This window comes from Lycorma delicatula, chromosome 5, assembly GCF_047948215.1.
Source record: "Lycorma delicatula isolate Av1 chromosome 5, ASM4794821v1, whole genome shotgun sequence".
NCBI classification, from domain to species: Eukaryota; Metazoa; Arthropoda; class Insecta; order Hemiptera; family Fulgoridae; genus Lycorma; species Lycorma delicatula.
Window position 1 is genome coordinate 90,624,676 of NC_134459.1, and position 134,256 is coordinate 90,758,931.

General features: G+C 30.0%; 3 protein-coding genes across 4 annotated transcripts; 2 read left to right on the plus strand and 1 right to left on the minus strand.

The window, feature by feature from the left end:
* Positions 1 to 15,523: 15,523 nt before the first annotated feature.
* Positions 15,524 to 39,870, plus strand: LOC142325194 (uncharacterized). Of its 2 annotated transcripts, none has more exons than XM_075366631.1 (4): positions 15,524 to 16,448; positions 17,672 to 17,764; positions 21,186 to 21,234; positions 39,098 to 39,870. In XM_075366631.1, the coding sequence occupies exons 1-4, from the start codon at positions 16,185 to 16,187 to the stop codon at positions 39,304 to 39,306; spliced, it is 615 nt and encodes a 204-aa protein (XP_075222746.1). In that variant the 5' UTR covers positions 15,524 to 16,184; the 3' UTR covers positions 39,307 to 39,870. The 2 variants fall into 2 exon arrangements, with proteins under 2 accessions (XP_075222746.1, XP_075222747.1); XM_075366632.1 differs by lacking the exon at positions 15,524 to 16,448 and adding an exon at positions 16,471 to 16,914.
* Positions 39,871 to 53,769: 13,899 nt separating this feature from the next.
* Positions 53,770 to 102,931, minus strand: sip3 (septin interacting protein 3). The gene is made up of 12 exons (XM_075366633.1): positions 102,709 to 102,931; positions 100,230 to 100,322; positions 95,400 to 95,552; positions 87,001 to 87,049; positions 83,111 to 83,341; positions 78,770 to 78,869; positions 73,744 to 73,886; positions 72,262 to 72,498; positions 67,675 to 67,848; positions 61,803 to 61,998; positions 60,750 to 60,869; positions 53,770 to 54,849 (listed from the first exon to the last, which is right to left on the minus strand). Exons 1-12 carry the CDS (start codon positions 102,835 to 102,837, stop codon positions 54,687 to 54,689), a joined length of 1,788 nt encoding a protein of 595 aa, XP_075222748.1. The 5' UTR covers positions 102,838 to 102,931; the 3' UTR covers positions 53,770 to 54,686.
* A 551-nt stretch (positions 102,932 to 103,482) lies between these two features.
* LOC142325703 (speedy protein A-like) lies at positions 103,483 to 121,565 on the plus strand. Its single transcript, XM_075367733.1, has 5 exons — positions 103,483 to 103,618; positions 104,471 to 104,615; positions 104,960 to 105,131; positions 120,322 to 120,469; positions 121,411 to 121,565. Exons 1-5 carry the CDS (start codon positions 103,483 to 103,485, stop codon positions 121,563 to 121,565), a joined length of 756 nt encoding a protein of 251 aa, XP_075223848.1.
* The last annotated feature ends 12,691 nt before the right edge of the window (positions 121,566 to 134,256 follow it).

Here is a 134,256-nt window from a genome sequence, read left to right on the forward strand (position 1 = left end):
ATATTATTTATATTATTATTTAATATTGTATTTGTATTGTTATAATATAATTTTCTTTTATATAAATTATGTTTTGTTTTTATGTGATACATGTATTTCTATTTATGTAAACACTGAGACATGTTAGAATATTATAAATTTAAAATTATCTTTTAATTATTGTAATTATTATTATAAAAGACTGTTGTTACGTTAGAAGAAAAAAATGTGAAAAATGTAGTTTACTCATTTTATCATTAATGTTATGATTTTTTTAATTTAAATTAAATTGCTTAATTTGTTTGTTATTTAATTATTTTATTTGATTTATTTTATTTTATTCATTTTATTGCATTTTAATATCATTATGTAAATAAAATTTAAAAATTAAACAAAGAACTTTCAGATAATGCCATGATGTTAATTATATTATTACTATTACATAATTTTTGTAAAAATTATATTGGAAGATATTAATTGATATTATTTATCTAATATGTTGATAATAGTATTAATAACAATACATAACCATCATCATTAATATTATTATATATTTCAGATTCAGTTATTAAATTTTATTAAATTCATTTATATATATAAATTGTACAATATTATCATTATTATTTTGTTAAATATTTAATTAATCAAAAAAAGATTATTTTAATAACATTCCCAAATTAAACATTTTGTTTGCATTGTTGTGTAATTAATTTAAATATTGTAATTTTTTTTTGCTGCATTAAAACAAAAAATTATAAATCTAGCGTGTACATTTCATTTAATTTTGTGTTATTTATTGTAATAAGATTGTCTTTCTAAAGTTAATCTTTTTTTATTTAAATAATTATAATTATTTTTATTGTATGCTGCTGTATAAAATTGAATTATTTACTGTTCATTACTAAATATTGCTTTTCCAGCCATTTGTAAAAATTATTTTGTTTTATACATATTGTTAAATAAATTAAAAATTTTAGAAGTATATTGTCATCTCCCCCCTCCCCCCATTCATTAAGGAGGATTAATCAATAACACGGAAATTTAAGACAGAAAATGAAGATAAGAAGTTAATTATAAAAATAAATATATATTTAATAAACTAAATAATAGACTTTATTAATTAGTAATGAAATCTGAACAAATCCAAACTAAACTTTATGGACAAATATTCACAAACTTACAATAAATAAATAATAAATTTATTATTATTATTATTTTAGACATACAATAAATAATAGATTTACTAAAACAGTGCAGACACATACTGTGTACTAAAAAAAAAATTAATACAGAATGAAAACATTTTCAGATATCAGTATATTAAAAAGAATAAAGTAATTTTTAAATATCCATTAATATCTGAGCATTCAGTGTAGATTTTTTTATAATCATTAGAAAGAATATCCATACAATAATTTATTTCCAAAGCAGCATAACTATTATTAGTATTTAACCAAAAGCCTTTGATACCTGTATATATGTGGTGAGTGTGTATGCATAAACATTTCCCTTGCATTTTTCAATCTGTCGTTTAATATTACCAACTGGATCCTAAAGATCAAAGGAATTCTCTCCAGTTTAGATTTCAGTTAAATAATAAATTAACTTTATTAGTAAAAAAAATTATTAATGTTTTAAAATAATGCATTTTTATGAATTATACAATTCAGAGCAAATCCTCACAATTATCATTAACAAAATAATTAAAATTAAAAGTCAGGTTTCAATAAAAAATTACCTCTAGATTTGTAATACGGCTTTATTGATTCTGTATTTACACCCATTTTACAATTGTAAATTACGTTTCTTTTTCTCCAAAAATGTTCGATAAATAAAAAATTAATGTTTATATCTTTATTTGAATTAATATCTTTTTATTTATAGTTGCATCAACAATTAAAGTCATTAGTGACTGGAATGTAGCTGTTGTATATGTATCTAGTATTTGAATATAATAATTAAATATTTGATTAAAAATTTTATTTGAATTTATAATAGAACTATCACAATGGCATTGAAAATGATCGTATTAAAAAAACTGTAAAATAATGGTACTTGAAAATTGAAAAAACTAACAGATCCAGTAAAATATGAAGTTTATGTTAAAAAGAATTTGAATACTTGTGTTACCTGAGTACTTGAGTGATTAGGGATTCAGTTAATGGTATTGTTTCACATCATTTCAGGTCAGTTGATATAAGATTAATTATGATATTGGCTGGCTTGCAGCCTGCTCTATTTTATATATTTTTAAGATTTTGATTTGTGTATTATCACTGTAAACATATTTGCAAAAATATTTAATTCATTTGTAAGAAAAATTCCTTCAAGACATTTTATAAGTCGTCAGTTTTCATTTATTAAATATTAATTTTTAATATATTGTCTTTGATAATCACGTTTTCTTAATTCTTTGAAAAACATCTTCACTATTAGGAATTATAATTTTGTGGTGTAATATATCCGTGAATTATTAACTTGAAGTTGTACTGTGACATTGTATATCTTATGAATTATTTGTTGCAATGTCTTAATTTTTTCCAGCAACAGGTAAGAGTATCAGTCACTATTGACTTAAGGTGGGCCCGCTGTGAAGATGTTACGTGGTTTATGTTTCATTACACATGATTTTGTTAAATGTTTTTGCCTACTGCACTGAAATAAAATTCATGAATTTAGTGTACTAACGACAACAAAAACTTTTTCAATGAAAAACTTTAAAATCCTGAACACTTTTACCTGTTTCTTGAGTTTGGATTTTTTAACACAGCTCTAACCCAAATGTTTTCCTTTTTTATCCCCAAATGCAAATATAATAGTATAAAGAAGTATAAATCGTTTGAACGATTTTATTTTAGCTGCGCCAGTTAAAAATATAAAATAGATCTGTGTAATTAATATTAAAATGAAAATAAAAATTGATACTTGTGCTTTTAGATCCAAATATATAAAAATATATTCAGTTAACCACCAACAATGTAGGTTTTCCAATATTTTAATATTGTATAACTTGTGTCTATAGTTACATTTTCCTTTCTGACATTACAAAAATTCTAAGATACTGTGATCATAGTAAGTCAAAGTTGGCAGATTGCTACAAACTTGAATATTTGACAGAATTTTTTAATAGTTACAACTTACATTAACTATGAACATCAGAAGCATTGTTCAGTTTGAAGGTAACAAAATTTTGGTTTTTTAATTTAATTTTGGTGTTAATATACCAAAATACCATTATCATAGTGATTAATCTTCAATTATATACCATAATCATTCTTGGTATAAACACTACTTCTAAGTCTCTGCTATTAACTGAAACCTAGTAAACAATGTACTATGGTAACGAGGCTGTTAAATATCAAATGAAAATAACTAATTTTTGGGATTTGAGTCTGGGTCCTGAAATATCACAAAGTAGATATAATAATTGATTGCTTATAATACTAATCGTACTTTCATGAGTTGCATTCGGTTCAAAGTAAAAATATTAAATAATATATGAACATTTTGCATTGTTTCATGGTAGGAAGGTGTACATTATTTGATTGTTTAACCTGATTTGCCGTAGTCAGTCTCACTTTATGAATCTTATTAAATACATTCATTTAAAATGTTTTACTAACTCATCGATTTTAAAGTAATTTTAAAACATGTCTGTCCTACTGCAGATTAAATAAGCTGTGAATAATATTCAATATTGTTCAGTGTTAAAATAATACCAGACATGTTTTAATGTTATTTTAATTTTGCTATCTCTGATTGTGAAGAATACTATTTAAAAACAACAAGACAACAAAGATAATAGCTCAATTAAAGAGACTTATCTTTAAATATTTAAATTGAAGTAAATCTGCTGGGTGCAATTCTGCAAGTAATCTAATTCAAATTGATTTATAAATTTCTCACTGTTCATATTTAGTTAGTTTAATTTTCAGAAAGTCAAATTTCCTTTTTTATTTTTATGAGAATAAGTTTTTGATATTTTCATGGGCATCTTAACAGGAACCCTCTTGTAACTGACAGCCAGTAGTCTTATAAAAACATATGATTTGGAACAGAAATTTTTTTACAGCAGTATTATTTAATGTATTCAAATGAATTTCATTTTAATATTGAGAATCCTCTTGGATTTTTATACTTATATGATGGGAATATCTATTAGGAGCATTTTAATGTGTATTGATACTTATTATACTGCAGGCAGTTTTTCCTTAAGCAATCCAAATTCAGTAAAAAAAAAATATATTTTATTGTAATTCATTATTTGTTGTCATGGATAAAACCAAGGTGTCCTGTTTAATTTTGGGAATCTAACTGTGCCTTCTTATTTTTCATTTATTTTATTTACTTATGTTAATATGGTGGTGGTTGCTAAGATATAATATAAAATGTATCCTGGCTCATATCTTAGGAAGACTTCTTAATAGAGAAAAATAAATAGTATTAATATGTAAAGTAACATTTTATTAACTTTTTTCCATAGTGGATAGAGTTGTAATATTAGCTTCTGTGTAAGTGGCAAATTGCCACTTAAAACAAATCAGTTGCATTTACGGTGCTACGCATAACAAGAGCAGATATTTTTTGATGATTTTAGTAGCAGTTATAATTTAAATTGTTAGAAATGCAGGTATTGAGACACTTTTATCCTCTTAATTAATCTAATTAAGATTCATTTATTTTTACTTTTACCATTAGTTAAGTTTTTTCATGATCAATTAGTTTTTATCACATAAAATTTTGAACTCGCCTCAGCTTTTATAGTTTTACTTTATAAATTTGCTTATTATCATAAAAGAGACATACATTTTTAATAAACTCAGATAAGGTACTTCTTTCCATACTATTGACAATCTTTTTATTCTCAGTTAAACAGACCTTTGTTTAGACGGCCAAAATTAACTGTGTTGTTTTCATTTCTGCTCCTACAGATATTCTTGCCTGTTAAATGTTAAGAGCAGATCACAACTTTCACTATGTATTAACCCATATAGTTAACAAAAAATTATTATTTAGATGAGGCAGCAATCATGCCAGATTTTTATCACAAAGATTTTTTAAATATTCCAATAAATAAATTGTTATTTATTTATTAGAGAGATATTTCCAAGAGGATTTCTTTATTTATTAATATTAATTTATATCACAATTAACATAATAATTATTTTTACTATTATAATTTTTTAGCATCAAACAGTTTTTTAAATTATGAAAAAATTGTAGGTTTCTAGTTATCAGATTAAGTAAATAATAATTAAAAATAAGAGAGCAAGTAAGAATTGTTATCAGTAATGCACCATGTATGATATATATATAATAATAAATATAAGTAACATAAAGAAAGAGTATAAGTAATTTAATTATGAACTGTATAATTATTCAAAAAAAAAAACATAATTAAATCAGTGTTAAAACTATAAATATGTATTATTAATGTGGTTTGTGACACAATGTGTTTGTTATTTTATACGTATTTGTATATACATTATATTATTAATTATTATGTATTTGATTATTAGCATTAGATACTTGTGTATTTATTATTATTATTATTTGTATTTATATAAGCATATAATTTAGCTTGCCGAGTACTCCTTTATACAAATATACAAAGTACACATACATACAAAACACGTATTACTCGTGTATCTTTCCAATTTTTATTTTATTTTGCTACGTAATAAGGACTACTAAATAAATACCAAAAAAAGTCTTTTATAATATATATATTTATTTATTTTTAAATAAAAAATATATATATAATAATCACTAACATTAGATTTAGCTTACATATCATAATTAATCACTCACGGAGTAAATGGCTTATGTTATTATTATAATTATAGACCATATTGTATTCTATTTAGAGTAGAAAGGGGATATTTTTTAAAGTACTGAATAAAAATGTTTAAAAAAATATGCTTTTTGAGTTTTATTTGAAATACTTCCTTCTACTTATGTAGCATCAGTCAGGTTTTTAATGAAAACTTTGGGTAATTTCTGAAATTTGATAAGTTAACAAAATTGTTATTTTATCCTTGGTTGATGGCACATATGATAAATTAATGAATATGTTCTAGTTGTTTAAAGCTATTAGTTCCATATTTGGGGGCTGTATAAAAACTAAATAAATCTTTTTACCAGAAACTGAACATTATTTATGATTAAAAATAAAACTAGTTTTCAATTGATTTAAAAATTTAAAGATTTGATTCTGAGTTTCTAAAAATTCAAAAGTGTTATTGGTACATCACTGGATACATTTTTAATTGGTTTCCATTAACTAAATATTTTCTACTGTATGTGCAAATAGACTTTTCTCATGGAAAAATCTGTTTCCTACCGAAACATTACATGCCTCCAATTATAATTACAGCATCTAATGCATATGTACCAAATCTTTTGCTGCAAGCTGTTCTTGTAGTAATTTTGTTCTTTTAAAGACAGCAGCTGTACTCTAATATGTTGATACCATGACATTTGGGTATCAATGGTAATGATAACATAAAGAAAGTAGTTATGATGCAAAAGTTTGACTTGTCAGTGTTCTTCAAAAGGGTTTGGAAGGTAAAAGCCCCTTTTCTTTATATGTCAGACATGGTGTTTTGAAATCCTGTGTTTTATGAAATGAGTTATGGCACAGAACAAAAAAATGTAAGCAATTTAACTAATTTCTATTAAGGGAGACCTTTTAATTGGGGAGTTGTTTCATATTGAAAAGGAGGTAGGTTGTGGTTATGAGAGTAAATATTAAACATAATAGTGTTTGTAATGTTGAGTTATAGGTTGTCTAGTGTAGATGAACTAGTGTCAACTGATTAAGCAAGATTTAAGGTTAAGGATATTCTAGTAATCAATTTTGCTTAATGCATGCAACTTACAATGACAATAGCCTTAGCAGTTGATAAATTAATTTAAAAAAATTACCATTTTAGTTTATGAATAAAATTATAAATGTGTATTTCTTATTAATATTTTATTTACACTGTATTAATATTCACATTGTATTTGTTAATACAACCAACAATAATGTAAATTATCAATTTAAATTTTATATCTTTTGCCTGCCCAAAAATACTGCAGAATGTTAATCACATAAATGTCACTGGAGAGATTTAGAAACACTGCTTTGTCATTTAATACATCTATTGATAAAATAAACTGCAGTTAATTTGATGGAAGTATTGCCTTACAAAGACTAGGTAATTTGCAAATTTAATTAATAATGATAAGCTTGTAATAGACATGAAAAAAAATTTACACAAGAATAGCTTTAAATTTCATCACTTTCTTTTGCTTGCATTTTTCAGTGATTGTTACAGGTCAGATAAAGTATAAAACTGCTAAATTTGAAAAGTATTTATCATAAAATAGTTTTTGTTCGAAGTAACATAGTTTATTTAGGCATCATATACCTAATATGATGATAGCATTATAGTGATTAGACCATTTATGAAGTAAACAACTCCTACTAGGATCTAGTCATAATTTTTTTGATAATGGTTGTGGGGCACTCCAGAGGGAGGTGGACATATACGTCCCAATGGTACTGAACTGGAAAAAATGTTTTAGTAATATTGCAACACCGTGCTTTTTACCCAATTATTTTATTGCAGAATGTAACTTACACTTTGTAAAAAACTAACTTACATGAAAGATTACAAAATAAAGAACATTTATATAGAAATTACTCTAATCTAATACAGCAAAAAACCTTTAATAGAACTAACCTACTACAACAATAAAAACTGCTAATACAAGAAAATATTACTGCTATATTTTTTATTACAACAAAAAACGTTATTTTTCAGGTAATATAATTTAAATTTAAACCCATATGGGTTTCACCTTAAATTTTTAGAACACAAAAATTAAAAAATAAACAAGAAAATTAAATTTTTTACTGTTATCAAAGTAATTCAAAGCAGTCTTTACAATAAAATTGTAATTCCTAAAAAGAATTTAATAAAATGAACTAATCTAATGTGAAATCATAGTACTATTATTAACAAATTACATATTTACTAAATAATTACATTGAATGTATAAAAACAAAATTTAGGTATAGTAAGGCGTTTAACAATTCTTGAATAATGGAATATGGTATGCAACACATACTTTTTGTGTGAGTTTCAATAATCTTTCTTATCGAGCACCTAGCACATCTTTGTCTTGTATCTCCCTCGTGTGGTGGGTGATCACCCACATTAGCTAGTAACTTAGCTACTTTTGAGGGATGACCAGTTCCAAGCTTACGCTTTACTTTAGAATGTAGTTTTCCTTCCGACATTAGTTGCTCAGCTAAAGGAACCAGAAACTTCAATAATGGTATCTTCTTATGTTTCAGTTCATTGTATAAAATCCAAGAATTTGACACTTAGCATTAATAATTTGTAAAAAACTTTCTTCCAACATTTTCTTGATTTTCTATTGAAATCATAGAATGAATGAAATGTTCTGGTCGGATAAATCTATTCCTCCAATTTTTTTAATTGCCTTCTGGATAGTCAACATCAATCATTGAACATCCTTTTGTTTTCGGCTTACACTTTACTAATTTCTGGTTCATGACAATTACTAAGGACAACAAATTCTTTACTGTCCTGCCATCTATCAGATAATAGACCAGAAACCATTGTTCGAAATTTGTAGTCACCTTTCTTCAATTTTCTTGAAAATTTGAGCATGTTTTTTCTGTTTGAAATGCAAGTACTGACAGCTGGAGAATTGCAAGTAGCCATTATATTTATAGATGTGAAAAACCTGTCAAATACAAGGGTAACATCCTTATCAGGAATGCTATCTGAAATTTTTATAATTACTCTTGCCCCAAGCACACCTGCATCAGGATCTTTTCCAGAGTATACATTTAGATCATAGGTATACCTGGTATCAGAATCACACAGTTCCCAAATTTTTATTCCTCATTATTGGCTTGTAGGGTATGTAAATATAGTAGGTGAATACGGGCTGGGCATAGGAATGAAAGAGGGGACAGACTTATACAGTTTTGCACAAAGTATAATTTAGTAATTGCCAATGCCCAATTTAAAAATCATAATAGAAGAATATACACTTGGAAAAAGCCAGGCGATACTGCAAGGTTTCAGATAGATTATATCATGGTTAAGCAAAGATTTCGGAATCAACTCGTTGACTGCAAAACTTACCCTGGAGCAGACATTGATAGCGACCATAATTTGGTGAAAATTAAATGTAGATTGGGGTTTAAAAACCTGAAGAAAAGGTGTCAGATGAATCGGTGGAATTTAGAGAAGCTTGAGGAAGAGGAGGTAAAGAAGATTTTTGAGGAGGACATCGCAAGAGGTCTGAGTAAAAAAGATAAGGTAGAAAATGTAGAAGAAGAATGGGAGAATGTTAAAAAGGAAATTCTTAAATCAGCAGAAGCAAACTTAGGCGAAATAAAGAGAACTGGTAGAAAACCTTGGGTTTCAGACGATATATTGCAGCTGATGGATGAACGTAGAAAATATAAGAATGCTAGTAATGAAGAAAGTAAAAGGAACTATCGGCAATTAAGAAATGCTATAAACAGGAAGTGCAAACTGGCGAAAGAAGAGTGGATTAAAGAAAAGTGTTCAGAAGTGGAAAGAGAAATGAACATTGGTAAAATAGACTGAGCATACAGGAAAGTTAAGGAAAATTTTGGGGTACATAAATTAAAATCTAATAATGTGTTAAACAAAGATGGTACACCAATATATAATACGAAAGGTAAAGTCGATAGATGCGTGGAATATATTGAAGAGTTATACGGAGGAAATGAATTAGAAAATGGTGTTATAGAGGAAGTTGAGGAGGATGAAATGGGAGAAACAATACTGAGATCTGAATTTAAGAGAAGATTAAAAGATTTAAATTGCAGAAAGGTTCCTGGAATAGACGGAATACCTCTAGAATTGCTGCGCAGTGCCGGTGAGGAAGCAATTGATAGATTATACAAACTGGTGTGTAATATTTATGAAAAAGGGGAAGTTCCGTCAGACTTCAAAAAAAGTGTTATAGTCACTATACCAAAGAAAGCAGGGGCAGATAAATGTGAAGAATACAGAAAAATTAGTTTAACTAGTCGTGCATCAAAAATCTTAACTAGAATTCTGTACAGAAGAAGTGTTAGGAGAAGACCAATTTGGTTTCAGGAAAGTATAGGGACAAGGGAAGCAATTTTAGCCCTCAGATTAATAGTAGATGGAAGATAAAAAGAAAAACAAACCAACATACTTGGCGTTTATAGACCTAGAAAAGGCATTCGATAATGTAGACTGGAATAAAATGTTCAGCATTTTAAAAAAATTAGGGTTCAAATACAGAGATAGAAGAACAATTGCTAACATGTACAGGAACCAAACAGCAACAGTAACAATTGAAGAACATAAGAAAGAAGCCGTAATAAGAAAGGGAGTCCCACAAGGATGTTCCCTATCCCTGTTACTTTTTAATCTTTACATGGAACTAGCAGTTAATGATGTTAAACAATTTAGATTCGGAGTGACAGTACAAGGTGAAAAGATAAAGATGTTACGATTTGCTGATGATATAGTAATTCTAGCCGACAGTAAAAAGGATTTAGAAGAAACAATGAATGGCATAGATGAAGTCCTACGCAAGAACTAACGTATGAAAATAAACAAGTACAAAACAAAAGTAATGAAATGTATTAGAAATAACAAAGATGGACCAATGAATGCGAAAATAGGAGGAGAAAAGCATATGGAGGTACAAGAATTTTGTTATTTGGGAAGTAGAATTACTAAAGATGGACGAAGCAGGAGCGATATAAAATGCCGAATAGCACAAGCTAAACGAGCCTTCAGTAAGAAATATAATTTGTTTACATCAAAAATTAATTTAAATGTCAGGAAAAGATTTTTGAAAGTGTATGTTTGGAGTGTCGCTTTATATGGAAGTGAAACTTGGACAATCGGAGTATCTGAGAAGAAAAGATTAGAAGCTTTTGAAATGTGGTGCTATAGGAGAATGTTAAAAATCAGATGGTTGGATAAAGTGACAAATGAAGAGGTATTGCGGCAAATAGATGAAGAAAGAAGCATTTGGAAAAATATAGTTAAAAGAAGAGACAGACTTATAGGCCACATACTAAGGCATCCTGGAATAGTCGCTTTAATATTGGAAGGACAGGTAGAAGGAAAAAATTGTGTAGGCAGGCCACATTTGGAATATGTAAAACAAATTGTTAGGGATGTAGGATGTAGGAGGTATACTGAAATGAAACGACTAGCACTAGATAGGGAATCTTGGAGTGCTGCATCAAACCAGTCAAATGACTGAAGACAAAAAAAAAGGGTATGTAATGTTTCAGGACTGATCTACCCTTGAATTTGGCCATAGATTCGTCAATACTTTGAAAGGGATTATCACCCCTAGCCTTTTGAAAGATGTTTCAAGCATGACACAACTTCATCAATATAATATATTTTTGAGCTATTAGCAAGTTTATTAGGTTCATTGAAATATAATTTGGATATCAATATCTGGCATCTATTTCTGATTGTATCCAGCTTTATAGCTTCATTCACTAATGATTTATTGGATGATCGATAATCTGAAAAATTTGGCACATTAGTAGTATTCACCAGTTACTACCATAATTACATAAGGATCTGTATCAGCGATGTTATTTTCTTTTTCATGTCTTAGTACTGCTAATCATTTATTTGTGCAGTCAAAAATAAACATAAAGAGACTGTGGAAACATTTGTAAAAAACGCTGAAATTCATGTATTGATTTTATTTGTCAGAATAGGTGTTATTCTTTATACTGTTAATGCAAATCATGGTGTGATACTATTCCATAAGACAGGCTCATTGTTATGGTTTTCATTTCGAACATGATCATCATTATCATCGACATCATCATTATTATTACTAGTATCTACATTTCTATTACCTTCAACCGGAATACCCAAAAAATTCTCATCATCATAACCTGAAGATTGTGGTTCATTAACTTGTTCTGATTCTGTTTTGGATTGTAATCCATCTATATCAGAGTCATCTTCACTTTCTAATTGTTTAAATTTGTTCAATTGTAATTATCTTTCTATTTATATTTTACCTGCAACAACATATAAATTTATTGGTAAAAAATAATACAACAGGTTTACCTATGCTAAATAAGGATATAGATATAAAATGAATCTGTTACACATTTATTATTGTGTATTTGGGCTGTTTGTATACATTTCACTTTTGAAAACAAAATATGAATTTATATAAATTTGACACAAAAAATATAAATTTAGTAAAAAATATTTCATTAATGATTTGAATTACTATTATCATGTTATATACAAATTGCAACTGCATTTTGCAGAAAAAATTATGAAATTTGTTACAATATGTACTAGTGATTTTGTTTCAGTACCACTTGGACATATAAACTATAATAAAAAACAAATGAAGAGAATAAATTGCAGTTACCAAATTATGTAGTTTGCTAGTGAAAATGCTTCTTAAGACTTTTTTTAACCTCTGAACACCATGTATCTACCATACACTACTGAATTGGAGGGAAATATTGGGATATATAGTTCGCTGCTATAAGTTATCAGCTGGTGCTGCAACCTGGTACTCAACTAAATTAAAACTAACTACACAGGTGTAAAAAGTACCAATGGGACATGTTTAGATATGATTAATGTAATGTTTTATCCCAGTAGTACAGTATTAAATATCTCTGGGACATATACGTATGTCCTATCAGTAGTGAAAGGGTTCAGAGCCAATGAATCTTCTGTGGAATACAAGTATCATAGCCTTTAACCCACCAGGCTGGCCTAGTGGTGAACGCCTCTTCCGAAATCAGCTGATATGATAGTCGAGAGTTCCAGCTTTCAAGTCCTAGTAAAGTATTTTTACATGGATTTGAATACTAGATCTTACATACCGGTGTTCTTTGGTGGTTGGGTTTCAAATTAACCACACATCTCAGTAATGGTCAAACTGAAACTGTACAAGAATACACTTCATTTACACTCTACATATCCTCTGAAGTATTATCTGAGCGGTAATTACCGGAGGCTAAACAGGAAAACAAAGAAGTATCGTAGCCTGAATATACATATTAGCGATGCCATAATCGGACACTTTATTGTGTCTTTAATATATCCTAGGGACTGTAAATATATAACATAGATATGTACTATCTTATCAGGAGTTTCATACCTTATCTCATAATATCATGAGACAGGTTAGGGAACATTACAGAGTGAACAATTAAGACATATACCAGCTATACTGGTATATATTCTTGTGCTGCATATATTATTTTAAAGATATAAGATGTAAATCAGTTGTATGAACACCGGTTTGATCCTAATAAATACTTGCAGCAACTACTGTACTGCTCGTGAGGGATACATATCTAACGTAACCGTATATTGACTGATGGGCCGCAGGAATTACGGAAAGGAACGCAAGTGTATCGATGGGATGCATTGTATTCGTACGTATAGCAGAATCTGGACATTTATTCCTCGTTGTTGGCTTTCTAATTAAATGGCGGGTATGTAATTTTAATTACGGGTATAGATTTGGTTACGTTGAATTTATTTTTATTTCATTTGGATGGAGTTTGCGATTTCGTTCCGATCCGTTTCTGGATAGTGAATCGTTGAAATTACTAAAATTTGTTTCTCGAAGGCGTAAAACAAAACAAAACATAACAGTATGATTCTAATCTAATTTAGCGCAATCTATCCGATAATAACGCTTCTCTTTAATTTTAACATAAAAATGAAGTAAAAGTAACTTGAAACACAAAAGTTAGGTAAAATTGATAAAATTATATATTTTCCTTAAAAGTAAATATTTTAAGTAAGTACATTACCGCTATATTAAAATTTCATGAAGTAAAACAAAAAAAAAATATTTGTTACCTCAATGTATTTCTTCAATACCCGATGAGCTGCTGAGTGTTGAACTATTGTCATCGTTTTTCAAATTTATCACATCTTCAAAAATATTTTCAAACAAACTGTCTGATTCCCATGTTTTTTCGTCTTTAATTATATATTGAATGCAATTTTTCCAAGTATTTGTATCTACCCTATTAACACCTATCAATAGATTTTTTACATCACTTAACTTAAATGTGTTATTACTCCCAATGTAGCCTTTGACTTGTGCCTATATCAATTCTATCAGGTTAAAATTGCAATGGTATGGAGGAAGACGGAACACGACACATTTTTTTAAAATGTTGCTATTTCATCTACTTTATAATGAATATATTTTTGCTTAACTGATTTTCCTAATCTTATAAGTTCTACTTTTAACATGCCTTCGGTGTACGTGATTCAGCAACAATTTCGGCAGTTTTTTAAACTACTGCCTAAAATATACCTTCATTTCATCGTAATACTCTTAAGAAAATCTGGATTGAAATACCCATTAACCACCGTTAAAAATCCCCATTTTTACTTCCTACGTGTGTTACTATTAATCGTTTACCTTTTCCAGTCGGAGTTTTCACCCAAGTTGATAAACTTTTCATAAAAGCGTCTTTTGCGCCTTATTTCTTTATCCACCCATACCTTCTACCGTACCCTTATTAATCCAGGTTTCATCTAAATAATAAATCGTTTTACCCTCTTTACAAAATCGTTTAATTTCTTTTAAATCATCCCCACGCCATGAAGTATACCTTCGTGTTTAATCAATAAAGAATTATTCTTTCTGAACATGAAACGAAACTGCATTGATTTTAAAACACGAATCGGTATTCACGGCATTTAATATTTTGTTCAAGTTAGGAAGCTCGTTACTAACACAAAACGAATAAACTTTTTTCTGATAGCGATTTTAGTAAAATCGTCCAACTTTTCAATCGTTTTCACATGCTTTTGAGTCTTTTTACGGCTAATACGTTTGTCATAAATTTTGGGTTTCTTTATTACATTAAAGATTGTTCTTTTGCAAATGCCTGTTGCACTGATTGGTTTCCGAGCAATGTTCCGACTGCATTTTCAGGGGTACTTTGGTTATATATACATTGGTGATTACTTTTTTCAAAGCTACTTAGCTACTTTACTGGCTTCCTGATCTGAAAAGGTTGGTTTTCTCGGTTTATGTTTCACGATACTCATTGTTAAAATCCGACTGATACAAAAACACAGGGTAAATTATTGAAAGTAATATTGAATGAAACTGATAAAAGTAAACTATAAAACTATATCGTACCGTAAGGAGTAATATGATAACACAGACCGAAATACTTTCTTTCACTGAACTGAATAATGATGTGAAGCATTACAAGTGATGTATCGTAATTAACATCAATAACAAAAAGTCAATATAACTTTTAATTGCTTATCAGCATGTCACGGCGCTAGACAAGTGATAGTTTACAGTACATTATTATACGCATAAAATAATATAATTGCACTTGCACGTGGAAGTAACAGAATGATTCAGCGTAAACTACTGATATAACTCATGCTGAATTCAGATTTATATCACTCCACCGTTTCATGACGCGGCGTATAGAGTTATTGCTAGAGAAAGTTGCAATTTATAGAACTTCCGGCGCGATTCCCCCTTTGAAGGCATTTCGGTCTTTACAGGAATGAGTTTGGGGAGGTCCTTTTTTGAAGAAGTGCAGGAAAGGAGCCTTTTAAGCAAAATTAATTAACTTTCATCACAGACCGTAAAAGAGAGATTAGTGAAACAAGACATATACCAACGTTATTCTCGCTATCGTAATTTTTTTCCTCATCTTACCATTATGATATCGCGCTCATTTCAGACGTGTGTTTCGTTAAGGAAAGACTTCAATTGTAAACCGTGAAACGTAAAAAAAATGTGTACTTACATACATACTTCAAATATCTTTCTTATTCCACTGTTAACTTTTTGAAATACTCTATAATAACAATCAGACTATGGATTCGAGTCTTGGCATGGTTTTTATTTATTTATATACACTTATATATATACACGCTTTTTTGAATAATAACCAAATCGGGTGTTTTGGCTGAACGCGATTACATATTGGTGAACAAAGCGATCGCACGGTCGAGTTGTCAGCGAGTGCGATAAGTACGATAATAAAGGTTGTGTAAGCGGTATTTGTATATTTTGAAGAATTATTATTTACTAAGATAAGGCAAGTGCGGTCTTATAGCTATAGGCAGTGCAGTCTGGTTTTGTGTAGAGAATAATTCATGAAGTCTACATTTACACAAGTTATATTTATATCTCTAAGTATTCTAAGAATTAAATCTTATATAAAAAGTGGATTTCAACAACCATGCGATATAAATATACTAGATGATGTGTGCATTTTGAGTTTATCTGGTTTCGAAGTATCCTACTATCCTGTGGATTCATTAAAAATGTTCTATTTGAACTATCATAATTGCAACAGTTATATCAATAAAACTATTTTCAGAGAAAAACCATATTTTAAACTAAAGTTTTTATTTCCAGTAAGTTGAAAAATACGAAATTATTAATGTTAAGTAGTATTAAATGATGCATAATGGGAGTAGAGACAAACAGGAAGAGAGCCTACATCAATAAAATAAACAATTTAATATTTCAAACCACATTTTATATTTATACTTCTATAAAGTAAGTCTCTTTATAAAATATCAAGAACTATATATCCAGAAGCTCTTTTCAAGATTTTTCACACTTGCGTATTGGTTTGGCAGGTGATGTAACTCAACTTCATTTTGTAGGAATTCTTTTAGTATGAGGGCAGATAGCATATTTGATTTGTGTTGTGTTTGCTTATTTAGATTGTTTTTGTTACATTTGTAAATGTTTGTAAATTTTATAGTTTTTGAGTGGTTAATAAATATATTGAAATATTTGTCTTCTCTCAATGATGTACTTTGCAAAAGTTGATTCTGATGTTAGTAGTCACTTTAGTATACAATATATTTTCACGTGAGTTTTAATTTTTTATTGCAGAATTACAGTATTTATTTGTTGTATGATGTTTGTAGTTTTGAAAGAAGTACAACAGACTTTTCTGAAAATATTGGCAATCTTGTATGAATGTCTGTTGATGTGTAATATGATATGTAATTTTTAATAATTAGTTTGTTTAAGATTTTTATTTTATGTTTTATGTTATTTCTGATAGGACTGATATCACTGTCACCCAGGTAAAATTTTGTACAATTTCCTATAATATAAAAAAGTGTTTCCTGGAATTCTCATTGTTATGCTTCATCATTAGTGGTTAGCCTATATTGTTTAGTTAATTTTTTGTTTTATTTATAATTTGCCGAGTTAAAGTTTAAACATTTTATAATTTTCAAATGTTTACTGGTTGTATGTTCCCTTAAAATCTGTGAATTTTTGCCACTGTTATTATTATTACACTATTATTTTGGTTTTCTTGTAAAATAATAAATTAAAATTTTTGTTAATTTTCTTGAAATTAAGAAAAATTTTATAATTTTTCTTAATAATTTTCATATATTTATACTTTCTAATAAATTTATAAGTAACAATTTTTTATTCATTTTTATAAATCAACATCTTGTTATTCCGTGTGTATTCATGGGATATCAGCTTAAATAAGTAAAAATTTAAGTCTGCATAATTTAAAGTTGTGTAACAAATGTGATAATCTTTTTAACTTAAACAGTATCATTTTTACCCATAAACATTTTTTACATTTACAAAACATTTGCAGGATGATTTTTTTACAATAATGATGTTGGATGGAACAAAAGGTTATTCATCAGAAGGAAGATACTACTTACATTATGCGGCATCTAATATAATTGTAAGTAAACAAAACTCATTATTTTAACATGAATAAAATTTAGAATTTCTATGCACTTTTTGTAATGTTATCAAATGATCTTTTAAAGGATACTATTCAAAAAAATTCTGACTTCATTCATTTTTATGCAGAAGTAGCTGAAATGCTTAAACATTGCTCTATTTATCTGCTACTAGGAGGAGATTAATATTATATGAATCCTCATAAATAATTCAAGTTTTGTTGTGGCTAAGATTTGAATTATATAGTTTATGAATAAATTCAATCCAGAAGTTTTATTTATTTTATTTGTAATGTGAGATGTACAAATACAGTCTGATAATCTGCTAATTTCCCTCAGTTGCATTTAAAATGCAGATGTATAATTAAAAAAGTAATTATATATCTCATGCACTAGTACAATCCATAATATCGACATTAGTTGATGGAGTTGATCCCCATGAACATCCAGACATATGTGCATGCATTTCTTCTTGTTCTCAAAGACTCTCATAAGAGTTGTTCACGTGCAATATTCTCGGTGAAATCATAAGAGCACTTTGAAGGCTGTGGGGATTTCCTCAATAATTATTATTTTTTGCATAACTCCAGATAAAGAAATCAGGTGGGCTTAGGTTCAGAAAATGAGGTGGCAACAAGCCCTTAGAAATGATTAAATCTCCAAAACCTTTTGCAGTAACTTCATGGACTACCTGCCTAAATTCATGGTCGCGTTGTTGAATAAAAGCATTATTAAATTTGTCCTCTGTTAGCTCTCCCATGATTGATGTATGATTTCATATTAACTATCTGAATTTATTGTTTCTGTGAAGAATATTCAGCCAATTATTCTCTCCTTCTTTCTTTTTTCCTGTTTAGCTTCCAGTAATTACCTTTCAGATAATACTTTAGAGGATGAATGAGGATGATATGTATGAGTGTAAATGAAGTAGTCTTGTACAGTCTCAGTTCGATCATTCCTGAGATGTGTGGTTAAACTATTCTCTCCTGGATATTGCAATCCACACCCCAATCTTCTGGTCATGTAGATGAATTTTATGTATGGCATGAGGGTTATTATTGGCAGACCATAAACTGGCACACCTTCTATGTGTGCACATACTTTGATAAATGAAATCATGCTGATCTATATAGAAAATATAGTTCAAAATATCAGCAGAATTGTCTTCTAGAAAGTATTGAAACCATTCACAGTGTTAAATTTACTTTCCAGATATTTGCCATTCTAAAGTTAACACCATACTGAGTGCACATACAGTTCTGACTGGAAAGATACAGGCTCAGTTCAAAGGTGAACTCATAATGAACAACAAAGAATCAGACACACCTTCTTTTCTCTGGAACACCAACCTAACTGGCTTATGGCACATGAAATATATATATTACCTCAAGATTTAATCATGTTTATATAGGTGTACATTTACTTTTCGAATGCACTCTACAACAATATTTTAAAGAACTAAGTTGACTTCAATATTAAGTGGACTTCAATATTGCAGATTTAAATGAGACTGCTGTAACCCCTGATTGGTTTATATTAAATATGCGTACATTTACATCAATTATTACACTTCAGAAAATAAATTCCTGGGCATGATTTAGTACTTAATGCTTTATAGATAACTGTCTCATGTAAACCAAATGTGTTTGTATGTTTATTCTTGTCATAAACTCTGTTTTGTTCCTAGAGGTTTCTTTAATAATCTGAAAAGAGTAGTTTTCCATTGGCAGGTAGCAGATAAAGAAGCTGCTGCAATAAATCCCCAAAGTTTGAACTCTGTGAATTGTATGTCAGTTATTTCCTCTTTAATTATCTATCAAATCTTCTATTTGATAATTTAAATGAGAGCAGCTTTCAAATAGGTAGCTTCTGTACTAAATATAAATTTAGCTAGTTTTACAAATAAAACAATGCAAATAACAAAAATTGGCCTGTTTTCCATATTAACAGAAAATGTTAAAAATAATTAAATTGAAATAAGAATTAGAATAGGAAGTGTTTAATTGAAAGGAACATATAGTAAGATAGAGATAGTCTTGAGATATCTTGTAAAGTGTTAGATTTGCAATGTACTTATATGTGAATGTGAAACATTGCCTATGAAAAAGAGAAAAAAGAAGGCTTGTAGCTTTGAAATGCAGACATAGAAGAGGTTGTTAACTTAAGTGGACAGAATGAAAAATGGTATTCATTGACAATGAAATAAAATGGAAAGCAATTACTTAATTAGAACAATTCAGAATTAGAAAGGTAATTGGTTGGGGTATGTCATGAGAGTAGAAGGATTGATTATAACAGTGAAAAGTTAATTAAGGGTAAAAAGATAGTAGGTCTGCAAAAAAGAGAGACCAGAAAAGATTAAAAAAAAAGTAATGTAAAAGAGTGCCAGAGAAAACAGATAATCATGTTATGATGATGATAATATGGTTTTAAGTGTAATTTTTGTTAATCCTTTCTCTTAGTTACAGTATTTTAAAACGAATCATTTTATTTTTAATAATTCTTTTCTGTCTATTCTCTACTATGAGCAAGTGTACAGAATGATTTTTCCATAACAATATAAATCAAGCTTTAATTATAACAATCTTGGAGGAAATAACAAAAAAGATGCTGTTACAATCTTTTAAACATTTTATTACTTATCTCACCATTTCTGACATTTCACAGCCCAAATATGACAACATTTACATTTCAGCCTCAAATTCTCTAAACTATAATTGAAAAATTATATCAGGATAATAATATTTAGTAACCTTCTCAAGCTGAGTAAAGTTGTTACGTAAAGAATATATATCGAAATGTAAAATCATAAAATTGCCAAAAATAATAATACTAATACAGAGAAACCATTGTGTTTTGCAGATAAACTACTTTATACTCTAAATAATTTGTATCCTAAAGAATTTTTATGTTATTAACTCTTTAGTTGCATAAATAAATAAATTAATTAACTGTCAAAAATCAAATCCTGAACTGTTTACTATTCATCTATCTTGACTCACCCTTTTCTTGGCGTCTGAAGAAATTGTTTTTTTAGGACTTAGATAAATTGTCACTAAGTGTGGGATTAAGTTATTATTATTATTATTATTATTATTATTATTATTATTATTATTATTATTATTATTATTATTATTATTATTATTATTATTATTACAACAGTCTTCCTGTCTTTATTTTTAAATTTCAGTATTATAAATCTCTTTCCTTACTCAAGTAAATTTTTTATTTATTTTCATGATGGCTGAAAGACCCTTTCCAGCCCCATTTCCTTACCATACCCCAGTAACTTTCCAAATTTAAGTGCAGTTACATTTAGATACATTATTTTCTTCATTGAAACTTATTTATTAATTTTTAATAACATTTACATAAGTTTTATTCTAACAGTAAGGTTAAAACAAGATAAATTATTTTCAGGGAGAAGATCTTGGTTATGCTGAAACTGGTGATTCATTAGAATTAGCAAGTAAATACAACTATTGATATTATATAAATATGAATTTTTGTTTATTTATCCTAATTATTGGATTGCTTTAGTTTTGTTACTTTTGAATAAGAAAACTTACCAAAAGCTTGGGCAGAGGTAATCTTCATGGCCTCAAGACACATCTCATTCCCTGCTGTCAAGATGCCACTGATGCAAATGCCAGAAACAACATTCACATCGGTGTACTGTGCCTAGCTCAGAACCTACAATCATAAATAATTTTATCAGGTCCTAAACAGAGGACCACTGAGCTGATGCACCACTATCCTACCCAGCGTTAGGGATGAGTTTAGCACACAACTTAGGCATCCAACTTTCCCATAAAGTAATAAACAGCAAACTAAATACATAAAACACAAAGCATAAATCAACAAAACGAAACGAATACCAAAGAAAACATTATAGCCAAGAAAACATTTAACCGTACTAAGCGCCTATATATCTATTCTGCTGCTCAATGTTCCCATTTGTATGTGGGACATTCCTCGGAACGACAGTCGTGATTCACCGGCTTCCGGGTTTGAGAGCAGTTTATGGAGGTAGGAGGTCCACCGTCCTTCCTAACTTGATAATCCTTCAGCAAATGCCTGTCGTTGCCGCAGAAGGAACAAAGTTTCTTCTCCTTGTAAACCCTGGCTACGTGGCCAAGGCCCTGACATCGAAAACATCGTCTGACATTTAAATAATCTTTAATTTTACATGACTGATAGTCTTTAAACAATTTACTGACAGCCTGGAATACCATCTTAAAAAGACTCGCAAGTTTTTCCACAGACTTATCTGGGGACTTGTGTAGGAGGGGTTTGTTGACTGTGTAAACAAATCCCTCCTCACCGATATCTCGTAGCACGTCGTATACAATCATCTGTGCCCTTAAGACTTTGTGGTGACAGTCATGATGGGATATTTATTTATTGCTTCATTATTTCTGATTCCTTTCTCAGTTTCATTATCATTAGCCTGATTCATACACCTTTTGGGTTATCCCAAACACTTAACTATCCTCAGTCCTTTTTCCTGGTTTCCAGGCTCTTCATCACTTCACACTTAAAGGATGAGGAGGTGACAACTGGCTTGTCAGTCAATATCACCTTGGGTCTTTGAGCCTTCACAACTTCTGCTGCCGTCTTCTTTGTCAGCATCGCTTCAGTTATCTGTCGCTGTCCCATACCAGCCCTGAAACCTTCAATGTATCCCTGTAGTCTATCTACATGCTTGGCTGTTAAGAGATGTAAAAATTGTAGCTTCTTCATTCGTGTCATTAAATATGTCGCACTCCTCTCCCTCACGTTCTTTGAGACACCGATGAACTCTTCAACTTTATTACAGAGAGTGTTGAACATCCCAATCACCTGTGTCACCACATCTCCCAAGGTTACATCGGATGATGACAATCGCGCTTCCAGATCTTTTAAGGCCGCTTCAACCTTTCTGGCTTTCATCAGTGGTAAGACCTGTTTAGACTGGCTTGTTGTAGGACCGAATAGTTTCTCCATCAATTATAGGTTTGAATCTACATCAGGATCCTGTGCACATTTCACCTCCTTTTCTCTTGCTTCTCTTTTTGCCTCATTTCCCCTCTACATTTGCCTATATTGCGTATTATGTTCCGCTTGTATTTTCGGATCCTTTGCCTTTTCCATTTTTCCCGCCTGGGTGGCCTTTTGTGACAAATAGCCAGGTGAACACGGTCTCTTGTCCGATTCTACTTCACTACTCATATTAAATAAATATAAACAACTAAATAAAGATCTACCTATGAAAAGAAATGAAAACAAACCTAACAGCCAATCCTAAAAATAAACAAAATAATCAGCCAGTCAAAATGCCAATACAGCTACCGCGATGTCAGGCGGTGCTTCACTATAATAAAATATATATTTATAAAACTGAAAAACAAAAAATATAACAAAACTAACAACAAAAGAAATTGATAAACCACTACAAAACTATAAAAGCAATCCTAAAAATGTAACTAACGAAACCCAAAATAACAAAGACACCCTTTTTTTTTCTTTTTTTTTATGAGGTGGAGGAACCCCATTTACGAGCGCCTAGGCACTATCGGACTCGCTAACAGGTTCCACAAGATGTTAGTAAGTGCATATGTATTCCTGTGCAATACCCACTAAACCTCCACCCCTGGCTATCCACCCTCCCTGGCACAGTTTAAAGAAGCATTACTTCAGGAAGGAGGAGCTCACCTATACACACAGTAATATTCCAAATTGCTATGATGCAATAAAATACAATACATTATAATATACACCTTAATTCACACAGCTAGACATATACTTACAACAAGAAGCAGCATTGACCTACAGCATCAATCCACAATATCACCAAACAATCATATCAGTAGGAAAATAACATCAATCATTATAATACAAAACATCAAAAATAAACACTATAGTTCATACCACAAATACTTATTTACAACAGGAAGCAGCAAAGACCTGCAGCATCAATACATACATAGTCATGCAGTCATGATCACGCATCCTCATGCATAATCAATATCTAACAAGTGTAGATAATGATACAATCAGATACAGTAGCAGTACTTAATACAAATCAATACAGTACTAACATAATACACATGAATCGTAAAGCAAGCAAAAAATCAATGATACAGAAATTCACAATACATCATACTTACATGATCAATGCATCATTCTTACTGGGAGGCAATCATCAGACAAGAAGGCAGAGTGCCCGTGGTTTCATCGTGTCCAGGTGACCCCCTCATGCATGCAGGACTCCCTAGTCACTCAGCCGTGAACCTATCCATCAACAAAGACAGCCAAGGCCATCTTCGTTAGAACAAAAAACTAAACTAAAAATAATACAAAACACAACAAAAACTAATAACTAACATAAACTACAAACACCTAACAGTAAACAAATAAAACGAAACCTAAATAACCTAATAAACAAAAAAATAACTAATTAGAGCATTCAAAATCACGTCCACACTGGCCAGAGTTGCAAGCTGAATTAGTCCTCTAGCCCAGCGATCTCCAAAACGTTTTGATCACACCCATATGAGGAAAATAGTTAAAAGTTGTACTGAATATAAATATATATTGTTACCACACATATATTTACATACGCCGATATGTATATCGGCGAACGATCGCCAACAGCTCATACGCCAGCGGAAGTATATGTACGCGTCGGCACAATCGACACTCCCTACCAACCTTTTTGTTTTCTTTTAACCTCTGGGACCACCGTTAGGTATTGCTTCAGAGGATGGGATGATTGATTTGTAGCATGTGAAAATGCCATGCCTGACCAGGATTCGAACCCGGGACCTCCGGATGAAAGTCCGAGAAGCTACCACTCGCACTACGGAGGCCGGCACTCCCCACCAACCTAGCTGAGTGCGGACCTCTCCCACCACAGCGGCGCTGCGGCCCCACCACTCGCAGAGCGGATTTTCAATTCGTCGTCGACCACCGTCTGGAGAAGAAGAAGAAAATGGAGGATGAAAGAAGTTCCCTGGTCGGCGTAACGTGGGACATCCCGGTGGATGCCAACATCCCATCTGGAGCAGCAGGCATGGCCGGCCCCCGAGGGAGCCGCTGGGTGCGAACGCTACCAGTTTCCGGACCCAACAGCTCTTCTCAGGGCTACCTCACAAAACGTACAAACGGCTCTTTTGAGGGCCATCACTCCAAAAACCTTAAACAGCCCTTTTCAGGGCTATCACAAGGTTTTGAATTGCCATGTGCCGTCGAAGCCAATCGGCAAGTGCTAATTTAAAGTGCTAGAGCAGCCCGACCCCAAATTCGACTTTCACTGCGAGCGGCAATCATCCATGATATTGATGACCTACTGCTTGATGATCGGGCCATCGTCATTGAAACGGACGAGCAGGAGATCCAAGCTACAATAAAGTTGAAGAGTACTTATGAAATCCGCGGTAGTTCTGGGCGGACTCGCTCGATCGAGTTGGTGAATTTCAACCGGATACTTCCGTGGCTAGAACAGGTGACAAGGCAACTCGACGTAGAAGCAGCTTGGCTCTGTGTTGTCATTACTGCCCGGAGTGTCATTTTTACATGAACTGCCTAATAAAGAGGTCGTCCCAGGGAACCGAGTAAGGATCCCGACTGTGGGGCATTCCGGGGCCCGTAATCATCTAGGCTTGGACATCCCTAGAATCGCCGTCAAAATAGAAGGACGACTCACGAAGGCAGCCATAGATTCAGCAGCCAACTTCAGCTTTGAAAGAGCTGAGCTACTTAGTACCCCTGAGGTGAAGACAAGATTGGAGACGGTGTTGAAACGGCATCTGGGAGTAATTTCCAGCTCTCCCGTGCAACCAACTCGGTCAGCAGTACATGAGATTTGACTCGGGATGGAAGCCGGCCGTTTCGGTTACCGATGTACGGTACAGCGAAGAAAAGAAACAGATTAAAAGAGAACAGTGGAAGAGATGCTAAGAGAACTGTAAGAGATCAAGTGGTTATAGAGCCGTCGATCGCCCTATAACTCTCCAGTATTCATTGTTAAAAAGGATTCTTCACCACGTTTTTGGGTAGACTTCCGGTGCCTGAACGACATCACAGAAGACGTGGATTCACCTGATCCAGATGTGGCTTCAGACCCCGGAAGCGCTCGCGTCTTCTCGATAATCGGCTATTGGCAGATACCCCTGAACGAATCGGCCAAAAGGTTTACAGTCTTTTCAGTTCCAGATGGCGGCCGATAGCAGTTCTGAGTCATGCCGTTCCGTTTCAAAAGTGCACCTAACACATTCCAGCATCTAATGCAGGACGTTCTCACTGGCCTCCTCCATCAGTGCTGTCTGGTCTTCCTGGACGACATCATTGTTTACAGTAAGTAGCTGTAAAGAACACCTACGCCACCTGGACTTGGTGCTGGAACGCCTACAACTTCACCACCTGAGTGCTCTTTGGAGAAATGCTAATTTGGCCGAAATGAGGTGTCATTTCTGTCATGAAATTACACCCACGGGTAATATCATGCAGCAGCAATTCCTACTGGCCATCATCGAACACAAGATCCCCGGGAAAAGAGCTGCAGAAATTCCTCGGCACCTGTAACTGGCTGCGAGAATATATTCCAATATTTTCAGAGCTTTTCGCGCCGCTGACAGACCTGCTTGGGAGAAGCACTGGAAATGGACAGACATTGCACGGCAAGCCTGAACAACACGCAATTCTGGCGAGTACGGTTGTGTCTTGTAAGCTTTGATCTGTAAAGTTTTATTATTTTTATGCTTTCAGTTATTTGTGGTTCAGTTTAGTTTCTTTGTTCATTAGGGGTTTCGTTGTTTATTTATGAGTTAGTTTGTATTGTTTTTAGTTATTTTTATTTTTTTTAGTTTATTTAGTTTGGTTGCTCAGATAGCCTAGGCTATCTGGGTTATTTGTTCGTGGGTGGTGGTTACTATTTATTACATATTTTAGGGTTTTTTCTTTTCACGTTTTGTTGTGTGTTTTTTTTTATAAGTGATTTGTTCTTTGAGTTTATATTTTTACTTTAGTTAGTTGTGGTTTATTAATACCGTTGTTTTCGTTAGTTACAGTCAAGCAACGATAGTCATCTTTGTTCATCTTATTGGTTCCTTTATTTTGTTTACGTGAAGGTGTGTTTTTGATTGGTTGTTCTGTTTTGTTTTGTTTTATATTCTATTTACTCTTTGGACACTTCAGCTTGTTAGTGTTTTATTTGTTACCTTAGATGAGTAGTGACCCCGAGTCGGAGGAAGAATCACATTCTCCGGGGTATATCTGGAGAAAGGCAGCGCAAGCGGAGAAAACACAAAAAATGCGTGAATCAGAAGTACAAACTGAGCACAATAGAAATTGCAGAAGAATGGAAGCGAGGTGCGTCAGAAGGAGAGCGAAACTAAAAAAAAGAGAGGCTAATGAGAAAGGTAGCTCGGGCCCAAAGGGTTCGAATTTTGATTCAGAATCGGAGTTAATGGAGGAGCTGTAACTAGTCAACCAAGCAGATCCTTCCGCCGACGAAGACAAAAAAGGCAGAGGTAGCGGCACTGAAAGAGTAGAGGCGCGACTTACATCTCATGTTGTCTCAAGTGATGTCATTACTGAAATGATTCAGATGTTTAATAGCCTCTGCGTTGAAGTCTAAGAGTTTGTGGGGACTCAAAAAATGTTAGAGAGAAGAGCACAGCCTACCTTCTTTCTCTGGTTCGGAGGCTGCAGCTCTTGCACCTGCTAATAGTCAAGCTGGTCGAAAGTCTGCAAGGATATATTGAAAGCTTCAGTGCCGGTATGGCCCTGAGCGACAGCGGTCCGATTCGTTGCCGACTAAGAGACTAGCTTCTGAAGTTGTGAAAGCGTCGAAATCAAAGGTGATGCTTATTAATAAGCCTGAGGGAGTTACTGTCTTGTTCTTTAAGGGCGAGGTGATGAAAAATCTGGGGGCTAGAAAGAAGAGCTTACGAATTGTCAGCATGCGGGATAACCCAAACAGTATAAGGGTTGTGGCCAATGACAGTGAGACTGAGCGTGTAATAAGAAACCATGAAGCTACAAACAAATATCCGATCACTACTGTTTCAATGAAAACTGTGCGGCCAAAGATGATAGTATATGATGACCTGCGTGACATTGGAGAAGAAGGTTCGTGGATGCGGTAAGGATACAAAACACGAATTATTCAGCGAAGGACTTTGCTACTTTGTTCAAAGTGGAGTTTCTTGCTGGACGCAGAGACAGCAATGTTGTTCATTATATAGTTGAGTGTGGCAAGCTTTTGCGTACAATTTTTTTGGAAAAGGATAGGTTGTTTATTGATTACCGGTCATGTAAAAAAAGGATTACTTAAATGTCAGCAGATGTTTCGGGTGTCTGGGATTAGGCCACATGGTAAAATCATGTAAAGAAAAAGAGCTTTATTCTCACTGTGGCAATGAGGGACATTGTGTTAAAGACTGTCAGGTTAAAAAGGATGGGAGCCCTCCTACCTGCGCAAACAGTCTCTGTGCTCGAAGCCGGCACGCCACGATTGTAAATCAGAAAAATGTCCCGTGTACAAGCGTTGCGGAACCTTCTAAGTGGTAGGATCTATATTTGGGACTATTGTAGGTTGTAGGGTTTGTGTTATTGTATCCCTTTCGGACCATACCCTCACTTTTTTGAGGGTTCGGTTTTCAAGCTGCAATTATTTACAGAATGTATTGGAAGTGACTAGGCCTGGATAGCAATATTCTGCTGGTTTTGAACTATAATCTCTGTGATCCTAGTACTGCTGCAATTTGTTGAGACTATTTTGTACTACGTTGAATATTCAGTTAGTGTAAGAAACGTGGCTTCCACATCACGAGCAGGTAAATACGTTTATATTATTTTTAATTTAATTGTAACATACCTTTTATGTAATGTAAAATGTTCAGAAATTAATTATCTTCACAATGTTATATTTAGATCATATGTAGGAAGATATTTAACATTTTTTTTTTTAGTGGCCAAATCTTTAACCTCACTTTTGTGAGGTCTAGGACTAACTGCTGCTAACATCGTACTGAATATTAGTAAATATTGTTGTGACAACTCATTTTATCTTCCTGCAGAAGTTAAATTGGCACTACAGATATTAATTTTATGCTTTTTCATAATATTTTGGTTAAATTTTTTTTTAATTTGAGTAAGGAATATATGAAAATAATGTACAACAAAATGGTTATTATTTCTTATTACAGATCTAAATGAGAATGCACTGAGTGATGATGCTATCTTAGCTTTATTGGATGATTCAGATATCGATTGTTTGACTGATGATGATGATTGTACATTTGTATGCCCTTTCAATGTACTTTCAATGAGGATCGGTGCCCATCACCCCCACAATCGGACAGACCATTAAGTGATCAAGTATCAAGGACCGTATCCGATGGAGACACCGACGCTGGAAGATACCAGATGTACCAAATAATGACGAAGAAAATGAAGTGTATATAGAACTAGTACTATTCAAATGAACAGAGTGAAAATGTCAATTTTAAGCCAGAGAAAAGTATGGCACGTGGAGATTGTGAAGAAATATGTAGACAAGATGACAATGTATGTATAGTTCGTTGGAAGGATTCCAAAGTTGTCACATTAGCCTCTACATTTCATAGAAAAGCACCGGAACATGAAGTTAGGCGATGGGACAAAAAGGAAAAACATTATATCAATTTATCTTGTCCCAATGTTGTAAAAAAATATAACGAAAAAATGGGAGGTGTCGATATTTGCGACCAACAGATTGAATCATATCGCACATTTTTTAAAACAAGGAAATGGACACTAAAAACTGCAATACATTTCATTGATCTAGCAGTAGTAAATAGCTGGATGGAATACAGACAGGATGCAAAAAATAAAGGTATTGCAAAAAAGGATATACTTGATTTGTTAAATTTCCGTTTAGCTTTAGGTGAAAACCTAGTAGCTGGTACTACTACCACAATTCCATTTGAGGAACAGGATAATGAAATAGAACCCCCATTTAAAAAAAGAGTACCCACTTCCATGCATTGAAAAAAGATTCGATAGTTTTTCACACTAGCCAAATGTGGACAATCTCACTGCTCCAAGGATGTGTCATATGAAAGGTTGTCAGAGCCGAACTAAAGTTCGCTGTACAAAGTGTAATGTTTATCTCTGCCTATCTTCAAAAATTATTTCATAGCAAGTAGATTGTAGTAGTAATAAGAATTTATTGCAATAATTGTTTTTCAGCATTTCATAGCAAGTAGTATTACATAATAGATTGTAGTATTAATAAGAATTGACTGTAATAATTGTTTATCAGAATTTCATAACAAGTAGTATAATGTATTAAATAGTAGTAGTAAACAGAATTGGTTGTAATAATACAGAAGTAAGTAAAATATGAATGTAAGTAACTAGAAAGTATGTAAAACAAATTGAAAAATAAATATTTACGTAAGTTGAAAATAGTTGGTTTTCAAATTTTATAAGCATCAACTTAATATTTTACAAATTAATACAAGTTGTTTTCTATGCAAATGCCAAAGCAGGTAAAAAATAAAAATAGTAAACATAACAGTAACTGATTGACAAAAAACCATCTTCAAAAATAAATAACTTGTATTCCCAATGGCCTGGAGTCCCAACCCTCACAAAAGTGAGGGTACTAAAAACAATAGAAGTGGTGGGCGAAATATTCCAAAAAAAATTATTATATGTTTTGGAGGTCTATAGTGGGCAGGAAATACAAAAAACATTGTTTTCCTTTTGTAATTTTACACTCGGGTCTGAAAGGGGTATTTTGCCTTTGTTAGGGGTTTCTTCTTTTATTTATTGTTCATCTGTTATTTTTTTTTTTTTTAGTTATTGTCCCGGTTTTTGATTTGCGTTTGTTTTGTTTTATTTTTATATACATTGATTTATTTTATTACTTTTATCTTTGGTTTTGAATTTGTTTTTGTTGCGTTTGATTTTAGTTATATATTCTCCTGACTGTTGTGGTTTAACGTTGATGTTCTGTTTGGTACTTACTGTATTATACGTTTTTATTTAGCGTTTAATTTTGTTAGCGTTTAAACAGATCAGAGAAGTAGGAATTGATTTTAGCGTTTTTGTTAAATTTATTTTATTCTGGTTAGTTTTAGGTTTGTTTCAGGTTTATTTTAGATTTGTTTGTTTCATTGTGTTATTATTGGCTTAGTTTTGGTTTGTGTTAGTGTCTGACATTTTATTTTTGGTTTGATTAGAGTATTATATTTATTGCTTGTTTATGTTTAAAGTTTTTATTCAACGAATGCACTCAAAAGGAGCTGTGTGAACTTTACGGAGCCGCTGAATCATCAGAAGCCGACTGAGAATCCGACCGAAGCCGAAGATATTTAAATTAAAATCCTATTTTAAATGGAAATTAATGTTTCTCATTAATAGTGAATTTTAAATAACATGAATGGAACCTGAGTCTATAAAGTGGCTAGACCCGTTCCTCGAGCTGACACCGACACAATCTTTAGCTGTTTGATGGAGGCCATTTTTGCCGCTGGGGCTATCCTGCTGCCATCCTGAAAGATAACGGGACAGCGCTCACAAGCCGGAAGTGGAAGAAGTTATCCCGCCAACGACACATTGAACACTGTTTACTACACCTGTATACCATCGACGGGCAATCCCACGAAGCGTCGTAATGAGGAGGTGAAGACATTGAGGATAGTCCTCGAGCAGGATCTCCAACATCTAACCTGGGATAAGAGTGGGCCGCGAGTGCTGTTTCCATTAAGAAATCGGGCCAACGTCGCAATCGGAACGCCACCAAGCTAACTGCTCATTGGGAGACAGTTAAGGAAATCCGGGGACTGGCGTCACCCAAAAGTAGAGAAACCGTCTCAACCCAGTGAGGAAAGAGGGAAGAAAACAGCATCACACCAGGAGGCCTACTGTCAAAAGAAGTTCGTACACAACAGAGAAGAGCAACCGACATTTAAGGTGGAAGATCAACCAAGATTTAAGGATTCGAAGCTCCGTGGGAAGGCCCATACACTGTCCAACGTACATGGCAAGTCTATGAAATCGACCGGAGAGGCACCCGGCTAAAGGTAAAGGTACACGTTTCTGGGCTCAAACCTGCACACCACGCTCTAGTCACTGAACTACAGCGAGATCGATCAGATCTGGATCTGTATGCGCCTCCTAGATGGGGGGGAGAGTTGTTGCCACATACTTGCAGAGCTTCATACCGGCAAACACAATGCTAGCAGCCCAGATGTCAGCGGGAGTGCAGTATACGTACACGGCGCGGCAAAAGCGCAACTCCCCACCAACCTAGCTGACTGCGTACCTCTCCCACCACTCGCAGGCGCCTATAAAAGAGTGAGTGGCAGAGCGAATTTTCAGTAGAACTACAAGCAAAGCGGTTAATTAAAGGTTACTCAAGAGAAGAGATAGGCAAGGTCTACAGCTTCGCAGTGAGGCCCCACCATAGGAAGATAGGCGGACACATTATCAAATTCCACTTCCTCTTCCATACCCTTCCGACAGCACAGTTGCCTTAACCCATCCCCCACATACCATGGTGATGAAAGAGCAATCTTTCTCACCCCCTTCAGAAGTTCAATCCGCTGTGCGCTTGGGCTTTATCTTTTTCAGGTGAATCTTGAAGAACTCCAAGGACAGCTAGAAGAAAGCGTGTTTGGCCAAACACCACCAGACCCCTCAAACCCACCGCGGACCATTATATTTTCTAGGGCTAGACCAGCATCCGCATCAAATCAAATTTTACTTATAATAGGGGGGTGTCTTATTCAAAATTGTCCCCACCCCAGCGCTCGAAAACAACCTGCGTTATATATATCTCTCCTGCCTGCCCTTACGGCGGGCACACATCTAATCCTTAATAGAGGTATATCGCGCTTAGACTAGTCAATCCTAACAATACTAACAACCGCTGATCCTACCGCCTGAGATAGCTCTGGGGCGCAACGTCCCAAAGCAATCCTTCCAAACCCATTTCCTTTAATTCAAAACCAAATTGAATTGAATTGAATTAAATTAAATGATAAAGTGTAGGCCCAAAAACTGCCTCCAGAGAGGACGCCCCCTTAAATAAAGGATTTCAGCCCACTCTAGGCTGAAATGGAGCGTGTCACGGAAGATAAGCTTATTAGCACATCGTTCCGTCGGGCCCCTACCAACAAACCCTCCATTGGATCGGAACACAATCCAAACTTTACAAAACGAATGAACATCAGCCACTATTAATAACTGCCAGTCCATTAGAATCACCCAGCAGCAAAGGACGTGAGTCCGTATACTGCGAAAAGTAGGAGGGTATTACACCCTCTGACATCCTTGCGTTCCATTCTGAATTTTCAGTTCGTCAACCACCGTTGGAGAAGATGCAGAAGATACAAATAAGTTTACTGGCTGGTTCAACGTGGTACCTCATGGTGGATGCCAACATCCCTGCCAGAGCAGTGTATGCGTGCATGAGTGCAGCCAAAAATCAAATTATTTATTAATTAAACAATGCACGTACATTTAAATTAATTTACATTTTGAATTAGAATTTAATGTGAACAATGTGATTGTATTGTTTAGCAATATTGGAAACATCTGGTTTGATGTCTTCTGTTAAAGCAATTTGAAAATCTAGTTCTAACTGAAATTTATTTCTGTATTTGGTTTTGATTGTTGTCATTGCAGAAGACACTACTTCACACAAGAAGAATTTGTTTAAATTCATACTGTAACGTTCTTTCTCTCATGTCAATTAACTGTTCTTAAACTGCAGTTGAAAGATGATCTATTTTTACATTTTCTGCAAATGTGTTCATCACTCTTGTTTTAATACTAGGAAGATCTGTAAATAGGTTACAATATTCTCCAAATTTTTTTAATCTGTAGATATCAGACTTTAAATTTGTTCCACATTTATTTAATTTTCTTAAGCAAAATCACACACTGATGGAAACATTTCTAAAGATCCCTTTTCCAAATTCTGCATCTACATCACAATTTTCTTTCGAAATGCAGTTAGTTAATTTCTCAGACACTGTTAAAATGTCACTTTTTCCCTGAAGAGACAAATTAAGTATCTTTACTTTTTTTAAAAATATCAGCTAAGTAACATACTATCAACAGCCATTTATTGTCACTAAAAAAGCAGGTATGAACTCTTATCTTTGTCCAAAAGAAAAATGCATAATTCATCTTTCAGTTCAACAACTCTTTTTAGGTCTTTCTGATAGATAACTGACAAACTGCTGTGTGGTACAGAAGATTTTTGTGGCTACTGCCCATTTTGTTGTATATTATCAAAAATATTCTACTATTCAAGGGCCTTGTTTTTATATAATTAACTATGCTGATAACATCTGGTGCACACAGTATTTCTGGATCCAATTTCCTTGCTGCAGTAGCTTGCCGATGGCTAATACGTGCATGAATTTTATGTGGGGTAATATTTCAATTACCTTTGCCTTGAATCCTTTCTACTTCAAATTACAGCAACTGCTCTGTCACTGATTACATTTACACATTTTCCTATAAAATGTTATTTGTAACAGAAATTATACACTGTTGAAAATATAACTTCTTCTGTATGTCTTTTTTTTAAGTGGTTCACAGAAAAATAGTTCTTCGCACAATTCATTATTAAAAAAATATATAATACTATTAATTGAGTAAAGTTGGCGACATCTGTGCTCTCATCTAGTTGTATAGCAGATTTTTCACATTGAGTAATTTGTTTTAATAATTGTTTCTTTAAATTATCAGCATTAATTTCTATATGCCTAGCAACAATGTTTGCTGACAAGGGAATACATTTTCATTTCTCAGTATATTCTTCCCCATGAATAAATTGCACCAATTTTATTGCAGCAGTAATAATAAGTGTTTTGCCAATGGTGTGTGGCATTTTATATTTTGCTATTAATAAAAAAAATCTCAATGAGGCTTCTAAACTGTTTTTCATTAATTGTAATAAATTTTTTTAAATGATTAGCTTGAGTATTGCATGCTTTTAAACGTGGTTCAAAAGATTGCAGTGGTTTATGTTCATGTTCAGGATGTTTAGTTTTTAAAAGCCTTATTAACATTGATGGCTTTATACAAAAATTAGACATCTCATGACGTAATGCACATGCAGGATGAGATTCATCAGTTACTATCTTTGATGTAAACCCAAATTTTAAGTAGTCTGCTTGATAATTTTGAACTTTCTGGTACAATTTTTTAATAGACGTCATATTGTTAATATTTTTCTCTCTGACATGATTGCTAATAAACTTGAACAATTATCAGTATGAACACTATTACTTACTTTTTGCGCACCAGAAGTAGAAGCACTTTCAGAATAATCTTCAACCCGCAGTTTCTTTGAGAACAATTTTTTTAACAATTTATCAATTTTATGAGGGGTTTAAAGTCAATAGCATTTAAGAGTCAACTAATCAGTTATTATAATATATACTGCTGTTTATGTTCATTACGGTTAATAAAATTCTCTTGATGATGATACAGATACATGACCTACCAGCCACTTGCACAGTGGTGAACTGAGCAGCCAGGACATGAAAGCAGACACTAGCATTTGGGGAGCTCAACATCGCTCTTGTGATGTTCAGCTCCCCAGCAACAGGGGAAGGTAAAACAAAACTGCTAATGGTTTTTGAGCTTTTTATTGCTTTTAAATTTAAGATATAATATTGTTTTGTTGATTAGGCTTTAAAGTGAATGAGCATGAAGGTAGCAGTTGCGTCTTGTTGAACGTTCAGAGGTATCTTCCCTCCAAAGGCAGAACGCTTTGCTCCACATAAAAGTATTTGTGCACATGTGCTTTAAAGCCCGTGCATTTATGATATTGAGCTCCCCAGATGCTAGTGAAACCAGAGTCAGAGATTGATCAATGAGAGAACCTCGCACTCATCTGATACATGATCACACACTCGCAGGTGATCATAAGCTTATTTCCTTGGAATGCCCTATCACGTTGCATACTTCCTGAAGTACATGTACCCCACTTTGGAGACCACTGCTCTAGCGTACGCTGGTTTTTTCTCTTGATCATTTCACCACACCTTGAAGTTTGCCTGAGGGATATGGAAAATAGAATTTTGTAGCGTATGAAAAATGCCATGCCTGACTGGGACTCAAACCTGGGATCTCCAGATGAAAGGCTTAGATGCTACCATTCTGCAGTGGAGTTTTCCCTTAATTTTTATCTTGTCTAATAATTATGCAGACCCCCCCCCCCCCTACTCTGATTTGCCCCTTAAGCTTTTGAGTTAATTCTTACACAGCACAAAATTTAAATTTTGAATGAGCAACTTTCAAATTCTGACTGTAATGTTTCTATTAGAGTGTACTCAATTGCAACATAAGTTATTAACTATCATTTAATCATTTGCCCTTTTTTACGGCTGTGATGGGTATAAAACTCCTGAAATACAAAATATATCAAGTTATCTTCTCTAAGGGTAATTGACTGGCTATTCACTATTCAGCCAGTCCTTCATTGAAGAAAATGAAGATATCAATTGTAGGACTGAATATCACACATTTTAGCAAGTTTGGGAAATTGATATGCATTCATATATTTAGGGTGGAGAAGAAAACAGGAAACCACTTCACTTCTCATTTTCCTATAAAGTCTAGCATGGATGATTGTTGTTGGCAAGACAATACAATTTTTGGGAATGATTTGCGTCTCATTGATATGAATCAATTTACTTGTGAAGGCATTATTTAATTTAAAAACTAATTTTTTATTACATCATACCTTTAATTGGTCCATTTTGTTCTAGAATCAGCTGTTCTATTTTGCAAAATGATAAACTATATTTTGAATGCCATTAAAAATAAAAATTGCATGAAACCTTTATTCAAAAAAACAACAGAAACATGTGAAAAAGTAAAACAAACCTGTTAAGGGTTTCTTGAGTACTTCATTGCTTTCAAATTTAAAATACAATATTTTTTAAACAACTTTTGATCAATAAGTGATCAAAGGTTAATCATTCCTGTTCTAATATGTAGAGATCACCTTAATATTATTGCTATTAAATAACTATATAAAAATTTATACAGTAATATTTGTAATCAAATATTTTGAAAGTGTTTACTGAAATTTTATCCTATAGATTTTGAGAGAATAAACAAAAATATTCCCTAATGTGGTATCTATTATGCATAGGCCACCAATAAAATATAAATCTCATTCCTCTTTGTATACCCATTTAGAATATCAATTTAAAAATATCCTTCGGAATTTGATGTTTTATCAATGGTCAGCACGTGACAGTGATGTTAATTGCATCTATCACCATACTAATAAAGATAACATCAAATAATAAAAATTAAAGGAAACCCCTCTCAATAAACTCTTTTGCAAATTAATTGAAATAAGACTCATATTGATAAGACTCAAATTGGTGACTCAATTTCTAATACTATTAAAATATTAATTATAGCTATAGAAAAACTTTAGTCACCAACCTTCACAGTAGAGTAGAAGTGGGTATCATAGCCTTTCATCTGGAAGATCCCTGTTAAGCATGGCATTTTTAAATTAAAAAAAATCTTCTAGTACTTTGTAGAGATTTAAGTGTATGATTTACAAATTTTGGTGCTCATGAATTCTAAAAAAAATTATCATTTTACAAAATTATCTCATGTTATTCAGTTCACCTTCTCAAGCTCTTCTTAGAAATGGGTCGCCAGTTTTTGATAGAATTCATATTCCATGGAATTCTGAGCAGTCAAATACTTTTATTCCTTTGTTTTAGTAAAATTTGGTTATTTTTTTTTGACACATGATGGTATGCAAAAATTAAATGCACAGACCCGTAAAGCTTAAGTTTAGCTGACAATCTTCGATCCAGAACAGATAATCTTTCTTAGTGTTCACTATACCTTTGCAGGACACAAGAGATCCCACAAACTCTAAATTAAACACAAAACACAATTTTTGAAGATTTTATAAAAGTTGTATATAAACATTTAATTTTGTATGTGTTAGAGAACTATTTTTTTTTTACTATTATGTGTGCCTTTTGCCCTGGTTCCAACAATATGACTGGCCTGTGATTAGTATGCGACTTCTATATTAGCTAGTTTGAATTGATCTACCTAGAAAGGGTCTAGTATCTTTCATATCATTAACTTACATGCAGACACAAGTCACAGAGGATGAAATAATATTCTGTTAACAGTTTAGTTATATACTTTGACTTCAACTTCTGCAATTTCATTTTGAAGGTTTTTGGCATACAAAAAGTCCTCAAAAAAGAAAGAGAATTGCCATTTTTCTCCCACAGATTCCTTTATATTTAAGTAATTTTGAATCAGGTACATAAATCCAAGTAGTTAAAAATCTAAATCACTTTACATCTCAGGTGCACCTCTTTGAGTAAAGGGAGTATCTCCATGTAAAGTAACTGCAGCAGTCCACATCTTAGGTGTTACATCCATTATTAAAGTTATAATAAGATTAATAGAATCTGGGAAACAAAGAACTGAAAACTAACCTCACAAAAATTTGTATTGGTTGATACTTGCAGAATGGCCAGAAGCAAATACATATTTGCAATTGCACAAGTACATATGGTGTTTTGGTTTGTTGTAATTCTATATTCAATCATAAATAAGATTGCACAGTTTAGAAGCTTGCATGTGTTTTTGTTATAGATGAATATGTATGATACATGCTTACTATGGTATTTAGTGCAGTATAGTTTGAATACTTCTGTAACCTATGTTTTATAAGTTTATCGTTCAGTCTTCTACTTGTATATGTTGCTTCTGTGGTTTTAGCTGATACATAATCCCTCTTTTGGAAAAAGTCGATTTTGTAAATATGTTGAACAATATCTCTATTATATGAATTTTTTGGACAGATGTGGTTGTATTCTTGACCAGCAGCTTATTTACTATGCAGATACTCTTTCAATGGTGGATGAGTCACCATTAACATGCATTAGATATTTTGATAGCTGACAAGTAATGTGTGTTGATGCGATAAAAAGATACATATTTATCTTTGATAATTTGCAGTCTGTGGCTGTAGTGAGGTGCCCATCATCTCACAGTGAATTACAAATTGGAGTGTAGTTTTCTAATAAGAGCAAATGTAAGCTGTGAGGAGAATGTGTATCAAAAACATAAAGGTACAATATTTTATATCTATTGTGTTTTACATTACATGAATAGTTTCAAAATTTTTAAATATATTGGCTATGTAGCTAGAAATAAATGAACCCATTGTATAAATATTAGTCAACCAACCACAAAAAGTAGTTTTCTCCACTTCACAAACTTCATGCAAAGTTTCAATTTTCAGTTCAGTATTAAGTGTAAAATTTGTTTTGCAGGTTACATACCACCAGTTGTACAAGAAACTAATGTAAATCACACAATTTTATTTCTAATTTTCTACCAGACAGAAGAAATGTGGTTGCAGTTACTGAATTTAACACTGTTAACAAGAAAAAATTTCAACTTAATAGCCTGGGCTCAGCAACAGCAAAGAGTAAAATTATGTGGACCTATTGCAGCTCTTCAGATGCTAACTTCTTTCTAAAAAAAATTTAACAAATTTCAGTAGTTTATTCAGTCATATTATGTGATTTTTTAAAATTCTTTTTCATGAAGTGGTTATATTTTCCTAATTTATTATTTTTAAACTATAATTTATGTTTCTTCTTTAATTCTGGTAATAGAAAAAGCTGTAAAATATAATAAACCTAGAATAAAAAATACAACTTATATTATTTACAATGGGCAATAATTTTATTCACAAGAAAAGCAAGTAGAAAGAATATATGCTTCCGGTAGCACACTAACTGAACAGAACTATAACTACCAAGAAATGCACAAGAAGTCAATCTGGTCCAAGATGTCTATCATATTAAACCAGTCTCCAATTTCTCATAATATCTATGTAGTTAAATTGTACGTTGATCTAGTGTTCAAACATCATCATGCTACTTGAGGAAATTGTAACTTCATTTTATTTAAGTATGTTGAGTTCAAGGTGAGATTTAATATCTTTTTTGTCATACAACTTGTATCTGTTGTATTGAAATCTTGCTTACTAGATTAGAGAATTTGTAAATAAAAATAACATTCTTTATGAATGCCAAGCAGCGAGTTAGGGTAATCCTGTGATAGATAATATAATTAAGTAAATACATTATCTATTACAGATACTAATAATAGTACATAATTTATGTACTATTATTTAGTAGTCTCTATGTAAATAGTTTTTAATGTTCCTTTTGCTCTCAGTGTTAGGGTTCTCTTTTTTATAAAGTTTTTTGCATTATTTATAAGCAATTAGCATGATTAAGCTATTAAAGCATTAAACATTAAGCTATTCCTTGTTGATGTGGTGATCTTAATCTCAGATCAAGTTGTATTCCAGAAGATTATAGGGTGATATTAGGATCATTGGAATTTAATTAGAGTGAAGTTATGAAAACACAGATGGTGGTAAACCCAACCCACCGGGTTGGTCTAGTGGTTAACGCGTCTTACCAAATCAGCTGATTTGGAAGTCGAAAGTTACAGCGATCAAGTCCTAGTAAAGCCAGATATTTTTACATGGATTTGAATACTAGATCGTGGATACCGGTGTTCTTTGGTGGTTGGGTTTCAATTAACCACACATCTCAGGAATGGTCGAACTGAGAATGTACAAGACTAACACTTCATTTACACTCATACATATCATCCTCTGAAGAATTATCTAAATGGTAGTTACCGGAGGCTAAACAGGAAAAAGAAGAAGATGGTGGTAAACCCACTGGGTTAGTCTAGTGGTGAACACGTCTTCCCAAATCAGCTGATTTGGAAGTCGAAAGTTACAGTCTTCAAGTCCTAGTAAAGTCAGTTATTTTTACACGGATTTGAATACTAGATCATGGATACCGGTGTTCTTTGGTGATTGGGTTTCAATTAACCACACATCTCAGGAATGGTTGAACTGAGACTACACTCATCGTTTGAAGTATTATCTGAATGGTAATTACTGTTGGCTAAACAGGAAAAAGAAGTAAGATTGTGGTAAATGGGGTATTGTGGTATATGGGGGTAACCATTTTTAGCAAGAATGACCCTTTTCCCTTTGGTAGTATTTGGAGTAACCCTTTTCTACTAACTTGGTAGTATTTAAAATGGTGTGTAAGTAAATAGCCATGCATCGCTATTAATAAAATTCTCATTTCTCATTAATGAGAAATCTCTTAAAGAATCCTGTTCAATTGTAAGTATTTTGTCTTTAACTTTTACCTACCATTATACAGAACTGCAGTACATTTTGTTTCATTTTTTTTGTATTGATGTGTGACCATAACATTAAGTTTTAGAAAACAAGAGTTTACAAGTTTAATAAACACCCTGAACAAAATTTTGTTTTCATTGCGAAAAATATTAACATAACTATAAAAAATAGAAGAGATATAAATTGATTAAATGGGACAATTATAATCATGTAATTTTCCACATAAACACTCTATACTAAAATATTCCCAAATTATCTTAGTTTTTTTCAGTTAATAACAATTATTTTGTAATAATAGAATAATTGATTATATAATTACCAATAGTATTATAAACACTCATAATACCCTCAGCCAGTATGCTCTTTCTTTTGCTGTTTTACTTCCAGAACCACCTTAAGGTATTACTTCAGAGGATGGTATGTACGAATGTAAATGAAGTGTAGTCTTTACAGCCTCAGGTTGACCATTCTTGAGATGTGTGATTAATTGAAACAACCGGCAAAGCACACTGGTATCCATGATCTAGTGTTCAAATCTGTTTAAAGGAACTGCCTTTACTAGTATTTGAACCTTAGAACTCTTTGACTTCAAAGTCAGCTGATTTGCAATGATGATTTCACCACTAAACCAAACTGGTGGGGGTTCCCCTGCTGGAGTATGCTGAGTGTATTCATCCATCTCTGGTATTTACTTAAAAGGAATCCATCCATTACTTTTTTCAGTAATCCAAATTCATTTACAATAAAACTTCTGAATGCACTAAAATTTCTTTTCTTCATTTTCTTATAATATGAGGACACAAAAATATAATATAAAAAATCAATTTTCTGAGAGAAATTAAAAGCAAAATGAAGCAATTTCTATTTCACAAAAATGACTTGTTATTGTAAAAATGTGTTTTTCAAAGAAAACAAACAACAGTTCAATATTAAATTAAATAAGCACACATGCTAGATTTTTATTTACATAAAAAAATGAATTGCATAAATTTATAAAAAAATACAAGGTCACACACACCTTGATTCCATTAAATTTCCTTTTCAAATGTTATCTACTGGATGATAGTATGTCAACCGAGTTAAAACTGTTTTGTATTACAAAGTCAAAATTTATATACAAATTGAGTATTTCCTTACTGTGCATACAGGCATACAAACTTTATTCAGGTTTCAACAGCAGTAAAATAATAAACTTATTTTTGTGTACATGCATTGATGAGATGTAATATTTTATTTGCAATAATTTGAAGAAAAAAACTTTGCTGAAAAATATTAAGGAGCCATGAGAAGTTGAACTCTTTATTTTATTACAGTGGTTACATCTGATTTTATTTTGATAATGACAGATCTTTTTTTTAAGTGCTATAACATTATGGCTGTAGGCAACCTGACTTGAAACATGTAATTTTCACTCCAAAAATAGCATTCTCAAGAATACTAATTACAATAATTATTACACAAAGATTACTAAGGAAACAATGGTGGAGTGGTTTCTCTTCTTCATAGAGCCAAATCCAATAAGTGGATCACATCATTGCAGCTGTGACAAATCAATCTAACCTTTTTCAGTAGCACCAAATCTGACATGCTTTTTTGTCTTGTGTATTCTGCTCTTACATCAAAATATTTTACATGGATAAGTTTTAATCCATGTACTGTTATAAATTGTGGAGAAAGATAATTTTGAATTCTCCCCATGTTTTTTAACTCTTATGCTAAGTTTTGGAAAACTCTAAGTTTTCCAAATAAGCGTTAAAAGTAGCAATGTAAAAGAATACATATGTATAAATGTATGAATAATAATAGTATTTCCCTACTGCACATAAACATTTCAACACTACTGCACATTTTAAACATTTCAACAAGCCATCTCATCTGTTAAGTAAGATCTTACCTTGCATTATAATTGCTTAATACATTCTCAGTTAATCATTAAGTATTATTTATCATTCATCAAATATAGTCAAAATAGTAATTTAAGCAACTTATAAGAAATAACTAATTTCACTTCCGTACATCTAATGCAAAATTAATAACTGCATCAAACAATCTCTTTCTCACTCTAACTGATTTTGGTGGTTTTAGTTTATTTTTGTTTTTAAATTATAAGTTGCTACTGTAATGTAGATACTTTTAATAGTGTTTTTGTTCTTTACCAATGTCTATTCTACTACAATAGCTTTATACATCATTCAATTTTAAAATCATTTTAATAGTAATGACATGTATAATATATACAGGTGACACAAAAAAACAAACTTTTTAACACCTTTGCACTTTCTAAACTATTGTTGGTTTTGTAAACATTTGTAGGGCGAAAGCATTCTGTTGACCATTCCACCGCTACATGATGACTGAGTGAAAAAAGGTTGCCTTTGCATAAAGCAGTGCTGCCAACTGTACATAGCTGTCAGTACACATTTCAAACGTTAACATTTTTATCTTTGATATAAATTTCACTAAGAATTACTTGGAGATCTTGTACATATCTGATTACATGAAAATGATCAATTTTTTATAATCAAATTTATTATGATTTTTGTAATAGTTATTAATATATAAATTAATAATAAGACTTTTTCTTTATTATTGCATCTTCAATAGAAATATATTATTATTGTATCTTTCATATGATTCAGTTTTTTTTTTTATATGGTATTAACATGTTATTTACAGTATTTATTAATCGACAGGCATTTTTAAGTATGAATTTAATTGTTAAATTTATTTTTAATTTTAATATTTTGGCAAATATACCTGCAATAATAAACATTTTCTGAAATAAGTTAATTTTATAATAATGTTATAATTTTTGTATTTTAGGTAAATTATTTTATTTTATATGAAGTGGGTTCAGTTAGAACCAACTTCAATTTTGTTGATGAATAAATAAACAACAAATATTTATTTTGTATGGTGGACTGTATTAAACTTAATTGTATAAAAATGATATGTAATATTAACCCAACATAGAAAAAACTCAATTACATCCTCAGTTGACCCAGACATACACACACGGGTAACAGCCAAACAAAGAATGCAGCCTTAAGTCAAAAAAAAAATCCCCACCACCAAAATACAATGCAGAAAACATGTGCAGCTGACTCAAGAAATACATGCATGTACATGGACAAACATACAACACCAACCTCCCATCTTGAAGGGATGCCTTCAAAAACAATAAATAATGTGAATGTTAAATAAAAGGTTAAAAAAAAAGAGCAAATGTGATTATGTCTGTAAATACTTAAGTCAAATGAATGTAAATACTAAGAAATAGTGAAACAAAATAAATTGCTGTTTTGACAATACATTTAAACATTAGATCTTGGCAAAGAACACACTTTTGTAATTGGTCTTTTTAAAATACAAGAAGTAGTTTTAAGTATCACTACATGCACTTCTCTTGTCATTAATGGGATTAGTATCAATAGCGCATGCTGCTTTCCACTGCAGTAGAGCCAGATCATGTATAATAAAAAAGGTCATTTTCTTGGATATTTGGGTTGGCCTTCATCCATTTTTACCTCTGCTGGAGGCTGTTGAGACACTGTTTGGTCCAGTGAGACCCAAGTGCTGTACCTGAAGTTGTATCTGTAGCCATTGACTTGGTTAACAGGAAGGAACTGCAAATTTGGTTCTGGAAGGCTGATAAGGACTTACTCCTTTAACACCATCCAGTTTCAAGACAGTGGAGTTATAGTTATGCATGCTTCAATTTGTGTTAACAGGTTGGAATATTAAGTAATGTTAAATATGAAAGAACAATTTTTTGAAGTTATACTTCTTTTGGCGTGTTAGGAGAAACTGATAAGTGTATTTTCAGAAGTTACAGAAGTGCGTGCTGATGTAACATACAATGAAGATTTGTGCAGGCCCAAGTGGATCAGTTTACACGGCATTTAGTGTCTATTTCAATCAGTCATTTAGTGCAATTAAGTGATTAGCATGTGTTGTAAACATAACAGATATTGAGTTGTAATAAATATGTATTTATTTATATACACTGATTTCTGAAGACGTATATTTTAAACTGTGAATATTGTTGTTCATATTCATAAAACTTTATTATACTGCAGCATATATTTATTTTTTTTTTGGTGAAAATTGTGTATCAAGATTTGAGATATTTTTTTAATGACAGAAAATAGCATACATCAAATAAATTCTTGATTTTTAAATAATTTTAAATTTACCAAAAACAGAATTTTAGATAAAATGCACTGTTATAAAATAAAATAAAACTATTTGTATCATATTTTTTATATCATAAGCTGCTGATAACCCTTGTACCTATTCAAGCGTCATCTGAAGAATAGAACTAAACAAAATAAATATTATTTATTCAAACCTTTATTCATGGTATTTAATGTTGTCTACTGATCGTTTGACCCAGTTCAAATTTGTTTGAATGCGTAAAAAAATTATTTTTTTATTCACACCAAAGAAGTATAACTTCTTATGCATGTACATAAGTACACACGAGTCTGGACAAGTTTGATTGATGATTCCCACAGGCCACCAAAATTGGGACATTAGGAGGTTGAATGCCACTGGATGCCATTATTGGTCAGTTTGTTGATATGTTTGATTGAAACTGTTACCTCTGAATAAATCTGCCAATTCAACCTAGTTCCTTGTGAGCCCAAACAAAATTGGTACCATGTTCTGATTATGTGACTTTAGATCTGCCTAGTCTAACTATGGCGTGTCAATACTATGACGTGTCCACAAATGACACTGACACATATCTTCTGCTAACTCTAAGTAAATTGCCTTGGTGATGAAGCAGACAATGATATACAACATTAAAGTTTCAACTATAATTTATATTCTTCATAACAGTGTGATTTTCTGGAATTTCATTGGGTAATTTTTCGGGTGAATCTTACTCTGAAACCACTTCACTCAAACCTGTAGGGCCTTCAAATATAAATTGCTAATAATTTGACTTGGAAATAATCCTCTAGATAAAAGAATCTGCAAGAAAGTATTTTTCACAACTGGTATGAAATTTTCTGACTCCACGTTATTTGAGTTTTGCAAGTTATAGCTGGTTTAAGTTTAGTATTTTCAACTGATGGAATCAGTTGACACTTATGCTGTAGGAATGTCTCCAGTTCAAATGCTGTGGGTAACTGATTAATTTGTAGTGAGTTTTCCCCACTCAACAATGTTACAAAATCTGTATTGATTATAATTAAGTGAACTGAAAGCATCCCAGGGGTTATGTGGGCTTTCCCTAATAGAGCTCAGATATGCTTCAAGACACTAACAATTTCTGTAATAACACAGGTTTCTTTGTCACTTTTGGATAAATTAAATAAGACAATGACATGGGTATTGATTAATACTTATTTCCATATCTATTGTTTAAAGGGTTACATGCAGTTTGGTAATTTGCAATAGCACTTTCTAATGAAGACAAAAATTTGGCACCTTTTAACAAACACTTACGATAATGAAACTTGTGAATTTCTGAGATGCTCTTTGAATGAATAACACAAATATGTCATGAAATGATACCTACTCACATAATTTCAAATGAATATGAGAAATTTTAAGTCTGGAAGTTTAATTGACACTGGTTGAATCACTAGTGTGTTTTACTTTTCTGAGCACTAGAACCATCCTTGTCTACATGGCAGCTTGTTGATAGTACTATGCTACAGAAATTAATAAAACGTATTCAGATTCGAAATTACTCCATTCCTCTGCCTGACTATTAAAATCATCTTCTCTTAATTCTAACTGTAATTGAATTTTCTTGAATTCAGACCAATACTCTGAATTTTAAGTGTCTGACCTTTAATAGTTTAATATCGGTGACAGAATTGAAACAAGTTTTAAATCTTGTTAATTTGGTCTTGACTAAGCCACATTTACTAGTTTTAATTGGTCAACGGTGTTAATTTTAAAGGTTTAATTAATTATGCAACTGCAAATTCATTAAAGCATTGTTAAGGACTAGCAGTACAGGCAATTTGTCATCAAAATAGGCTGTATTTGAAAATTCTTACCTACCGATTGATCTTTTGTCCATGCATTAGGGGTGATGAGGGAAGCTTAACTCCAGATTTTTAACATCCCCCTCCCATAGATTTTAGAAAAACTCGAAAAGTTTCTGAATGCGTTTTTCTCTGAATCTATGCATTTTAGAGAAAAGTTTTTCAAACAAAAAATGTAACATTATCCTCTACAATTAATGTCTTTGAAGTTATGCCGTATAATTTGAAACTGAAATACTAGGTGGCGCTGAAGTTGTAAACGAGTAGACCGGTTTCGAACACGTGCCCAATTCACGACATTTTCACAATTTCACTAGCTACACCTCCAAAACGCTAAGTCGTACAAGAAAATTGTTTAAATAAAAGTTGTCTGTTTTTTTGAGATTTACAACTTTTCCAAATGCAATACAGACAAAAAACAATTTTTTCCAGTGAAAAAAACACATTGTTTACAACTTCAGCGCCACCTAGTATTTCAATTTCAAATTATACGGCATAACTTCAAAGACATTAATTGAAGAGGAGTATGTCCTCTACATTTTTGTTTGAAAAACTTTTCTCTAAAATGCATAGATTCAGATAAAAATGCATTTCAAAAACTTTTGAGTTTTTCAAAAATCTATGGAAGGGGGGATATTAAAAATTTGGAGTTAAGCTTCCATCATCACCCCTAACATATGGAAAAAAACATCAATTGGTAGGTAAGGATTTTCAAATAAAAATACAAATTGACTGTACTATAGGTTGTGAATTAAACATTTATAGTATTTTTTTTTTTGTCTTCAGTCATTTGACTGGTTTGATGCAGCTCTCCAAGATTCCCTATCTAGTGCTAGTCGTTTCATTTCAGTATACCCTCTACATCCTACATCCCTCACCATTTGTTTTACATATTCCAAACGTGGCCTGCATACGCAATTTTTCCCTTCTACCTGTCCTTCCAATATTAAAGCGACTATTCCAGGATGGCTTAGTATGTGGCCTAAGTCTGTCTCTTCTTTTAACTATATTTTTCCAAATGCCTCTTTCTTCATCTATTTGCCGCAATACCTCTTCATTTGTCACTTTATCCACCCATCAGATTTTTAACATTCTCCTATAGCATCACATTTCAAAAGCTTCTAATCTTTTCTTCTCAGATACTCCGATTGTCCAAGTTTCACTTCCATATAAAGCGACACTCCAAACATACACTTTCAAAAATCTTTTCCTGACATTTAAATTAATTTTTGATGTAAACAAATTATATTTTTGACTGAAAGCTCGTTTAGCTAGTGCTATTCAGCATTTTATATCGCTCCTGCTTCGTCCATCTTTAGTAATTCTACTTCCCAAATAACAAAATTCTTCTACCTCCATAATCTTTTCTCCTCCTATTTTTACATTCAGTGGTCCATCTTTGTTATTTCTACTACATTTCATTACTTTCGTTTTGTTCTTGTTTATTTTCATGCGATAGTTCTTGTGTAGGACTTCATCTATGCCGTTCGTTGTTTCTTCTAAATCCTTTTTACTCTCGGCTAGAATTACTATATCATCAGCAAATCGTAGCATCTTTATCTTTTCACCTTGTACTGTTCCTCCGAATCTAAATTGTTCTTTAACATCATTAACTGCTAGTTCCATGTAAAGATTAAAAAGTAACGGAGATAGGGAACATCCTTGTCGGACTCCCTTTCTTATTACGGCTTCTTTCTTATGTTCTTCAATTATTACTGTTGCTGTTTGGTTCCTGTACATGTTAGCAATTGTTCTTCTATCTCTGTATTTGAACCCTAATTTTTTTTAAATGCTGAACATTTTATTCCAGTCTACGTTATCGAATGCCTTTTCTAGGTCTATAATCGCCAAGTATGTTGGTTTGTTTTTCTTTAATCTTCCTTCTACTATCAATCTGAGGCCTAAAATTGCTTCCCTTGTCCCTATACTTTTCCTGAAACCAAATTGGTCTTCTCCTAACACTTCTTCCACTCTCCTCTAAATTCTTCTGTATAGAATTCTAGTTAAGATTTTTGATGCACGACTAGTTAAACTAATTGTTCTGTATTCTTCACATTTATCTGCCCCTGCTTTCTTTGGTATCATGACTAAACACTTTTTTTGAAGTCTGACGGAACTTCCCCTTTTTCATAAATATTACACACCAGTTTGTATAATCTATCAATCGCTTCCTCACCTGCACTGCGCAGTAATTCTACCGGTATTCCGTCTATTCCAGGAGCCTTTCTGCCATTTAAATCTTTTAATGCTCTCTTAAATTCAGATCTCAGTATTGTTTCTCCCATTTCATCCTCCTCAACTCCTCTTCTTCCTCTATAACACCATTTTCTAATTCATTTCCTCCGTATAACTCTTCAATATATTCCACCCATCTATCGACTTTACCTTTCGTATTATATATTGGTGTACCATCTTTGTTTAACACATTATTAGATTTTAATTTATGTACCCCAAAATTTTCCTTAACTTTCCTGTATGCTCAGTCTATTTTACCAATGTTCATTTCTCTTTCCACTTCTGAAAACTTTTCTTTAATCCACTCTTCTTTCGCCAGTTTGCACTTCCTGTTTATAGCATTTCTTAATTGTCGATAGTTCCTTACTTTCTTCATCACTAGCATTCTTATATTTTCTACGTTCATCCATCAGCTGCAATATATCGTCTGAAACCCAAGGCTTTCTACCAGTTCTCTTTATTCTGCTTAAGTTTGCTTCTGCTGATTTAAGAATTTCCTTTTTAACATTCTCCCATTCTTCTTCTACATTTTCTACTTTATCTTTTTTACTCAGACCTCTTGCGATGTCCTCCTCAAAAATCTTCTTTACCTCCTCTTCCTCAAGCTTCTCTAAATTCCACCAATTCATCTGACACCTTTTCTTCAGGTTTTTAAACCCCAATCTACATTTCATTATCACCAAATTATGGTCGCTATCAATGTCTGCTCCAGGGTAAGATTTGCAGTCAACGAGTTGATTCCGAAATCTTTGCTTAACCATGATATAATCTATCTGAAACCTTGCAGTATCGCCTGGCTTTTTCCAAGTGTATATTCTTCTATTATGATTTTTAAATTGGGCGTTGGCAATTACTAAATTATACTTTGTGCAAAACTGTATAAGTCTGTCCCCTCTTTCATTCCTTTTGCCCAGCCCGTATTCCCCCACTATATTTCCTTCCTTGCCTTTTCCAATGCTTGCATTCCAATCTCCAACTATTATTAAATTTTCATCTCCTTTTACGCGTTTAATTGCTTCATCAATCTCTTCGTATACACACTCTACCTCAAGACGTTAACAATCGTTGTCGGTTTAGGTTTTGATTTTATCCTTATTACAATGATTCTATCGCTGTGCGTTTTGAAATACTCTACTCTCTTCCCTATCTTCTTGTTCATTATGAAATTTATAGTATAATAAAAATAAAAGGATCATAAATTAAACTGGCTCAGGAATGAATATTGATAAGTTGTAATTTGTAAATATGGGAATTTAGATAAGATGATACATATAATATAAATGATAACAAATAGTTCAATTACAGGAATAAAGTAAAGCAACAGATAAAAATATATTATACACTTATCTGGTCACTTGGGACCAAAATTGGTCATTCAAAACAAAACTTTAAGACCGAACACAAACTACAGCAGGAATACACACACATGCAGCACACCAAAACTCACTGATTGAATATATATATTCTGAAACTGAAGTATTTCACTTAATAATGTATTTAAGTTGTTGATATTACTTACCTTAAAGTTGAAATGAATCACTGTTTGATCTAACTCTATGTTCAATTCATACTTAACAGAGTTAATATGAACTATGCACACTTTATCATCATTACATATCTGTACTTAAGGACTAAAACTATGAATAAATAAATGACATGTATTTATTGTATATGGTGGACTGTATTAATCTTAATTATACAATGTGTAATAATAATTGAACATAGAAAAAAATGAATTAATTACACCCTCACTTGATCCAGACACATATGAGCAACAGCCAAGCAAAGAATACAGCCTAAAGCTGAAAATATCCTAACCACCAAAATATACTTAACAGAGCAGTGCAAAAAAGAGACACAGCTCACTCACAAAATAGATAAACAAACATAACACTCAACCAGTTAATATTATTAATTTTGGATGATACAACTGATTTATTAACATTTTTATTATAAAATTGTGTGTACTAGTGTAGAAATGTGGGCCAATTGTATGACTGGAATAAAGAATTAATCCATGATGTGGCAGCAGTGCACCTCCTCTACACCAAGAAATCCTATAAATCAAGCATTACGGATATAAGGTATGACAAAGGTCTTCTATGATGAAAAGTAGAATAATGATTTTGACCTATTTCCTCTATTGGACAACACAAAATAGCTATTCCTGCATGTCTAGAATCCTTAAGAAGGCATCTTAACATAACATCAGGATGCCACTATAATGTACAGGGTGTCCGTAAAAGTCTTTCCGTGATTATAAAAAAACGATAACAGTTACGACTGTGGTTTGTGGCAGGTAGAAGGTACTGTGATCAATTTTTAAATAAAATGGTATTAATCCAGGAGAAAGCACAATGTGTGTTCTGATGTCATGAGTCAAAATCACAGATTACTGTGCAGTGAAATTCTAGAAGGTAATACAGATGACCAGCACCTAATAGCAAGAGTATCATTGCATGATATGCAAAGTTTAAGGAGAGTGGGAAGTGTAGTCGACCTTCTGTGAACAGGTCTACCAATCGTTAGTGAAGCGAAGGTTGAGGTTGTGCAGCAAGTATTTCTACAAAGCCCTTCCAAATCTACCCATTGTACATCTTGTGAACTAGGTATTCCCTGGTTAACAGTGTACAAAATTTTACACAAGAAACTAAGGTTGCACACATATAAAGTTCAGATACTGCAACATCTACAGCCAGATGATGGCCCTCATCGTGCTGCCTTTGCAACAGATTGATAACAGCAATGTGTACCTGCAGCATGTGTTTTTCAGACCAGCTACTTTTCACACCGAAGGGAAAGTAAGCAGGTATAATGTGAGAATATGGGGCTCAGAAAATCCATACTTTACTAGGAAAAAAATTAGAGATTTCCCTAAAGTGAATGTGTAGTGTGGTGTGGTTTGATGCATAACAGAATCATTGGTTCTTTTTTTTCATTGAGCAATCAATCATAGCTAACATTTACCTGGATATGCTGCAAAACTTTGCTATAGCTTAACTAAATGAATGGCAACATACGATGGTTTTCCAGTAGGATATGCACGTTGGGGATTACTAATTCAAGGTTCTCTGAATGAATCATTTCATGGCAGATTGATTGTGCATGACGGTTCCACTCCCCGGCCACCACAATCACCAGACAACTTCCTTAGACTTTTTCCTCTGGAGTTATGTTACGGACAGAGTCTATGCATCACCTGTACCTGATCTGGAAACATTGAGACGGAGAATAACTGAAGCTGCTAGTGTTACCGAAAAAATGTTGACAAACACATGGTGTGAAATTGATTATCGGTTGGACATTCTACGAGCAACAAAAGACAAATATGTTGAAGTTTATTGACATGGTAAAAAAAACTTGATAATTTTTTCTTTCTTTTGCCACAAACCGCACAGCTGTAACTGTAATAGTTTTTTGTAATCATGGAAAGACTTTATGGACACCTTGTATTATTCTTGAAATCACAGATTCTAGAACCAAGTAGAATTTTCAATGTTGTCACAGTTTTCTTACAGCACCTATCCAGGATCCTCAGACTTGATTTGCTCAATCAGATGAAGAAAAGCCTTCAGGGATTGCACTTTGATACAGATACGCAGTAGATGCAATCAAGACTCTTGGACGGGGATTAGTAGTTTTCCAAAGAAAATTTGACAATCAAGTTCAAAGGTGCATGCATAACATTCATAAAAAAGATTCTAAACAGTATGACACTGTAGACAAAAAGTTACTCTATAAATTATGAGGGTTTTGATGTTCTACGTTTTTATAGAATTTAAAACTTTAACTAATAAGGTAAATAAATCCTAATATTTCTAAAAAAAAATTATTAATTAAAATGAATAAAACTGAGGATAAGATGGAAATTGGCAAAGTCTGTAAATATTAAATAACTTAATATTACACAAATAATGAAAAACTAAAGGAATTTTATTTGTAGGAGGCATTACAATAAGCATTTCTGTTTTAAGATAAAGTTATTTCCTCTTACATTTTACTGCATATATTCAAAATAGTGTAGAATCGTTTTTTAAACATAAATATATACAATCAACAGAAAACCTTTCTCATATAAATGTGTAGACAATATAACTTATAATTACTTTTAAAATCTAAGTGTATAGTTTTCATATAAAATTTTGTTTCTTGCCCCTTACGTTTAATTGTCTTGGGTCAAATGTAATGCACATCTACAACAGTTCAGGAATGCACCAATAAAAAATAAACAATTCAAGAACCAGGTGTTTTTGTAATCACTATTTTTATATACTGTATCTGAATGCTGTTACACTGCCATTTAAAAGTTTTGAAGCTACTTAAATATTATAACTTTCCCAACTTATAATACTTAATTAATTTATTAAAAAATTAATTAATTTTTCTTAGATTTATACATAATTACGAACACCATCTTACTAACTAACTAACAAAAAAGAGCATGATAATGTTATATAGACTCAAAGGGCAAAATAATGCAAGCAGGATAAATAAAAATATTCAGATAAAAATCACCAAATACACAGTAAAAAGTTTGTGATTCCAGAATTTTATTGATTAAATAACAACCACAAAATTATAACAATATAAATTATTTATTAAAATTAAATAAAACAATATTCTATTAAGTCTATATACAATTTTTTTATAATAAAAAAAATTGTAATGTGTATTATGTAACAACTAGTCAGTACAACTTCTGTGAAGCAAGTGCTACACTTATCTCACTTATTTAGTTTTCTTTTTTAATAATTTTATTTGATATCTTTTAATTTGGTTCACATAATAAATAACTGAACACCATAATTTTAACACTTAGTAACTAATCTACTTCATCAGTTCATAAACTACTGAATGACAAAAAACAAGTCAAAATTTCAAACATAAAACCGTAAAGTTATTTGATATAACTTTTGAAAAATTATTCTATATTGCAATACCGAGCTTGAAAATTAAATTATAATCATTCACTTGATTATTTAAACTTTAATATTAAAATTCCACATTTGAACATGTAGTGCAGTGTTCTAAATTAAGATTACATAAAAAGAAATTAAAAAATATTTATTTAGTAGTTGTTTTCTTTTCTTTTTTTAATTAATAAAATGCACAGGAGCATAAATACACTTTTAAAAAATAATACACTTTAAATCTGCATAGCATTTACTTCCTCAGAATAAATATTTATTTATGAAAAAAATAAATTCAAAGCATTTCAATTTATAACTTTAAATTAAATAAAGCTCATGATAAAATTTATTGAAATAAAAAAAATATATTTTTTTTTTAATAAATAAAAGAAAAATAACATCAAAATACAATTTTACTTATTACAATTTATTTATTTACAAAAATATATATATATAATTAATTATAACCTATTAATAAAAATTATGAAAAGGAAATTTAAGGAATGCAATAATTACAAACCAGTTATCATTCAGCAGGTTGGGCAAATTTTTGTAGCCTTCTTCTTCTTGCTTCTTCTTGTTCAGGAGTCACAAATGGTGATGGTCGATTAACAGGTTGATTCAATGAGAATGATGATGATGATGATGACGGACTTGATTCTTCTGCTAAATTGATTTTATCTTCAAATCTACAAAATAGTATTAAAACACAGCAATAAATAAAAATTTTCAGGCATAAAATTTCACCTTTCTTAACTTTTAATATACTGTCTGTCACCAATAACTAAAACTAATCTCCATATCAAAAACAAAATCCTATTAAAAAAAAGATAAGTTGTCAAACATAATGAGAAAAAGAACAATCGACTGGTTCAACCAAATAGATTTAATGGAACTCCAAATCAAAGAAAGCATTCTCCTGGACAAAACAATTACTAAGAACAACAAAATAAAATTCCAAGCCAAAATCAAACCCAAACGTAAGATCCAATTTTTTGAAGAAGAAAGGAAAACAAGATAGGAAAGAATGAACAATACTGGGCTGAAACAAAAGGCCAGAACAAAAAAAATTATTCATCCAATGTACCATCATATTGGGTGAAACAAAAAAGAAGAAAAAACTTATGTTGGAAGTAATAATTAGAGCTAGAGTACAGAAATTCTTCAAAAGAAGAAAAAACTTATGTTGGAAGTAATAAGAGCTAGTAGAGTAACAGAAATTCTTCAACAAATTGAAAGTTTTTAAAAGAAATTCAATAAATGTCTCTTCTTCAGTTCATCTAAAGATTTTTTGAAAAATAAATAATGAATTTAGTCTAATAAGAGCACGAGCATGTACAAAAATTTAGGATGGGAAAACACTTTTTTGGCTGAAACAGGTTAACAGAAATATTAAATGAAATCTTTAAATAAATATTATGTAAATATTGACGAGGGCTATTCAGAAAGTAAGGAACGTTTTGGAATTTTAAAAAACCAAGTACAAGAAAAACGTTTTATTATATACATGTGAAAGAGGGACTAAAATACTACTTTTCAACATAATCACCATACAAATTCAGGCACTTATCATAGCGGTGGACAAGCTTTGAAATTCCTGTGTCATAGAATTCTGCCGCCTGTGATCTCAACCACTCAGTGATGCATACTTGGAGCTCTGTGATGGTAGCCTAGCTTCTGTGAAACAATTTCAAACAATAATGTCCGTGAAACTTGTGGGAAACATAGAGAAAGCTCAGTTATTGTGAAACGGCGGTTTTCACGAATCTTTTCGTCAACTTTGGAGACCAGATCGTCAGTCACAATGCTCATACGTCCACTCTTCTCTTTATCGTGAACGTTTGTCCGGCCATTTTTAAACTGAATGCACCACTTCCTGACAGAACTTTCACTCATTACGTTGTTCCCATACACTTCAAACAGTTCCTGATGAATTTCTATTGGTTTTAAGTTTTTTGCCAACAAAAAACGAATCACAGACCGCACCTGGCAGGATTTTCGATTGCAGCACACATTTCAAATTTGTATATAAAAAACGGGCAGTGTGGAGATGTTCCCGTTGTCACGGCTGGATGCTGACTGAGGTGCCGAGTACAAGCACACCAATATATACGCGATTGGCATGCGCCTGGCGGCATCAGGTGGAAACGTTCCTTACTTTCTGAATAGCCCTCATAATAACTAAACTCATTAATGGTAGATTATTAGAGACATATTTATGATCATTCATGTAAATTTGATGATTTTGAAAGCTGAAAATTTGACAATTTGAAATCTTGTTTTGTATGGTCAATAAACATCAATCCACATGGTTAATATTAAATATACATTAATTATTCAGCAAATTTTCAAGACTTAGAGAGAAAAATTTGTTTTCATGACGAGTATCAGCTGCATTATGAATTTTGTATGAGGGTATTAATACCTAATTTATTCTCAATAATTATTTGTATTTTTATAGCTACTTCAATTTGAACTAAAATTTATAAGACAAATAGCATAGTAATTAATAAAAATGGTTAGCAGTGAATGTAAATGTTAGCAATAGTAAGATTTACTGAGATTAAAGCAGAATAAAAAGTTAATACAAAAATCACACCTGGAATAAAATAAAAAATGAATTCCATACATATTCTTGTAAATAGCATGAAAATTAGTACTGGCCAGTAAAGGGAGACAATACTAAATTTAGAAGTTAAAAAATGGAAGAAAAATGCTTACTTTGATCATGAAAAAATTGTAAGAAATAAAATTAAAATTAGGAAAAATATGACCATTTTAATATTATGACAATCATGACTAAAGAAATAACTTAAGTAATTATTGATACCAGGGTGCTAAATTATTTATTTATGTAATAACCTGATTAAATATCAATGCGAGACAAATTAACTAAAGTGCTTTATATCTTATATAACAAATTGTATCATTTCTGTCTTTTTTTGTATATGTATTAAGTATTCATGTTGCATTTTAAAATAAATAAAAATAAAATTATGTACAAGGAAAAAAGTAATAAGACTGAACAAGTTCTTCTAAATGTACTGTGACTATCTTTTATGAAATCCCTTGGATTCAGCAGTGGAATTGTTCAGTTTATTTCAGAAAGAATAATAAAAATGAAAACATATTCAATTTGATTAGCAATCAAAGTTAATATTAGAACAAAATATATATCTGGCTGCTCAATGATTGTTAAATAATTGAAAAAACTCTTATTACTATGCAAAACTCATTTAATTGGAGATGATGATAAAGAAATAAATATAAATTAGATTAATCTTCAGAATAAATTCTTTATTCAATCATATATAACAAGTAGCTAAATCAGGTGTTTCATGAAAAAAAACAGAAAAATTTCAGAAAATGTTTCAGAGGTGAAAACAAAGGAAAAAGTCCATATAAATACGAGTTTTTGGATTTTTACAAAATCAATTGTAACCTGTAATCATTCTTTATACTTATGTAATCATTAATTTATCAAAATATACTTTATCAGTTAAAATTAAGCTTTCATTATAAATAAGACAAACTTATTTTTGGAAATCAATCAACAAACAATCAAGTTATTGAATAAACTTACCTTTTACTTTTAAAAAAATGGAAGAATTGGCATCTTACGTATACGCTGGCCAGTATGCAGAATGCTTTCCTGTTCAGTATCTGCCAAGTAAAAAAATTTTTTGTTGTTATTTTGTATAAAGGGCAGGAGAAACTGGAAACTCTTTCATGGCTTTTGAATGAGGAAGACCACAAAAAACAAGAATGCTGAATTTGAAATTACGGTGTCCCAACTTATTGTAGAAAATCCAGAAGAAAGAATAAGGATGGTTGCATTAAATGAATACGTTGATGATTGTATGAATGAAGAATTCCAGAAAGCCAACAGCTGAATCCATATCATGTACAAAGAGTGTAAAAGAAATTAATGAAAATTGATCAGCTGCTGAGAAAAGCATTTTGTAATTTAATTTTACAAAAACTGACAAATAATTTGCAATTTCTTGTCGTAATAATAATATTAACTGATCATGTAATAATATTCACTGATATTCATATAATGTTACTGATGAAATTAGATTTGGCCAAAATGGAATCATCAATTTTCACCATAACCATTGTAGGGCATAAGAAAATCCTCATGTCATTATGCAGTCATGGTTTCAGCAATGGTTTTCAATAGATGTTTAGACTTATATCATCAGTGATTCACTGATTGGTCCATGTTTCCTGCCAGCATGATTCTACAAGGAGAATTATTTCTTACAAAATTTCCTATTGAATTATTTGGATGATGTTCTGGTAACTAGAAATGAAATGCGGTTCATGCACAATGATACCACATCACACTTCATAATAAACGTCCACTAATACTTTGATGATTACTTCTCTGAAAGGTGGATAATTATTTGTGTGGGACTATGACTATTGCGGGTAGCTTGACCCACAACATCACCTGATCTAAACCTGATTTTTGGGGGACATGGAAAGTATGGTTTACAGTACACCAGTGCTAACTGTAGATCTTCAATAGTAAACTGAAAAAGGTTTTCAATGTATTCATATCTACACCAGGGATTTTTGAAAAAAGATATTTGTTACATCATCTTTACTAAGGTACACTGCCTCAAGGAAGGCCACTTTGGACATTTACTCTAGGGAGATAGAAAGTAAAACTGGTATGCAACTATTTAAGTGTATTTCATTTTCCGATATGAATAATGCTTCACAGGTTAGTTATTTATAGGAAGTTTAATTAATTATAATTAGCCTTTACTTGATGGAAAAAGAATGTAAATTCAAACTTATCCAAATTAATTAATCTGATACTGGTGGAGATGAAATCCAGCTGAAAATTATTTCATCAATTTTTTTCCAATAACTTTGTTGTTTGTAGACTGATTTCAAAAATATGGCTGTTAACATTGTGAACAATAAATGGGTGAACATTTAAGTTAATAGAATTATATTGTTAAACAAATAATATACAGTCAAAATTAAAATATTGATGTGGCTACCATTTTTAGATTTGTAAATGTTTTACACTAATTTTTTATTTATTATAGAAAGTTTGTATAAGCCAAATATTGCATTAATATTTTTTTCAATCCAATCTCAATAAACAAAATTTTCTTTAAAAATACATAAAGGCAAACATAAGAAAAACGATGTGGAAATTGCCAGTTTTAGTAGAACATTTTTTTTTTTACTTTGATTCATAGAATTCCAAATGAATGGCTAGGTAATTTTTTTTTTGTTACAGCCAGTATTAGAAAGAAAATAAAATGTAATGATAATTTGAGTAACATAAATGAACATGAATTAAATAGTCTGAAGTTAAATACAGAATGTGTTATAGACAATAGTGGAATATAAGTGTGGTAGAGTATTCCACTAAGTGCAAGCAAGCACAGAGTAATTTTTATACAACTTCAGTTATTGGTGTGCTCAAAGATTTTGGATGACAGCAGCTCTCTAATCAGAAGAGAATTTGAAAAAAAATATTAAGATACTCATAAATGATAATACTCCTGATTTTACCAAATTTAGTCATTTATGGTAAAACTATAATTGATAATAGTGAAACGGTAAATAAACTGAACAGTGTATCAAATTGAAGTCTGATTGCAATGTACAAAACATAAAAGATATATTGAAGTCTATAATATACACCAGCAAGTCCATTTTTTAAATTTAAACCAACAAAAGAAAATTATTACACATTTGAAACACGATGAATAACGAATAAATAGAAACTACAATTTAATGAACATTTTTGAAATTAAGAAGAAACATTTTTTTCTTTAAGACAAAAGAGATGTTACATGTTATTGATGAATTGTTAACAAGAGAAATTGTTATACATTGAAATGCTCTGTAATAACACTTATTAAAAAAGGTATAAGAATCAAAAAGTGTGAATAAAAATTATTGAAAAGCCGGCTTATTGAAACTGTCATGAAAAAACAATTCAGGTAAAACTGCATTAATTTCAGTTTTGAATCAACAAAAATATTCTGCTAATACAAAAAGAATAGCAGTGTTTTTATATTTTAAAAGAGGATTTGAAAGAATGTAATATTCATCTACTGTTCATAGATTTTTTGCTTTAGATATCTACACAAAAAGCATGGGTATTTGTGCACATCCTGCTCCTCCAACAACTATTTTCACTGGACATTCTAATAAATACAATTATGTTTTGTACTATTTGAAATATCCATCAACTGATACAAAAGTTAATTAATACATATTTGTATTCTTAATTTGTAATATGTGTAATTATATTTTAAGTGAGACTCTGAATAAGGATTTGTGAATAGTAAATCTAACTGATGGAGTAGACACAAATAGGTAACAAGCAAGAAAAGTTCTATATTTTTCTTGATTTACACAAGCTATACAATATTTTGGTAGTTACAAATTCCATTAATTAATAATCAACCTTAATCACAAATATTTAACACTATATTTCTCTGGGTGAAATTGACCTTTAACAGATGTATGATAACATTAAATTACTGTTAAAAATGAAATCTGTTAATACCTCATATAAGATAATACTTCATAATCAAGCAATAAAACCAACCTTGATGTTGAAGGCTTTTCTGTATCATTATCTGTTTCTGGTTTATTAATGGATGTTTCTCCTGTTTTTGAAGATTCTCCTTCAGTTTGTGGCCACCTCGCTGCAGAACTAGCATTTGTACTGAAATATCGTAATTACAAACAACAAATTAAAATACAACACAAAAGTATTAAAAACAGCAATAATAAATGAATCCAAGTTCTTGACATGGAAGTATGAAAAGCCTGACTTTAGTAACATGATTCTTTACTTATGCTATACACTTTCTAAACTAATAAAAACTGCTTCATATCATACTGTATTCTCTTAATAATAAAAGAAATTTATTACTTAATGTAAAAACTACCTTGCAAAAAATATTCAATGAATACTGGGAATGATTAAATTTTTCTAAGTTAAAAGTGGTTTCCAGAATCTGTTATTTGGCTAATAATAACTTTGATTTTTACACAGATAAAACTATTACTACCCAAATGAAGGATATATTTAGCTTATTAATTATACACAATAAACTCAATCCAAAAAAATAAAAATAAAAATAATCATCTGAAATTTTTTTTATCTGGCAGTTAATAAGGGTAATCTCCCCAATAAAAACCTAACGAATATTGTGACCCACTAACTCCTTTTGTAACAGCACTAAATGGTACAGAATTCATACATTTACTTGAAAAAAAGCAATTTACATGAAAGCTAAAACAGTAAATATTTTTCAACCAAAGAATGGAGATTTTTTTGACATTTTGAATTTCAAACTGAATTTAAACTAATGTTTACTAATAGAATTATAATAACAGTTTCTGTTCACCACTGAAGTTTTAAATACACTGTGGCATTTTCTGTTTAAAATTAAACTTCTGCATTACCAAACACAAACAAATACATTTAAGAAGATAATCAGTGGTAAGTGATAAAAAATAAAAACCACTCTGCAATGGTTTTGATAATTTTAAAAACCATTAATGAATTATTTTTTTATTATTTGAATTTTAATTTCAAATGAAATGATGGCCCATAGAAAAATGAATAGATGGTACTAAAAATGAAAATTACCTAGCTTGTGTAGCAGCAACTGCTGCTGACGCTGAATACTGTTGCATTAAAACAACAGATGCATCAAGTAATAATTGAATATTACGCAAACATCGTAATCGTGCCTCAATGCCTTCCCTAGCACTATCTTCCATCCTACGAAGCTCTTCATTTGATAAACCAGAGAAATCTGCGGGTGGAATGGGTGGTGGCATATCTGTTGACACAATTTATTAATTTTTATAAATAAAAATAAACTTCACACCAAAACTAAAATGATATTTAAGAATGTTATCTTAATATAATGTTCTGTAAAAATTTACTCAATGAATGACAAGTCTTTCTACGAAACAGCAGTACAAGAACTGTACACTAACATCAAGATTAAATTATTACATTTGAAGATCAGTGGGTGCTACTTATTCATTGAACTTTACAAAAAAAAAAAAATCTTCTTTTTAAGTCTTTTCAGGCAGAATCTAGGAGGAATATGATAGGATTTTTATACAGATGTCCTTCTTGATGTCCGTCTGTAGTTTGGTAATTGAAAAAACATACTTGAACTTAGATAGAAATAATTTTTCAATAAATGAAAATATTCAATATACAAGGGCTGATAAAAATAAAGAGAATTTTTAATTGCACACACTGTATCTTATCAATTGAATTGCTCTTCTTTCTGTATACTGATACTACTGTCAGTGATACGTGCTAATTTTCAGCCAGGTCCAACGTTTAGTTTATGTTTGACAATTGAAAAGAGAAGATATACTTTACTGGCTTTGATGAATTTTTGTGGTGAATAATCAGATCAGAGAATTTGTCAAAATTTTGTTAAAAATGGAATTAAGTGCAGTGAAGCACATACATAGGAAACAGCTAACATGGGGTTATGCTACATAGGATAACCATCGCTGAACAAATGCTTGGTAACATTTCTAAAGACCCAAACTTAATTGATGATGAAATGTGGATGTAGGCAGCTACAATGTCAAGAAAAACCCTCAATCATCTCAATGGAAGTTTTCCGAGGAACCAAGACCAACCAAATAAAGCATGTCAAGTCCGGTCAAATGTGAAGGTCCTTCCTAACCGTTTTCTTCGACTACAATAGAATTGTCCATCATGAATTCCTACTGCAAAGTCGCACAATCAACAAGGAGAACTATAAGTTTAATGCAACTGGCATGAGGCATTCCAGAGAAAACAACCCAAACTTTGGAGAAGCAACTTGTGGATTTTGCATCATGGTAATGTACTGGTGCATACTGTTTTACTTAGCAAACATTTCTTGGTGAAACATAACACCATTGATGTAGCAATTACACTTTTCTCCAGACATGGTTCCCAGTGACTTTTATTACTTCCAAAACAAAAACGAACAATGTTTTTCAAAAGAACAAACAAAACAATGAAACAAAAGAACAATGTTTTTCAACAATATATGAAATAAAGGTGAAATTGCAAGCAAATCTCAAGACGGCACCCAAAGAGGCATTTGGATTTGGCATAGAGACGAATAAGCTACATAGCCATAGACTAAGCAGCAACAAACTAGAGCTCGGCAGAAGCACAACATGCATACAAGATCAGCTCTCAAAAGGATCAGCATGTACCTATTTTTAGACATTTTACCTTCAGCTCCTTCAAATGTGTTACCCACATTAATCATTAATTAAACCATATACCTAAAAATTTAACCCATGTGCATGCCTCAATTGGTTTACCATGCAAATACAGATGAGCGTCAACGTGTCCCCTCAACCAGGAAAGCAAATGCATTTCAACTTTTACAAGTTGCTAACCTTGAGTACAGTGTTGCCAACTGACATGTAGGGAGAAATAAAATTTGTCTATGCGTGACTAATACCTTCTTAATCTTAGTGTTGCATCCTTTTTGAAACGTTCATTATAATAAAAAGGAACACATAATGGGTTTTTGCATGCAGTTTATTATACTATATTTATGGCTATGACAAACAAAATAACAATTAGAACACTTCACTGAGGTACTCCATTTTCTAGTGTGAAACTTTCAGATACTGTTGTTTTAACTCGAACTTAAAAGGACTAATTACTGAGGAAACCCCTGATAAATATAAGATTAGCTTGTATACCCCATTCATGAAATGTATTTAGGATTCCTCTCCTCCATGTCATGTCATACACCTTTGCAAACTGAAAAATACAGAAATGAAACATTGGTGAAATAAAAAGGTTTTTGAATAGCAACTTCCACGGCAACTATATGATCAATAGGCGACCTAGCCTGGCAAAAACCGCATTACTCTGAGCCAATTACAGTGTTTCTTTCAAGGTATCACACTAGATAATGATTTATCATTCATTCTATCACTCTGCACAGGATACGCTGGTCAAGCAGATAGGATGATAACCTGTGGGGTATGATTTATCTTTACCAGGTTTTGGTATGGGGCTCACCAGTACCTTTGACCAAGAATGTGAAAACACCTTGTCAGAGAATATTTTATTATAGATATACAAAAGATGTTGTAGTGTACTATCTGGGAGGTGTGATAACATACTGAGCCTGGTATTACCATTTCCAAGGGAAGTGTCATGAGAATTATTCAAGGCATACTTTAGCTCATTATAAGAAAAGAGTATGTTTAATTCATTTCACAAGTCTCCAATCACCAAAGGGATATTTTCCACCTGCAGCTTACATCTAATAAACTCAGGACAGTACAATGATATAAGTGAAACTACCTGAATGTCCTTCAGAATGTGTTCACCACAACAGCTGGTGCAGTAACAAGGTCCCTGCTGCTTTGCAGTCCAATCAGCTGTGGTGAATGTACCAATCCACACATGGTTCAAACCTTACTCCATAGAACGAATGATAGTGTTGTCCAAAAAATGGATCTGATGTAATTCAGCCAAGATTTTTGTTTAGCACACCGAAACACTAGACACCAAACAGCTCTTATGTTGCAGAAAGTCACTGTGAACAATTCAGACATCGGTCTTCGACTGAAATAATATAAAGCCGCTGCAGTCTTCATCCCACCAACGAACAACAGGCTGCCTTGGCTTTCCAGATGTTAAAGGGATGAACTAATTCACGCTATCAAGAATTTGGTGCGTAAACTTGGCAAGTTGATGGATTACACTACTGCTCTTGTCATACTAGTCAAAGGAATCCTAGAAGCCGATCCAGTCCACTTTCTGAACCACCCATCTGTGTGGCTGACTCTGAGGCAAATCATTATTACTGACTGAGACTACAACTAGTTATGATCGATTTTAAAGAAGTTTTTGGAAACATACCAAGTAAGATGTGAGAGTAGGGCTACTGAATATAAGAACTGATTGATGTACGAAAATGCACTTGATGAAGATGATACAAATATACACAATCCACTATTCAATAACACTGATCTAAGTTCTGCCTCAGTAGATCAACTATAGTGCCTGTGGATGAACACCATGTTGAGCTCCCAGAGTAGTGATGGATAGTGAAATCACCAATTATTAGGCAGGGTAATGGAGTCTATGAAAACAGACTGGACATTTCATCTTCACTGATTTCACGGAATTTGGAGGAAGGTGTAAGTTGCAGATATGATGCAGGTGTAAGTTGCAGATGTATGTTTGTCACTACTGGAACATGGGTGGTTATTATTATTTCCTTCCGGAAAACAGCAAAACCTTCACATCCTCTGCTCTCAGTCTGATAGTCACATCTTTCACAGATGCATCTGCGAAAGGTCACATCATCACGGGGATGGAGGTGAGTCTCCTGCAGACACAGTATAAAAGGATTTTCTTCCTTTATTAGGATTTCTATACCCTTATAGCAAAAACAGGAAGTACAAACATTCCATTGAAGAATTTTTGTAGCCATAAAAAAATACTTTTTTCTGTTTTATATATATATACTCTGCATGCAGATTACTTATCAAATACTAACTTACTTGGAAGCCTGGAAGGCCGAAGATACCATACCAGGGAATGAGTATGAGGGATCTTGGTAGTTTGCTGCATTGTCAGTGCAACAGAAATTTTCTTTGGTGTTGAATTAATTAGTGGTTTTCAGTAAACCACTTTTGGACTTTCTAGCAGAAGTTACTTTCTTGTCAGTAATTAATGCTGTAATAGTAACCAATAGGGACGACTTTACTTGGTATGATAATGTGTCTTGAGATCTTACCAAGTGTGAACCTTTACAATTTGCATATTTTTTGTCCTTAGCACATGTATTGTCATCATGTCCCATACAGCCGCAACATGCATAAAATTGTTCTTTTGTGCAACCAACTTTGTTGTGGACAAAACCCTAACACTGAACGCAGCATCTGGGGTTAGGTATATAGGGTCGTACATTGATACTGAGGTCTAACCTATATTTATCTTATCAGGAACAGTCAGACTTGAAAAGTTTAGAATTAGTGAAAATGATGGTACATCAATACCATTCTCCCTTCTCATAATCCTCTGCACTGACATAACTGATGGTGGTGACTGGTGACAACTCATCTGTAATTTCAAATAACTCAACATTATCAGCAAGTAATGGCAAAAGATAGATAACCCGCTTTCTGAAATTCAGCATCTTATAGGGATCCACTGCCACTCCGTGTCTTTCCCTATATATTTAAGGGCTAGCAGTTTTCACCATTGTTCCTCATTAGTTACTTCACACTTGTGAGTTTTGGAGATCCACAAATTGTTACAATAGACTAATTTATGAGGAAGGGAGAAACTAGACTCCCCAACAGGGAGTCTAAAACTTTACCCAGTTATATAATACAACAAAAAAAGCCATACATTCTAAAGCACTGACATGGAAAAGTAAAGCCAATGGATAAAGTGATAGCCAATGGAAGCCATCTAATTGCAGATTAAAAATCCTCTGAGAACACCTCATCAACATCAATTTGATCAAGGTCAAATAAAGGTTTTTTACCAAAAGTCTTTAGTGCCCTGATATATTAAATTTTAATTTATCTACAGCTAAAATAAAATAAATGTTAAAACACATTTTCAAATATTAGAAATCATTTGAAAAAGAGTAGTACTAAACATAAAATGTAATTAACAGAATTTATAACATCCCTATTAATTAGGCATTAGATCAACTATTTTATATATCTATGAAATAAGTTTATCATTCATCTTTCATCCACTATTATTGTTTCTCCCTAATTAATATTTTATTAGAGTTTAATTACTGATTTAATAGTGCAAATGGGTCTTTTATAACTGGACATTTATTTTTACATTCTACTTTGCGTATAATCCTAATCAATAAAATTGATTTACTTAATTTGAATTTTAAAATCGCTCATAAAAAAAAACTTAATAAAATTTCTTGACAAACTAATTATGGATTTTTTCTTTTTTATATAAATATATATATATATATATATATGAAAGAAATAATGTATACTAATATTGAACATTAAAAAAACTACGCAAAAATTTTTACAAAAGTCTGATGAACATGATGAACTATGAGAACAGGAAATTAAGAATAAAACAATTTTACTATAAAAGTATGTCATAAATAAGATAATTAAAATATTTACTGCCGGGTTACTTAACTATCCTTGATGTTTAACAAGTGAGCAGATTTCTGAGTATTACTTTAAACATTTCTTAAAACCGGTCGTAATATTTTCTAATACTGACTGTGACCAACAAATTGTCTAATATAAACAGTTGCAGGAAGTAAGTAATATACATAGTTCTTCAATCCAATACCATAAAAAATTACATCACTTGCTCATCTCCTAGCCTGTCAAACACAGTAATCTTACTGAAAGGAATTTGTGATTTAGTTAAATTAATTAAATGAGCAAGCTACATTATATTGATTTTAAAGAAAATAATCTGATAAATAAAGCAAATGAATAAAAAATTAACTTACTGAATGGCATGAATGGAAAAGGAGGGTAAAAGAATGGCATGCCAGCTCCTGGCATCATATTAGGTATAGTTCCTTGCGGTTGAGAAGTTCCAGCATCTTCATCACTTCCACCAGCAGAACTAGTGTTGGCTTGTCCATTATCAACACCTGAACTCGTTCCTGCAGCAGCACCACCTTAACAACCCCCTTAAGAGTATAATAACTGATTGATAAAATTAGACATTCAATAACAATATAATTTAGAAAATTTCAACAACAGCATTTGTCTCAAAATATAAATAAATCACCTATTTCAAAATAAGAAAATTCAAAGAGAATGTAGGAGAAAAAAGTTACTTTTATTTTCAACCAACCCATTTATGTAGCAGATCCCACATACAATGTCTCTCTATAATCATTTAATAAATGCAATAATATTCACTATAATATAAATGCATTTAATATTCATTTAATAAATGCAAGAGAGAGAAGTCAAACACAAAGAAAACACTTACTGTTATACATTTATAAAGCCTTGCATAGTATTAAAACAGATATTCTTATTACCTTTCTTAACTCAAAATTCATATTTTCCTTCTGACTGACTACTTTTGCAATCCAATGCATCTTTAAAAGGTTTGCTTTTACTGTATTTTATACTTCAGTACAACATTAACATGAATGTAGTTTTACTGCAAAACATTTCAAGTTTTAAAAATATCAATTTTCTTATGTTGCCTAACCTGCCAAGACAACCTTTAAGTCTTTACAATATTTTAAGTTTACTTCAACATTCCAGCTGATTTTTGTTATATAATGCTTTTGTATAAAATGGCAAAGTTATTATCTTTTTTCACATAATTCATTGAAATATGAAGTAAATTATCTTTTTTTATACCCATTATCTTTCATTAAATAACTTTCGGGGGCTAGATTATAATTAGTTAGGCTTATTAATTTTAAACAAGAATGTAGAAAATAGGAAATCAATGATTTCCTTTTAAAAATCCAGATGACATCTGGCTCTCATTTTTTTAACAGCAATAATTCTGTTCAATGATAAAACAGAAATATTTTAACTTAAAAAATATATATATATTTTTTTTTTTATATATGAGACTCAAATTTAAAATAAATACTACTAGAATTAATCAATTATTTAAAATTATGTAAGATTTTCTTAAGATTTTAACCTTTTGAAAGTTATGATTTTTTTTACACATACATATTTATTCCTTTTATAATCATTCTTGTACTTACATACATACTGTTCAAATCAGTAAAGACTTAAGATTGAATCCAAAGTCTTTACCAAAAAGGATTCAATCATCCTTTCTCTTCCTCTTCCAAAAGTCCCAAACCTCAGAAAAATATAATATCATTGGGCCTAGCAAGTAAGTATTTCAACTAAACCTTTGATTGATTGGGTCGATCCCACTCAGAGTATTAAATGCTTCAGAGACAAAGTAAATTCAATGTCAACAGAATATATGGGTAGACAAACAAAGTTCACTGTATACAACAAATCTAGATCAAAGCCACTTCATGTGTATGGCATGGCATGCCATGTATATAGGCAGTACTTAAAAACAAGACAATGACCATTCAAACAAATTTAGAAAATGTAACAAATCTTTATCAAAGATATAAGAAACATTTTGCGGCTGTACATGATATGCACTTACATCTTGTGATTGTAACTAATTACAAAATGGATACTTATTAGTTTTAATTTTGTAAAGATTCCTTTGTCATCAAATATTGCTTCTCCACAATGAAATCTTATACATATTTTTTAAAAAATCAACAAAACATCTCATTTGAGATTATTATTATTTCAGTGTAAGTCGGCATTAAAAGGAATTCTATCATATGACTATGTCCTATGTAGAAGATAAATATAATATACTTTTGTACTGTGAAGATATGAAACTATTTGTCTGAAATATTCAATTTAAGATATGTAACAACAACCTGAAATGAGCAGAAAGTAGAAACAGTTAGTATCTTTAATTCATTAAAAGAAGGTTTATACTAGTTAGTTGTTTTAAATTTTTTTTTTTTTGTCTTCAGTCATTTGACTGGTTTGATGCAGCTCTCCAAGATTCCCTATCTAGTGCTAGTCGTTTCATTTCAGTATACCCTCTACATCCTACATCCCTAACAATTTGTTTTACATATTCCAAACGTGGCCTGCCTACACAATTTTTCCCTTCTACCTGTCCTTCCAAAATTAAAGCGACTATTCCAGGATGCCTTAGTATGTGGCCTATAAGTCTGTCTCTTCTTTTAACTATATTTTTCCAAATGCTTCTTTCTTCATCTATTTGCCGCAATACCTCCTCATTTGTCACTTTATCCACCCATCTGTTGTTTTAAAATGCAACACAAAAAAAGCAACTTAATTTAAAGAAAAATAATGTGATATACATTTAAAGCAATTAGTTATAAATATTACACTTATTTACGCAAAACAATATTGAGATCAAATTTTTTATAACAAATGTTGAAAGTGTTCACAAATTTCATCAATGCCAGCTATTACCCTCTTTTTTATATCCCGCCCAACCTTTGAAAGTGTAACTCTTCCAATTTCTAATAATTCTTGAGTTATGTTGGTTTTCAGTTCTTCAATGTTGTGTGGATTATTTCTGAACACACAACCCTTTTGTACATCCCCAGGGAAAAAATCTTCAGGAGATAAATCAGTGACCTAGCTGGCCATAAACCAGCCAATGTTGCTGTTTCACCAAACAAATTTCTCAAAAGGTCCATTGGCGCTCTTATTGTGTGACATGTGGCCTCATCTTGTTGAAACCACAAATCTCTCTCATTTAATTCTAGATTTGCAATGAATTTCATTACAATTTCTTGATAGAAATCTGAATTAAGTGTTTTCAAAGAATAGGGGCCAATTATTCTTCGCCTGAAAATTGCACACCATACCAACTTTCTATGGGTACAGAGGTCGTGAATGGATGATGTGAGGATTGTTGGACCTCCAGTAGCAATCATTCCGACAATTAAATTAAATCAAATGAAATCAAACCTCATCTATAAAAAAAATACATTATTTAACACTTTAATGCTTTCCCAAACAAACCACTGACAGTAGCAGAGCCTAGCAGTGTAATCAACTAGTTGTAATTCATGTGATACATAAATTCAGTATGGCTAAAATCAAGTAGGCGGGTAGCTTTAAAGACCCTATGGAGACATTCCTTTTTGTTGCCTAAATTTTCATAATGATTTGTTAGGAAAGTTTATAAAACTTACCCTAATATCTTCCATTGTTTTGTCATGAAGTACTGAACATTTTTGGACATGTCTCTTATTGCAAACAGTGCCAGTCCTTCTATTCTTCTTTATCAAACAATGAATTGAAGATTCATTTGGTACATTCTTACCTGGGAACTGCAATTGAAAAGCTTCTTGGCACAAAAAAAAAGATTTAGTTGTTAAATAATTTTTCATAATAAAAATCCTTTCTTCCGTATTCAAAACCATTTCTTCTTAAAAAAAACAAAGATAACCAAAAATAACTAACTATCTTAATAAAAAACAAAGATAACCAAAAATAACTAACTATTCACAAAAAATAAATAGAAAATTATATCAGCTGATTATAAAACAATAGGTATTATTGCCTTTTCATTCAAAATTATTATATGTACTTTTCTAAAAAGTATTTCATTTCGGTGCGTTTTAAAACAAATATCCAGTACAAATCTATGCTTTTAGTAATATAATCATAAAGATTTCTTTTTAATTTAAAAAATCAAAATCCTAACAATCAAACTTATCTCTCATACTATGGAAGGAAGTCAACTTAATATATAAATAAAGGCAGTTTTATCAACAACCTTGGATAACAAAAATACTACTATTCTTGGTTCAATTTGTTTGTTAGTTGAGGTGTGCCAATTCACAATGTTTAAATTATCTTCTACTAAATATCTTCATCTATTGTCAAACCTAAAAAGACTGCAGTAGAAGTAACTACTATAAAATTTGGAATCAACCAACACTTTGAGTAAACAGTTACAATAACCTGTGTGAAAGCTTATTAAACAGATTTGCAGCATTCGCGTATTATTGTTTCTGTAAACAAATTGGTCATTGAGGTTCTTAAGAGCAACATGAAAATATATTTCATGAGCCAACACTATTATTATTACTGAAAAATTAATTAATTGAACACCTATAGTAAATACAAATTAGAAATAAACATTCCAACAATAATTTTCTTTTCTATCTACCTGAAAAACATGTTACCATAAATTCATAGGAGATAAATATGGCTGGAAGTAAATTTATCTTAACAGTTTTACCAGTTATTTTAATCCTAAAAAAACAAATATTTTATATTAATGGCAAATTATACGAGGGGTTTTATTTTTATATTGTATCTATTTATACGATCAGGCAACTGATAGAATAGTTTATGATACAGGCAACTGAAGAAATACTAATACATACTGAGAAGAAGGCAAATGGCAAAAAAATGTATTACTTTGGTAAACTGGCTGATGATCCATTACGTCTAATAATTATGAAAAAATATTTATTTAAATGCCATCTTTACTCTTAATATTTATATTATTTTACCTGCTTGTCCAGGATGTTGTTGTGCTTGAGGAGGTGGAGGTGGCCAAGGAAAGGTAAAAGGTGGTCGTTGATCAACACGTACAGGAGCTGGCTGAGCAGGAGCCCCACGATTTGGAGGAGGGCTACCTGGTGTACGTAAAATATTTAGACGACAAGTTGGACAGGTTTGCTGACGCTGAAACCATGAACGCAGGCACGATGTATGGAAGATATGATTGCATGGCAGCTTTTTAGAAGCTAAAACAACAAAAATAACTAATTAAAAAAATAAAACTAAATTACAATAAACTATGTAAGGCAATGTAAGTTTATAATAATGATAAAAAAATTTTACTTATTTACTCATTCTGTTTTTATATAAATGTTTATACAGGAGTTTAATCTTTAATTAATAATTACAAATGCTAAAAGAAAACTAAATTAAAAAAAAAACTCTAAATTGCACAACAAAATAATAAAAGATAAATAACTTTGAAAAAATCATTTTACAAAACAAAGTAAAAATATCTTACAAATGCTAATAACATTAAATATCTCATCCTCCCTTCCACAACAGAATAGTAAACCTAAAATACACTCACCTCTCTTGTTAAATCATACATAAGTACCACCCATATAATTCCTACAAAATTACACACTATTAATAATAAATTACATTTTATACAATATATTTATCAATATGAATTAACGGATTCTTACTTTAAGAGCATAAATATTTAAAGAATTCAACTTTTTTGAACATTAAAAACGTTGATTTTTTTAATTGCCTAATAAATGAACTGACTAATATTTATCAAGTACAAAAATATATCTTTAGTAAAATATAAGAATAGTAATTTTGATCATAGCAGTAGATTAAGGCTAATCAAAATCTGGAATAATTGTGGCAATGTCATGAAAAAAACTTTTTAAAAGAGAGTAATTAGATGAATATTTCTACAGATTCCAATCAATTAAGGAAAAATTTATTTTCTCTGGTTCGAGAGCCTGAGATATACAGAAATAGCCGTTTCCCACAGTAATTGTTATATCCATGTCCCATATAATTTTTATTTAGGCATTAACATCCTTAAAAACTAGCACACAACAATAATTAACGACCATTTGTTTAAAATCTATTTCTACAAAAATAACAAACCATAAAAAAAGCCTTATTTAACACTAATTTAAACCTGACACCTAGAAAAAGGAATATTTTAATTTAAATTAATAAAAAAACAATAAATCAAAATAAATTTGAAAAATAACAATATAATAAATGAAAGTACATTGATACATCCTCAATAAAGTAGTTTAGGAAACAAGCACACCACAGAATGGGATTAATTTGATGAATTAACTAATTTAATAGTGTTCTTTTTATCATTATAACTAATTGTTTTGTTCATCAACTCCAGAATAAAAGTAAACTCACAAAAAATACAAAGATAAAGAATAGCATGCTTTAAAAAAAAAGATGAGTATAAATCATTATTACACTACCAGTGAGCATCTCTTCTCGACAAATAATGCAGACATTATCAGCTGCAGCCAATTCTTCAGGAGTAGCATCAGGATATAAGGTGTTCATATTGCGTATTGCTCTACGAGATAGTATCACATCATTGAATGCTTTCTTGAATCCTCTGCAACATTAAAATGGAAAGATTTAATCTAATATAAAATTTAATTACCTTCTTCATGTACTTACAGCAAACTTATTCTACAAAATAAAATAGTGTGCATAGATTAGGCATCTCAAAATAATCATTTTATAGATGTAGTGCCTCTTGTCATACTCCAACATACCAAACATGCATGTATGAATTTATTTTTTTTAACTACGTTTCAAACTAGTTTTTTTTTTACAGAAATGTTTTAGTGCTTAAATTTTTTTGAAGGACTTAAAATGTTTTATTAAAACGAAATAATTGTTTTTTTAAGCAACTATATTAAAACAATTTAGTTATTAATAATGTAAAATTATTTTACATTTCTATAAATACATCATTCATTTTTTATCTTCTAAAAATATATTACAGAATGACTACTGACGTTCTACAATAAACTTATAATATACAAGCTTATTATGCATGCTCACAAAGCAGTACACTGGCCACTTAAAATTCAACTCAGTACTTTTCATCAAATTCAATTCTTAGAACATGGTTAATATTCATTAGCTAAATGTGGAAAAACATGTTCGAATTATATTTAAATCACTTAAATCTTTCAATTAAATGTCTTCCTCATTCTTGTATATAAATCTTTTTAAAATTAGATAACACGGAAATGTTTGTATTACAAATTGCGGCAAGTATGTAATAAATAATAATTACTTTTTTCAAGTTCTAATTCATTTGTTTCAACTGAAAACTCAACTATTTGCTCCAGATTTTTGTACAAGCTATATGAGAATCCATTATAAACTTTTCAGATATTTTAAATGAAAACTGCAGTGGAGGAATGATTAACCCAAACTCACCAATAAGAATTAAATTGTTTCTGGTAAGTTCCATTTACTGTTATTAACTGACTTTCTTTACGTTACATACAAGCCTTTTAATACAAACATTTTAAACATTAGTGTCAACAGAACAGAGTATTTTATATTTTTCAATATACTAGTCATAAGAAACTTTATAAATAGAGATGCCAGAAAAGTCTAAGATTATATTCTTCACAGTATGTGATAAAATCAATAATATCTTAATCCAGAATTCTAAAATTAAAATTTTCTTGGTCGCATTTTCCAGCAGAATTGTAAACCAACTAGCAAGGTGGAATGTGTTTGTAAAGTAATGTTTTAGAATAAAAACATATTTTGTTTAAAACCATTTTGCATATTCAGCAAACAACTAAATCTATGCTAAACTGTAAATACAGATAACTGAAAAATAAAACCTAAAACAAGGTTTGTCAAAGAGTAATTTCTTATGGATTCTTTTCAGAAGGAATTTGTTCTAGAGAAAGTACTATCATATAAATAACTCACATTAAATTAACTTATTCATGCATTATTCTATTGATAACTGATTATATGCAAACAGCAAAATTGGAAACAAACTTTTGAAAGATAAACAAGAAAAAACAGTAAAGCAGACACCAATGAAGCATTTTTAATAAAATGTTAACCTCTCAACTGCCACTTTTGATCGAAATTAAAAAATTAATTAATTTTTTTATATTTTTGATAACTGTTTTTTTATAATAGTGAACAAATTGATAATGCACTTACTGCAACCCATCATTGACAATCAGGAAGAAAAAATAATTAATGGGAATATAGCAAGAGTATTTAAAATAGAAAAAAAAAAATCAAATCTTTGTTTACATATTCTTACAGCCACGCTATAACACAGATTATAAACTGTCCCTCAAAAAATACCTGAAAAAATAAAATAGGATGAAGAAATGCTTATGCCCTATCACTGCATTCGATATCGGTGTAAAACCCATCATAAATCCTTTGAAATTGTCAACAATTTGCTTCAAATATAATATCTGTCAATTAGTCACAATCAATTTTAAACCCTTGGAATTCCAAAAACACGATTCAATAAAGCTAAACTATTCTAATACAGTAATAGGAGAAATTCTTATGATATACTGCACATGACTCATTTTCTGTAACTGCGATAAGACCATCAATTTGCTGCTTGTACAAAGCACATACGGTATCTGAATGTTATTACGTACTGTGATTTATTCCGATCTGCTTTTACTGTGTTTATCAGTATTGTTAAGTTTTATTATGTTGGTTAATTTATTAGATTTCATAGTGTTTGTTTTCATTTGTATTTGCCTAACATGTCATCTAAATTAAAAATGTATTCTGTAAAGGAAAAATTAGAAATTATTGAACAGGTTAAGGCAGGTCATTTGAAAGCCAGTTTATCCCGGGGCAATTCAGTGTGCCTATAGGTACTATATACATGGTAGATTGAAAGAAGATAAACTGCATTCTTTTATTGATTTGGTAGATGAAACAGTTGGATTTGATTGCAAAAAAGGTTAGACTTGGTGATGTTAATGTTGTAGATGAGTGTATGTACCTTTGGTTTTTGCAAAACAGAGTGAAGAAGTGCTGCTATCAGGGCCAATACTTGGCTCATGGAAAACCTGTATTCGGTACAGATAACATTTCAGCATTTCTCCTCACTGCAGCGTGGGCTGAACCTAGCGAAACAATCTTTTCCCACCATCTCTGCAAAGATTGATGAGGAAATCTTGTAGCTGCCATTTTAATGTCCTGTTCGTTAAAATTGACTGGCGTTGGGAAGGTTTCTGGTATAATACCAAACTAGATTCATAAAATTTTTTACCTAACTTCTGAATAACAGTTTTCACTGGTGCTTTCTTTGAAAATTTCTCCCTGAACTTTCGCCGACACACAACATGAGATTTTATCTCTAAATAGGTTGCTATCACAAATACACATTCTTCCAACAGTTAATCACATTTTTAATAAACAACACAATTATGCAAGCTTGTTTAAAAGCCAATGCTCTACACAGACTGGCAATACAATACTCAAATGTGCAGGCAATAAACACGCATCACCACTCCAGTTACAGTCATACTAACTTTTCCACATTATTTTACCCATCTCACACCAATGTATGCATTTTAACAAAAATATGCATTTAGTATAAACTACTGAATGATGGGGACCCCCTTTAAGTTGAACCTACATATACTAAAGTTTTGTAGAAAAAAACAATAACAAACTGTAACTAAGAATTCATATGTCAAATTAAGCATTCAAAAGCAGTAAGCCATGCTTAACACAAATACATGTTTTTCTGCCCTATAAGTTACTTTTTCTTATATGTGTGTGTGTTTATATACATATACATGCAAACAGTAACATTGTACAGATGATAAATAGGTATATGATGATACTGTATTTCTCTTTAAGCACAAAAAGCAAACAATTCTTAACTTTCCAAAACTGAATATTTTATAAATCGATTTGAAAGAAATATTTGAAACTTTAAATCTAATATAAATTTATAAAAGTATGTTTAATTATTATAATAATGCTACTAATAATTTTCTTGCTGCTTCATTGACTATTTTCTACTCTATAAATTGCATTTTAAGTCATTTTTTGTTAGTTGATGTTACTATTATTAAAGGAAATCAGTGAATAGTTCTTGCTAAAAAATAGCAAACGTACTAATTTTCAGTAAATTCTTTTTAATTTAAACATAAGACATTTTTAAATATCTTGAAAATTCTACTCTACAAATAATGATGACTATGTGAAATTATTATTTCCTAAAAATAATAATTTAATTAATGTTAGGTGAAGGGAAAAAATTATTTAGTACAATTAAATAACTATCACATTAATTCATATATATTCTATTTAAAAAAATGAAATATCTGATTAAGAAATTTTTTATTGATCACAAAAATTATATAACTTATAGGTAAGAAAAAGTATACAACTCAAACGGATTACAAACTGGACTATTCCAGAATGCATAACCTTAGTTAATGAACACAAACATCTAAAACAATAGTTTTGCAGGTAGCAAGCAAGCAGAATCTAACATGTTCAACACACTTCCTTCATGGAGAAAGATTGATTTTTGTTTAAAAATCAAAATTTTGATTTTTAAAAGAATTATTATTAAATGTTGATCTTTTTTGTTTAAAAGACAACATATAAAAGATGAGAAAGTAAAAATAACACGATACAGTACGCAATTGATAATTATGTTTCCATGAATAGGAAGAAAAATAGTATAAGTTTCAGGGAAATAAGCTGTGAAATTTGATAAAATTGATTAATTAATAGTAATATTTGTAAAAAAATCAAGCACAAAAAACTTGATTTATTGTGAAATCTGACAAATTGTCTGAACATCTCTCTTTCCTGTTAAATAGTATTTTGAAGTGTCACTCATTAAGAACACCTACTGTAATTCTCTGCTGTACTGGTATTTATACTTTAGTCTGTTAAAAATTTTGTATAAGTAATTAAACAAAAATAGTAAAGAACAATAATTACGTTATATTAAATCCAATTTTTCATACTAATTAAAAAAAAGCATGATACTAAAAACATTAACTTACTGTGAATTTGATATGAAAAAATTTAAGTATATGTAAAAAATGAAAAAGGATATTATGACATTTATTGGTTAATGATTTTTAACAAAAATGTGAGCACCAATTTGCAAATGTATACACACATAGCACACTACTCTGTCCCATTTTTAAAAAAGGCACATAATGGCTTCTAAAGGGAGTATAGCTTTCAGTTATATCATTATAGAAGTATAGTAACCAAAAATGAAGTTAGTTGTATTTATCAATTAGAGGTAAAAAGTTTGCTTATAAAAATGAAAATATACCTAAGATTAACTGAAGAGTAATAACTCAGACAAAATGGTAATAATATATTGGTGTATTACTACAACCAATGTATTTATTATTCATATTTATTTCTACTTATGAATGTAAACTGTACACTGTAGTAAACTATAAGTGAATGAGTAAGTGTACAAATACCTACCTCATTGTGTAGTACATTGGTCTGAAAGCAAACAATGGTAACATGGAAATACGAATCATAATTGCCAAAAACATAATGTAAAGAACAACTTTAAAGAATCCTGAAACAAAGAACACAATTATTAATGAGAGATTATTATCTAAAACAAAATTACGTCAGTTATTTAAAAAAAGGCGTCATAATGCAGTATTATTTTGGAAATAAAATCTTATGACGTGTTCCAGGTGTCCTGAAAATGTTGAGTAGTAATTAATTATTTACCACTTCTTGCCATATTTCATACTCACTTTTCAACTTAAGAATCTCTTATACTGCATAATGGTTAACACCTTTCTATTCTAAACCAACACAACCCAATAGCGAGAGTACTTTGGTATCCCTCACTACCCAGCATTCCTGACTAATACTGAGAACTCAAGAAAAAATCTTATATTATGATCTATTTTCATGACATTTCAGATCAAAAAGATACATTTTCCCCACATGGCTGATTCATAAGAAATCATCTTATGAATACATAAAGAACAATGGTAGTATATATTCTGATCAATCATTTTGCAGAACTGGTAAGCCAGTTCTGTAAAATGATTGATCAGAATCAAAATAAAATCTAAAATATATACATATACGTAAAATGTATACATATTTTCCTAAGTAATCCAATGTACACATAGTATTTACTTACTTCTGATTTACTTAATTCCTTAGGTGATATTTTAATTTTAGTGGTCCACTGAAAAAACTAATTAAAATTATCAAATTCCTCCTTCCCAAACAGCTAATTCTTGGTGTATGTCTTGAGGAAGAGATAAGTATCCTAATTTTACCTAAGACTAGGATATGTTAAGAAAGTGTATCCGGTTATTTCCAAACTAGCCTAAACCTCAAAAGTTCCCAAAATAAGTAATTTCAAAGCTGTTTTGGTGTCATAATAAATATGTAAATCTAGTTCTGAAGAGACCTACCCTGATTATGGATCAAATCATAAAGCTACACCATGTACTTCAACCTAGATCAGTAAAGTGTCTTAGAGGCTTCAACATTTTTGTTCAAGCAGTTAAATTATATCCTTAAATTTAAAGTAAAATATTCAAACTTTTCTACGTTACAAACTACATTTTATATGCTAATAATTTCTTAAAAAGTTAAATAAAAGAACATTAATAAATTCAATGATATATTTTTATATAAGTGATATTGAAATAATATTCATCTTAATGTATAAGACCATGTTTGGAGAGGCAGAGGCAGTTAGCCCTTCTCTGGTTGATAGTTCTCTTTCTTAATATTCAATCACTTCACTGATACTTCCTCCTAAAATAAGAGCTTTGGGAATCCTGACATATTGTAATTCAGTAAAGAAAGACACTCCCACTTTATTTAGTATGTTCAGAGTACCGAGATATATTTTATGCCCAAATCTATATGTACCAATGAATGATGTAGTTGATCAGTCTTTTACAAACCATACCTATTTAGCTGTATGGTTCTTTAATTCAGGCCAATCTAACACAACATACTAAGTGGGTGGGAAGTCCTTTTACACTGTAATAAATCCAACTTAATCAGACTTTACTGCTGCCAATTCTCACCGCTGATATCACTTACTGCTGCTGAAAAAGGTGTGGAGGATAAGCTGTGGTGGAGATTGTCCAGAGTGTTTATTTGTCATGGGATGAACTTAGTTGAGCGTGGAACAATGGTGGATATGAATATGTTGACTGTTGAATAGTGTTTGTTAGCTTGTGTGTGGGTCCACAAACGTCCACACACTAGTAAAACATTGGAGAACATTATGAATAACTTCTTTGTGCTTTTTGGAAAATCGTCACCATTGTAACAAATGTTACTGACATGGGAGAAGGTTTTTATGACAGGAAGGGTCTTGAGGCACCATGCAGTGGGAGGCCAAGCACTCAAGCTGAGACTTGTGCTGCTGTGGACGCATTAATTCAATGATCACTGATGAAATCAACACACAAATGTTCTCAGATACATAAAAAACATGAAATCAACACACAAAAACATAATGTTCTCAGACAAGTGTGTGATAAACAAGTGTGTGATTTATCACACACTTGCTCCTCTCAACTGAAATTTTTTTTGGGTTAAAGACAATCTTCACTTTTTTGAGGAAATCAAACATCATCATGTCATAACATGAGGCAGATGATGTTTGATTTCCTCAAAAAAGCGAATCATAATTTGCTGGGCCTTTGCTATTGACTGTTATGGCTGGGATGACAGCTGAGCATCTCCTTGGTCCATATTTCTTCGATGACACAGTTATCTGAGAATGATCGACAAGTGGTTGCTTCCAGAATTAACAGCAAAAGGAATCTCTCATTACGTTTCAGCAAGATGGTGCAAAAAAATTCAATTTTGAATTGGATTGGATGTGGGTCAGAAGAGTTACCCAGCGCCATTGCCTTGGCCAACAAGAAGCTCCAACCTCACCACACTTGACAATGCACTTTGGGGGTTTTGTAAAGGAAGATATCCAAAAATGCAGGTATTTCAACAACAAACTGCTCCAAGAAGCTGTTTGGTCAGCATTTAAATTATCTCTTCTGATATGCTATTACGGATGAACCACAAATGGAGGCACATGCAGCTGTGCTTTGAACATGGTGGAACCCACACAGACATTTTAGATCCACAGAATGTAAGCAGTATCTATCCTAATAATTTCATAACTAACATAAATTTCATCCTGCCCACTCTGTATACTGTATGTTGTATCAAGGAGGTTTTCAAAAAACAATTTTTCTGCCTTATCACACAAAAGAATTTCACTAATTCTGTAATTTGATCTTCATTATTCTGTAGTAGTGTAGTTCTAGTTCTGAAGTTAGTTGTATTTCATACATTTTAAATTCATGGGTAAAAGAAATAAGATGCTTAACAAAATCATAGTAAAATATTAAATTAAAATTTAGTTACACTACCACTTTTAAAAAATAAAAATGATTTGTAAAAATTTGAGTATCTGAGGAAAACTAAATAAGTATAGCAGTAGGGTGAACTTGCTGCTCAACTCATAAGTAAGCAAGTAGTTCAATCATACAATAATTTAAGCTTGGCTTATATAGCAGATCTCTTTTTATCCCAACATAATGTCCTAGAAAATGATGGAAATCAATCAAACTAAGTTCAACTAATACACAAGGAATTTCTTATAATACCCTAATCTTAACTATCTGACTGAGACCAAAACAGTAAAATTTCAATTAAAAAGAAGAAAAAATTTAGAAAATAAGCAAGATAACAAACCAACAAGTATAAATTAAGTGAACAAGATATTTTACATTAAAAATCCATTTTATTGAAAAATGCACATTATTATTTAAAACAATTCACTCTTTTTTAACAAGAAAAAAACTGAAGCAAATTTATAAATAAGTTTTAAAACTCACATCATCAACTCATGCTTTTGCTAACATTTGTAGTCAATGACAGCTGTTGCTGATTAGCCAGTATTCCTGCTAGCAGTTTTTTGAAATGTGTTTAAAATGTGATTAAATGTGTCAGACAGATTTGAATTTTTATCATATTCTCTATTGTATCTGCCAAACTAAAAACAAATTGCCAGTAATAACAAATTAAATCATTATGAAGAGATTTTGAAAACTGTATTTTAATAAATTTGGTTGTTTGTTGTTTAAAATTTCATAGATTTACATCAACTTCATTGTCAACTGTCATGAACATACACATAGCACTTATTATTATTATTATTATTATTAGGAAAGACAAGGTTGTAAATTAGACAAAATATTTTTAAAAATTATAAAATATGACTGTGGAATTACACGTAAGTGAAAACAGCGAGATTTTACAGATCACAATACAAGAGTTTACTTCATGATTATTTATTTCTTCTTTACTAACACTATCATGCAAAATAAAAAGAAATCTTTACAAATGTGTTCAGTTTAAACCAAGACTATGAAAGAAATCTTTTCACTTCATTATGACTTTATTTTTGCTATTTTTTTCTTACTAATATATTCCCTCTTTTATAACTTCATTATCACCACCAATACCAAAATTCTTATTTTACAATCATTACAAAGAGTCAATGACAATTTTTTTTCTCATTAAAATAAAAACACAACCTACAACTAAAGAAATAATTTTATATGAAAACACTCAACCCTTTAAAGCAAATATGTTCTTTGCAGGAGGTAAGACTATTCAACAGCCACTGTACTGTCTTTAACTGCACCAAATGAACTGTAATGCCAAGCAAGTTGAAGTTGAATCAGGACTCTTTATGTATCAGATAAATGTTAAGCAAATGATTTAATTCATACCACCAATATTAATTAGCTCACTTACCCATAATGAGTTCAGTATATAATAAAAACACAGCTTTATTTTCCCAAGGCGATTCACTATTCAGATCAATTGTATGAAGTATGTATTTAATTCCAATATTAATAATAATAGTTAATAAAATAGCATATTCAAATCCAAACACAAGTTGAACAGATGCACCTTTAGTAATTGTGGATTGGTAAGCATGACCTACAAGATGCAGATCTAGTGCTCCAAGCATTACTAACAATGCTGAAAATAAAATTTTTAAATTAAAATTCAATTAACAATATTTTTTAAATATACATATTTTATTTTTTCATTACTGAACAATTCAAGTGTAGAAGCACAACTGGCTGACCAATAAATTTAGTAGTTAGTAAGCAGCTTCTTCCTAAGCACAGGTCAACTTGGATTCAATTGCAAATAAAGATCTGATACTTTCCACAGCCTAATCATTTATCCATTAAATCTTCATCAATAACATAGATGTGTAGTATATCCATGGACAATATTAAGATCAATAAAAATAAAGGAATTAACTTGAGCAGATGACATTTATTTAATATTTTGAGAACATAATCATATGACTATAAAATATTACTTGTTAGATTTCCATTAAACCTATCATGCACAGTATGTCTGAAAATTTCCCCAACTAAATTAAATAAAATACAGATTTAAAGATAAATGAATTTACTCAGATCAGCCCTCTACACAGAACCCTTCTCTAGTTATATACTCATTGCAGCGCCGGTAGAGCCTGTCAAACGCTCTGGAGAAATCACTTTGGGGGATCTCTCTAGCTGTTCAGTGCATGCCCATTGAATGGCCAGAATGTCGTCAAAAAAGCGACCTTTCATCTTCAACTTGAGTTTCAGGAACAAAAAATAGTCTGGTGGAACCAAGTTTGGTGAGTAGGGCGGGTGGGATAAAATGGTGATTTGATTTATGGCATAATAATGTGTTAAAACTGTTCCCATGTGTGCTGAGGGTTTGTCGTGCAACTGCCCGGTTCCCGGTACTCAGACCAGATTCAATCAGTTTGATCATCAATGCAATGATCAGGCGTTTCATTACTTCCAAATAGAATTTAGAATTCACAGTCGGGACAGTTTGACTAGTTGTGCACACAATTTCACAACATCATAATCATGAACAGCTGTTGACAACCTCCCACTTCATTCGTCATCAACCAAAGATTATTTGCCATCTTTAAACCGCTTCCACCATGTGTACGATGTAGTACGAGATAGAGCTTCATCACTGAATGCTTGCCGTATCATTAAAAAAGTTTCAACGTAAGATTTTTGAAATCAAACACAAAATTTTATCGTGCTTCTCTGTTCCATGTTGAGAGCTCGCATAAGGCTGGTCACATGAACAAAATGTACGCACAATTTCATAACGTTTCATCACTCCAGTGAGTGAAACATGATGAAATTTTATACACACACTCGTTAAGACATCATGTACATGGTTCGTTAAGACATCATGTTCCTTGGTTGTCTGAGAGATGAAGCTACTCGACTACAGAAGTTCAGGAACTTTTCAGACATGCTATGCATATTATCACTGTATAAGTATCTTTTGCTTTATTTTTTTACTGAATGATACTGACATTTCATCAGAAGTATTTTTAACCATAACTGAACTGTTCATTGATAAATACAGATTGAATTTATTATTTTTTAATAACATTATTTACATACTATGCATTAAAATATTATTTTATGCTGATGGGTGAATTTAAATAATAATCAAGTCATTGGTTTGAGTGATTTTTATGCAGTGAAAAATATTTTAGAGTTTTTGATTAACAAAGCTGCCATATTATCAGCAATTCTAACAACATTGATTTAAAATTTCTTAATGTTGCAAATTCAGACATTGAAAATGTGCAAGAGTGAATGAAATGATTTAAAAAGTTGAGGTTAAGCAAATAATTTACATAACATGCTATTTTATTTACTGAAATACATAAAATGCTTTAAATCTTAAGTTTTGGTTTTAATTTATTATATAACTTCTATGGCAAGCTGAAAAGAAGTTCAGGAAGTTAAGTTAAGTATGTATGCATGGATGCATGCACAGCCAACCAATCTGCCACAGTATATAATTTAAAACATGTAATAAGTAAAAATTACACTTTCCAGAATACTTCAAGTTCATGAAATACTTGGAAATGGCAAAAAATAAAAGTGTAAATTAAAAAAAAAAAAAAAACAAGTCTGCAGCAATAATTTAATGAATTTAATTTCAGTATTTAATGGACACTTTGAATCCTAAATCTTATAAAGCTCAGATAATAAAATATACAAATAATGAAAGTCCGAGTATATCTTAAGTATGCTATTTCAATCTGTAAAATCCAATTAGTTGAAATCACATTATGTAACACTCTTCAGGATTGTTTACTATTTCTTTGTAATTTAATTTTGTAAATTTCTAATATATTTTCTTAAAGTTAAGTAGAAACACTGAAGGTCTTTCAGGTCATTCAAGATCAAAAAGTATATTTATATTGTAAATGTAATTTTTTTATATTATTACACTATTCATATTAATGTTGTAAAAGCCTCAAAATAAAAAGCTTGTTTTTGAAAAATATTATCTTTGAAAGCACTGAAAAATTGAGCTTTTTATATTATATCATAAAAAATAAATTTTTATTGCGTTTTTAAACTCAAACTTAATTAAATGTTGATAATTACACGTGAAATATACTCATGTTATGGTCTTATATTTTTGAAAATTTAAATTTTTAGAAGGTACAATTTCATTTCAAATTTTACTATTCATTACACACGGATCATCCTACCAAAAAAAAAATTATTTAACAATGGTCACACAACAAATAAATCCTGTTTTAGTTTTCATTTCATTTGGACTGACACTACGTGTACTGTAGAATTAAATTTCAGAATGAGATAATTATAAATGTTATTTTAACAATGAAAAATTACAGTTATCTCCAAGTTTTGTAAACATGGGTGTTGGCATATACAAATGTTAACACTGCCAACAATTCTCACTGGCTACTAGCAGAAATGTAATTGGAGGTGATAAGTAATTGGAGTAGAACCTCTTACATAAAGCTTAATAGTAAACTTAATTTTACATTTATAACCTAAGTTATTAATTTTTCAACAAAAATACTGATATTCAAATATGCATAGTTAAAAAAAAATGCATTCACTATGTTATTTGACGAAATCCATAATGTAACTTTTTCATAAGTTCTGTTAATTCTATCTACTTTCATCACCACGGTAGATGAAATCCAGGTGAATCTTTCACTAGTCATAACTCACAAATGAGGCATTTTATGACATATGTTTATATGAACTTTTCCCATTGTTTTCAACAATAGCAGAATAGTATGTTTTCAACTTAGTAGAGTAGGTTATGAAAGTCTTGGGAGAACATTGTAATACACTGTATATAACAGAATTTTGATTTTTTTCCAGAAAAATTAGTGGGATGTTTTTATTAAGAACTTAACATTCTTAATACAATTTATAGTTGCTATATACATAAAAACTAGATAATGTTAAATAATTGTAAATGATGAATAATAGTTTCCCTTGGAGCATCTAATTATTGGAATTCATTTTTTCATATTTTTATTTTAACAATTAAATGATTTAAAGAGATTTTGTGAATAGCACTATTTTATGACAGTAAAAAATTGAAACCCCCATGTTTTGGAAATGATGGAGAAAAGTTTACTGAAAAAGTACATGGCATCTGAAGTAATTAAAAATAATGCTAAAATGGTCTGTAGTGGCCAGAGATAAACAATTTACAAGTAATCTCTCCACTAGTTATTCAGGCTGATATGGTAATCAAAATGTTTCAATAAATAATTTAAAAACATTAACCATATAAAATTATGCATCAATACTTACCTACAACTCTTAAATGAAACAACCATGATATGACAGGACTTCTCTCCATCTAGAAAAAAAATTCTGACCTATTTATCAACATAATCAACTGACAGATTAAAACTTAACAAACTAAAAACACAGAGGAATAACAATCCCTACAAAAATGAAGATAAGAGAGAGTAGTAGAGTATATTCCTCACTTGGCAGCAACAGTACAAATATAGATATTTTATATTTTGAAGCATGGTCTTATAGAAATGTGCATATTTTAAAATATGTTTTTGATTGTTATAAACGTCTTAAAATAAAAAAAAATATTTATTTACATTTTAGAATGAAGAGTTTTTTGTCACATAGGTACCTCATACTCATACTCTGAATGTCATATAGGAGATATTATTGAGTACTTATTACAATACTATGATTGGTATGAATACAAAGAACTACTTTAGATTTATTTAAAATTAAGCAAAGATATACATTAAAAAAATAGAAATTAAGAAAAAAAATTCAAATATCAACAATCCAAAATGTTTAAGTATATTTTTTTAAAGAAAATATACTGTTTCTGATCTACAGTAATTAAACATTATTAAAATTAATAATTGTCTTATTCCATATAATTTTTTTCCTTGAATGTTCCATTAGATTCCTAACTAAGCATATCATAAAATGAATAGTGATTGATCATTTTCTTACTTAGTGGTGTTCTCAAACTTAGATTGACTGAAAGTGGTAGACTTTTAATATAAGTAGTATATAATCTTTTAATATTATGTGGTGTCTTAAGATTAGATCTTCTCTGGGAAGAATATAACAGTTAACTGAAGGTAGCCTAGTAGCTCACTGTCTGGAGTCTACTTTAGTTTGCACAAGTCATGAAGAGTTAAGCCTCCTGAATTTTCTTCCTGGTCTAACTGATGTAAGTTAAGAGTTCATCACATATAAAAAAAAAAATGCAAGATCAACTACATTTACACCGTAAGTCTATTGTCATACAAATTTGCAGAATATAATCAAAAAATGTATTGATTTTCAGCTTGAAAAAATATTCTGAAGTACTATGGATACTATCGGCTTCCAACATCATGTGACCTTTCTGTACAAATAATTTGTTCAATTGTAATAGAATGACTTATAGAAAGATCACTTAAAGTATTTGTCAAGATTTTGTTCCTGTTTTGATAAGTGCACTGTAAAATGTTTTTACCCAAATTAATTTACAAATTTGTCAATGTTTCAAGGCCCTGGTTAGTCTAAAAATACACAAGAAAGTTATACACATTAATGTTACACTAGGGCTGCCTCATATCTAAAATATTCATTGACCAAAAATGTAGAAATTTGGCTCTATATATATATATATATAATACAGGGAGCGGCAGAAATAACTCCTGAATTTGCCACCGTCGTAGCTCAGCGCTAGTGCTAGTAGGCGGGTCCGGACTGGTTCCATAGTGCAGGTCTGGTGTAGCAATTTTCAGTCGCTAACATGGCGTGGAGCAGTGAACATCGTGCGTTCATCATCAAAACTTATTTTAAAAATGGTGATTCTGTAATCTGTACGCAGCAATTATTTCGTACACACTTCGGGATAAGTCGACACAGTGCAATCCCTGACAGGAAAACCATTCTAACAAGGGGTAGAAATTTTAGAGTTACAAGTTCGGCTATGAAAAAACCATCGCAAGGTAGACCTCGCAGCGTTCGAACTCCACAGAATGTTCAACTACTCCAGCAAGCAGTTACACGATCTCCAAGGCGTCCAGCCTGTAGGCACGCTGCCAGCTTGGGAATATCTGATCGAACAGTGAGAAGAATTTTACACCAAGACCTGCACTTCCACCAGTATAAAATAATGGTTGTGCAGAACTCAGTGAACGTGATTGGACCAGTCGTATTGCATCTTGTCACGCTATCCTTGTAAATGTTCCAAACAATGCAGTCGTACTCTCATCTGATGAAGCACATTTTCATTTATCAGGTTATGTCAATAAGCAAAATTTTTGTTATTGGGCAGAAAATAATCCTAGACAACTGCATGAGCGACCTCTCCATAGCCAACATGTTAGTTTGGTGTGCTGTAGCAGACTTTGGAATCATAGGCCCGTATTTTTTTGAGGAGGAAGGGCGAACAGTTACAGTTAAGTCTCAACGTTATGTACACATGCTAAACAACTTCCTGAAGCCGAAACTGAATGAAATTGGAAATCGTATTGTATGGTGTCAACAGGATGGTGCAACCGCTCACACAGCAAGACAATCTATGGAAGTCCTAGGACAAATGTTTCCAGGGCGTTTAATCTCACTGCGAGGTAACATGCCGTGGCCAGCTCGTTCAACCGATCTTGCTGCTTGTGACTTCTTTCTATGGGGCTTTTTAAAGAGTAAAGTCTACAAAAACAAACCGAGGACAACCGACGAACTCAAAGCTGCTATCCGACATGAAATTGCGGAAATTCCACAAGAGATGACGACGAGAGTAATGCACAATTTCCGAGTGAGGCTTCAGTCAATAGACAATGACGGTCGCCATTTAAATGATATTATTTTTAAGTAACTGAAACTTTAATCATTTAGATATACAATAAATGGCAATGATAATTCTTATTATGGTATAATAAAAGTTTGACTAAAATCTATTACGTATTTTTTTATTAGCCCTTCAAACTGGAGAGTTATTTCTGCCGGTCCCTGTATATATATATATATATATATATTATATATACAATATATAATCTTTGATGAGTAATATATTAATGTTCAAGAACATGAAGATATATTTTTTTATATGTGTAGAAGACACTAACTTCTAAGATGTACCATCCATTTATTTATTATTTTTTTTTGTAAATTTGGAATTTTATTCTGGTTTAAGTTTAAAAAGTTTTGTCGTTAATAAACATTCTTTACAACCCTTTTGTTATTATAATAAATTAATCTTTTACTTTGATCAGTGCATAATAATTAAATAGATCATGTCAGGAATGGATAGATATTGTACTCCAAGTATAAAATACAACAACAATAAGAATCCATACTTAATAATAGCCTTTCTGGATTTTTATATTTTTAAAAATCTTTTTTTGAAAATTTTCAATCATAACATTAAAAGGGTTATCTCCTCTCTTAAAATTTGTTCATGGGAAGGGTATTTTGCTGGCTAACGGAACCTTTAGCATCTTTCTTTAGATAAATCTTTAACTTATCCAACCTAAATATGAGGCAAGTTGTGGGTAATCTCAACTGAAATTTTCAGTAGTTAGATGTTTTTAAGAACTAGATTTGTGCTTTCTATTGAAGCCAAAATCAACAACTGTTTATATTTATTTTTTATTATTATTTTAGAAATACTGTTAAAATGCTTGTTTTATAGTAATTGTACTGTAAATTAATAATAATACTATTTTCTCTTCTTTTTTCACTTATCTATTATTACTTATTTTCTTATATATACTTTTCCCTTAGATTTTATTTTAAGTAAAAGTTTTTATAAAAAGTTTTGTAAATTAATGATATTTTTCAATTTAGATTATTAATTGTTAACAGTTAGCATTATTTATTCACCAAATTTTATTTAATTTTTAATTCACTTTTACTAGGATTAACTCTCAACCACTTAAACCATAATCATAAAAATCAATTTCAATATCAAATTAAAATTATTAAGAGAAAAGGAAGAATTGTGAAACAAGAGATTCACAGAAAAAAGGAATAAAAACAGAAAACTGAACTGCAAGTTTGGAGAAAAAAGAAACTTTACCAATAAAACAATTAACAGAAATAAACTAACTCACAAAAAACAGGCACTATGAAAGTTTAGTAAGACAGAAAGAAAATACTATACAAAATAATAAATTATATAAAAAGTAGTTTTAACTTCAAAAGAATAAGAATATAAATATGACTGAACCATAAGGATATTGGTGAAGTGGGAATAATGAGATGGGGACATGAGCCTCCACTTCAATGATTTTTTTCTTCTTATTAGAAATGTTATAACTACCATTAAGAATAATAAATTCTGTTTTGATCAAATTGATTGTTGTATGACATAATAAATTATATAATAAAAAATTCTCCTGTCACATCTATTCTGAAAAAAAGTGATAAAAAATGTAGCCATCTTGTTACTTTTACAAATGAGTACAATGTAAAAATGTATGCATGCCACCTATTACTACATCAAGACCAAAATGCATTATCTTATGAAAAAAAAAATGCCTGAAATATCACTTTTTTATAAAAAAAATTTTTTTAAAGTAAATTCTTATTCAAGTTTATAAAATGGAAAACTTGTGGTGTAGATTATAAATGATAAAATAATTCACTTATTTATAAATATCTTTTATTGACTTTTTTTTATTATAAAATAATGGAAGTATTAAAATGTTGAATTTTAATGTATAAAAAGGTAAAAAAAATTGTATCAATTTTTTTGTAAAAATTAAAATAGTTTATTTTTTAATTATTTAAATAAACTTAAGTTTAAAACTTCTTAATAGAGCAAACTGAAAGATCTTAAAAAAAACTAGAATAAAATAAAATAAGAACTAATATATGACTTTTTTTTTGTTTCCTTTCTTCTTACATGTTTCCTTTGTTTTTCATCACTATCAACTGAATTATCAGTTTGATAATTTTCTTCATTATTTAACTGAACAGAGTGATAAATTTCATTTGTAAAGCATTGACTGCACATGTCTGTCACTGGCTCACAACTTATCTTGTCCATCAGTTACACAACTGCTATTATGCTGTTCTAGAAGTCTGTTAAATTAACTCACCTTCCATTATCTCTCATGTATATAAGGCTACATATAAAACATTTTACCATGTGTAAACTTTAAAAATAATTCAGAAAAACCATCTACATATATATATATATATATATATATATATATAATGGTGCACAATAAAGTTTTATATGTTACAATTAAAAACAAAATCTCTAGTTTAGGTCACATAAGAAATTTTCCCAAACAAATAAAAGAAAGCTTGTACTTAAGTTTTGAAAATGATTTTTATTAATTTTTGAACATGGCTTAGCATGTACCTCTCACAAAATTCTAAAGGCCAAAACAATAAAAAAACAAAAACCCAATCTTTAGCAAAGAAAAAACTGATATAGTTTTGCCCACAAAGCAATGATATGTATCTTCTAATGTTCCAATCAGGAGGGGGCTGGGTTCAAGTGAGGTTATTTTGGCATTGTGACTGGTGTTAGAAGTTAGGCAAAAGAAGAATAAGTTTATGTACATGGCAATTGTAAATCTCCATGAACGTAATTTTAATGCAGGATGGTAAACAATATCTCAAACTTCAACAGAAATCACACTGAAAAATAAAATAAATGAATTGCTTATCTACATCAAAATCAATTAGAAGTAGCAGACAAGAAAAGGCAATCATTAATTCAAAAATGTATTATCAAGGTTCATCCTTTTACTTTTTGACTTGCAAGTTCAGTTGCCACCAAGTAACGACGAGCTTGGAGTGGCAACAATTGCTACCCAATGTAAAAAACTTGTTCCTTATTCTTAGTAATACCTCTTACCAAATAATCGTTCTATTTTTAACAAATGAATGCAACAATTTTGAAATAAAATACATTTGGCTAATTCTGTACTGTATATTTTAAAATGTAATAATGGATGATAAAATATTATCTATTACTAAATACACAGTAAATATTGTAATAGATGGTTATTACTGTAACTTCTATTATTTATTTGAAAATGAATTATCTGTTTAATTTCTCAGCTAGAACTCTCTCCTTGCTGTCAGATTGACAATGAAAGATACTGTCAAAGAATCTACTAACGATTCTTGGCCTCAATATTCACCTTCAATGTTTTTAACCTTTTCAAAGTAAGGTGTCCAGTGTTTGTCACTCATTGAATTCATTTTATCTTCACATATTTCCTGCATTTCTGACATCTTAAACGTTGTTTTGTGGCTCATAACATGCTATTTTATCTCTGATCATACAATCTTGATTGGTTTTAAATCAGGATGGTAGAAGCTGCAAAACTTGATGCTCACTTCTTTCCAACAATTCTTCAAATTGGCATGATACTTTTGTTCAACTTAATTAGTTGAACCACTTAAATTGTGGTTTAAGCATTTGAGATGAAAATAGAATATGATGTATCTGTAGCCAAACGGTCACGTCTTGTTTCTTGTTTGATGATACTGGAAATTTAAGAGGGTATTACGATACAAAGCATTGTCAATAACACATGCCATAAGAACCATACTGAGAGTCAGAACACAGAATTGAACTTTATATACATGGAAAATCAAAAGAAACAAAAATAAAAATAATTGTTTTGTATTTGAAACATGTCACTTTCTTAATACTGTAAACACAAGAAATACATTGCTTTGTAAACAACAGTTGGAACATGTTTATGCTACTAACAGATGACTAATCATGGTGTGCCAATTGTTTAAGAGAACAACAGCATAGCAGTGATGTGACCATCCAAGCTCACAGTTACATGGCAGCTACTGTACAAATAAACTGAAGAAAATTTGAGAGTGGAATAGCAATTCAATGAGAGAAAGAAAGAGTAGTAAGACCCACAGAAAATTCAGTTTGCCAATGATCATGCTGTTTTAGTGGAGAACAAAATAAACAACAAATACTAAGCGATATAGAAAAATTTATTTGATATAAATAAAAAAAAACTTAACTGTAAAAAAAAAATGTCAACAGGTTGTAATCTAAATAATAAAATCAGATTATATAATGGCAAAAGTTTAAAAACATAGATCAGCAATGTACATTTCAAAAGGTAGATCAGCAAAATCTGGAGAAAAAGAACAGACAATTATGAAAACCAAGACTGATGAAAATTTTGATTGATTAATGAAATCAAAATTGAGAACATCTTACAGAAGAAATTGAATATCAAAGTTTGCAACTAAATCTTGTAAAAAGAAATAAGTTGGCTGATTATATCTTACAGCATTTAGGTTTAGTTAATTTAAGAAAAACTATAGAAAGTTATAAAGAATGTAAGACTATAAATAATATTAGCACAAAACAAGTAATGGAGGTTTTTATATATCATTCTATTATTGTTAAAAAAAAAGCAACCATTATCACTTTACAGTAAGCATTTATAGGGGATAATAGTAGCTACAATAATGCTATATCAGACCTAATGCACTTCCTAGTGCTGCCTAAGCTTTATAAAGCAACTTACAACACATTAGACAGTAAAAACGTCATGCTAATATCCATACATACACATTAATCTTTTAAAACATTTATGTAATTACACTTGAAGACTGATTTGACTCACAATATCAAGGATCATCTATTATAGGCTAACCAATATGTGTACAGTAAACAGCTAGATCAAATGACCAATTCTCTCTCCCTCCCTCAGAAAGATACAAAGTTTGGCTTGCACAATTATCAGGTAAAAAGAACCCATAAAAAATTAATTAGTCTATATTATTTTTAACAAAAAATTATTAAACAAACAGGAATAAAATCAGAATAAAGTACAACACATAAAAGATTAGATTAGATCTTAATTATAAGATCTAGCAACTCACTAAGTTGCACTGTAATAGTAACAGTAATATGTTGCGTAAATAAAAATGCCATAATAAGATACTGACTTATAGAATGATTACACAATACGTAATATTAGAAATTATCCCACAGATTAATTAAACAACAGTTAACCATTTAGTTACATAAAATGTTTTTGTGAAAGTATTCTCCATTTCTAATCGTCACAAAAAAATTAAATAATTTGTAAAGGCGGTATAAGTGTTGTATGCAATCTCTACTACCAAAAAACTGATTCATGACGACCTGCCATTGAAATATAATGAATCATTCCAAACCCATTTTTTATTAACTCACTAGTGAAGAAATTTTGTTTAATTAGCTCTGTTGTAATACTAACATCTCCAAGTACTTAAAAGCGTAATTAAAAAATTGAAGAACTAGTGAGATTTCTATAAAGTGATAAAATTTTTTAAGGATATTTAATGAAATACATTGATTGATTTGTTATCAAACTAGTGTCACCATAAGCAGGTGAAAACTGATCCTGAGGAAAAAAAATTAATAAGATGATCTTTCTTTCTTAGAACCATGATTACTGACTGACTGTATGTCTGTTAAGAACATAAGTAGTATCATTCCTGAAGAACAATTATCTGAAAAATGATTAAGATGCTCTAAACAATGATTTATAATATTCTATGATATTTTAAGAATTTTCAGATTAAAGCCAAATTTTTTAACAAAAGAATATCATGGTAGAACAAACCAAAATTAGCCCCAACTTATATAATTTTTTTTTTTTTTTTAAATCCAAATGACTAAATTTTTTTATTCAATATTTAAAAGTTTGTTGAGCAACAAAATTAATGCAAATCATACTTACAAAATCTACTCTATCCTCAGCTAACCAATGAAAAGATTTTAAGAAAAGGAGTATAGTAAACAAAGCAACAAATTTTGGACTGAAATCATCTCTGAAGACAGTAAAGGCAAGACAAGTTTCTGTCATCGCATACCAAGCTCGTTCCATGAGGTGCTGAAAAAAAAAAAATATAAAGTTATTCAAATGACAACAAATAATACAAACTTTACTTTCATAAGATTTTCACTGCAAGCTGATAAAACTCATCACAAATTGATTCTGAAGATAGAATTTACAAACCAGTATAAATTAAGCACAGTGGAATGTCAGATCTCATTTGTTCTTTCATTACATAAACAAGGATCTACAAAATTTGTTTAAATACTTCTCTTAAACCTCTAAACAATTCCACTATCCTTACGGATTTTTACTAGTATATTAGGTCATATTAAACTCTACTTTCCTTCACTGTGTCATATTAACACTTTTCTTATGCTGTAATACAATGATTTTTAAATTTTTAATTAAAATATTAATAAATTGCAAATTTTTTTTCTTAAAATTAAAATTTTCAAAGAATTTGGGCAATTCAACTAAATAAGCACTTTGTAAGGCTCACGCCATGATTTCCTCTTGTGTTCCAAAGCTAAGAATTTAAAAACGTTTAAGTTAATTAAACCATTATTCTAACATGCTTCAGTTATTTGTAATATTTTATTCAGTTTCCCAAATTTTGGCTTAATGTTTATAAAAAGATATAACGATTATGACATAAGAGAAAATTATTATAAAAGACATGATAAATAAAACATCTTGAATAGCTTTATTTACTTTATTTGTTGTACAAACTGTTAGGTAGAGTACAGAAATTATTTCCTACAGAATAATGCAAGTAACATGTTTATAATAAATCCTTCACAACTGAATCATTAACCCCTTACCAGTCTTTGATGGAATACTCAGACATAGCCAATGAACGTAGGGCTTTTGTCGGAATATTCCGACGTCAACCTTTTGTCTGGTTTGAATTTGTTCTCAGTCACAATAATCCGTCATTTTACATAGTTACTTTGTTCTGTGTAGTCAGACTGTGAACACTATATTTCTTATTACATCACGAAATTCTATAAATATTAAAGTGTATAATTATGTAAATATTTAGTCCGTAAGTAAAATTATAAAGCTAATTGTGTAAATATTTTGTATATACGTGTAACTAAAATTCTGTGAATATTGTATATGTTATGTGTGTAATAAAATATGTTTTGCGTATAAAAAATTGTTTTCAAATTGCACATTAGCTCATTATTAGTCAAAATACACACCTTAAACAAAAAAAAATTGAAGATAACAATCATTTCTGTAAAAAAAAAGAAACCTGTTAACGGGTTATGCTTCCACAAAGGAGACTAAATATATACTTTTTTTAAAGAAAAAAATAGAGTATATAAAAACTACTAAAGTAGGTGATGAACAACACCTCAGCAAAACAATGTGCAGAGTTTTTACAAACAAAATAAAATCAGAAAAAAATGAATAAATCTTTTGTTACAAATAAAAACAAATCTTTCCTACTGCATTTTGACCAAAAATTTATCTTGAGAGAACAAAAAATCAAGCAACACATATTTCTTAATAAATAATATACAAACTAAATTAAAATTTCTTTTTCATGAATGTTTTTTCTGTAAAAATAAATATCTTATAAAAAAAAACTCATTAAGAATAACTACACATTTTCTAAACATATTTAGAACATTTCCTGTACTATGGTGCAATTTATCATGACTTTACAAACAACTGCTATCACAATAGTTCAATAGTAGCAATACTTGTTAATTACCAGTTCATTTACCAATAAATAACACAGAAAACAACAATAGTAAAAACAATATGTTCAAAAAAGCCAAAAAATTGTTTGATATTTTTTGTTAAGATTTTTGCCTCTTTTTCACTACAATGAAAGCTATATTATGAATTAGTAAGTAACAAACTTACAATAATTTTAGTTTACACTTCAACCTAATATAAGAGTTATAAAATAACTCTTACAATAAAAAATCTTTTCATTAGTGTTTGTTACAAACGACAATACCCACATTATCTTCTACTCTGGATTATTCAGATATTGTTATTGTTTTATTTATTACTCAGTGTTATTTTCTGACATAACTTCTACATATTAACCCCTTGTCTCCTGCTGGTCACTATATTAACCACTGGTAATCAATTTTTAAAATTCAAATTTCTCATGAACCATTTAACATAGAAAAAAGATTTTTATATGGATTTAATCACAACGCCTTGAATTATGAAAAAAATGCAATAACCATAACAGCCATGCATAGTGTAGATATTTCACAAGGGATCAAACATACAGTACTTTTTTTCACTGACGTCATTGTTTAAGTGGTAGTATTTTGGTACTTTTTTTGTTTATTTGATTCTTATATACATTATCGGTTTATCTTCTATATAACTGCTATGGAAAAGTAAATTCAACAGAATAACGACTGAACGTGACTTTTATGAAAGGAAGCAATAATTTTAAATTATTTTTTTTTAAACCATACTTGTTCTTTATTCAAAATATTTTTATACATGTATCAAAAGCAAAACATTTTTTATATATATATAAATATATATATATATCAAAGTTAGATTTTATACTGGTTCAATGACACAAACGTACGCACATGTACTCCTTTACCTTACCGAAATCTCAATTTTCTGAAATGTAGTTTTTTATTTTTTTTTATTTATATAATCAGATTTTATCAGATATAAATAAATTTTATGTCAAATTAACCAGAAAAGTCTATAGTTTATATAAATATAAAAAAACAAAGGTCACTGATCATTAAAAATAAATATAAAAAAATCAAAAACCAAAAGCAAATTGTAATTTTTTTTATACCATATTTGTGCGCCCTCCAACATAATCAAATATTAACAAAAATTAATTTTTGTTATATAATATAAATTAATAACGCACTGTTAACATACCCTAATTTTTTCTGATTTTTTGGATGAAAAACAATTGAGTAATAGCGAGATAAACAAATGTTTACTGAAATCTCGATTCGCGCGTGAAATAAAGAGGGAGGTTAAGGGTTAATGAAACTTGTACATTACCATTATTTTATCATTCTTTTGAAGAGGCAATCACCACTATTCTGTGTAGCAAAAAGTTATATAATATTCTTTACACTGCAAAACTAGCCCTTTGACAAACTACTGAGAAACAGGTCTTTAGTCTCCCTCAAACTACTGAGAAACAAGTTAAAACCACAACTGAAATTAACCAGTTTTTATAATAAAAGCCTAAAGAAACTGATAACTGGTACATCATACCATTGATAGTAGGTAAATCAATTAACATCAGTAATTAGCTTAACTGATCGTAACTAATTTTATTTACGTATTTATTAACAAAGTAATTTTAACTAATCTATAAGTTCAACAGGTCTTATAAGTACACCTATATGTTGCAAATATAAATTTAAACAACTTGAATTTCTGGTTCGATGATGCACAAGTTGTCTTACACAATTCTTCATTTGCAACATGCAGATAGTATGCCTTAATAATCCTCAGTATAAATTATCCAACAAAACTTAAAGTAGCCTGGAGGGTTTTCATTTAGAAATTAACACATTTGAAAAGAAATGTGTTACAAAAAGAATTAAATATGTAGATGTTCAATGGGATAAGCTGATGTATACAACAAATTTCATAAACTTACACTCTTTGTGCATCTTAAAAACTATTAATTCAAACGCACTTTTTCCTGCTACACCAAAATCCGTTCCAAAAATTACTCTTCTTGATATATTGGTATGAGCCATGCTTCCAAAATCTAAATAAAACTACATGATTACTGGCCTAATAAAAAATAAGGACCATTCAAATAGCATAATGTTATGATAATTTCTTTGTAACACTCATAATAAAATATTCTTCTTCATGAAAAGCTATTACTGGCACACAAGCTATGATTACTGCATATTCATTGGAAAAAGCACTTTTAAACAGGACACTGCATGAGAGATTTTTTTCTAACAAAGCGTGGCAAGTTATAGCACAACATTCTATGATTATATATGAGATAATCATCATCACATGCCATCATATGAAATGGCTAACCATCATATCATATCTTTTCTCAGCCTTACAATGCTGTCCATGGCACACCAAGCCACCTTATCAGTAGATTTAATGGGGAAACAACCCTCTGTAATTGTTCAATGGGATCAGTAAACAACACCTGCAACAAATTTCATAGTTTACTCTTTGTGTATATTAAAATCTACCAACTGAAATTCACTTTATTTCCAAGTAAACATTATTACTTTTTATGTCGAAGACTTATAAAACTTTGCCAGAATGAATCATTAACTTGCTTTACTGTTTGTCCAGTCACTAATGTTCATCAGTACAACTTATGTCAGCATCTGAAACTGTTTTCTATTACTCATACGCCATGGTCTTCTCTGAATTATTACTAACTTAACCATAAAAAACATGAATTAAACTTATTCTAATAACCTTAAAATTACTGCAAAATTATCAACAATATAGTAACCTTTTGGTAAATATTAAACTCAAATAAGTTACTACATATTAAAATTCTTTTTATTAAAACTACTTAACAATCATTATACAACTGCCAGATTGGGTTAAAATAATACTAAATTAGTTGTTAAGCAGAAAATGAGAAAATATTACTACAATCCTGTTCATTAAATAAAGTGAAAATAATTGATCACATAGAATTATTAATATTATATGATAATTTTACAAATAAATAAATATCAGTAAATAGAATAATTTAAGTAACTATATTTAAACCTCTAATTCAGCAGCACGGAGTTCTCCAAAAAAGACCTTCCCCATGAGTTTTCCAGTCAGTATTACTAATATAAATGCTTGTATATAAATAACCTGTGTAAAAAAAAATTAATTAATTAAAATAAGTTATAATTCTGAACTAGTAATTTAGATTTAAATTACTTAATATAAAGGTTTTAAACCACTTTATAAACCAATCAAACATGAGCATATTGATAAACTTTAAAAAAAAAAAGGAAATTTCTATCAACACATAATTCTCAATATGAAAACAAATTATAACTATCAGAAATGTATGTTAATAGATTGTCTTTCCCCCTCCCAAATACTTCAAGTAGTCAATTTGTTTCTGCACAATTATTAAGTTTTAGAGCTAGTTTACGGCTTTCTCTAACAAATAAAGTTCTGACAATAGTACCCAATTTGAAAACATATTCTGTAATAATTACTTAGAACAATATCCAACCCAATCTAAGTGTTATATTATCAAACTGAATACTAAATTAACAATTCACAAAAAATTAAAACAGCTAAACAAAACTACTATATGGAAGTTGGTGGAAAGAAACCTTTTTCACGAAAAAAAAAATACATCTAAAACAACTATATAAAAAATTCCTCAAGCACTAGTTTCAATTATAAAATATTGCTACATTTTCCCTTCCTGAAACCACTACTATGTGCTTCAATTGTGTTTGATAGAATTTTTCCAATGTATGCATGTACACCAATATATGCCTTTATTTACAAACTTTCTGAAAGGTACTGCACATTCATTCATAATATCCAAATATGGCTAAATATACTAATACATGTCTTCATATAAACTTACTGAGGATAAATAATTCCATACATTATTTCATTGATGAAAGAAAATTATTATTAAATGATTTAATGAAGTCCTCTGCAATGTGTTGGCTAATAAAGAAATTAAAAGAGTACAACTCTCGAGAAATAATTTAACACATAAAGTGCAACCCATTTAAATGAGAAATAATTCTTAACTTATTTTTTTTGGAAATGAATATTGTTTTAGAACCCTTTAACTCGTTATTTAAAAATCATCCTTTTTTAATCTGCACAAAAAATTATTGATGTATACCACTGCTGTAACTTCAAACCTGAAAATAAATCGGTCTGAAATATTTTATCAATTTACAGTATCAAAAATATTTATTTGAAATTAAATAAATAGCATGCATTCAGGTCACACAGTTTTATAATTTTTAGACAATGGTGTATCTATAACTCAAATTGACTTTCATTACTGTTAAAACAAGGGACTTTGCTTAGGGTTGCCTTTGGCTTCTATGAAACTACTCACAAGGTATAATAATAGAATTATGTTTTTGAAGTTGGAAAAAAGATATCTGGCTGTTTATTAAAAAACTACGGCCACTGGTTTATGAATGCAACTTTGATTTCCACAAACTACTAAACAATTAAGATTGAGGTTGTAGTTTTATAGTCACTATTAACTAGTTTTTATTCTCATGTTAATTCTATACACTGGTTGAGCATAAATCAACAACAATGTCTTGTTAGAACTAGTTAGTAAAAATATGCTGCCTTGAACAAGACAAGTTAATGCCAGAAAAATAATACTTAGACTGCCATACTAAAGAATGTTGCTATAGAAATGTTGTATACCTAGACTTAAAAAAAAAATTAATGTTTCATATCTAAAGAAATGTTAGTTATTTAAGAGCAAGAACAAAACTAAACGAAACAAAGATCCAATAAAATCAGTCTCCTAGCCATTACTTCAATTAAAAACTGCTAATAGGAGCAGCACACCATTCAAAAGTGAAACAATTCTATTTACATAAGACATATAAGCCTTTAGGCCATCTATAAAAAATTACAACCTAATCACAATTACAAAGATGACACAAAGAAAACGTCCATTTAAGTGCTTTTTTAAAAATGATATTTAGTAAAATGAAAATAAGAGCTAAAGAAACTTTAGGGCCAAATAAGAAAGTTAACATATTGTCATTAAATAACGTCATATAATGCTATTTTAATAAAAAAAACACAAGCCTTTTTTTAAAAATTCATTGAAGTGTTATAATAAAATAACACAACAAACTTAAACAGAACAAATTCGTGATCATACGCTACTATAAAGAAGCCAGATTTCTTTTATCAAACAGGGCAAGGAATTCGGTTACCTAATACGACAATAAATAAAGTTCTAAAATAATAAATACAAGAAAATCGAACACTCATACTCTTATTACACATTAAAAATAAAAAAATGAATAAACCAGGTGGAATTTAATTGCATCAGATGACTATTAAAAATGCTCATTAAAGTACGTTTGTGATTATCTTTCTTGCCCAATAAAATGAACTAAACATAATATAAACAATACATACTGCTGATTACTAAATACTACATTTTTTAAAAATCCAATATAACTAAAACAAAATATTTTAAGTACGTTATTTATTCTAGAATCTTTCCATTTCTTACCGCCATACTAGGGTTGGACTTAGTTATGTACACAACTGAAGGATAAAATTGTTTCTTTTGGTAATATGCATTTCCAATAACGGCAGTAGTTAAAGCTAAACTCAGTAAAGTAACTCCAAGATTTCTCATTTTAGAATAAAAGGAACAAATAAAAGTCACGGAAGTCCACAGCACTTTTACAGCAGCCACCTTGTCATCATACACAAAATATACATTTTATGATAGCATACCAACATAACAGATTTTTGAGAGTGCCATTTCACAAAAGAAGTGAATTTTAAATTTTCACAAATATTTTTACTATGGTTGTAGTTCTCAAAAAATTCTAACTTAAGAATACAAATAGTTTTGATTTTTTGAAGAAGAGGTGTAAATAATTTTTATAATATAGTATGAATAAGTTTTTGATAGAATTATAAAAATAGATCTGCACAAATCCACTGATTATTTATGACTTTATTGACTCCCTATTTTAAAACTAAAAGTAACCAATCAAGGATTTATGAATATGAAGTATGTTGTAGCACATCAATGTTCAAGAAATTATGCTGGAGTCTGTTTAAAATTACGCGCATGGACGTACAAATAAAGCATCTAACGTGGAAATAGATAGTTCGTTGGATCGTCGTCTGTTTTAGCGGGCGTTATTTCAACTTTATATTTTGATTTGAACTTTTTTTTAAGAGACGTATACATTTTTTTGATCGTCTTATTTCAATCCAAAAAAAGTATACTTTTTCAGTTTTTGTCATTATTACCGATATCAAGTATAAAATGCTTCGATTTCTAAATCCTATGCATTGGTTTTTAACAAAAAAAGATATTCAGAATCGGGATGAAAACGGAAACACTAATGGACAAATAATTTTTACAAACAATGATTTGAGAGTATTTGTTACATTGGTTAACAGTAAGTTCCTTTTTATTTGCAGAAAGTAATTTTGTTATTTATTTTTTTAAGTTTGGAAAAATTAATCGTCTGAAATTTGTAATTTTAAATTTCTTAAAAATAAAAACATTGTAGAATAAAAGACCTAACATTTATCATAAGATAACTACATTTCAGCAAATTAAATGTACAGATAAATTGCTTACTTTTGATTAATTAACCTTACCATTTTTTTCATCTTGAGAATAACCAAAGATCATCACATAATTCTACCATGTAGTGTTAGGCTTGAGTTAACTATTTATTACAAATAGTATCAACAAATCATTTCATTTTTAACATTTGTTGTAAGAGATTAGTTTATTCAAGATAATTATTATGTCATTTTTTAGAAATCAATTTAATACAGATAAGTATTTTATCTACACAATTTTGTTCTTTGATTGTTGCCATAATGCATTCAGTTTTATTTTTCTAATCACTTACTTTTTCTCACATTATTGTTACAGTGTATTATTCCTTATGCATACATACTTAGGGAGATTTTTCTTATCTTGGCATCAACCACTATATTAGTAAAAATTCATAAGTTTTATATACATAATTTTACTTAAGTTTTTTATAACTTTAGAAGTTGAAAATGATGTTATAAAATGTCACTTTCATATATAATCTAGATGATTCATATGACTTTGATTCAGAAACCCTTTTATGTTAAAGAAATGTTAATATTAAACAAGTACTTTTAGTATAGTTTCAATTGGTTCTTTTCTTTATAAAAGTATGGTATTTTGTGTATTTCGGTAAAATGCATTCATTACGTAGGGTAGGTAATAAAAATTGTCATTTATGTAATCAAAATTATTTTTACAGGTGATTCAGTAATTAGAGATTTCTTGCATTTTGATTCATGTTCTGTCTTGGCTGATAAATATTTACTAGCAATATGTTTTGCATATTTTATTCGTGCAGAATTAGACCATAATCAATACAATCGAGTCAACTTTTTTGCTGCTTTGTAAGTATTCCATAAATGTTTAATTTTATAAAGTGAATGATTTAATTTAAGAAATTAGTGTTATATGTTAAAAAAATAAGTTTTAAATATGAATAAAGTGTTATGATAAGTTACTTGCAATAAGGTAAAGAAAGAGATTTGTGAAAGAGAGTTTATTTTTATTAGTTTAAGGTTCTATAAATTCTCTATATTTTAGCGAAAATTACATGGAAATTTTCTGTATTTTTCTACTTTATCATACTAAAATAAACAGATTTTGCAATTTAAAAAATATTTATATGTTTTAATATGAAGAGTATATATTTCTATAGAGTTAATAGGGTATTTTTGCATTTGTTCTGTAGGTATCTAGCACATTCAATGGAAGAAGATGATGACTCATTAAGACTTCTTATAATTCCTTGGTCTGACGGTTCTACTATAGCTCATAAAAAGCAAACGCTCATAGATAATCATATAAAATTATGGCATGCTATGAAATTCAGGACATTGGTTAGCAAGGCAGCCTGTGAAGAGGTAAAATTTATAGTATCTCCATTTTTTTATTAGTATTTATTAGTATAATGTTTTAAAGTAATTTTTGGAAGATTAGAATGCTATAAATAAAATTTTATGTAAATTGCTACTTATTAGGTAACATTATTTTGACTTTAAAAAAATACAGTTGAATGAAACTGATGTTCTTAACACCTGGTAATACATTTACATGAAACAGTAAAACAATCTTCAAATATCATAATGGCACTTTTTTTCAAACTAAAACCTTATGTAATAGAATGAACATTAAAGAACAGTAAATAAAATTTAAATTAAGCTTTTATATTTGCCTTAAGAGCTGAGGAAATGTGGTGTAGATTACTGATTCAGTGTAACATGTTCTGTCTTTTAACATCAACTGAAACAAGCAAAATAAGGTCTTTTTAATGGTGTTTTGATATGACGTTTCATGTTCTCTTAATTTTAATTAAAGATTGTTTTTCTTTTAAATGTTTGTTTCCTTAATATTTTATTTTGCATTTAATTAATATTAGTATAATTTCTAACAGAAAAATTTTAATCTATTGATTTGAGTGTTATTTTTGACATTGCCACTCTTAACATTCATATTTGAACGTTTTGGAATACCTCCATTTTCAAAACTACTTTTAGCACTTATCATAAAATATAAAGCAGAAATATAAAATATTGAGAAAATTTCAAAATTTTTAAATTATTGGTGAATAAAAATACAGAAAATTATACTTGTTTATAAAAAAAAATCTTGTCTTTATTTTTATGCAAGCTTTGAATTATTATTAAGTAGTCTTAATCTTGTTAGTGTGTTTTTCCAGCTTAGATCATTTCATAAGTATCTCTGTCAGCAGTTATGTATCAATTGTTATTGCTATAAACTGTTTGGTGTTCCTTTTTAATTTCACTTTTTTTTGGTCACCTCATTATATCATCTTCTGTTGCATTACTTACCAATGACTATTATTCGGTCTGATATTATTACACCTATAAAAATTATTGCAAAATCCACATATTGTTATCCTTACTATTTTCTTTCATCACAGTTGGCAACAGAATTGTAAATGACAAACCTTTAAAACAGCAAACCAAACCAAATTTAATAAATAAAATGTTCTTACTGGCTGCCCAAAAAGAAGTGTAATGTATTTAGGATGTATGTATGTTTGTTTGTTTGTTTGTTCCGCCATATCAGCTCAACAGCCGAATTGATTTAGATGTACAACCCTATGATGGAATCCTTATGTTACTGGGAGTGTCATAGGCTATGTATTTACATACACACACACACACACACACACACACAGACAGACCGGACAGACCAGACAGAGAAAGAGCGAGTGACAGAGAGAGAGTGAGAGAGAGGGAGAGAGAGAGAGAGAGAGAGAGAGAGAGAGAGAGAATAAATTATAAATCCTCAGGTAGCTAAATCCAATAAGCAAAATAATAGAAATAAATATAAATACGCAGATAAAATATCTAGATCACAAATATCCCATATTATAATTCTTCAAGTAAAAACAACCATTTTATGAGATTATTACTTAAAATAAAACAAAATAAAAAACAATAAAACAACATTTCATATTTAACGCGCAAGACTTTATCAAGTGCTACTAAAAAATAAAAAAAGAATACATAACCTAGTCAATCATATCTACAACAATAATGAACAAGTTCATATACAGTGACGCATTGGTAAATTCACCTAAACCAACCTACCACTGAACCATACATGGAAACCAAATAACAAATCATACACGCATATAACCACACACCCAAAAATAAACCCCACCTTCAGAATAGATAATTTTGTAAAAAAATATGGTAAATATTGTTAACAATTTTTCTGGGTATAATTATTTTTTAACAAAAGGTTTTTGTTTTCTTAATAAACTTCCTTCTGTTGATTGGGTCATATCAGTAAATGTTTGAACTCTCCTTGCTAAATGTTTTACTGCAGCTGATTTATATGACATGGGCTGAGCTGACAGTTTAAATATCTAACAGAAGAGAGTGTTCTTAGTGAACCAACTAGTGTATATTTTCCCATTCTGATGGGATGTTCATATCAAGAAACGCCAAACGTTTTTAACATCCCACTTATGAATTTAATGCACTTATGATAGTTGTTAAATTCATTCAGTTCTTCCTCAATTTGGTTCTTCAGCAAACATAATAAAATATCACCTACATATATTTTATAGAAGCCACATTACCCCTTTCTTTGGCCATTATTTTGAATTCACAAAATTCCATCATTAAATTTGCTAAACATGCAAAAATAGGCTAATCTATGACATTGTTCAAAAAATTTATCTCAATTTTTTTAGTTTTGCATACTGTTTATACATAATTTAATTCTACTAATTAAATTCTCTTCATTTAAATTTGTGAACTCTTTCATTTTCTCCCATTTGCTTTTGATTGCCTGTATGGCTAATTCAGCAGGTACATTAGTATAATAGTAAAACCACATCAAAAGACACAAGTCTGTAATTCTCTGGTACAGCTTGTTTACTTATAAAATTATGGAATTCCCATAAGTCTTTAATTCTAAACTCATTTTCCTCACTACTTTTTGAATTATTTTGACTAAAAATGTAGGTAACATACATCTGCACCTGAATACAACTGACTATTTGTCAGGTTTTGCATTATTAATACATAGTAGAATTTCTTCTTCCTTGTTAATATTAACACACTCTTTCCAGTTTATACACAACCTTTCTTGTTGTATTTTATTAGTGTTGTCTTTGTGTATTAATTTATAAAAATTACTACCATTTAACAACTCGAACATTTTTACTGAATAGCTTCCATAATCACTGTTTTGTTGCTTTTATTACTTTTAAATCATCTTTGTAGGTTTGCAAAATTTTTTTTTGTGCATTCTTGCTATTTTCATTTCTACATTAGTGAATTCATCCTCAAGTAATTTTATGTGTGAATTACTCTATTCTCCTGTTAAAATGTTTTATAATATTACAAACATTACTTCTGAAATTATGTTTAACTTCCTTGCCTTTGTCCAGCATTTTAATCCTTTTTCAATGTTTGCTATAGTATTATTAACAGTCAATGTCTTTTTAGGCACCACATCCAATTTAGCCTTATTATTATTAGATTGGAATGGTAAAACAAATCCTAATGATAAACTGTTAACACATATTCTGGTATTTCAATACTTGTTACATTTTGTATCCATTTTTCATTAAATTCTTCAAATTTTGGTTTCAATTTTATTATTTCTAGATGTCAGATTTTTTAACATTAGCTACTTGAATATTATTGAAAATTGCTTCATATTTATTTTCTTCATACACAATAAGTTTTTCACATATGTTATTGCCAAAATTAATTTTAATTTTTGTTCTTTTAAAATATTATTGTGTAATACTTTTTCTTTATTAATAGTATCATTAATTAATAAATTTAACAATTTTCTCTTTAAAATATTTTCTTTAAATATGTGTATGATTTTTAGATTTATTATTTATTCTGGACTCCAATTTAATATCACCCAATTGGAAGTCCATAAACTAAGGAAATACATTGTTGCTTCTAGACCTTAAGAGGAAACCTTTCCTATTTATACACTTGGCCAACTTCACCCCGAATCTATCATATCGTTTCAACATATATATTGTTTCAAGACCTATGTTTCACTTGCTCATAAAAACCCATATTTCATCACTAAAATGAAAAACAAACAATACTATTTATCCTGAGTGTGCAATGTAATAATAAATGATAAATTCTCAGAACACAAAATGAACAGATCCAAGTAAGTCACTATGTAAATATATAAATATAGTCTTTATGATCATTAGTTTTTATTGTAAAATGGTTGTTTTTTCCTGAAGAATTATAATATGGAATGTTGTGATCTAGATATTTTATCTGCATATTTATTTCTATTTGCGTAATGACTTATTTTGATCTGAATATCTTGTTTTATATGTATATTATTTTTCTAAAGTCAATTCTTTAAGAACCATATTCCTCTGTACTAATATACAAACTATATTTGTTTGATCAACCTAAGTACAGAATAATAAATATAGTAGGATGACACTTAACCTTATTTCATTATGCATGTAAAAGTGCTTTTGCAAAGTTCTTGCATCATCATTTGCATTAAATTTATTATTAGGTACCCAAATTATTCCCATGAAATTACATGTTAAAATTCAAAATTATTTTTATATTATATTTAAAATTATTTTTTAAAAATTAAAATTAAAAATTCCCTTTATAAAAATATGATGTCAATTACTAAAATTAAATTAAAAACTAAAAGTAAATAAGTAGTTCAAATAAAATAAAAATGCATGTGGTCTAGCTAGTCAATGTTACATAACTGTAGAGTTTTTTTTTAACCTCTGGTACCAATATTAGGTATTACTTCAGAGGATGGGATAAATGACAATTTTTGTAGTGTGTGAAAATGCCATGCCTGACCGGGATTCAAACCCGGGACCTCTGGATGTAAGGCCAAGACACTACCACTTATGCCACGGAGGCTGGCAACTATACAGAGTTGAAATATTATAATTAACAATATTTGAAGAAGTGCTGCTATCTACAGCAATTTTTATAATTATGTCATCCTCATACTCTGCTTGAAGGTTGATCAAATTAAATTTACTTTTTATATCTATTTATATAGAATCTTTCTAAACCCCTATTATATGTATTAATATTGTATTTATTAATTTCCAGTATTTATAAATTTGTTTGAGTATCATATATTGAATGTGTATTATTAATAAGATGATCAGAAACATTAGAGAAACCCAGTTTTCCATTTTTATAATATCTAAAATGTTCATAGAATCTAGTTTTAAAAGATCTAGTGTTTTTTCCTATATAAATATGGTCACATTCATTGCATTTTATTTTATAAATTCCACTCAAATTGTATAAATCAGTATGTTTATTATTTTTTAAATGGTTATTTGTCTGGTATGCAGGCTTAAATATATTTTTATCATAAACCTTTGTTATATTTTCAACAATGTTATCAGTATATACATCATATTTTAAATATACATTGTCAATTTTTTGTGTGTTATTTATTGGTATTAAATATGTATTATTGTTAATTTTTGACATTTGTTTTTTGAGTATATTATCTTCTAAAGATTCATTATAACCATTATATTTAGCAATTTGGTTTATAATATCTATTTCTTTATTTACATTATTTATTTATATATATATATATATACCTCCTCTATGAATCATGAGGACCTTGCCGTTGGTGAGGGGGCTTGAGTGCTCAGGGATACAGAGTAGCTGGACCGAAGGTGCAACCATATCGGAAAGGTATCTGTTGTGAGCCAGACTAAGGAATGATTCCTGAAAGAGGGCAGCAGCTCTTTCAGTAGTTGTTAGGGGCGTGAGTCAGAATGACTTAAACGGCCATATCAACATCACGCAGTCCTCTGAGTACTGCGCAGCTGAAAGCAATGGAAAACTACAGCTGCTTTTTTTCCAAGAAAATGTGGCTCTCTGCATTTTCATATAGCAATGATGGAGGCGCCTTCCTTGGTAAAATATTCCAGAGGTAAACTAGTCCCCTGTTCGGATCTCCGGGTGGGGACTACTAAGGAAGGGGTCACCAGAAAATTAAAAAATTTTCAAAAAAATTCTACGAGTCGGAGCGTGGAATGTTAGAAGTTTAAAAAAGGTTGGTAGGCTAGAAAATTTAAAAAGGGAAATGGATAGGATAAATGTAGATGTAGTAGGAATTAGTGAAGTTCGGTGGGAAAAGGAAGGCGACTTTTGGTCAGGTGATTTTAGATTAATTAACTCAGCTTCAAATAATGGGCAGGCAGGAGTAGGTTTCATAATGAACAAGAAGATAGGGAAGCGAGTAGAGTATTTCAAAACGCATAGCGATAGAATCATTGTAATAAGGATAAAATCAAAACCTAAACCGACAACGATTGTTAATATCTATATGCCTACAAGCGCCCATGATGATGATGAGGTAGAGTGTGTATACGAAGAGATTGATGAAGCAATTAAACACGTAAAAGGAGATGAAAATTTAATAATAGTTGGAGATTGGAATGCAAGCATTGGAAAAGGCAAGGAAGGAAATATAGTGGGGGAATACGGGCTGGGCAAAAGGAATGAAAGAGGGGACCGACTTATAGAGTTTTGCACGAAGTATAATTTAGTAATTGCCAACACCCAATTTAAAAATCATAATAGAAGAATATACACTTGGAAAAAGCCAGGCGATACTGCAAGGTATCAGATAGATTATATCATGGTTAAGCAAAGATTTAGAAAGCAACTCGTTGACTGCAAAACTTACCCTGGAGCAGACATTGATAGCGACCATAATTTGGTGATAACGAAATGTAGATTGGGGTTTAAAAACCTGAAGAAAAGGTGTCAGATGAATCGGTGGAATTTAGAAGGAAAAAATTGTGTAGGCAGGCCACGTTTGGAATATGTAAAACAAATTGTTAGGGATGTAGGATGTAGAGAGTATACTGAAATGAAACGACTAGCACTAGATAGGGAATCTTGGAGAGCTGCATCAAACCAGTCAAATGACTGAAGACAAAAAAATATATATATATATATACAGTGATATTTTTAAATATGGAAACAATTTTATACATGGAAACAGCTATGTATGTGTATAGAAAAGCTTTGTATCTCAGAGGTATTTGGAGGTAGAAAGAAATGGGGTTCTACACAGATAAAAAAAATTTGCATTACAGTAGGTCTTTCAATTTTTGTCTGCAATCTTTGATCTGCCATATGGAATCAAACTTAATTTTGTTAAATAAGAAGGTGAACATATGATACATGATTTCGATTTAAAATTTTACAAGGAAAACAATGGACAACCCCGTTTTTCTGTTAATGCCTTTGTTATCTAGTTATAAACGTTCAAAGTTGCAATGATTGTAAAATCATCTTGAACAATTTCATTGCATCTTTCATACATAATGCATACAGTAACAAACTTTAAACAGTACTATAATATTGATAATTATAAACAATAACTAATAATTAACACCACAACAACAAATTAAACAGCTACATCAACTGATATTATTTACTTTAAATATTACAATTTATTTTTAAATTTTAAATAAATGTTTTCAATTGTAAATTTTTAATGAAACAAATTTTGAAAGCATACCATTTTAGTATAAATGTTCAAATTGCTTTCCCTCTACAGTTTGGCAGTATAACTTGTTTCATACTTGGTGGTACATGAGCAGATTCATCAGTTCTTTTCAGTTTGTCGATGTCTGTAGGTTTTGTTTTGTAAACATTATGTTTCAGGTACCCAAAAAATGTAATCCAGAGGAGATAGTTCTGGGGACCTAGCAGGCCATTTTATCGCTTCTCTATGACCTATTCAGCGATTTGGAATTTAATTTAAAATTTTCTGTGCCCTTAGAAAATAATGAGGTGGTGCCCCATCTTGCTGAAACCGTACGTTATTTAATTTTTGTTCAAAATTTTCCTGAATGTTTGGTAAAATCCTATTGGCTAATAAGTTGCAGTAAGCAACTCCTGTAAGATTGTCATCTAAAATAAATGGTCTTTATAATACAATTACCAACGATTCCTGCCCATACATTCACTTTCTGAGGGTGCTGTGTTTGATCTTCCAACATCTATCTTACATTATTATCGCTCCAATATCAACAGTTTTGCTTATTCACATGGCCATTTAACATAAAAGTAGCTTCTTCAGCTAATATTATTGAATTAGAAAAATTTATGTTTACATCTAATTTTTGCATTATAATATCGCAATAATCAACTCTGTGGTCAAGATCATCTTCCAAAAGTTCTTGGATCAGGGGTTAGCTTATAAGGGTGAAATTTATTTATTTTAAGAATTTTTTGAACTGAAAAATAACTGATGTCATGATGTTGGATAACAGCTTTCCAGATTGATGAATTGAGGGTCTTCAATAAAGGTCTACATTACATCTAATGACTTTGCATCAGTTGTGACAGTTCTTGGTCTACCGGTGTGAGGACAATTCTTTTCAGTACCAATTCCTTCAAATTTCTGTATTGTCTTGATCACAGTCAATTCACTTATTGGTTCTCTGTTTGAAAATCTATTATTAAATACATCACAATCTCTTGTAAAGACCGAACTCTGTTTTACCATACCAATACATCATCAACAGAGTTATTCTTTCAGTTTCACTTAAAGAAGGCATTGTTATTTGAAGATTTAATACTTAATAAAACTAAATAAATGAACATGGAAACTAATAATAAAACTTTCACCCAAAAACAGATTTGCACCACTAGGCCCACAACTTAATTTTTACTAGCACTATCAAATTTTACTGTTGCAAGTATGTTGCAGTAAAAAGGTGAAATGAGGAGTTAATAAGTAGCATTGTTTCAACGTAATAGAAATTACATTGTAAATTAACAGCTCATTTAGACAGCTAAATTTGTAATAATATTTTAAGTAACTACTTCTAGCTGATTTGTTTCTTTTACGATATGTAACAAATATCACTTGATTAACACTGGAAGTTAATTTTTATTTAGAAAATAATATCAGTTGATACAGCCATTTAACTTGTGTTGTTAATTATTAGTTATTATTTATAATTAATATTATAGCTTGCTACTGTTTGCATTATGAATGTAAGATGCAATGAAATTGTTCTTGTAGCATGTTTTATCTCATTTTATTGTTAAGGTGATTTTTCAGTCATTGCAACTTTGAATGTTTATAACTAGATAACTAAGACATTAACAGAAAAACTCGTTTCACCATTGTTTTTCTTGTAAAATTTTAAATTGAAATCATGTGTCATGTCATACATCCACCTTCCTATTTAAAAAATTTTTTGATTCAATATGGTGGAAAAAATAAAAAACTCACCAGCACAATGCAGATTTTTTTAACTTTGTAGAACCCCATTTCTTTTTGCCAACAAATACCTCTCAGATATGGAACTGTGAATATCTATCACTGTGTGAGCTGAGTTTGAACTGATTTTTTCAAATCAGACAGATGAATAATATTACAAAAATACTAGAATTAAATTTACATTAAATAAAATTAATAAAATAATAATAAATTTATTTAAAAAAATTCTGTTTAATAATAATAGGATTTCCATGGGGACTGTATGTGAAGCTAGACCAATCATCACCATCAACTGGTAACAAACGAGGTGTCCCTGGGTGCTGTTTTGGGAGATTTTCAAATTTCAAATGGGGTATTTAATAGTAGGTTGAAGGGCTAACTTTTGCATGCATCAATTACAATCTCAATTAAACAGATCATTGTTACTTGGAAATGTTATATCTTCGCAACCAATCTAAATTTAACAAATTTGAAAAAATTATACTGTATACAAATGCTTCATTCAAAAGTCAACTGCACGCTCTCTTTAATTATCCTATATTAAAGAGCAATATCTTTTTTGGCAGTCGTATTTCTTAATTCTGAATATTGATCTCTTGTTATTAATAAATTCTTCAAAATGATTTCAGCCACTTTCAGGGACTGGTTCCCATTGCCCTACTTATCCTGGCCACAGTTGATGTTATTTTTAGAGGTTGGTTTCTTAATGTCTGAGTGTTCTAAAATGTAGTATTTTATATGTATATGTAGAATAACAAGATTCTTATAGTAGTGGACGTTTTGAAATTATATGGTTAGCAAACTTTGACTCTGTATTACAATAAAGGACTTTGAATCTCTGTTTGAAAATATGTTCCATTCAACAAATATAGAACAATGTGCAATGAAAATTTCAGTCTATTCATCCACGACAAAGTGTTTTGTGTGTAATGATTGCTTTGTTTGTTGTTCAGAAGGCCACATTTTCTTTCAGACTTATTAATTTGTGAGCATATAACTTTGTTTTAGTCTATTTTAAAGAATAGAGAATTTTTCTGATATTGGGATGCAAATGTGCAGTTATTTTAAATGACTAAAATTTAGTTTTAATTTTGTTTATGATATGTGAGTTTTTTTATTTATGTATTAGTATTTATGGTTTGATAAATCTTGTATGTCAGGAAAGTTTGTGGATAGAGATATTGTGGTAATCTATGTTAACATGAATAGGACTGTAGAGTTTTTATATTTTTGGAAAGGCTTGAGAGGTGAGCTTCAGGCTAGATTTGTTTTAGGAAGTATTTTTGTGTGTAAGGTATAGTATAATTGGATTTGTTAGTAACAACTAATTCAAGTTTATTATTTCTTGATTTGAACCCTGTGCAAATTCTTAATATGTTCATCAATAAGGCTTTTAATATCATTCATCCAAAATACCGTCACATCCTTTTTTGTAGCAATTCGTTTAGTGCAGTCCAAGCTTTAGAAAATTTGTATTCTAGACATCCTATCGTTACCGAAATTCATAATGCAATCACTGAATTGAATTGTCACAACACACAAGTGAGTTTCTGCTGGATCCCTAGCCATATGGGAATCCTGGGTAATGAATGTGTGGATTCTGCTGCTAAAGACCCATGTAGCCAACCATCTTTCATGACTTGTGTTAGTTCTACCGATTTTATTAATTCTGTAAATGAACTCTTCTAGGAAGGTGACTAGACTACTGCAGTAAATAATAAACTTTGATACATCAAGGATACTGTGCTGCAATGGAGCTCTTCAGTTCAGAATAACCATTGAGAGGTGGTTATTATTTGCTGTTTGTGAATAGGGAAATACCAGTCTTACACATGAACACCTAATGAATCAAACCAGTTTTACATAATGAATCACTAATGATATACCACATCCTTGTGGACTGCTGTGTTATGTGGTTTTGTGTCGGAAACTTAAATTAGAAGCTACCATCTGAGTTATTCTAGGAAATAATCTGATGATGTTATCAAACACCTTCTTCTTTCTTAAAGCCGTACATATACATTCGATTATCTAATACTTATTAATATGTTCTTAGTATTTTATAGTTTGAGTTAACTTTTTCTATTTTATCTGTGTTATTGCGTGGATTGTTTATTAATTTTATTTTTTAATTTATTTAGTTTATATATTATTATACTTTGTGTATGTGTTAAAGATTAGGTTATATATCGTAAAATCATTGCTTTTGAACGCTAATAACAAATCTTCGTTATGCACCAAAAAAAAAGAAGATTTATAGTTATAAATTACAAATTCACAAATACTGATAACATAAATCTTAACAAGATTTAAAAAATCTTGAAATGAATAAACATACAACAATGGTATACTAAATGAAGAGAGATAATTAAAAACCTACATCCTACTTAAAAAAATTAAAATGCTTTTCAATTCTCAAAATAATGGTTTCGTTTAATACCTTTCCAACTATGTTGACTACATATTTAACTTAGTTTACTATGATTAAAAATTTTATACTGAATTTTAATGAGGGATTCATTATATAAATAAATTTTGTAAGAGTGAATAGAAAAATCATGACAAAAAAGTGATTCTATTAAAAAATTTCATCAGAATTAAAGTAAAAAAATTATTTTTTTCAATACATAATATCTATTCCTAATGCTTTAATATAGATAACAGATCATTTTTACAAATGAAAAATACAGAACATACATCAAATGCAGGTTTTCTTATTATTGCACTGAATGTAGCCACCTAAACAGTAGGCAAGGCTGATATTTTTTTGATCAAGCAAATATAAATATACAGCAAATAATCATCAAGCCCCTTATGTCCTTATTTAATAACATTTTATGAGTACTGAAGTAAAAATAGGTTTTGTTTACTTTTGTAAAATGTATCTTAAACTTTTATTTTACAGCTGATGCTCCATAAACAGCTCAAAGAAGGACAATATGCTTTCTTGTAGTAACTGATCCCTATGTAAAATTTAACAGGGGGGCAGGTAATGTGATAAATTGAACATTAATAAATTGCCAATTCCTTCCTCTTTACTGAAGCAGGAAGTTTGCCATATATGAGTGATTTGTAGTATACCATTAGCATTAGATTACAGCAATAGCACTAGATTGTGTTTCTTTCATGATCGATGTTGCCAATAGTAGGTCATTCATTTATCTGGTATGAATAGATTTTTTTTTAATAAAAAATTAAAATTCTTTTCATACTCAATAAGTTTTGTGAGGCTCTTCAGGCTGTAACATCGGAGGTGCTATCTACAGCAAACTGAGAATGCTAAAAACTTCTCTTCACATTCTGATGGAGGTGAAATAGCTCTGGCCAACCTTAGTTACTACTACTTGGCACTGAAGTAGTTCTAATTAAAAAAACGATGTAAAGTTTATCCATTACTTTAACAATAGATTTATGGAGCACAATGCAAGGATAATGGTGGTGGGTTACATATCTCCATATTAATTGCAGAGCCTGGACAACAGTCCCTTCATGCTGGGTCTTTCTTATTATTGGGCAAGTATTTGTTTAATGTGTGTTATACTCACATGTTTGTTTTTTTATAGAGAGAATCGTGGATTGCATTCTGATCTTTACAGATCAATTTGAAATCATTACTTGGGCTATTCTTGGGAGATTAGCAATGTATTTACATATTTTTCTTGGTACAATACCCCTGTCAGTTCAAGTGCCTTTATACATAGATTTATGAATGAATTTATAATATAAAATACTTAAAGATTTAAGTTGCCATTAATATTGTTAAATTAAATTTTTTTGATTACTTCATTAGCACTTTAAATGCAATTCAATTACAATTTAATTTATTCTAATTTGTCACTCTTTAAGTCATTATCCTCCATAACTTTTTTTTAATTATACTTCTTCTAAAAATGAAAAGTTTTTATTCATTTCATTTCTTTTTGCCTTAATTTTTACAGTTTCTAATTACTCATTTTTTTTTATTCTTTCACTGATAAGAACTTATAATCCCTTAAATCAAGAAAGGCACCTGGGCTTGATCAAATTACAATAGATATCTACAATAAAGGCTGTAATAGACAAAATATCTGAAATACTAGTCTTTCCTTTAATCTTAGCATGGCAAGAGGATTACATACAAAGCAATTTAAAAAGTCTGTCAATATTCCATTAATAAGGGGGTGGATAAAAAGATCCAATAATTTTACAGACCTATTGCTTTATTTGATGTTTTCCAAAATGCTTGAAAGCTCATGCGGATCTGTTTAAATAGCTTTTAACTAAGATAAACTTGTATAGTAATAATAAGTTTGGTTTTAGGAAAGACCATAAAAATGAAAAGGCAATGTTACATCTCTTCTCTGGTATTTATAACAGCATAAACAGCGACTGCAAGGTTGCTGCATTATTTCTAGATATAAGAAAGGCTTTCAGTTCTGTTGATCATCGACTCCCTCTAAAAAAACTAAGAAATGCCAGTGTAGAGGAGTCTGTGGAGACTGGTAAGCTAGATACCAGGTAGGACTCAGCAAGTTAGAGTTGGAAATTCTTTGAGTAACGAATCCCGCATTATTTGCAGTGTCCTTCAGGCTCTGTGCTTCCAGCAAAGCTCTTTTTAGTATACATTATTGATATATGTGGAGGTGTTCTTAACGGTGCTATCACAGCATTTGTGGATGACTTAGCTTTAAGTTATAGGGCAAATGATAGAAGTTAGCTTTGTAAGATGATCTCTGGAGGTTCAGCACATGGTTTGAGTACAACATTTGAATATAGAAAAGACTAAGTTAATCACGTTTAAATTGAGGTTAAATTTAGAGAAAGCATTGTCCCTAAAAATGTATACAAATAGTTGTAAAGTTTGTGGTTGTAACTGTAATTGAATCAATGAGACTGACCAGGTGAGAAGTATTTGGGAATAATTGTAGATCCTAGACTTACATGGGCAATCATATACAAAAATTAAAAAAATAACTTTTATATGTGTCTAGAAAACCTTTTTCCTCTGCAATAGTTGCCCTGTTTTTTCTTGGGAGTAACTAATTTCTCTTCACCTTTAAAAAAAACTATAATAACAAACTGTCTCAGAACTAGATGCATTACTTTTTGTATTAAAATATAATGTAGCTATGAAATTATGTAGGCAAAAAATGAAAAAGTTAAAAATTGTTTACTGCACAAAATATTTTCAAAAAAATATATTAATAAATAGATAATTAAATTATAAATTATAGACAATTTCAAATTAGAAGTTGTCTGAAAGAAGATATGATCTAATAGAAAATGTGATTGGTAATCTTCAGTTCATTTAGTTGATGATCTCAAAACATTTGATGACATATAAAACTGGTTTCTCTTTCAGCAAATATATCTTGTTTCAAAAGTTTAAAGTGATAAAGAAATTATTTGTACAAAATCTAATATTTTGTGAAAATGAAACTCTAGTTTAAGAATTTTATTAGCAAGTAAACATGTAACATAAAACTGTTTTACAGGTATGATATAATATTTCTCATAGAATTCATGTTACAACAAATTGTGGCAGTATTATTAAAGCTGGTAATGGCATCAGGTCTGTCAATAAAATTTAAAATAACTGGTGCTGAAATTAAAAAAAAAGTTGATTTAAGACTGAAAGAAAACACTTTAGACAGTCTTGATAGAACTGAGAGAGATGATGCTACTGAAGCTGGATAATACAATTTTGTGTTAAAACAAAATCAACATTTTGTGTAAAATAAACATTTATTGAAGAAACCATGGAAGAAAAGGATCACCCAGCAAGTTTTATAACTTCCAAGGAAACAAATGAAATGCTCTTGGTTGACAATAAAAGACAAACTGATAAAGTTAATAACAATGAAAAATTCACCACCTTGTCAAGGAAAAGAGCTCTTTAATGCAAATTAAACAGCACAGATCCTTCTTCAAAGTATAAATAATTTTAAACTATAAAAACCAGTCAATGTATTGTTAAGTTTATGAACAAGTATTTTTAGCTCATATTTTCTTTTCATGCTTTTAGTTATAATTGCATTTTTAAAGTTTCACTGACTTCCTTCTACAAAAAAAAAAAAAAAAAATGTTCAAATATTCAGGTAATTTCTGCAAGATCATTAACATTTGCATTTTTTTCATTTATATAATTTGGTCATGAATTTACAATTTTACCCATTTTGTCACCTTACGATGAAAAATGTGATAAATCATCCAAAGGTGAAGAATTGTAGAGGTTTTACTGATCTGTAAAAAAATTCTTGAATAATGTTCTTAATGTTAAAATTTATTTACGTGTATCTGTATTTAAATTACATAATTATATTTTAGGTGATTAGATGTATTCCTGAAGCAAGTATCTGGAAGAGATTCAGGCCAGAGTGTCATGGAGGTGCTTATAGGGTATTTAAAAGGTGTGTTAGGTGTGAACGGTCAATATGGTACAAAGATCCATTTAAAGGATTTCAATATGAAGATGGTAAGGAAATTTTAATTATTATTTTAGTATTGTCACTTCACACTATAAGTTTCTTTATTTTTGTAAAACTTACTTAATTATGTTTATTTATATATGTAGATAATGTCAAGGATAATGCATGTAATGATTAATTTGTGTCTGTAATTTTGACTTTATGTTGCTTTGGAGGACTTTCAAGTGTTCTTTTGGTCTTTGAAGTTGTGTCCTACTTGACCAATTGTAAACATTGTGCAAGTGCACAATGTTTACAAACTAAGATATTATAAGTGTAATATATCTTAGTTTGTAAATTCCATGGCCATTTTCTTTCCTTTTAGTGACTGTGTTCTAAATGTAATTATTTATTTGCTGTTCTGTAGGCAAATTGAAACATGATTTTATTTTAATTTGTGAGTTATTTTCTATAATCTTTATGTATGTTAATATGGACTTTTTGTTTTAGAAACATGTAATTCATTAAAAATGTATTTAATCATTGGCATTTTATCCTTTCTTCCAAATTTTAAAGATTTAACTCCCAAAGATGTTCCAAGAGTGGAAGAATTGTAAGGTCTAAGGGGTTAAAATAACATCTAGTTATTTTAATTAAAATTAAATTAAATTTATTTAATTTGTGTCTGTTGTGAGTTACAATTTACCTATGTTAAAAAAATACAAACACAGAAGAAATACATAATTATTATAAACAGTCTCAAAAAAGAAATTATTTTCAATGAAATTTTGAGGACTTACTACCCTTCATCTAAGAACCAAAAAATGATGAATGCTTCTCTCAGGCTTCTTTCTATAAAAAATTTACAATAAAATGATTGTTTACAATAAAAAATTGTTTACTAGATTTTAGAAAGAAAGGCAAACTAATCTTGGTGAAGAAAGAGGAATCCTATTGTTCTCTGTATGATTTTTTTTCTTTAATATAACAATTTATTTTTTTTATTCAGATTTATATGAAAATCGACCAAAGAAGAAAGCAAAATATCAGTTTGATAGTATTTCTGATGGTAATGAAGATTCATCTCCAGATGAATACGATTATGATGAGAATTATGAAGATAGTAGCCAAAATGATTCATCTCAGTTTGATGAAGAAGATTAATAATAGTTATTTATTAGATTTATATATTATTTATTACAAATATAACAAGAAATTATGTTTATGTATAACATATGTATGTTCATAATTATTATAGTAGTGCTTACTAAATGTAGTCCTTGTGAATGATTTCACAGTGATCACTGCTCCTTTAAATAACTACTTGAAATTATAAAGATTATAAGATAGTGAAATAAAAAAAAGTGAGATTAAATATAAGATTACATAAAGAAAGCCATATTAAGTCTTATTTTAGTATAATAATCATACTCTGCTGCTAGGATGTAATATAATGAATTATTTATTAACATTTTTGTAAGCTGTAGATTAAGAACAACATGTAAATTTGCTTGATAAACAGTAGAACATTGTATATTAAGTATAAATAATATTCTATTATGTACCAGTTGGATGTGCCCATTACCATTATTAATTTGGTTTATTAAAATAATTTTCTATTGTATTTTTCCTTTTTATTTCAAGAACAATTGTACTTCAATGTCCTCATATTTATTAAATGCAATGATCTAATATCTAGTCAGTGCAGTCAAATAAATTCAAAAAAGTGTTCTATTATAAATATAAGAAAATTATATTGAAATAAGCCTTAATGTAGCTGCTGTGTATAAAAATATAAATGAATAGAATTAATTTTGTTTAAAAATAAAGCAAAGCATTTTTTTTCTATAGCATTAATTATGGCTATACGTTGTCCAGAGTGCTAATTGTAATATTTTCATGCTTATGTTGAGCAATAAATATTTGGTAGGCTAATTTAGCAGTTTTTGTAGAAATCTTTTATTGTTTATAGTTCTTCGATACTGGTATATTTATATTGTTAAGAATGGTACTTAATGAAATAATCCATTAATGAAAAAAGTAATTACAAAAAAAGAATGGAAATTATAACTTAAATTAATGTAACTAATAGTAAAATTAATTACATATATAACTAATATTTTTGAATAAAATTGAAGTTTTTTCAATAATTTAAAAATATTCACAGTTTAGGAATGTTACAAAAGAATTGTACTAAACTAAGTAAAAGAATTATACTAAACTTGAAGCTTGATTTTGAATAACAATGTCAACTTTAGTAAAAGAGTAAGAGACATGACAAAACAGTGAGAATTGTGTTCACATTACTTATTATTAATTGTTAATAATTCTATGTTTTTGTTTGCACTATGCTCCTGAATTTTTTGTTAATACTTTATTTGATTTAGTTAGCCATTTTTTCCTAGAAATAACAGCTTCTTGTTGTAGTTCTCATGAAGATTTTCATTAAGTTAGTACACTAGCAGATTACTGTAAGACTAATTATCACTTAAAATAAAAACTGATACAATTTAGACTGTACTATGGAGCTTTCAATATTATTTTAATTTTTATCATAGTACAGCTAAATTGCAGACCCATGAGTGTGATATAAACAGCATTCTTCACAATCTCTTGTTTAGACAACAGGAATGTCGCAGGGATTAGTATCGTAGACATTGACGCCCATAAAGTAAGGATGAAATATCAGTAATCGCATATAAGATTAGTTTGGTAAATCACCAAAGTTAAATAAAATTGGGTGCATTTCTCTCATGGTATAGGGATCTATTAGTTAATTAATGGCTCAAGCAGTTCCTTCTTAAAAACCAATAAAATAAAAAAAAATACTATGATGGGTAATTCAGACAGTCCATGTGAATCCATGACAAATTATGCTCCCAATAAAAAAAATGTAGTCATAGTTATGAATTTAAAAACAAGAAACATATTCTGTACATGGAATGGGTCTCTTATGTTATTTATTTTTTGTTTGTATAACTAGAATTCAATTTTTATAAATAGTTTTGTATTATAAACATTTAAGGTTTATTTTTAATAAGTAGAATAACGTAAAACAATAAGATTATTTATTTCATATAGCAAAAAAAAAAATTATATATATATATATATATATGTGTGTATATATAATAGATAACATAAATGCGTAGTGTATAATCACATTATAAGAAGTATGAATATCATGTATTTATAAAAATTAAATATTATTTTCTATCAGTTTAATTAAAATTTTTACTATCTTTTTTCTTTTGAGGGGATATTCCCTTAATACTTAATACCCGTAATTATACATAAATACATATATTATCTCATATACACGTGTGGTTAATAAAACAACCTTTAACCACAAAATCACTCTGAAATGCTCCCAAGAGGAAATTTTTCCTCTTTCTTTTATCCAGAATCCTGGACTAAGCAATGGATCATCATAAATCACATCACATTTAATTTTATCTTCACTTTACTAACAGTGCCCTGCTTATATTACAACCTCCATAAGTTTAACCAGCTGTTCCACAGTTACCTAGCATTTGTTTAACAATACAACTTATCAATGGTTTTTTACTTTCCTTATTCTCTTTAAATGTCCAAGTTAACTTAGTATTGTCCTTCCTATCCTATTTAACATACTTAATATATTTGTTCGGGTTTTTCTTCCAACATTTCATAAAGTGACATAAAAAGTTGTCTATCATTTTTCTAAGAAATTTCATTCACATATCCTATAGTTACTTTCTTTTCTTTAATTTTTTATTGTTGAGGGCAAGATGATCTAAATATTAAGATTAATTAATATAATATAATATATATTATATATATATAGGCAAGTGTGGCCTTAAAAGAAAAACTGTTATTTCTCAACACACATTCTGTTATTTGTCAGAAAAAGTAAATTTGATTCAAAATTATCTGCTGTGAACTTAAATAAAAAATTACGCTAACTACCAGTGGAATAGATTTACCCATGAAAACTGTTAAGACGCTGACTTCTTGTAGCTGAATAGAAAGGTCATCAGCCAAATGGAACTGGAACTGGTCTAAAGAAGACTGGAAAAATGTTATGTTTCCGACAAGTCACATTTTTATGTTAAGGGGCAAAGGGTTCCATAGTATTAGCTGAAAATACATCACTGGCTCATAACAAATAATCAGGTAAACATCCCCAGAAAAAATGTTTTGAAGTAGCTACCCATTTAAAAGCCCTTGTTCAATTCTTTCAGTAGATGGTACATTGAAAAGTGAAACTTTTTTGTGAAACAGATTCCCACAAGGCAACAGAGTGTTCCAACAAGATTGGTACCATGGAATACTGCCAAAAAAGTTTTTGAACAATGAAACAAGTGTTCCTGTGGCCAGCCAGGTAACTCTCCAGACTTAAACCAAATTGAAAATCTTTGAGCAATAATCGAAAAATGATTCAAAAATGTATTGTACCACACAAATTGACTTCTGCAATAATATCGTTATGGTTTCATGATGAAGAAATAAAAAAAAAAAAATTTTACTCTTGTAGAATTGACGCCAAATCGTGTGTGAATATCTAATAATGTCCACCTTCTTAATCACTTCACATACACGATATGATGATTAGATATTCACAAATTGAACATACTTTTTTACAGAAAGTTTAGATTAATTTCTATAAATTGCATTAAATAAACTGCCTGGTACAGAATATTGAAGTAAGGTTTAATTTTTCATTAAAGTACATCAGTGGAAACCCGCATCCTCCATGATTGAAATAATTCTGTTATTGTAAAGTAGAAAATTTAAAAATAAAATACAAAAATAATGAAAATTGTGTATTAATTTAAACGAGTGCTGCTATCTGTTTTATAATAAATTTTTATAATAAGAGTCTCACTCAAACAATGTCTGATGGTTTATCAAATTGATATTTTGTTATTGAATGTATCTGGAAGTGTATCCTAGGACTTTCATAACCTAATTTACTCCTGAAAATAATGAAAAAGGTTCATATAAACATATCCTAAAATGTTTCGTTGACGAGTTTTGTCTAGTGAAATATTTCACCCTGATTTAAGCTACCCTGGTTAAATGAGATCGTGCTGAAGTTATTGACCTGAAAAATCTATAAAAAAAACCTATAAGTTATCTTATAGTTATTGACCTGAAAAATCAAAATAGGTCCCAGAACCATATCTGTAGTTTTTGAAAAATCTGGGATGAAAATCAATAAATCTGGGGTAAAAGACCCTGTTTTTTATGTTTGATGTACAATAACTTTGTTAAATGGTTAAACACATAAAACCTTAAACACTTTTAGAGAATTTAATTTTGAACAAAATAATGTAAGATAAGTTGCATAAAGCAAAGTTAGAAAAGTTTGAATTTTATTTAGAAACAGTACATTACTACATTTGTCAGAAAAGTACTTAGTTAATGTAAACAAAAACAAAGTAATTTTTTGGTGATTTGAAACATTTGTAAAAACAAAATATAGTTAAAAGAAAACAAAAAAAAACTGTAATTAAACAATTTTAAATTAAAAATTACCTAATCATTTTTTTTATTAATGACAGAAGTACAATAAATTATTTGAAAAATTATTATTTTAAAGTTGGCAGTAAAATAACAGCTAATCAACAATGCATAATATTGCATTAGTGTTTAAATCATTCTCTAAGGTAATGTGAACTGCACTATCATTAGCGAAAGTTTTCTGTGAATTTCAGCTTGAACGTGATAGATTTGACATTGAAGTAATGTAGTACTTATTTTATAATGTATAAATACGCTGATATGGTATTCTCTGGTTGTGTGTAAATGGTAATGTTACAGCTGTTGCAGTAGATTTTATGAAATACGTTTTCCAAATTGCAGGATTCTAAAACAATAGTGTGATTTTTCATAATCTTTGGGAAAAGTTCACTACCTAGATAGTAGCAACACAATGCTGTTATTGAAAAATTAACGATGCAGTTCAGCGCAGTCAATGATGCGGATTGTAGTTTTGTGTTCTGTGGTTTGGAGGACACTTAAAACAAGTTTTATCCTAATCATAAACAGCCAGTACAACATCTACACTCACAAGACAGTTCGCTTTGCTTGGAGTTTGGCAACTGGTGGAATAGAAATCGATAACTCAAATGACACTTAAGATGGTATCATACATGGTAAATCCTCATGAAACTGTGGAAGGCAATTTTCAACACCAATTTAGCATCTATGTATAGCATGGCCTTTTTCACAATCAGCTATTTCAACCATTCATATTACCTGGCCGCTTAAATGTTGAGGTATACTTGCACTTTCTTTAAGAATCTCCGCAACTGCTTGAAATTGTTCCTCTAGCGCAGAGACACAAAAGTATACTTATAGCACAATGGTGTGTCTCCCCACTTCTATTGTGTCATTTCCATTCACTTAAACATCAGTTCTGAGAAAAAAATCAGTCGTGTTGGTCCACATTCCTGGTCACCAAGATCGCCTGATCTAGCACCTTTAAATTTTTGTGTCTGGGGATGGATGAAAAATAATATTGTATACAAAACAAAATACATTCTTGTGAGGAAAAAAATTGTTCAAACAACTGAAAAGAGCAACAAAAGCAGTTCAGAAGCATACAAAGAAATATGTTGAAAATTTTTTAACATTTACTATAAACTGGTACACACATACCAATTTATAGCAAATGTACGATCAGTTTATAGTTTATATTCCACTAAATCTGTATGACCACTAACATAAATTACTACTAAGTCGTCTCTTATCAACATTATTAGGTAGAATGGAATTTATTGGTTGCAACTGTGAGTAAAGATTCTACTAAGAAAGTCATTTTCATGAATTACAATTGTGGATACAGAGTTTAAAATACAATCAGAATGTATGATTTTGTATGTAGTACTTACAAGTGTAGGCATCACACAATTCTAAACCCCCATAAATGCACTTGTATATTCCATATAAAAACATCATATTGAATGTTTACTCTACATCAAAAGAAAGCCTGTCAAAGTGCTTTCTTTGTATAAACCTATTCATCATCTGATTTCAGTAGATCCCTAAACCAGATTAAGGGCATTAAAGTCATCAACTAAATAGTAATGGTTAGAGGAGTTTATCAGCGATTTCAAAAAGTTGATCTATATTTCAATCACAAACAGGAAAATAAGTGGTGCAAATTGTAACACCAATCCATTGATTTATACAATGATAGTAAATGTTAAGATTAATTACTGGAGTAGTTTTTAGTTGTGTTATTTTTATTTAGAACAAATAAATCCTCGCTATCGGAACAACTTTTAGAAGAAGAATGAACTTTTAATTATATTTTAATGTAGTTAATTTTTAATTATAAGAATAAAACAAAAAATGAAAATACATAATTGAAATTATTACATTAATTAATGAATGAAAATGAAAGAAAAATCACATCTATCACATCTAAAAAGTGTTGGCCTGGTTCAGAAGACTATCCAAGCTTTTAAATTAATAAAATTCTTATTTTACATAGTCAAACCTTTTAGTATTTTTTTGACTAAATCAGCTCAATAAGAGTACAATTTATTTAAATTGGGTTCACTGTATTTGAAATATCAGGAATTAATATCAGGAATTAACATCATGAAAATTGAAGCCTGTGAGTTCTCATAACTCTCTTATCTGTTGTTTCATTCTCTCTATTTTATTCTTTTATAGGTTAAAGCAGAATTTTACTAACAATGAATCCCATAACATTCATAACTTTTAGCCAATTCTTACTTTCAGTCAAAATAATACCATTAGCAAATCTAACATTTTTATATTTAAATAAAAGTAGGAATACTAATTCTCTAGTTCATTGAATACAGTAGAGTGATTGTTCTGCGCAAATTTTACAATAATTAGCTAAATTCTTTCACACAGCATTCACTATCGGAATTAAACAGATCATTTTAACTGCAAGTGTATAGGTCGGGTCAACAAGTACAATATTTGTCAATAAAAAATAGCTAAAAGAAATTATGTGTCAATTCATAACAATTTGCAATGCTTTTATTTGTGGGTTTTTGTGAACAATTAGATACATAACTATGATAAAAACCAAATATTACCTTAAAAAAAAAGCTGGTGGAAGACAGTGAAAAATCAGCCCTTGGAAGTAGGTACTTAAGAGAATGAATCATGTTTTAGGATGTGAAATTATATATTGTGTGTGCAAGAAATGTCAACCAATGGAATTTAAACATATTTCTTAATAAAATTGTGAATTAGCAGAGTTTTCTATTCTCTGTGGCACATAAGTCCTCTGAGGCAAAAGTCCACTTTTGCCTCAGATAATTGCTACTCTGCATAATATGTATTATTGATGAGCACTTATACCTGTTATAATTTAGAAATACACACCCCTATTGTACTCTTAATATGCAATAATAGATCAAGGTAATTTAATCCTTGTTGATTTATGCAAGTATAACGAACACAAGGTTTCGCATTAACAAGTTTAAAGAATTTACAAATTGTCATTTCTAAATATCAAATAAAAATTATAATTCATTTAAAATACTTTATTAACAATTAACTTATATTTTAAACATAAATGATTTATTAAAAAATAACAATATAAAATATCTTACCTCAGACATAGGCAAGTGATTAAAAATATACATGAATTTTTGTCTTCCAATAATTACAACACTAAAAGCAATTATTAACATCATAAATCTACATACAAGTCATTGATGGGCATTTATACCTTATAATTTTGAAAGTAAATAAATTTGAATGACATGACAATTTGTAATTAAACATGACGTTGTTTAATCTGGTTGCTACTGATTAGTATAACAGACCATTCATACACATCTTCTATAATTCAAGCATTTTTTCTTAAAGTAAACAATAAACTTATCAACATTCTACAGCAGAATCACATTTAACTGAATCTTTGAGTTTTCCAGATTTCAAGAAATAAGTGAAAATTAAATTTTTCACTTTAACATTTTATTTATACTTGCTTATATTAATATTTACAAGTTTACAATATAACTTTATTACTAGTATGTTTTTTTACAAATGGAAAAAAGTTAAAACAACAAAGCAAATATAATTCAAGTAATTATTAATAGAATGAAATAATGTCAATAAATCTATCATCTATTAAGATGAATTATAGAAAAGTAATTACATATCTAATAGCCAACCACGATAATACACGTCCACTTAACTGATTGTAAAAGTTTAAAAGAAAAATCACTGTACAGTAAAACCTGGCCAAACAGGCAGTTTATTACAACTCTTTTAATAGAATGGATAAAATGGGGGAAAAATTTTGTCATTATTAATGATTTTATATTCCATAAAATCAATGTAAATTAACCCATCTATTAAAAAACCATGTTTTGACCAGTGGCCAAACTAGTTACCTTTTTTAAAATGGTCTTTCTTATCTTTAGTAATTTTAAACTGTTGACTAATATAGCTAAAAATTAATAAGCTTGAAATACAAGCTCATTCATAGCATTCCTTTCTTTCTGTATGGGTTGGTATAAAATAACCTCAATTTTTTAGAGCTGTAACTTGAAATTTAATTTTATTTAAATCTCAAAAATAGAAAAATTCAGAAACAAGGAAATACTTCATAACTTTTGTAATAGTCAATTTATTCAGCCTATTTTCCTTGTTACATTAGCTATGGTTTATGCATGGTGAGGGGGGGGATTGTTTCTTTGAATTAGCTGACAAAGAAAAACTGTTCTGTGTTTCACCTGAATAATCTAATATCTGAAGATGTTTATAGCTTGTTTTTGTTTTTAATGTATAACAGCAGTCACTATCTCATTATCATTCTTACAACATATGTACAGCACAGTAAAACTGTTAAAGTAGATAATCAGTTCATTTACATTATTCTTTCTCTGGTGCAGTTCATCCAATTTGCTTTTCTTCATAGCGCTGGATAAAGTACGTAATCTACAGCATATTAAAATATTTTTAACTTTTTTGGTTTGTAGTACACGAGTAATCTACTAAGTGCTCAACAACTAAGCTAAGAAATAATTGCTAAGTAAATGTTCTGCTGTATAAAACATTTATATAATACTGCATCATTTCATCTGAGTAAAAGATTAGGCCTACGGAACAATTATGTACTGCAGTATAGAATTGAGAACCTTACTAATACATTTCAATAGTTAAACAAAACCCTTTCCTTCAACTTAATGTTTTTAAGAGTGATTTGACTATATTATTATTACTACAATTTTTTAGCTGAACAGTAAAGTTACTATATTGCTTGAGCAAGAAAGACTACCAAGAACACAATTATTTAACAATAAAATGTTAACAATTCTAATGTACAATTTTTTGTACTGTTTGTAACAGTTTAAACAGATACCTAATCAGGTAAAGCCAAGTAGCTTACTACTCCCCCTAAAGTCAAACTACTCTAATCTAGTAAAAGTAGACACAAATTGATTGGAGTTGGGTTAAAAAACAAACTAATAATAAATTTAACACAACTATTTAAAAAAAAAAATACAAACAGACAGACTGTACATAAATGCCAAATTGTACTTGATGAGAAAAAATAAACAATATTAATAAAATAGTTTTATCAAGGATGTTTTAATTAGTCTTTAAATAAGCATATTTAAGAAGATGCAACTCCTTAATATTATTTAAATACTTTAATACAACCTTTTTAAACTGATAACTAAGGTTGACCAATTAATAAAGGTCTTACTGTACAATCTTTCTACTAATGTTTTCAATGGATAATATAATAAACTTATTTATTTTATGAGTAAAAATTATAAATTATTTGTAAACAATAACAAACACAACTAATAAATAAATGATTTAAAACATCTTAAATGAATTATTAAATTATCATACAATCAACAGAAATTATTATCTTGAAGCAGATAAAAAATGAGAAGATGTGAATGTTGTTAAATATAAACGCAAGTTTAAAGCTAATAAAGTTGAACACTTAATATGAGTTAATTTATAATTAGAATATTTAAAATTAATTTCTGTAAATAGTATTAAGTAATTCAAATTTAAATATAAATAATAAATTTAATTAAAATAATTTAAAATTTAAATAAAACATATACACGTAGAAAAAAAATAAAAAAACAATAGATAATAATATTACAAAACTAAAACCTATTTCATCAATAAAAATCTATAACTTAATTGTTTCTTTAGATATCAGGGCATTCAGAGTTAAAAGTCTTAATAAATGCATTATAATAAAATTGATTATTATTAAAACAAGCTAAGAATGTGAGAAAATATAATTTTCCTTTGTACATTAAAAATACAACCAAACTGTTAAAGTTAATACATGAGGTGAAACTGGAAACTCAATGGGGATGAAGGAGAAAGGCTTGGGATAAAAATAAATGGAGACAATGGGGTTATAAGGGACCTCCCACCAGCCAAATGTCAGATGATGGTGAAAAAGGTATTATTCTTTTTAATAACATGGAAAAGAAAGAAAAATTATAATATATATATATTATAATTATATATATATATATATATATATGAACAACCTATGGTGTTTCAATTACAATACCTTAGCTATATGATCCTGGTAGTAATTTTTTTTATTATGCTAGTTAATTCGTTTTTTTAAATACTTAAAATAGTTAATTTTTAGAAATTTTCATCAAAAATATTGATTTTCTAGATGTTTGTTATTTAAGAGAAAAATATTAAGATAAAAAGTAGAAACTCTAAGTAATTAAAATTTTTTATTATCCTAAATAATTTTTTTAAAGATTTAGTATACAATAATGTAGGTGAGAAAACACATACATCAAAACTTAAAAAGTCTTGTGATGATATTTACAGAAAAATCTGCAAAAGAAATGCCAAATGTTATTTCTAAAGAGAAAAATCTTAGCAAGACAGCCACTACCTTAGCTAGTTCATGCTAACTGTTCATGCTGATAAGTGAAAGTCAAAGGTTTCTGTCCAGATGTACAATTAATATTAAGCAGGTCTAAGTTCTTTTTTGTAGGAGAGATGTGTGAAGGTCATAGTTTTAATATTATTTTGATAAAGTGCTAAAATTATTTTGGCAACGAAGGCAATGGACAACTATGATGATATGCATATGTACATTTTATAATTTTACAATTTCATTTCTTAGTCAAATTGTATCATATAAAATTAATAAGTTGAATTACATTTTCCTAAAATACCAGTGTATGGTCCCATAAAAAAAGTAATTTTAGAAGTATTCACAAGTTTTATAAAATGTTAAAAAAACAACATTGTAAAAAAATTTAATAAATTTTTATCTTTTAAAACCTATTTTTATATAAACCTTTTTGCATTTATAAAAAGTTATAGAAAGATCACTCTTGTTTTAAAAATAGCATATATCTAAATTTCCATTGGGGAAAACTCAAATTATAGGAAATCAAATACGTTTTTGACCCTACAGAGCCCATCTTTTATAAAATGTTTATTAAAAAAAAAAAATTATATGCAATAAAAATACACTTGCATAATAAGAACAAAAAATCAAACCTATTTTAAAAATAGTAATCTGTCAATAGGGCTCTTAAAGGAACAATTCAAAATGTAAGAAATTAAAAAAAAAACAAACTTGATTGACAAAACCTATTATTTTTATAATACTATTACATGATAAATCTTTTATGCATACCCTAATTTATAAATAAAACCAAAAAATGTAAACAAAGCTCTCTTAAAAAGAGGTAAAATTCATTGAAGATTAAAAAAAATTCTACCTCAGCCAATTTTTATTGTACAGTCAACAAAAAACAAATTAAAAGTATTTTTAAAAGCTAATATATTTTTTTGATAAAACCAATATTTATACACTAGCAAATTTTTAGGTCTATTAACCCTCCCTTCTTTCAAAAAGGTATTGTTGCAAACTCAAAAGATCCTTAAAAATAGCAATTCTGAACACGCTTTTGAAGAATGTTTTTTCCTCTTAATGTCCTATTTTTCCTAAGCTGCTAAGGAGGATATGAATAACTTAAAACAATAAATTTATAATCAATTCAGAGCTACTTACGCTAATTCTGTTCACTTACAACTACAAGTTATTTTTGAGATCATAAACATTTTTCACAATATGTTTTTATACATGAAGCAGTGTTATATTGACATACATTGGTGTAAAGTTATAAAAAATAATCAGTTTTTCAACTTTTACAAAAATAGCAGTTAATTACACGTACTATTATAATATATTATGTAAAAATAATATTATTATTAAAAATGACTAATCTCAATAAATATGTAAATAACACCTAACATTAAATATATTTATTAAAATTTATAATAAACAGTACTTATAATTAAAATTAAGTCAGGGTTAAGTTATAAACAAATAGCAGTTTTAATTAAGTACATCAGTTAAAAAAAAATTTTAATAAAAGAAGACCCATTTTTTCAACACAAAATCATAATTAATATTAATGAAATTCAATTACAGGAAAAAATAAAACTTCTTAAACACATCTGCTACTATTCCCGATTGCATTTTGCACTATTTAAATTTTGTGAACTTGTGTAAATTTTTATTTTTAAATAAGCTTATAATGAAATTGTATTAAAAGAGTTCAGGTGTATTATAAATGACATAATAAAAATTTGCTTGAACTTAAAAAACTATTATCAGGTGTGCAAAATCTATTTTATAATTATGAGATAAATTTAACAGTTATTAATGAACAAGACTATCATTAAAAATAAAAATTAAAAGTAATTAAAATTTTATGGAAATATATAAAAAGAATATTTTTATGATAGCTAATTTATATAATTATACAGTCACAAAAGTGAGATAATCATATACCTTAGTGGATTAAAAGGACAAACAAACGGGTATCCATGATACCAAAACTGATAATCT

What these genes read in the sequence shown, in the direction of transcription:
- LOC142325194 (XM_075366631.1), top strand. Translation starts at nt 16,185, where the DNA reads ATGAAGTCTACATTTACACAAGTTATATTTATATCTCTAAGTATTCTA. An exon ending in ATGCGGCATCTAATATAATT is followed by an intron (nt 17,765 to 21,185) that starts GTAAGTAAACAA and finishes AATTATTTTCAG; the next exon opens with GGAGAAGATCTTGGTTATGC. An exon ending in TGATTCATTAGAATTAGCAA is followed by an intron (nt 21,235 to 39,097) that starts GTAAATACAACT and finishes TTTGTTTTGCAG; the next exon opens with GTTACATACCACCAGTTGTA.
- sip3 (XM_075366633.1), bottom strand. Translation starts at nt 102,837, where the DNA reads ATGAGAAATCTTGGAGTTACTTTACTGAGTTTAGCTTTAACTACTGCC. An exon ending in CTGAGGATAGAGTAGATTTT is followed by an intron (nt 87,050 to 95,399) that starts GTAAGTATGATT and finishes TTTTTTTTCTAG; the next exon opens with ATGGAGAGAAGTCCTGTCAT. An exon ending in TCGAGAAGAGATGCTCACTG is followed by an intron (nt 72,499 to 73,743) that starts GTAGTGTAATAA and finishes TTGTTGTTTTAG; the next exon opens with CTTCTAAAAAGCTGCCATGC.
- LOC142325703 (XM_075367733.1), top strand. Translation starts at nt 103,483, where the DNA reads ATGCTTCGATTTCTAAATCCTATGCATTGGTTTTTAACAAAAAAAGAT. An exon ending in GTCAACTTTTTTGCTGCTTT is followed by an intron (nt 104,616 to 104,959) that starts GTAAGTATTCCA and finishes TTTGTTCTGTAG; the next exon opens with GTATCTAGCACATTCAATGG. An exon ending in GCAAGGCAGCCTGTGAAGAG is followed by an intron (nt 105,132 to 120,321) that starts GTAAAATTTATA and finishes ATTATATTTTAG; the next exon opens with GTGATTAGATGTATTCCTGA.